The 144179-nt window shown below is 40.4% G+C and overlaps 1 protein-coding gene and 1 long non-coding RNA gene across 5 annotated transcripts; both read left to right on the plus strand.

Annotated features, from left to right (window-relative positions):
- Positions 1-11214: 11214 nt before the first annotated feature.
- On the plus strand, positions 11215-87202 carry engase (endo-beta-N-acetylglucosaminidase). Of its 4 annotated transcripts, XM_052032905.1 has the most exons (15): positions 11215-11346; positions 12956-13032; positions 15493-15697; positions 17709-17857; positions 18678-18832; positions 25509-25657; positions 27819-27984; positions 33291-33394; positions 33909-34017; positions 38487-38674; positions 42795-42943; positions 48598-48691; positions 53132-53246; positions 77706-77740; positions 86666-87202. In XM_052032905.1, exons 1-15 carry the CDS (start codon positions 11243-11245, stop codon positions 86676-86678), a joined length of 1812 nt encoding a protein of 603 aa, XP_051888865.1. In that variant the 5' UTR covers positions 11215-11242; the 3' UTR covers positions 86679-87202. The 4 variants fall into 4 exon arrangements, with proteins under 4 accessions (XP_051888865.1, XP_051888867.1, XP_051888864.1 ...); XM_052032907.1 differs by lacking the exons at positions 77706-77740; positions 86666-87202 and adding an exon at positions 73231-73281; XM_052032904.1 differs by lacking the exons at positions 77706-77740; positions 86666-87202 and adding an exon at positions 58227-58906.
- A 2179-nt stretch (positions 87203-89381) lies between these two features.
- Positions 89382-117231, plus strand: LOC127579878 (uncharacterized). Its single transcript, XR_007957739.1, has 3 exons — positions 89382-89424; positions 113307-113435; positions 117097-117231. It is a non-coding gene; the product is annotated as an uncharacterized LOC127579878 (long non-coding RNA).
- The last annotated feature ends 26948 nt before the right edge of the window (positions 117232-144179 follow it).

Consider the following 144179-nt stretch of genomic DNA (forward strand, 5'->3'; position numbering starts at 1 on the left):
GCTGCTTATTACTGGCTGGCTACATTTTGTGGTATGGTGTGATCAAGTAAAAATATTTGTGGTGCTATGATCAGCACAACTGGAAACCAAAGGCTTCCAAATTCAAGACTGAAATCAATCAAAAGTTGGCTTGCTTTTCTACATATTTCAATGTAGAAGTATGCAGAAACAATCTGTGTTAAAACAACAGGGTGTTGGTGAAGATATTTTTATTTGAATTTCAATATTCCTTGGCAGTCAGAATGCTTAAGGGAGTTTTGTTGGGTGACAGGAAATAGGAGAACAAGTCAAGAGTCTCCACTTGTTTTGATCTACAATACTTACTCTAAAAACCATTCTGGGTAAGGCACCCTGTTTGATTGGTACCACATGCACCACGCACAACGTTCACTCCTTTTTTCCCCCAGTGTACTGTGGCTGCAATGTGTACCAGCTACAAAATGCACTGCAGCAACTTGCCAAGACTTCTTTGACTGCCTAGAAAGCAATTCTGTTCGGAAATTCATGCTTCAATAAAATCACTTCCGAATCTTCTAAACTCTAGGGCTGGTCTATTTAATCTCCCGTAGGGCAATCCCCTCACTCAGGAATCAATCTGGTGAACCATTGTCACATCCCTCTATATCCTTCCTGAGGTAAAGAGGCCAAAATTACACATATGGAGATAGATAATGAAGGACAGAATGGGATTAGTCACCCTACTAGAAATATATTAAGTTACACCAAAATAGAATGGAAGTGGAGTGAGAAATATAGAGAAAATTGTTATAAAATATAACAGTAATCATGGGGGGGGGGGTTTTAATTATCATTGATAATTGACTGACAAACTGACAAGACGAAGTGTGAAGAATGAGATGATTTTTTTACACCATATTCAGGACTCCTTTCCAACTCATTATGTAAGAAGACCAGGAAGGAAAGATGTTGGAATAATGAAAAAAATAACTACAGCAGATAAAATAATTAGAAGTGGGAGCACATGTAAGCAGCATTTATCACAATATAATTGGCTATATCTTGGGTCTGATCTCCCACTCCAGAATTGCTATGAACTGTCCATTCATGCCCTCACTCGCTCGATTGTGTAGGGGTTATTTCAGTGGGCCTCCATTTCCTATGGTCCGGTGGAGTGCTATGGCTAGCTGCAGGGATTCAGGCAGTGCACTGAGGATGCCCTGCTCCTGGAACATCCCTGACAACTGACAAGGCTGACCATCAGGATTTCCTGTCTATAACAATTGTAAATTACTTGTAATGGGCTTTGAATGTCTCTGGCATTCAGAGACAATTAAAATCTATTAAAATCAAAGTAAGTGATAAAAAATTGATATTAACTAAAATACCTAAAACCACTTATAAATCGCAACATTAGAGTGGAATAATTTACAAGAAGTAACACATGTCCTCATTGCCTTGTACATCTTTGGTCTGCTATCCTCATTGAAATCAATGGGGCGTCAAAATCTGGCACAAGTTTTGCACAGCCTTGAACGTGGCAGGTAAGAGTGGTGTGAAAGTGAGTTGTTGATTAAATTAGTGCAGAGAAAGCAATAGGTATTCAAATTCATGCCTGAATTAAGCGTCATATCCTTTGTAGGTTCTTTCTGACAAAGCTCCCATTTGTTGTTTAATCCTACAACCACTCCTATCCTCACCACTGACTGTCACCATCCTTTTGTCTTGCATCCTTTTACTCCATCTCCAAAAATTATCATTGTAACCTGATCCCTTACACTCAACCCCTCCCACCGCTCCCCTTATCTGGGTGCATCCCCACCAGTCAACTCATGCTCTGACTGCTCTTTATTTTGCTGTTGTTGTTGTCCCGCCTCCACTGGCAATCCTTCCCCAGACAACTCTCCTTCTTATCTCACTCCCCTGATCACACTACTCAATCAGCCTTCCTAACACATTTCTGCACTCTTCCACCCTGAAAACTAGCACCCTCCCCCACTCCATTTCCTTCTTGTCACCACCCAATCACCCTCCTTTTCCTGGTCTGCTTTCCAACCGCCCACTCAACCTAATTATCATTCCTTTCCCACACAGTCCCTTCCAAGCACCATATTTTGATGCCTCCCTCTTGTGCTCATTTTCCATGGCACCCTTCTGGTTGACCTGCCACTTGGTATTGGTATTGGTTTATTATTGTCACTTGTACTGAGGTACAGTGAAAAACTTGTCTTGCATACTGTTCGTACAGATCTATTCATTACACAGTGCAGATACATTGAATTAGTACAGAGTGCATTGAGGTCGTCCCGGGTAAAGACAATAACAGAGTACAGAGTAAAGTGTTACAGCTACAGGGAAGTGCATTGTGCAAGGTCAAACAAGGTAGATTGTGAGGTCAAGAGTCCATCTCATCGATTAAGGGAAACTTCATGGAACATTTCATATTCTCCTCACAAGAGCCAAAACAATGGTTTGGAATTTGAACTTCTTATCTGATGATAATGAATTCTCATTGAAGAAGCAAGGGGAAGAAATGAACAATGAAATTAAAGTCAAAGAATTGATGTAACTGTCTGAAAGTCTCATTAATTCAACTGATTTCTTTTGATTGTGATGAAGACAGCTGCAAAACAGCCCAGCCTATGAAGGAAGCTGAGAACATTGTCTGCATCTTTGGGATTTGCACATTAACTTATGCATGTTGCTGTAATCTTCTTCAATATAACACTGATGGACGTCAATGGTTTTGCTATCATTACAACTACGAAGTCTGGGCAAAGGTACAACTTATGGAACTGCCTATTCATATAAAAAAGCTACTAACTTGTAATTTAAGTTTGATTCATGCAAAAGAAACCTAGCTCATCAAAAGTTTGTGAAAATGCTCATAAAAGAAAGACAACAATAAACTGACAACTCAAAATTCATTTTGCCAGACACAGTAACGGACGATCAAGGATCAATACTTATCTTCAATTAATAGAACTGCAAACAGAACAGTACTAAGTTTGAAGCCACACCTTATGAAACTCATGTAGCAGTAATTTCAGCTGAAGAAGTTACACACTGAGTGCATTGTACAAGTTTGCTGCTGATTTAAAGCTCTATGGTAAAAGAGTCTGCAATGGGTCACAGACATGTTAACTTGGTACGTCACCAAAGACTCTTGCAAATTTCTACAGATTTACGGTGGAGAGCATTCATTCTGACTGGTTGCATCACAGCTCAGTATGGAGGCTCCAATGTGCAGGATCGAAAGAGACTGCAGAGGGTTGTAGACTCAGCCACCTCCATCACGGGCACAACCCTCCCTGCCATCAAGGACATTTTCAAGAGGTGGTGCCTCAAGAAGGCAGCATCCATCATTAAGGACCGTCACCACCCGGGACATGCCCTTTTCACATTACTACCATCGGGGAGGAGGTACAGGAGCCTGACGACCCACACTCAATGTTTCAGGAATAGCTTCTTCCCCTCTGCCATCAGGTTTCTGAACAGTCCATGAACCCATGAACACTACCCCGTTATTCCTCTTTTGCACTATTTATTTATTTTTGTAACATAGTAATTTTTATGCCTTTATGTCTTGCACTGTACTGCTGCCACAAAACAACAAATTTCTTGACATATGTCAGTGATAATAAACCTGATTCTGATTCTAAGAGAGGAAGATGGTGGCAAATAAATGAACATTTATCACAATTGCACAGTAGGGGAATTAAGGGTTATGGGGAAAAGGCAGGTAGGTGGATCTGAGCCCATTGCTAGATCAGCCATGATCTTATTGAATGGTGGAGCAGGCTCGATGGGCCAGATGGCGTACTTCTGCTCCTTTGTCTTGTGATCTTGTGATCTACTCCTGCTCCTATTTCTTATGTTCTTAGTGATGGGAGATAAATGACTTTCTTGGAAAGAATAGAAAACAGAATATTCTCAAAACACAGAAGGAGGGCATTTGGCCCATTAAGTCTATGCTGACTCTGAGCAATATCATTAATCCCCATCAAATCCCCATTCCCTCCCACATGCCCATCAACTCCACTCTTATTCTCTTACTTCTCAATACACCAGGAGTTATGTACAGAAACGTAACAACCACCGCATCTTCAGGATATAGGAGGAAAACCAGAGCACCCAGAGGAAACACACACGGTTACAGGGAGAATGTGTAAATTCCACATAGAGAATTCAGGAGATTTGGATTGAACCTGAGTCATTGGAGCTGTGAAGCACCGAACTACCTGCTGTGTCACTGTGCCACCATTAAATATGCCTTAGGACCAAAGAAATTTAAAGCACGAGGCCATTGAGCTCTTCATGAACATACCTGCCAAAAATGGAATTATTTAGGCAATTTATAATGCCTGGCACTTGGTTGGTAACCTTGAAGGTTATGAATCTTCAAGTGCTCATCCAAACACCCTTCAAATATCTCTACCATCCTTTGTGGGACCAGGACTGGGTGGGATCCCAAGGAATAGGTGCAGTAGTGGGTAAGTTGTTAACTGAAAAGGCACCCTGCTGCAGCCATTTCACTGTGTTGGTCAGGAAGTAAGTCTTAAATTCGTAGTGAACCCTAGGAGTTGCATTCAGATGTGCATCTCCTTGGAAACAGTCCCTTGAACACCACTTTAGCAATTTGAATTTAGCTCAGAATGATATCAATATTTCCAAAGAAAGGACTTAATCTGTCCTCTTCATAATAGGAGTAGATTATCATATCTTGAAACAAATCTTCTACATTATAAAATGATCCAAAGGTCAGATTGATAAAGTTACTTGTCAATTTGCAACAAAATCAATTAATCATCATTACAAGGTACATGGACGTGTTCAAATGAATTGGGTTTCTACACTGAACAGCTGACAAAGATATATTGTTTCAGGATAGTGCATAGAATTTTACTGTTAAACTGTGAAAGGACTTAAATCCACCATTTTGACCAAATTGAATACAGTGTGACAAATCCTCACTTGGAATAAGACTTGGCTTCTCTACAGATGTTGACTGCTGTTTGTTTCCAGCAATTGCTGTTCCACATTTCCAATAGGATAGAACAAGTACAATTCACTGTATGTGCATAATAGAAGTATATTTTATAAATGTCATAAGTTGTTTGTCCTGTTAGCACTTTTTTTCTTACGAGCAATTTCAGAGATGTGACTTATTGAAGATCAGTACCTTCCTGGGTACAGCAAGCATGATTTGCCTAGTGTAAAAGAATGCAGCAAATGGAAATAAAAAGGTAGAATCGGTTTGATTACAATGACTTCAGCAATTGTGGAAGTGAATCAATTTTCTCGTATGTAAAGAAGGAATTAATTTATTCAGGTGCAAATTAATTTTTCACAACAAAGCTTTATATTCAGATGCATAAAACTGAGTCATAAATATTTTGCTTTCAGTGTGCCATTCTGGTAAATGAAAATAGAAGTTTCCAGTGTTATGCTGTTGGATAGATTTATGGTTTTACTCATCGGTTGTGAGTTTGTGATTTGTAAGGGCCAGGAGGCTGCTATCTTTAACAATTATCTGCTTCAGATGATGTGACTGCACTACAATTGACGTAACTTTCCCTAGCCAATGGAGAGGAAAAAAAATATAAGTCTGATACTATCCATTAAATCCATTTGGGAGTATGCAGGTAGAGATGTTGGGTGAGGTTCAGATCAAGCTCAGTTTTGATGTCACCTGATTTCTTAAAACAGCACTCACAATTAGACCCACTCCTGACAATAATCACTTCAAGAACCCATGGAAACACATTTCATGCAAGAGGGTGTTTTAGAGAGAATGAATGTTTAAAGATTATTAAAAAAAGGAAGGTTTCTGGCCTTAATGCAGCTTGCTGCATGCTCTATGGACTTTGAATGGTGCTACATGTCTGGACCTCTGTTTTTTTCTGCTCTCCAGCAAGAGAAAGACAAATGCTTTGAATAGAAATGAAGGAAACAAGACAAGAGAGGAAGGACATATTCACTGGACTGTGTTGAAACAGATCCACTGCTTGCAGTCATCATGCCCCTGCACCTGCACAGTCTGGATGTGGAGCGCAGATCTCACTGGCTCTCTGCTCCATGTCTGGGCAGTGACTGGGCTGGGGCTGGTGCAGTGTAAAGATTTTTCATGAAATGCCCCAGACAGGCTTTGACAAAGGGTAAGGCAGAGCACTGAATCCTCTCAATGTTATTTTAATGGTTTTAAAATATCTCTGATATTCAGAGACATTTTAAAAACAATTAAAATGCATGTAGTTCTTTAGAAAATACTGAAGTTCAAAATACATGAAAAAAATCAGTTAGAAAGATTGGCACAGATGTTCAACTGACCCTGAGATCACTGGCCACTTGGCCATGGACTATGCTCGATATTCCATCATGTTCAGGAGCACAGCCTTCCACTGGATGGCCAGTTGCCAGTGCATTGGCATGGCCCAGTGCAGCGTACAGTTGACCAGTGCCTCTGCCAGGGCAAACGACCACTTCCCTGCCCAGAAAGACCTTGACAGGTGGTGAAGTTCTGCCCTACCCTCCGGTTCACAGGCTGACACTGCGATTGAATGTTTGAAGTATATTGTTTTGGATACTATTGGGGGTGATGACCATTCAGGAGAAAGCAGAAGCAGCAGCCAGGTCTGTGGCACCAGGACTGGCTTGGAGGCTCAGGGGGGGAAAGGTGAAGGCAGACAGGACTTTAGTGATAGGAGACTCGATAGGGGGGCAGACAAAAGATTCTGTGGCCGCAAAAGGGACTCCGGGATGATGTGTTGCCTTCCTGGTGCCAGGACTGAGGATGTCTCTGGGCAGTTGCAGAACATGCTCAAGGGGGAGGGTGAGCAGCCGAAGTCTGGGAACTACAGATCAGTAAGTCTGACATCTGTGGTAGGTAAGTGACTAGAGGGGATTCTGAGGGATAAGATATACAAGCATTATACAAGTTTGGAAAGACAAGGGTTGATTAGGGATAGTCAGCATGGCTTTGTGTGTGGGAGATCATGTCTCATGAATTTGACGAGTTTTTTGAAGAAGTAACCAAGAAGGTCGATGAGAGCAGGCGGCGGACTTGGTTATGGACTTTAGTAAGGCTTTTGATAAGGTTCCGTATGGTAGGCTGCTATGGAATGTTAGATTGTGTGGGATCCAGGAAGAGCTGGCTAATTGGATACACAATTGGCGATGGTAGGAAGCAGAGGGTGACAGTGGAAGGTTGTCTTTCGGACTGGAGGCCCGTGGCTAGTGTTGTCCCCAGGGCTTGGTGTTAGGACAATTGCTATTTGTCATCTATATCAATGATTTGAATGAGAATGTACAAGGCATGGTTAGAAAGTTTGTAGATGACACTAAAATAGGTGGTGGTGTAGGCAGTGAAGATGGTTATCAGGAATTACAGAGGGATCTTGATCAGCTGTGTAAGTGGTCCGAGGAATAGAGTTTAATTTGGATAAATTCGAGGTGTTGCATTTTGGGAAGACAAATCAGGGTAGGACTTTCACAGTAAATGGTAGGGCCCTGGGGAATGTAGTAGAACAGATGGACTGAGGAGTACAAGTACACGATTCCCTGAAAGTGTATTGCAGGTAGACAGGGTGATGAAGAAGGCTTTTGGCTAGCTGGCCTTCCTCAGTCAGGACTCTTGAGTATAGAAGTTGGAATGTCATGTTGCAGTTGTACATAAGAAATAGGAGCAGGAGTAGGCTATCTGGCTTGTTGAGCCTGCTCCGCCATTCAATAAGATCGCGGCTGATCTGGCTGTGGACTCAGATCCACCTACCTGCCTTTTCCCCATAACCCTTAATTCCCCTACTATGCAAAAAACTATCTAACTGCATCTTAAATATATTTAATGAGGTAGCCTCTCCTTCTTGCCAGGCCAGGGAATTCCACAGATTCACTACTCTCTGGGAAAAACAGTTTCTCCTCATTTCCATCCTAAATCTATTCCCCTGAACCTTGAGGCTATGTCCCCTAGTTGTAGTCTCACCCACCAGTGGAAACAACCTTCCTGCCTCTATCTTATCTCTCCCTTTCATAAGTTTATATGTTTCTATAAGATCCCCTCTCGTTCTTCTGAATTCCTGCGAGTATAGTCCCAGCCGACTCAATCTCTCCTCATAGGCTAACCCCCTCATCACCGTAATCAACCTGGTGAACCTCCTCTGCACCAAAGCCAGTACATCTTTCCTCAAGTAAAGAGGTGAGAACTGCACGCAGTACTCCAGGTGTAGCCTCGCCGGTACCCTGTGCAGTTGCAGCAGAACCTCCCTGCTCCTCAATTCAATACCTCTAGCAATGAAGGCCAGCATTCCATTTGCTTCCTTGATAAGCTGTTGCACCTGCAAACCAACCTTTTGCGATTCATACACAAGCCCTCCCAAGTTCTTCTGCACAACAGAATGCTGTAATCTTTCACCATTTAAATAATAATCTAATCTTTGATTTTTCCTTCCAAAGTAGATGACCTCGCATTTACCAACATTGTACTTCATCTACCAGACCCTTGCCCACGCACTTAACCTATCTATATCTCTCTGCAGACTCTCCACATCCTCTGCGCAATTTGCTTTTCCATGCAATTTCCATTCCATTCTTACATGCATCAGATATACATACAAGACTTTGGTGAGGCTGCATTTGGAATATTGTTTTCAGTTTTGGTCACTCCGTTGGAGCAAAGTTGCCATTAAGCTGGAAAGAGTGCAGAGGAGTTTACGAACATTTTGCCAAGACTCAAGGGACTGAGTATGGAGAGAGGCTGAGTGGGTTGGAACGTTATTCATTGGAGAATAGGAGAATGAGGGGCAATACTATAGAGGTGTATAAAATCATGAGGGGCATAGATATGGTGAATGCGCACAGTCTTTTTCCCAGGGTTGGGGAACCAAGAACTAGAGGGCATAGGTTTAGGGTGAGAGGGGAGAGATTTAATAGAAACCTGAAGGGCAACTTCTTCAACCAGAGGATGGTCAGTATATGTCAGAGGAAGAGGTTGAGGCAGGTACATTAACAATATTTAAAAGGCACTTGGACAGGTAGATAGATAGATATTTGTTAGTCACATGTACATCGAAACACACAGTGAAATGAGTCTTTTTGCATTACTGGGAATGTGCTGGGGGCAGCCCGCAAGTGTCGCCACACTTCCGGCGCCAAAAAAGCATGCCCACAGCTCCTAACCTGTACGTCTTTGGAATGTGAGAGGAAACTGGAGCACCCGGAGGAAACCCACACAGACACGGGGAGAACGTACAAACTCCTTACAGACAGCAGTGGAACTGAACCCGGGTCGCTGGCGCTGTTATAGCATTATGCTAACCGCTATGCTACCATGCCACCACATGGATAGGAAAGGTTTAGAGGGATGTGGGCAAACAGGACTAGCTTAGATGGGAATCTTGGTCGGCATGGACCAGTTAGGCCAAAGGGCCTGTTTCCATGCTGTATGACTCTGTGACTCTAACTGTGATGCTATGTGGTTGCTGGCTTCAGTCTGTGCCAGTGCTGGACTTGGGGACTTCTGTGAAAAAAATGGGCTATGACTGATAAAGCGCTGGCACCTGGATGGAAGATCTGGCCCCGTAAAGTAATCAAAGATAATAACTTACATTGCCTTTTACATTATAATCTGTGTGACATCCAGAGACAGATCACAGATTTGGCTTTCCAATTTTACAATACATTGTGTGACCATAAGACAAAGGAACAGGGCGGCACGATAGCGTAGCGGTTAGCGCAACGCTATTACAGCGCCAGCGATTGGGGTTCGATTCCCGTCGCTGTCTGTAAGGAGGTTGTGCGTTCTCCCGTGTCTGCGTGGGTTTCCTCCGGGTGCTCTGGTTTCCTCCCACATTCTAAAGATGTATGGGTAGGTTAATTTGGGGGCTTAAAATGGGCGGTGCAGACTTGTTGGGCTGGAAGGGCCTGTTACCACACTGTAAATAAAATTTAAAATTTAATTAGGCCATTTGGCCCATTGAGTCTGCTCCACCATTTGATCATGGCTGATTTAATTTTCCCCTCAACCCCATTCTCCTGCCTTCTCCCCATAACCTTTGACACCCTTAGTAATCAAAAGCCTATCAAGCTCCGCTTTAAATATACCCAATGACTTGGCCTCCACAGCCGTCAGTGGCAATGAATTCCACAGATTCACCACCCTCCGGCTAAAGAAATTCCTCCTCATCTCTGTTCTAAAGGGACATCCTTCTATTCTAAGGCTGTGCCCTCTGGTCCAAGACTCTCTCACTGCTGGAAACATCCTCTCCACATCCACTCTATCCAGGCCTTTCAATGCCTGTGGAAGAGGTTATGAGGGAGAAATTGTTGCCCTGGTTATTTGCATTAAACGGGTGTGAGGGTATAAGCTGCTGGTTGTATTCACCTCACACATTCACCTCCACTGACTTCAATAGAACCAAATGTGTGAGGTAAATGCAACTGATGGGGCTACATGGACAAATACTGGTGACCAGAGATAAGTTTCCCCTGTTACATTTTTACTTATGGGGTGTTTAGAACAAGAGGCCATAGTCAAAAATACATCCAGGAAATATCTCTACACAGAATGGTTTAACTGTAGAAGTTAGAACCAAAGGAAATAGTTGTGGTAAATAACACTGATTCATTTCAAGGGAAGCATTACATGTCCGGCTGGTAAGAAAAACTGAAATTAAGGACAGATAGGCCTGGATGGATTATAGTAAGAGGAGACTTAAATGCAACATAAAAGTATAGATAAAAGCAGTTAGGGTGAACGGTGTGGTACTTTTATTAATGGAAATAGAAGGAGGAGACATATTTTCATGAAATGTTAACTCTGTTTCTCTCTCCACATGTGCTGCCTGACCTGCTGAGAATTTCCGTAATGTTCTGTTTTTATTTCATTTTCATTAGCAATTTACATTGCTGAGAATTTGGGCAAATCTGTGTACTTTGTATTAAAGCATGGTTTCCTACAACTGTCAGCAACACTTGTAATTTAGTTCTTGAACCATTTTTATTCATTCCCCCATGAGACTGCCCAGTGCAGTATTAAAGTTTCAAGGGCTTATATGTCTAAGCTTCAAATTCCCAGTGTGTGCTGAACTATTTTATCTCATACTTGGCTGTTCATGGGATCGTTCTCTCAGCACCAGAGTCTGGAAATGAACTAGAAGTAAATTCTCATTCCTCCAGCAGTTTATACTTGGCTATCGTTAACAATTTCTGAGCAACGCGTTTCGAGGTGGTTTGGTGCAGGTTGTCCCCGACGAGCTGCGGTGAAGTATCCGGAAGAGCTGCCGAGAAGATGGAGAGCAATGGGAGAAGGGTCACAGCTTGGGCCGAGGGAGCAGCCGACTCGGGGGTGGTCACTGGCGCTGTGAGCGGGGCTGGCGGCAGGAACAGCAGCGAGTGAGTAACGGGAGTGAGGAACTGCCGAAGCTGCGGGCACTGACCATAGGGTTGAGCATCGCCGGCAGGGAATTCAGTGCTGGTGCCTGAAGATCAGCGTCGGGTCTGGGGGGTGGCACAGGATGGGGAGTGGGTGCTACGGGGTGTTGAGGGGGGAAGGGTGGTCCTCGAGGGGGTGAGATGGTCCTGGAGGGGGTGAGGGGGGTGGAGATGGTCCGGGAGGGGGTGGGGGTGGTCCGGGAGTGGGGGTGAGGGGGTGGGTTGGTTCTGGGAGGGTTGGGGGAGGTCTGGGACAGGGTGAGGGGTGGGGGTGGTCCTGGAGAGGACGGGGTTGGTCCAGGAGGGGGTGGGAGTGGTGGGGGTCATCTGGGACGGGGTGAGGGGGTGGGGGTGGTCTGGGAGGAGGTGAGAGGGGTGGGGGTGATCTGGGACGGGGTGAGAGGGGACAGAGGTGAAGAGAATGTGTACCCTTCCTACCTGGTTAAAGTGTAGATCTCCATGCCTCTTGTACACTTCCCTGGTAGTCAAACTTGTAGATATGTTGATGCAAAAATTACAATGCTGACAGAAGCACGTGATCAAAGTTTGTGATTACTGGAAGTACATATCCTTCTCGAAGCTTTTGAAAATAATTCCTAATGGTGATGATATTTTTTGTGTTATGAACTTCCGTTATTCAGCAGCTCACCAGGTGCCAAATAAGAACATAGAGAGCATTTTAAGTAGCTGAAGTGCTCACTTTACATCATTGAAAAGTTGAGTTGCCACCTGCTTTGCCTGTAGTTGAATTAAGGCAGATGGTTTCTTTTGAAACCACACATGATGACTTCCACTATTTAAATCAACTTAAGAGTGTTTTAATATAATATAAAGCCTGTAAAAGTAGCAATTAATTGTACCATATGTCTAAATATTAGCTCCCAGTATGTTACACCAACCATGAGACCCTTTGTAACTAGGCTGAATCCTGTTTTTGCTTGACATTGATGTGTGTGAACTTTTCAGTAGGTGTCCATGATATTCATTTCCTGTCCTATCAGCTGCACTATCCTTGAAGCTAGTCTAATTAAAATCAGCTAATGCAGTAGAGAATTGAAATTGAATTTGAATTTGAAACCTTGTCACCTTGATTTAATAAATCACTTAAGTTTTAATTTAGTGTGCATTTTATTGCAGCCCTGATGTTGTCATATAACAAATGACTGTTTTGTACCTCAACATGTCACTGGAGATTAAATTTTGAATATGCAAGAATGATAAAGTTTATTTGATTTCACACCATTGATACACTTAAAAAGGGCTGGCCATTGAGGAAAATATCTGGTGTTGTAATTAAAATATTTTGTTCAAATTCACTTTTTTTTAAAAGAAGGTTATAACGTCTGAGTCCTCTCAGTGATTTTGTGTTTCTCTCATTACTCTCCTCCACACTTATACATCTAGCAGTATAAGATATAGTTAATTACTGTATTTTCATTGTATACTCATACAGCATATCAATAAATAATTTTTGTTTATTGACATACCATATGTAATTATCAACAGCTTTTGGTATATTGTGGAAGATTATAGACTTGCAATTTGTCATGCTTGGATATCTTTGTTGCAGGGTTGCTCATAGTCAATGCTGTCCAGTGGAGCATCAAGTTGATCACATGATTCAGAATGAAGCACCTCAGCTCCCCAGTGAGTATCTGTAATAGGCTGAGTAGTATGCCTAATGAGACTTTGGGGGGAAAACACAGTAATTTTGCATGAACCAAATAATCATGCTGAAACATTTTCAGGAGTTTTGTATTTATTACCTCTTTTGATCATTAAAAAAACCACATGGGAAACCGTGCTTATTTTGAGTATTGCCTGGAGTGAAGAAACCTTCATTCCTTTCCAGATTATTACATTAATTCTTTTACACTGCAACCAATAAATATATTGCCTGATGTACTGTCAATGTTCAAAGTGTACTGAATATACTGTTCGAATTGAAATGCTGCAACAGCCATATGCTTCAGGGAAACAAAGGACTGCAGATGCTAGAATCTTGATGAAAAACACGATGATGCTGGAAGAACTCAGCAGGACCCGAAATGTTGACTGCCTGCTTTTCTCCACGGATGCTGCCTGGCCTGCTGAGTTCCTCCAGCGTCATCGTATTTTCCATATCCTTCAGTTATATCTGTATTAGCAAGTACCTTGCAAGAATTTGAATCTTTCATGTCAACATATCTGATCTGTTAAATGTTTCTGTATATCTTCTTTGGCGGTGTGCCTGGAATGGGAGGTCTTAAAATGTAAGATCTGTAGCTGGAATGATTTATTTCTGTCTCTCTGTATCTGTGCCTCTGCCTCAAAGTCACATACAAATTGTGAACAACAGCTGGAAATTTGACTCCAGCCTCAGGCTCCAAACAGGAGTTATTTGTAAGGAAGAAATAACTTGCTAGCTATTCTAACATTAAATGAGTGATCTTACAGTGAGGTTTAGTGATTTTGGTTTTGAATAATAGAGATGCTGGGCATCAGAACCAATGATTTCGAATGGATGGCTCTATTGGATGGTATCTTAATATTACACATATGTAAGTACAGTAGTATTGTGCTATTGTAGTGTAACAGCGTAATGCTATCACAGCTATTCCAGTTTCCTCCCACATTCCAAAGACGTACGAGTTAGGAAGTGGTGGGAATGCTATTTTGATGCCAGAAGCATGGCGACACTTGCGGGCTGTCCCCAGAACACTCCACGTAAAAGATGCATTTCACTGTGTGTTTCCATGTACATGTGACTAATAAAGATTTCTTAATTTCCCATTGTATCCACTACCTGAGTGAAGAACCAGATGGAAATAGTGTGAAGAACTTAGTTGAAGAATTTGATTTAATGATTGATGTGTAATGGATGGTACTTCAAAGTTCTTTTTCTGATTATTAGATAATTCACATTTTGTCCCTTCAGTGTTCTAAAGGGAACTTGGTCCATTCTTCCATCACCCCCAAAGTAAGGCATCTTGTCACCCTTTCATCGTCTTCATCGGGAAGTTTGTGAAGAGGTACATCTGGCTGTTATCAGCATTCACATGGAAGTGAACTCAATCAATGAATGGCGGTGCCAGTGAGCTGCATGTGGTTGAGGAAGAGGCAGGACCCAAAGAAAGACCCTTGGGGTGCCCTGGAGTTATTTGAACAGGGAAGAGAAGTCATTATTGGAGATGACTTGGCTGCAAATGGATAGATCTGAGGTGGACTAGGCCAGGGTAGTTCTTCTAAATTGGCCAGCAAATGAGAGACATAGGGGAAGGCACTGTTGTTGATAATGATCATAAAGTCGTAGAGAGATGCAGCATGGAAGCGGGGCCTTCGGCCTAGCAAGTCCAAGCAGACCCTCGAGCACCCAGTTACACTACTTTTTATTCTTCCCACATTCTCAGCAAGCTCCCTCCCCACCCCTCCAGATTCTACCACTGACTCACCTACCCGCTACTAACTTGCATGCCTTTGGGATGTGGGAGCAAACTGGAGGATCCAGATTAAACCCACATGATCACAGGAAGAATATGCAAACTCCACAGTGCTGAAGGTTGGGATTGAACCTGGGTCCCCTGTGCAGTGAGGCACCAGTTCTACTAGCTGTGCCACTGTCCCGCCCCTACTGTGCTGCAAGTGTTATTTGCTTATAAACCTTGGCTGAATATAAGCCTTGTACCAGCTGCTGTGGCCTGGGGGCAATTGGGGGTGGGATTCTCTGATCAGAGGAGCAGAAACTGGAATATTTAGCAGGAATCTAACCTGTGATGGAAATCCAGTTATTGTGGATTGCTGAGCTACTTGCATTTGAATTATTGGAGTACTTGGAATTTGTTTAACTTTAGGTGCTGGGAGGTTGAGAAAGTGCATGTTTTTCTAGGCTGAATCTATTTAGCTCTCTTCATGAAGTAAGACTGCATCCAATAGAGAAAAGAAACTTTAATGTTGTATGGGCAATACCTAAACCCTGGTTCAAGGACATTGTGCTTGCAGGTTACTGCATCCTGGTCTTGATGTATTGCTGTGAATTTTATAAATCATTGCAGTGTTTGCTAAGGTGTTGTGCCATGTGTAAATGAGAGATAAGACTCTTAATTGTTTTGAATTCTTTCTTAAATGTAGGCTTTTGCTATGACCCTGACACCACTGCGCCAGTCAGCTTTTACATTTCATCACTTGAGGAACTGAAATTGTGGCAGCCCTCTATTCAAGACAATCAATTCAACAGAGCTGTTATCCCTTTAGCTCTGCGACAGCCTCCTCTGCAGTGTAATCGGCCAAGGACGCTGGTCTGTCATGATATGGCTGGCGGATACTTGAATGACAGGTTCGTCTTTAAACATACCATGTCGGATTGATGTCCTGAGAGTGAGGCAGGTCTCAGTGAAAATAAAACACCGTGCGTGATTCACCTTGCAGTGTTTTATACTGAAACCATGTAACCTGTCCCTTCACATAATTCACTTAACTTAGGAATGGATTGTTATGGTGGTGTTGATAACACCATCAATGATTTAATAATATTAATGTCTATATGGCTAGTTATATCATGTGCAAAGTTTTTTCTTCTACGTAATTACATAACAAATGTTTGTGCGTAAATATTTTTGATATGTTCCCCTTGGTAACTTATCCCTTTGGTACCATTGGCAAGGCTAGCAGTTATTGCTCATTCTTAATTTCCCTTGCACTGAATGGCTTTCTGGACCACTTCTGAAGGCAGTAGGAATCATATATAGCCAGGCTGAGTACGGGTGGTATAGTTCCAATCCTAAAGGACATTGGTAAACCTGATGGATGTATATGACAATTTGGTGAGTTCCTAGTCCTGATTACTAATACAAGCTCTCTTTACTTTTAAATTGACTTAATTAAATTTTAATTTCCTTCCTGTGGTGGTAGGATTTGAACTGATGTCTTGTTGGTCCAGGCCTTGGGATTTCTAGTCCAATTATATGCACATTGTGCCACAAATTGAAATGAAACGAGTTTAACCCTTCCTGGGAATGATTGAATAATCTCAATGAGACTTAGTTGCTCTACAAGAAAAGCCAGAAAGATCATGTGTCCTGCAGGCTTTCCTGTCTAATGGTGTAAAATATGCTAAAGACTAAGGCAAAACTGAGTCGATGTTCACAGTTTTGCCATTTAATTGGGGAAAAACATGGCCTATGACAGATTAGAAATTTCAGGTTTCAATTTTCTGCTTGGTTTGGATATTTCTGAGATGCTACAGGTCTGACAGCAGAAATTGATGAAGTATCCCTGGCTTATAGGTTCTGAATTAGATGACTTTAGATTACTTAGGTTATTTGATATTGTCATTTATATTCATGGAATAATGTTGGTGGGTAATACAGAAGTTTTATTGACCTACTGCTCAACAGCTGAGAGGAGAATTAAAAGCTCACCCAAGTGATATTAGTAATGAACATTGTTTCAGGCAGGGGTGCTTGGGCATTGGTAAAGGGTGAAGGTGATTTCCATCAGGGCAGCAGTTCTTAAAGGGCTGGAGCAAGTGGAAATAGTTCATCTGTCTTTTTCCTTTTGAAGAGAAGTGTTGGATCTGTCACTTGTAGGCCTTTCAACATAGTGATAAAGACAAAAGCAGCTGCTTTGGATTTTCCATTTCATCTGAAGAATGTAAATTTTCCTCAATACTTTTGAGGACTGAGTTCAATAATCTTTTACAGAAGGTTCAGACTTGCATTTGCTGATTTACCCATGGATAGACCAAGGGAACTTGTTAAGATAGTTGCCCTTTGCTGCATACACAGCATCTCTTTGACCTACTTTCTTGCCTTGATTTGCAGCACACTGTGACCTCAGCAAAACGTCTTCATTCATAATTGAAATCCTTGCCATTTCTGGGCTTCACTCACCAAACATTTTTGTGAATCCAGACAGTGTTTTGCCCAACAGTCCAGATTTCCAAAGATGCATTTCATCTAGAGCAAACTTCATTTTTGCAAATACTTTTAAGAGGTCTCCATTCAGATTCTTTGGGAAAGAAATAGTAGTAAATTATTATTAGAATTTTCCTTGATAAACCATAACTGCACCAACTGACTACATCTTTAGTATCCAGTGTTGTTAATGGATGGAGAGGAGAAAAGTCTTGAAATGTGCCCTTGCATTTGTACTTCTGCCACTTACTTTGAAAAGAAAGCTGACTCTGGTTCCATTTTAATCCATTGTAGCCATAATGTTATTTGGGATATACTGTAGCCCCTTGTTATCAAACAATGCAATTATATGATGTATGAGTAGATGAAGCATCATATCCAGCTTGTATTTTCTGTGACAGATTTGGTGCTAACATATTGCTTTGTTTTCAGGTATATACAGGGCGCATGTGATGAGAATCCTTTCGTCTTTTACCATTGGTTGTATATAGACATCTTTGTATACTTCAGTCACCAAATGGTGACCATCCCACCAGTCTGTTGGACCAATGCTGCACATAAACACGGTGTTGCTATTCTAGGTAAATATGACCCATTTTACAACAAAAATGCAGCCATGCGTCACTTAGCGAAAAATGATCATAGTTTCTCGATATGCAGCTGTGTGGAAGGAGAAAGACTTGCATTTATATGACATCTTATTGAACTGTATTTAGTACAAGTATCATCCATTTGAAATGCAAAGTTGAGAACAACATGCTCCCATAGAAAGCCATTTGATAATGACATGATTTTCTACTTAAGTATTGTTGATTGGGAGATAAATATTGACCACAGGAGAACTCCCTGATTCTTCAAAATATTGTCATGGAATGTCCAGGGGAGAGCAATAAGCTGATGCTCCTAAATAAGGGAAGCCGTCCCGAGTGCTGTAGGGTAGCATTAGCTTAGATTTTTGAGCTTAACCTCTGAAGCTTGAGTGCTACTGGTTAATCTAAAGCTGGTGCAGCTACCAATGAGTTCTGGCTGGAGTGGTTCAGAAGAACTGTTTTTCTCCTTTTACTTTTAACTTATTTTAATTGCTGTCTCCATGGAGTGGAATGCAATCTCTGAACCATTTTCAATGCTAACATTGGGTTGGAAATTTTCATTTCTTTCCAGCTTACTGCAAATATTGCTGAATGGTTCCATTTATCTTACTTAGATTTCTTTTGTGTGGTATTCAGTTTTATTTTTAATTTTAGAAGAAAGCATTCTTTTACTATTGCGGAAATAATAGTGCGTCTCCATTTTAGCTTGGTGTTCAGATTAATACAACTTTAAATGTCCTCATCATTTCAGTAAAATAGGGAAAATTATTTCAAAAGGCAAAAGATTTTGATTCTTGTGTTTTGGTTGCAGGAACTTTCATCACAGAGTGGAAAGGTGGGGCTGCAATCTGTGAGACATTCTTGGAAAATGAGGAGTCATTCCATGAGTTGGCAGAGAAGCTCGTTATGATTGCACAGTGCTTTCAGTTTGATGGATGGTTGGTTAACATTGAAAATGAGTTGAGTGTGAGTAAAGTGATCTATCATGCACCAAGGTTGCAAACAGAGTGGTTCTCTTTCAGCTAGGTACCAAGGAGAGGGATGCAGTCAGTCGCGATTGACCAAAGACAAAGGCTTTGCTCTTGCTAAAACTTGATTGAAGGAAATTTCTGTTCACTTAGTGTCAGGCATCAGATAAACAATGTGGAAGGTTCGTGCAGTCCCATCCAGTTGAATAGCAGAGAACAGTTGGTGCAGGGTCATGTGGTCATCCATGTCAAAAAATGTGGGTGGAGGGAGGCAATAATGGGTACACGTTTTAACATTGTGCGCTTATGGTAGCTACCATTGTAAGACCATAGGAGCAGAATTAGGACATTCGGCCCTTTGAGTCTGCTCTGCCATTTGATCATGACTGATTTATTTTTCCCTCTCAACCCCATTCTCCTGCCTTCTCCCTGTAACCTTTGATGCCCTTACTAATCAAGAACATACCAACCTCCACTTTAAATATACCCAATGACTTGGCCTCCACAGCCATTGGTGGCAATGAATTCCACAGATTCACCACCCTCTGGCTAAAGGAATTCCTCCTCATCTCTGTTCTAAAGGGATGGCCTTCTATTCTAAGGCTGTGCCCTCTGGTCCTAGACTCTCCCACTACTGGAAACATCCTCTCCATGTCCACTCTATCCAGGCCTTTCAATATATTGATACCCACATGGACCATGACAACTGGATCTTTCCCCTCCCATCTTCTGCAGGTCAGATGAGATGTTCTGAACCCGGGCACCAGGCAGGCAACACAGCCTTCAGGTTCCTCGATCCTTGCAACAGAGAACTGTGTCTATTCCCCTGACTATACTATCCCCAATCACAACTACATTTTCTCTTCTCTTCCCCCCTCCCCCCCCCCAACACTGAATGGCTCCCTGAACCATGGTTTGATTGCTCATCCTCCCTACAGCCCCCACTATCAACCCTCATCTGCACAGGGAGCAAGAATCTCAGCCCTGCTGGACAAGCTCGGGCACCCTCTTCACACCCTCTTCTCCCTGACCACAGACTGAATTTGAAGTAGTTAATCTAATGGGTGTGATCGCCTCCAGAAACTCAGCAGCCTGGTAACTCTTCCCCCTCCCTGATGTGTTGCAGTGTTTGAAGCTCAGATTCCAGGTCATTAACTTTGAGCCTGAGTTCCTCGAGCAACCGGCACTTGCTGCAGATGTGGTCACCAGGAACCACGGTGGGGTCCACCAGCTCCCACATCATGCAGCTATAACACATCACCTGATCCTGCATCCCTACTTTATTTAATTAGTTATAATTTAATGTCTTTTTATTTAACTACTGTAAAAGAACCTTACCTGCTACTCACCTGTGCCTCCTCGCCAAAGCCTTGGATGCCCACTCACGCAATGGCTGCTCTATTTTACCCTAGTTTCCTTTTATTGGCTGAGTTGATGCACACTTAGCCAATCACACAACTTAAAAAAAAACTGCTAGCTCCTCCCTCTGCTACTCTGGCTGCTGCAACTGGAGAAAAACATATGTAATATGTATCTGTGTTGACTATCGAAAGTAGAACTCACTCCCAAGATAATACCTTGAAATACAAGAAGACAAAAATGAATTGCTAGGCAAGGGTTAATTTTTAGGAAGCTTGGTCAGTGACGGCATATTTAAGGAAGTTCCAAAAGAAGAAAAAAAATAGAGATTAATGGAGGGAATTTCGGATTGTGAAATCAAGACGGCTGAAGGCTTGGAGCAATGGGAAGAAGTTTATATACGAGGCCAGGATTGGAGGCTCAAGCTTGAAGGGAATTACAAGAAGTTAGGTAGTAAGGGACCAAACAATGGAAGGTAAATAGCGAAGTTCTAATGAACAGCATCGAGATCTTAATAAGATAGTGACAGTCAGGTTTGTGAGGAGTTGAAGCTTAGCAAATTGGCCCCTGAAGCAGAGTAAAGCATTCCTGCAGTGAGGGAGATGGAGCTCGTTATTGGCTGCTATGCTGCACCTTCCGGTGATAGTACAGATTTGCAGGCAGATTGAGAGCAAGCTGCCTGCGAAGCTTTACAGCCAAGGAATTATGTGCAGAAGCCAAATGGTGGGGTTTAAAGAAGAATGACACATAAATATTCTAGTTAACAATTTAACTATAAATGTCGAATTATTGTCAACAAATAGGATGTTTGTATTTCAATTCGAGCTGCTGTTCACTTGGAGTCTGTTATGTACAGAAGGTGATGATGCTTTGTTGAGGTGTTAATTTGGTTCTTGTCTTGTTCCTGCCTGTAGTACTCTAGTTGAATTTCTTCCAGGATATTTTCAGTCGCTCTCTTGATTTTTAGTATAACTATTGCTCTTGGTTGTCAATTGAAAGCTTTCCACCGTAGAGCAGATTTTTAAGAGGCAGTCAGTTTTATTGAAGGGATGTTTATGATGCCATTAGTTCAGGGGGAATTGGTACTTTCATTTATAGCAAGTAGTTTAATTCTCAAAATACTGTGTACTTTGGGAAACTGACGGGAGGTTTATTTTAACAGAAATCTAACTGCTGGTTGAATTACTAGTCCCGACTGTTGTTGCAGCTGCTGAATTCTGTTGTTTGCCTTGTGCTTCTCAGTTTCAGCATTGTGCTTTATTGTTCAAGTAGTGGGCTGGATGGAGAGATGTCATGGAAGCATAGAAGATGTGTGACACAGAAGGCCATATGGCCCATTGTGTCTGTGCCAGATGAAAGAGAGCTACCCACCCTAATCCTACTTTTCAGCACCAGATCCAAAGCCCTGCAGGAAGTAGCTCTTCAAATGCACATACTCGTTTAGTATGGTGAGGGTTTTTGGCTCTACCACTCAATCAGATACTACCACAACCCTCTGGGTGGAAAAAAAATCTAATCTCTCCTCTCATCCTTATAATAATTATTCTAGGTCTTTGCATCCTGGTTTGTGACCATCAGCTAAGGGAAATGGGTCCTTTCTATTTTCTCTGGACCCTGAATCATTTTATAGACCAATGAAGTCTCCCTTTGGCTTCCTCTCTTCCTTAATACAATTCCATTTTATCTAGTCTGTCCTTGAAGTCTGACTTTGTCAAATGCCTTACTAAAATTCCTATGGACTATAGCACCCATACTGCTGTCATTGGTCCTCCTTGAACATTCATTCAAATTAGTCAGACAAGTCCACCCCTTGATAAATTCAGGATGACTGCCTATGATTAATCTGTGCTTTTCTAACTGAAAGTTGCTTCTTCCAATAATTTGCATTTAAAAAGCAAACAACTGTAGATGCTTATTACCTGAGACTTAAAAACTGGAAATACTCAGTAGGACAGACAGCATCAGTGGAGAGTGCCCTTGTCCTTATCAAACTCTTGGTCCTCTCGTCCCACACAGTTTTTAAATCTCCCATACTATAGATTATAGTATAATCTATAGTATGATTACTCCTTTTTGTTTTGTTCTTCAGTACAAACCAAATAACCTCAATTGATAATCCTTCCAGCATATCCATTTCTTTTTACAGCTGTTTTTTAAAAACTGGTTTTGCCAGTACCCTCTGTGATCTCATCTGAAAACCAAGAACATAACCAGGAATGTCCTGCCCTTTAAGCTAATTGTAATCCTGTGTGATAGGATCAGTGAAGTTAGAATGTTAATTGTGGTGGCTACAGTTCTGGAATTGGCGAAGAAGGCATGAGAGAAAAGAATGAAAATTATTTTCACCTTTATTTTGGTAAAGCAGCATTGGCATGCCATGCTTATTGTACATGTCAGCCTTGGCTCAGTGGTAGAACTTGTGCTTTGAGTTAGCAGGTTATTTGTTGAAGTTCCATTCCAGAGACCCGAGCTTAAAAATCCAGGCTGTTGCTCCAGTGGAGCTCTGAACAAATGCAGCACTCTCAGATGTGTTGTCTTTCGACTAAGATGTTAAATCTTTTCTCGCAGTTGGATGTAAACCGTGATCTAGCACTAGTTGAAAGAAGAATAGCACAGTGTGCCCCACGCCCTGGTGAGTGTTTATCCCTCACTCAGCATTACTGACTACATTGTCACTACACATAGAAGGTTGTTTTGTGCAAATTACCGTGTTTGTGATAGACAATATTGACTGCACTTCAAAAACACATCATTGGTTGTATATCATTTTGGAACACTCTGAAAAGGACATGAAAGGTACTACATGAGTGCATTACTTTGTTTCTACTTAGCACAGTGCCTTGATATAAGCTCTGGCTCAGTGGTTTTCACTGTTGCTTCTGAGCCAGAAAGTTACGAATTCAATTTCGACTTGAACACATGATCCATGTTGACGTCCAGTGCTGAGCTATTGATAGGCTGACCTTTTAGCTGAGGCATGGAACTAAAATCCTGTTCAACTCCTTGAGTGGCACAGTTTTGAAGAAAAGATTATTTTCCCAGTGGCTGCTATAATTCATCTCTCCAATCAGTGAGATACATGATATAATATGTAAAATAGATTACTTGGTCATGTATCTCACTGCTGGTCGTGTGCGCTAGGCATGTGAGAGCTGGCTGCTGTGCTTCTTGCATTTTATTAGTTAATGCACTCCAGAAGAATAAAACTATGATAATGAAAGAAGATGCAAATTAAACACAGTGAAGAACTTGTGTTTATATAGAGGTGAAGCAATAGTTGGGTGATTAATTGATACATCTATTGAGTTGTGCCCAAGTTTGCCATTAAGATGTGTAAAATCTTGAACTTGAATTTACTGTAAAATTTTCATGGACGCTCCATTTAACAAAACCCTTAGTGAATAAGAATTTGAATTTCTAGGAAAGAGATTGAAAGCACTGAACCTGAATATAGCAGGAAAATGGATTTAGTTCATCCATGATCTTATGAATGATGGAGTGGCCTTGTGATCTATTCATAGAACATTCCTTCTGTTTCTTGTGCTGTTTCCAATGCTGGCATTTTGGGATTGGATTCTTTAGTGGTACTGCATATCTGTTTGCTTGTCAATAGATATTTTTTACTTGCGTATTGAAAACTTTTTGTTTTCAATTGACTGTTGCTTCCTTGTGTGTGGCAATAACACAGAAGAATAACTAGTTGCTTCTTAATTGACCTGCTGAGTTCCTCCAGCAGATTGTTTGTTGCTCCAGATTCCAGCATTTGCCGTCTATTGAGTCTCTCTATTGCTTATTTGTTTGGAGCCTTTACATCTCAAAGTTTGATTGGCTGCCGACTATTAATTTGGGGAAATCATGACTTGAATTGAGTTTTACAGCATTAGCAATTTCTGTTAGAATGAATTGTATGTCCCAGAGTTCACGATTGCCATTCTTTCCCTTACTGAGCAGTGACTGGTATTATCATAATGTAATCCAATAAAATAAAAATACAGATTAAATGGATATCAAGTGGAGTCTCCAATCACACTGACAGTCATAACAGCTTTGAGTAGAAGTTTTACACATAGGGATACAGTAGACCCAATTACATTTTAATAACTAGAGTTCTGTATTAATAACCATGCCACTGTCAGCTCAGCATTTATTATTTACTAGAGACGTCATTTATTTTAAAAGTCTCAGTGTTCTTGTTTAATAGGAGTCCCATTTGAATGGCTAGGAGTCTTTGAATGGACTATATGTGTACAAAGAAATATTCACCTGGAGGACAAAAAGCCTTGCAGAGGGTGGGCATTGTAAAAACAACAGGCTCCTGGGGCAACATGATTCCAGGAAATAACTTGATTTCTTACACCTGCTGGATACTCGGTACTGTGCCTGCATGTTCTTGAGTTTCCTGGCTCCAGGTTAAATTGCCGGTTTGTTTAAAGTTATGGCCCTATTAAAGTGATTGAAAACGTTTCCACAACTCTGTGGAGAGAACATCATGTGTGCAGTTAACTTGATCTTCAGTGCAATGGGTCATATGTAATTTTATAACTCTTTCGACTAAAGTTTGGGGAATTATTTTGAAGGGATAATGCTCCCCTGTCTTTCCCTTTTAATGCATTGGAATTATTACAACAAACACTCAGTGGGTTTTGTATCTGCATACAGAGCAGCAGTAAGGTTGGGAGATCGCTGTGGATAGAGCAGCACCATGCTTGCATAATGGAAACCCTTAGCAAGCCTGCCACTAATGGTGGGATAATGAGCTCACTGATCATAGGACATCTATCAGTATTTTTTTTAAAAAAGCAAGCTAGCTGGTCATTTGGTCTACAGAATCCAAAGGGATGATTTTAAAGTAATCTTGGGTTGCGCTATGTGATATAGCAGCCAACGTTCTACGTGAAAGCAGTTAATGGAAAAGCAATGTTCCATGCTGAGAGCTCCCCTCACTTATCTCCTTGCTTATTTGGAATGAGACAGGTTTGCTATACAATAGGTGGATAAGCTTCTTGAATGTCAGTTTTAAAATGATGACCCTTGTTGATGCATCAATTCATGTCCTTTTCCCTTTTCATCATCTTAAAGCCTTCATACTTTAAAATATCCAGAAATATATTTGTGGTTCAAAAAATTAATAGGAGGTCTCGAAAATCCATTCTTGGTTCGGGCAAATGTAATCCTGCAACAAGGGAGGTGGTGGGTCCTGCAAAGTTTACAGTGCGAACTCACACAATTTCAAATCCAAAAAATGTAATATCCTTTAGAAGCCAATAACAGATTACCTTGCATATCTAATATGATTCTTTTAATATATATTTCAGCTCACTGCAGTTAAAAACATGCCCAAGTTTCTCAGTCATTTACGCAGCAGGATGCAGCAAGCTGTTCCTCAGAGCCTGGTTATCTGGTATGATAGTGTCTTGGAGACTGGTGATCTGCAGTGGCAGAATGAGCTGAATAAGCATAACAAGTAAGTGACTATTATGGGTATCATCTGTACAATAGTTGCCTGCTGCTGGAATAGCATTTGTGCATCATCATTGTACCAGTGTCCCAATGGCTCTAAATTCCATCTGTGACAATCGCCTCTTACAAAGATCAACTTTGATTCTGCCCATTTATTTAAGTGCTGATTGGATTATAATCTGGATAGGGCATTGGCACAGTACAAAATATAGTGAGTTAGGAGTTGATTGAATAAAATTTGGGTTGTGTGGAGCCAAGTTTTTGTACGCTGTGATGCCGTTTCTGTGGGATAAATAAAATGTGAATTAAAATTGAGGCCTTTGCAAAGTCTGAGCCGTACATTCTGGATATTCTCCCTTTATCTAAAGCATAAATCATGGAAGACCTCGCCATGGCGTTCATTGATATGCAGCATATGTCTAGATGCACTTCCTGGGATTTTCACTTGTGAATTATTGTCCAGTGAATTTCGCAGGCTACTTGCACAGAAATAAACTTTGAAAATGTCTATGGAGCCTAATTCTGTATGACTTGAAGGTAGGTCCTCTTTAAATATATGATTCATCTGGCTATCCCATCCCAACAATTCAACAATAACAACTCTTCTTGTGCCCAGTCTCCATCTAGCAGGTCACCCTCATGGGGAACTATCCTTCCACCATGCACTGATTATAACTTCCCTGTGCACACGACCTAACAGCCATGCAGACCAACAATCAGTTACCCCTCACACCCTTGGTCTTTCCACTGCAGACCCTGGGCATGGCTCCAGACCTCTTTGATTTCCTTTGTGTACCCTGCATTGTCCTATGCAGTGCATTTAACTCGTACAACAAAGGGCTGTTTTCTGTTCTGAGCTTTTTAACAAAATTAACCTTGTGAGAACATGGTTTAAGAGCAATATTTTGTTCAGCTTCTTAACCTTTTGTAAGAGGTGATTTTTTTGTGGAAATAATTTACAGCAGCTGGGACACAGTGCAGTGATTGAGGCAGAGGGGTCTGTCACAACAGCCTTCTGTTGCTAGCTGTGATCTTCAGAATCTCTAAGAGATTAAGCAGAATTACATAGTCACTGCTATGAAATCTCCACATTCTTTAACCTGCCTGTAAGAAACAAACAATCCATAGGAGTATTAATAATTTAGAAAGATGAGGCTCAGGTCATAATGGCAAATACCAGATTATTGTTAAACTTGAGCAGAATGTTTAAAATGGACAAGAAGAATGATTTACCATAGGACGTAACAAGAATGGTCTTATCACAATGATTGGTATTGGCTTATTATTGTCACTTGTACTGAGGTACAGTGAAAAACTTGTCTTGCATACAGATCGTACAGGTCAGTTCATTACACAGTGCAGTTACATTGAGTTAGTACAGGGTGCATTGAGGTAGTACAGGTAAAAACAATAAAAGTAAAGTGTCACAGCTACAGAGAAAGTGCAGTGCAGGTAGACAATAAGGTGCAAGGTCACAAGGTAGATCGTGAGGTCAGAGTCCAACTCATCGTATAAGGGAACTGTTCAATAGTCTTATCACTGTGGGATAGAGCCTGTCCTCGAGCCTGGTGGTACGTGCCCTCAGGCCTGATGGGAGAGGAGAGAAGAGAGAATGACCTGGGTGGGTGGGGTTACGCTGGCTGCTTCGCCAAGGCAGCAAGAGGTAAAGACAGAGCCCATGGAGGGGAGGCTTGTTTCCGTGATGTGCTGGGCTGTGTCCACAACTCTGCAGTTTCTTGCGGTCCTGGGCAGAGCAGTTGCCGTACCAAGCCATGATACATCCAGATAGGATGCTTCCTATGCTGCATCGATAAAAGTCAGTGTCAAAGGGGACGTACGGAATTTCTTTAGCCTCCTGAGGAAGTAGAGGTGCTGGTGAGCTTTCATGGCTGTGGTATCTAGGTGATTTGACCAGGACAGGCTATTAGTGATATTCACTCCCAACAATTTGAAGCTCTTGGAACTTGAATTTTGTAGATTGAGACTGAGTGGGTTGTTTCAAAGGGGAATGTATTTCAATAAATGACTGGAATTTATGCAATTCAGTGACAAATACAAGGTAATGACCTTAAGTAGTTGATCTGGCATGGAATCTTATTTTAAACCAGTGATTTTTTTTTACCTTGAGTATTTTTGGTGTTCCAGTCATTTTATTTCTTCTTTAGAGTTTTCTTTGATTCCTGTGATGGTATTTTCCTGAACTATAATTGGAAGGAACAGCATCTCAAGCAAATGATGACACTGGTGGAGGAACGTCATGCTGATGTCTATGTTGGAGTTGATGTGTTTGGCCGAGGAGATGTTGTAGGAGGAAAGTTTGAAACCAATCAGGTAATGCTTACTTTAGAGTTATTTTCCAATATATTAGTTAATTTTCACTCATTTATGTCCCTACTTTTGACTGTTTTTGCAAAGGATTTGCCATACAAATCAGAAAAATATTATGCCAGTGGTCCTGTTTTCTTTTACATTCTATGGTGTTTATTTCAACTGGGCATTCTGCATGTGTCAGAGATGTGAACATTTGTCTCCTTTTTGTGGTTATCTGTTTAGCAGCCTAGTAACGTAATTTTATTGTAGGTAAATTCTTCGCAATTTTATTGCACAAGTCTTAGCCTTAATCTTTGGACTATCTTTTATTGCAGGTATTTTGTTAGACTATCTAATGGGGACTTTAATCAAGAGGGTTTCCAATGAATTGGTGGTGGTGTGTCCTCTAATTTTAATATTTGCGTGGAAAATATAAATTTAATTAGATTCATCATGGAATTGATAGTATTCCTGTTGTGGTTTCTTATAGTTGTTAGTTGTGCCCAAATGAATAAAATGCTGGAGGTCACTTTTGTTTTGAGAAGATTCATGTTAGTTCTTTTGCTGCCCTCTGCTGTTGTGCCACTGTATTCAGGCTGACCGAAATCCCTGCCTTTTCGATCCAAAATTCACAGCAGGATCCTTTGCAGCTGCCTTTAATGAATGTAAAAGCTATTGCTGAACATTGATTAGATTTTTCATGTTTGGAGGCAAAAGTTTGGAAAGTACAAATTTGTCTTTGCAGCTATTTTGTAGTTAAAATGTGTAAAATTTCGTGTTCTGTGATGCGAAGGTATAAATGACATCAACCGGACATTTGTGGGACTGAATTCTAGGTGAGATATTCTGGAATAACTTACTTTGGTAAATGTGGTTGCATTTCCTAAGCTACATTGACAAAGAATTAATTGGAAGCAGATTGTGTGCACAGCCAATGCAGTCAGCTATAAATAGTAGAAATCAAAAGTATCGCAGATGCTGGAAATCTGAAATATAAGCAGAAAATGCTGGAAACACTTGGGTCAGGCGGCATCTGTGGCAAGAGAATCCGAATTAACATTTCAGGCCGGAGATCCTTGATCGGAACCTGAAGCATTAACTCTGCTTCTCTTTCTGCTGCCTGACCTGTTGACTGTTACTATCATTTTCTGTAAATATTGTATGATGAAAAGTTTTAAAGGTTTTAATTATTTGCTGCATCGACTATAACTTTTTTTAATGTCTTCTTTGCATGAAGCATGCTGATTGTAAAGATCAGGTTTGGAGAGCAAGATGGTTAAGAGGAGAAAATATGTTGTCACTCATTCCCATGTCTAATGACAACCAAAACATCCCAAGATGCATCAGAATCAGGTTTATTATCACTGACATTATGTAGTGAAATTTGGTACTACAGGAAGTCCCCGGATTACAAACGAGTTCTGTTTTTGAGTCTGTTTGTAAATCGAATTTGTATGTAAGTCAGAACAGTTACATACAGTTCACATCTGTACATAATAATAAATGTAACTACTGCATTGACTGCCTTGCTATTTTGTAAAATTTATAGGTAGAAAATGTAAAACAGACCATTACATTAACCCCCTGGATTGCAATTGGAGGGAAATGCTTCATCGTGAGCCACAGCGAGAGTAACGCTTTAGATCAAAATTCACCAAATCTGTCGCGCTGAAAGTTGGAATCGCCTACTTATAAACCTCCCCCAGAAGAGCCATCCAAATACCTTTGTACGTCAGCATCTGGCAGTTGATTAATGGAATATATTCAAATTAACTGAATACCCAGCATTCTCTCGAGTTGCTAATCTCATGAAACCAGAACAAAACTGTACCTCAACCATGGAGTTTGAAAAAGACTGTTTCTCCTGCAGGCAGTTTGATAAACAGGCAGTAAGCTGATAACTTGTCGGCAGAGCCTGTGCAGTGTTACACAATGAGAGAGGCACATTTTATCACGGCAATCCACAGCCCCGGAGAATGTCAACAGTTTGGATCACAAAAGTAACATAATCTGTCTCCTGGAGGTGTACTGAAATTCTTCACGTCCACCACATTGCAGCAGCCAGAAGCCAGCCGCGCACCCTGCTGGTGAAATAGCTCCATGGTGCCTGAAAATAGTCAAGGAAGTCCCTGGGTTATGAACACCTGACCATTGTGTGTAACTCGATTTTTTAAAAAATAATAGGCTTTACGGAGGTCGGTTCCTAAGTACGGGCATTCGTAACCTGGGAACTTCCTGTACTTGAAAATGACTATAAGTTACAAAAATAAATAAGTAGTGCAAAAGAGGAATAATAAGGTAGTGTTCATGGGTTCATGGACCGTTCAGAAATCTGATGGCGGGGGGGAAGAAGCTGTTCCTGAATCATTGAGTGCGGGTCTTCGGGCTCCTGTACCACCTCCCCGATGATAGTAATGTGAAAAGGGCATGTACTGGGTGGCGAGGGTCCTTAATGATGGATGCTGCCTTCTTGAGGCACTGCCTCTTGAAGCAGGTGGTGATGCAACCGGTCAGAATGCTCTCCACCATACATCTGTAGAAATTTGCATGAGCCTTTGGTGACATACCAAGTCTTCTCAAATTCCTAATGAAATAGAGCTGCTTGTGTGCTGCCTTCGTGATTGCATTAATATGTTGGGCACAGGACAGATCCTCCTGAGATGTTGACGCTCAGGAACTTGAAGCTGCTCACCCTTGCCACCACTGACCCCTCAATGAGGACTGGTGTGTGTTCTCCTGACTTCCCCTTCCTGAAGTCCACAATCAGTTCCTTTGTCTTGCTGATGTTGAGTGTGAGGTTGTGGTTGCAACATCACTCAACTAGCTGATCTATCTCACTCCTGTACACCACCTCATCGCCATCTGAGATTCTGCCAACAACAGTGGTGCCATCAGTGAATATATAGATGGTGTTTGAGTTGTGCCTAGCCACACAGTCATGAGTGTAGAGAGAGTAGAGCAGTTGGCTAACCATGCATCCTTGAGGTGTGCCTATGTTGATTGTCAGTGAGGAGGAGATCTTTCTACTGATCTGCACTGACTGTGGTGTCCTGATAAGAAAGTTGAGAATCCAGTTGCAGAGGGAGGTACAGAGGCCCAGGTTTTGAAGCTTGTTGATTAGTACTGAGGGGATGATGGTGTTGAACCGCGAGCTATAATCGATAAACAGCAGCCTGACATATGTTTTGCTGTTGTCTAGGTGCTTCAGAGCTGAGTGGAGAGCCAATGAGATTGCATCCGCTGTAGACCTGTTGTGGTGATAGGCAAATTGCAGTGGGTCCTTGCTCAGGCAGGAGTTAATTCTAGCCACGACGAACCTCTCAAAGCACTTCATCGCAGTAGATGTGAGTGCTACTGGGCGATAGTCACTGAGGGAGCTCACCCTGCTCTTCTTGGGCAATGGTATGATTGATGCCCTTTTGAAGCAGGTGGGAACCTCTTACTGCAGCAGTGAGAGGTTGAAAATGTCCTAGAACACTCCGGCCAGTTGGTTGGCACAGATTTTCAGTACCCTGCCAGGTGCACCGTCGGGGCCTGACGCCTTGCGAGCATTCACCCTCTTGAAGGATTTTCTGACGTCGGCCTCCGAGATGGCATCCTCAAACAACAATTTGAGCTACGAGGAGAAAATGGGATAGATAATCAAAAGCTTGTCGAAAGAAGACCTTTAATGTCTTAAATGAGGAAAAGGTAGGAGTTTATGGTGGGAATTGCAGACTTTAGAGCTCTGAACACATGGCCATCAATGAGGGAGCAATTTAAGATTGAGGGCCCCAGAATTGGTGGGTACAGATGTCCAGGATGAAGATAGATATTTGGAGAGTTACAGGATTGATGTCATTGTAGAGATGGTTAGGGCTAGATGTACACTGGTTATAACTGAGCAAAGTATCAAATCAGGAGACAATAAAACATTTTCAGTATAAATGTGAGAAGCTGCAATTAACTACTGTGCTTGATAAATGTTTTTTTGATAATGTCTTGTTGAAGCAAATTAGTAATTGAGGTGATTTGTGTGGACTTTAAAAGTTGCATAAATATTCAGCTGTTGTCAAAATGCAACAATGAATGGAGGTTCTGCCTTCCTCTTCATGTACTTCGGGCCGTGTGGAAATGAATGCCAAAGCAGAGAATCATCCTTTCAGCCTCCTTTTATCTACTAGTTTTAAACAAAGATAAAACAGATTAACATCCTGTGTGTGATGGTGGCTGTGTAATCATTTGCATTTTCAAAGTATCTCCTTGCATATCATACACTTATTAATGTCCAGCGAGATAAGTACCATTACCTCAGAGTTACCAATTGGGTAAAGCTTATTTTAGAGTATACAATAATTAATATTAACTTAATTTTGGGTAGACATTTGTGATGGATGTGCAAAGGTGGCCTGCTTGCATCAAATGCCAGCTGTGACAGGAACTAAAGCTTCCATCACACTGGGTATTGTACATTTTTACAGGGGAATGTGTGCCATCTGGTCCTGCTCTCTCGGTTGCCCTTGGGGAGCTGGACATATGCCCACTTGGGGCAGGTGTGGGGATTGGTGTGATTTGGCTCGGAGCCTCATTTGATGGTGGTGTTGCGAGGTACAGCCAGGAGGGAGACTGGCCTTTGGTCTATGTAGATTGGAGAGAGAAATTGGAGGATGGGAGGGGGTGGAGCATTGGAGGCTGGGAGATTTGGGGGGGGGGGGTGGAATAGCTGGGTTGCAGGAATTGCAGATCAATGTGATGCAGGGGAAGAATGGTGCACAGCTTTGAGATTAGTAGATGCTTGGAAGGGGCAGTAGATGTTTGGGCGAGGGACCTCTAGGCCTCCCAGATCAGTGCTGTGGGAGTAAGGCCATGTTGTCCTGGAAGTGACCAATGAAGAGTGCCACCAAGATGGTGTGGCCCAAGTTCCTTTAAAGAGCATCAAAAGGGAGTGTTACGTGGTGAATAATGCACTCAGGTGTGACTCTGACACAGATGTCATGTGGGCATCACAAGGTTAACTTGTGACAGCAAGCGCCTGGTCAAATTTTCAGACTGACATGACATGACCTGACCTAGATATAGTTGAAAATGGAACTTTTCCTGAGTGAAACATGATGATGACTATGTAACACTGGAAAAAGACATGGTTATGCAATTTTTTTCAACTTGTGGAAACTCTAGCTTAATTTTGGTTTTGTTTTGAGGATATCCAGTGCCAAGGATAATTTGTTTGTGACTTTGCAAAGGTATTTATCAGAATGTCCATTGAGAGCTTTTAATCTCTCAGCTTTACTTATTTGTAAAATTTTCAACTTCAAAATATTTTTAAGATAATTTTTATTGTATTCCAGTCCTTTGAGCTGATCCGGAAGTACAATTTCTCAGGGGCTATATTTGCTCCTGGCTGGGTTTATGAGACTTTGGATAAGGAGAGCTTCCATCAAAACCAGCTGAAGTAAGTTGCAAAACATTTTTTTTAAACTACAGAATCTGTGACAATATCCTATATTTGTAGGTGATAAGTTCTATTAACATCTGCACTAATAGTATTTGCTTCTAGCTATCCATGTGCTTCTTCAGGATAATATAAATATAGCTGGGATATTCCAAATTCTGTAGCTGAGAGACTTGGGTAAGAGACACAAGTAAGACAATGATTGTAGCTTTGTTGGTATCTGAAGCAGACCATGCAATTTGTCCTATTAAAAGAGCAGACATCATGGAAGCAAGCCACTTATTGGGGTTAGGAGGAAGGAGAAATCAAAAGGATTGGCAGTCTTCCTTCTATAATCCACTCAGCTTCTCCCTCCTTTACGAAGCATTTTAAAACTTAGTTGATTAGTGTTGGGATTTTATGGTCTGGGAAGTGCCTTGGGCAGTTTATTATATTATAAATGCAAGTTGTCAAGGATCAACTGAAATTATCATCTTTTTAATATTATGCATTGGAACCCATTGCCTCTCTCTAGGTTCTGGAGTTTTTTGGTTGAGAATTTGCCCATTCACAGCATCTGCACACTACCCCTCGTCACATCCTTTTGTCAAGGCTTTGGGAAGAATTTTTACAGGAATGGAAAGGTAGGATTTGAATGAACTACTTAATGATGTAGACTTAACTCCGTTCTCTCACATCCTGAATCCATAAGTGGGGAGGCCATGAGAGGGAATCTGTTTTATCACTTGATGTACTGCGTGGAATATTTTTAGTGTTGTAAGATTGCGGCAGTGGTAATATTGATCCCAGTTCCAATTCACCTACTCCCACTGTTTTTCCTTCACGTGTTCATCCAAGTCACGATGGTAAAGGCACTCGCTCTTCTGCTTTTTGACTTCTGCCATCTATGAAGTGCTACTGATGTATTGTGAATTGCTTGCCACACCCGATGGACGAAGTGGATAATGAGTGCAGAGGCTGTTAAGTAGATTGTTCTTGGTGACAATCTTTAGTGTTGTTGTATTTCACTCATCCAGATGAATCAAGAGTAGACTGTATATTCCTGGCTTGAGTCTTGTAAATGGAGAGGCTTTGAGGTGGTTAGGGAGGATGAGACTTTTAAGAGTTTACAGTCCGTGTTCTTGTGTTCATTTGGCTGGTCCTATTAATCTCCCGCTGAAAGCACCAACTCTGTCCAATGTGTCGATGGTGGGAGATGTTGTTATTACTGTTATTTTGAGATGGAGAGGCAGAGAAGATCATTACTTGATTTTCATGCAGCATGTTACCAGCAACTTGTCTGTCCAGGCATAATTTTGTCCCAAGCCTGCTGCAAGCTGTTGCAAGTTGTTTAATTTTTAAAGGAATTGTGAATGGAGCTAAACATGGTAGAATCATTAGTGGTGTGAGGTGTGAGGGATCTGGTGTCCTCGTGCATGATTCACAAAAGGCCAGTGTGCAGGTACTGCAAATATTTATTAAAGCTAACAACATTACCATTTATTGCGCGGAGAAATAAATTCAAAAATAGGGAGATGCTGGAATCTGGAGCAACAAACAGTCTGCTGGAGGAACTCAGCAGGTCGAGCAGCATCTGTTGGGGAGGGGGGGTTGGGAGGGGAGGTAGTAATTGTCACATTTTGAGTTGAAACCCTGCATCAGTCCTGAAAATCTAGTTGAAGAGGCATCCTATTCTATGGTGAAAGATTGAATAGGCTTGGCTTGTATGCACTGGAGTTTAGAACAGTGATAAGGGACCTGATTGAAACACATTAGATCCTGCAGGGCCTTGACAGGGTGAATGCTTCCTCTTGAGTAGAACCTAGCACTTGGGATCACCCTTTCTAAAATAGAAAGGTTCACCCAATTAAGGCAGATGATTTTCTTTCCCCTGAGGATCCCGAGTGTTTGAAAGTTTCTCAAAGTTTGGTTGAAGTCTTTGAATATTTTTGGCATGGATAGATATTTACTAAGCAAGGGGTGAAAGGGTGCTGGGGTAGACAAGAATACAGAGATGTGCTTGCAATTGGAGGAATCAACTATGTTTTTACTAAATGACAGAACAGGCTTGAGGGGCCAAGTGGCCTATTGCTTCTAATTTGATTGTTCATGTGTAATCTTTAGTGACCAGCTTTGCTCATGACTGCATAGTAGTGGAAGGTCATTTATAAAATTTCCAGAGATGACTGATTCTGAACAGTTCCCAGAGGGCCTCCACAGCAGTGTCCTAAGGACTTGATGATTGGTCTCTGACAATCATGGCTTGTTAAACTCCGATATGGCTCCAGTCACTCAAAGATATTTTTCTCAACCCTTGCTGACCTATCTTGACCGAGTGCTATCTTGATGTTAAGGACAGTTTTTCTCATTAGTCCTTTGTTCTACAATTTTTGATGCCACAGAGATACTTGTTCTGTTTGGGGACAGATGCTGCGTTTCTGCACCAAACTAAAATATATTAGTTTTATCTGTGTAAGGCATAGATTTAATGTTCTAAGGCTGCATGTAACATACACCGTAGGTATTAGATGTCTCTTTTATTTATGAATATTTTTTCTTAAGATTATTTTCAAATTGACATTAAAGGCAATCTGCAAACACGATTTAACCTAATGGGGATCTCACACATTAGGTATCCAAAGATACTCGATTGTAAATACTCCTCAAGTATAAATATCTGTTTGGTGATCAGGAATAAAGCCTTGTTCTATTTATGACTATTTGGGGCATTGAATTTATCGTTCTACTTGCCTGAATATTTAATTGCCTCATATGAAAATAATTCTTCCCATTATCATTATTTTCTCCTCCCATCATTACTCTGATTAGAACTGCTTAGAAATGATTATTGTGAAATGAATATCCAATAATGAGTACAAATGAGCATCATTCTTTTCAGTTTTCATGTAATGGATCTCATCCTGGAAGGTCTTTACTATGTTAAAGGCATTATATAAATTTCAATTGTTGCTGTTAAATGTTTTAGTGGAAACTCTGCTGTCTGGGTTCAGTTTGAATATTGACGAAAAGAAGAAAACTTTTGGCTCTGTGACTCAGAATGAGCAAAGAGTACCCGTGTAGCAAGTCACAGAAGTTATAGCATTTGTTAAATATTTCAGTTAAAAATATTGAGTTTAATATTTCTTCCTTAGGGGATGTTGCTAAATTTTAAAAAAGAGTTTCGTTGAATGTGCAAAATACCAAATTTCAGAGCAAGCTATAAACTCCACAACCTGCAGACTAAGCCATAAATAAGAACATTAAGACCCGTCTTTGTAATCATTCAAAATTCCCATATTGTATTTGCTGCGGATAATATGAAGTGACTTCAAAGACATTATCTAATCTTTGAACTCAGTTGACTTAACAAGGGATCAATCTAAAACACCTGAACCTTTGATGTGCTAAGGAAGACAGCGAATGTCATGCCACTGTTTAAAAAAAAAGGATGTAGGCAAAAGGTAGGTAACTATAGGCCAGTTAGCTTAACGTCTGTAGTTGGGAAAATGCTTAAAGCTATCATTAAGGAAGAAATAGTGAGACATCTGGATAGAATTGGTTCCATCAGGCAGACGCAGCAAGGATTTAGGAAGGGCAGGTCCTGTTTGACAAACTTACTGGAGTTCTTTGAGGATATAATGAGCGCAGTGGATAGAGGGAAACAGGTATACTTGGATTTCCAGAAGGCATTCGATAAGGTGCTGCATAAAAGACATCCATAAGGATGCATGGAGTTGGGAGTAAGGTATTAGCATGGATACAGGATTGGTTAATCAATAGAAGGCAGGGAATTGGGATAAATGGGTGTTTCTCTGGTTAGCAATTAGTGGTGAGCGGGGTGCCGCAGGGGTCTGTGCTGGGGTCCACAACTGTTCACGATGTACATTAACGATTTGGAAGAGGAGACTGAGTGTAGCTGTGCAAGTTTGCTGAAGACACTAAATTGAATGGAAAAGCAAATTGTGCAGAGGATGCGGAGAATTTGCAGAGAGATGTAGATAGGTTAAGTTAGTGGGCAAGGGTCTGGCAGATGGAGTACAATGTTGGTAAATGCGAGGTCATCCACTTTGGAAGGAAAAAATAGAAGATCTGATTATTATTTAAATGGTGAAAGATTGCAGCGTGTTGTTGTGCAGAGGGACTTGGGAGTGCTTGTGCATGAATCGCAAAAGGTTGGTTTGCAGGTGCAACAGGTTAGCAAGAAGGCAAATGGAATGCTGGCCATTGCTAGAGGGATTGAGAGCAGGGAGGTGCTGCTGCAACTGCACAGGGTACCAGTGAGGCCACACCTGGAGTACTGCATGCAGTTCTCATCTCCTTACTTGAGGAAAGATATACTGGCTTTGGAGGCGGTGCAGAGGAGGTTCACCAGGTTGATTACGGAGATGAGAGGGTTAGACTATGAGGAGAGATTGAGTCACCTGGGACTATACTTTCTGGAATTCAGAAGAGTGAAAGGATCTTATAGAAACACACAAAATTATGAAAGGGATGGATAAGATAGAGGCAGGAAGGTTGTTTCCACTGGTAGGTGAAACTAGAACTAGGGGATATAGCCTCAAGATTCGGAGGAATAGATTTAGGACAGAGATGAGGAGAAACTGCTTTTCCCAGAGAATTCTGTGGAAATCTCTTCCCATGGAAGCAGTGGAGGCTACCTAATTAATGTGGGTTTTCCCAGTGTCATTTCAGTACTTTAAGGTCTTTTTATACCGGAAAATTATTCAGTCATAGTTGGAATGGTACTTGACTCATTCAGTAATGCCTCAACTTCTCAGAACTTGACAATTTTTTTCCAAGGCTAGTGCTTTTTTGCATTACAACAGTGTTTATACTTTCTAAACTTAACTGGCCATAAAGCACTTGAGCAGTGGCTCGAGGGTCTGAAAGGCTCCATATAAATGTTGGTTTGTTCTCTTTTGTAAAGAACGTATTTCTTATGCTCAGCTGTGGGTATAATTGATCATTTGGAAAATGAACATATTGGGTGAGATTACAACAAAATAACTTAATAGTTTAACACATTTGTCGATATAAATTGGAGTTAAATTCTTGTATTGTTTAACAATTCCTGTCAACAATCTGTAATACTTATCACCATTGCTTCCTGCAGGTGGAGACTACCGGAAATTGGCTGAATCTAAGTGCACAGGAAATTCAGCCTTTATTTGTAGATCAGCAGCCAGATTTAGCTGATAGTTTTGTGAAGACATATGGGTGTTCAGAAGATGCCTGGAATGGAGGATGCAGTTTGGTAATTGAGGGGCTAATCCCTGGTACCAGACCAGAAATATCTGTGAGGTTAGTCCATCTACAAATATTTATAGATTTATTGGCTTCTTAACATCTCTCTTCTCTATCCAAGGTCAGGTTTGTGTCTGATAAATACCCAAGGTGACGTGTATTATCATGGTGCCATTTTAGCACTTTGTGCTTTTTTTTATATTTACTGGAAAATGAATCAGTCAACAGCTGGAATGGCACTTGACTCTTTCAGTAATGCCTCAGCATCTCAGAATCTGGCCATTTTTCCAAATCCAGGTAGTGATGTAATTTTCTTTCAGTTCCATTTGTTAACCTGGGGTCCTTTACTATTTCTTGATAGCTAGAAGCAAATAATTGAATTTACAGCTTTTTTATCAATAATTTCAACAGATTGGAGCCCTTTATTTAATATTAAGTTCTTCCAGTGTATTTTCTTTGGTAGAGGGAAATAATTTGTAGTTTGGTCAACATTATGGTCCTCTTAAAGTGGTCACTGCTTATAACTATTTACCTAGACCAAGTCTCCTTTAAATACAGCTAGGTAAATTGTGTGTCTTCAAGTCAAGTTAAGTTGATCGCCAAGTTGGCTTTGAGTTCCTGCTCTTTGTTGCTGAATACGTTAAAGGTTTATGGTGGAAGAAGAACATTGATTTACTCCATTGTCCAACAAGTCAGAGGAAGTTTTCAGTCTAATCTTGATTAGAAAGTGAGTATGGGAGACTTGCCTAATGTCTTCCAGTATTTATAATCTACTTCATTTTCTCTTTTACGCCTTCGGAAGAGGCTGAAGCTGTATTATTGGTCTCATTATAGAATGACGTTTACTGTGGTCACATCTCTGCTTCTGAGTAGTAAAGAAATGGTTGGAGTTGGTCTTTTGAAAGAGAAATGGCCACCTAGACTTTGGTCTTTATTCTGATTTGAGAATTTCATAAACAGCAGATTCTTAAAACTTAGTTTTAGCCTGACAAGCTTTTGCTCACTTCCCTGGCCACTTCTCAGGGTCTCGGAGGATACATGATTTACTAAGTGTTCCCTCTCAAATAAAGTTTCATCTTGCACATGTCTGGTTCATAGTAATTTGGTTATTAAAATCTGGAATAGTTATTATTTTATTGCTAAGTTTACTTTTCTGGTCTTTCCCTTGATATTGCTAATCCTACTATTTTTTAGTGATCTTAATTTGTAAATTGTGATCTTCTACCACTCCTTGTGCATGGGGTAATATTTGGTTTATAAGGGAAGAGCTGTTAGCAGTAGAAGATACCATTTTGTCAGGTATGTGCAAGATTAAATTGTAGCAAGAAGTTGCTCTGAACAATTTCTGATTTGGTAACCACTTATCATATAGCAGTTGTTTGATTAGTTACATACCATGAAATTCTATGATTTTTAAGGGCTCAGTGAATGAAACTGAGGCTAGTCTCTTGATCCCCTGACTACTCAGTGACCAATTCTGTGTTTGTGTTACATGTTTTTAGTTTTGGATGTGCATCCAGTGTTGTGAAATTCTGATACTAACTGCTGTCCTGTGATTTGCTACCACAGGACCTTGATGACAATAGATCAGTGTCACATTAAATTGGCTAAATTACCACAATCTTATTTGTTGGCAAGCTGATTTCACTCGTCTACAATATTTCTCTAAGTATTGTTTTGCATTTTTATCCAAATTCATTGTATAATCGTGCCTCTTCAGACTCCAAGGTCCTTTTTAGTAAATCTGTTTTTATGATTTTATGTGCAGAAGCAAATAAATTGATAACATATCTTGGAATTTTTCATTATCAAGTTTAAATGTAGGGAAGAAAGGCAACTGTGTTTATCCTGAATTAGTTAGTCCAATCTGTCACAAATGAGTTTGGAAAGTCTGGTGTGTGATTAAAATTGAATTTATTAAATACTCCCCAGCATCCATTTTATTAAATACAGAACACCTTTTATTGAAATATTTCAAACTGACTTGTCAAAGCAAAAAAAAAATTCCAGTCATGTGTTTTGGTCTCTCTAGTGCTATTTGGAAGCATGCCAGCTCATTGGAAATTTTGTTACTTAATCCTGTTCATTGATCTGGAGAAGATGGTTATATATCTTCCGAAGTTAAGACATTGAAGTTATAGCATCTTGAAGAAAGTGTTATCCCATTGCAGTGGGATTGGGAGTCCTGCTATATCCTCCAGTGAAAAATCTGTTTGAACTATCAATAAATGAACCTATTTTGAAGGTTCAGTTGTAGCTAAGGATGTGTTTCTCCCCTCAGTTATGTGTGTCAGGAGGATCTTTATCCTTTTCCGATAATGCTCAAATTGTGAATATCTGTTTCTGGATTGAAATTTAAAATCCATAATCGATTACAAAGCATAACTTAAAGTGGTAATTTTTAAGCAGCTAAACCTGCATGTAAATCCATCTTGCTCTTCCAAAGGTACTGTTTGGAAGCCCAGGAAAATACCCATCATCTGTGGGGAGCAGGTTGTATGCAGACCTGATTTTTTTTTGGTGGAGGGGGAAGAGTGAGAGCAAGTTGGCAATGGAGCTTATGAAAATTTTGCACCTGTTTTTAGAATGGCCTTTGGATTTGCTTTGAGCACCAACATTGACCAGTCAGTCATTAAATAGGATTGAGTTTAGCATGTTCTTTGCATGTTCTGTCCAGTTCATCATAAAATAGCATCTAAATAGTCTCTTCATCAGCTTTGGTTAGAAATTTTAATGAGATTGAGTCGGTTCTTAATGTCTGCACAAGATTAGTCTTGTGTTGAGCATTGCCTTTCTCTCCTGGAAAGGGATAGCAAATTTTTTCAGTAAATATTTTCCAATAAAGCTTTACGGAGTGTATTTATAAACCTGTAGGCTAAATCCTTATAAATAATCTGAATGAGCAGAGTAACATACAACTTCCCATCATTATTTGTCGCAGGTATAACTAAGCATGTCATATGGTCTCTCTTAGCAGGATATCTACACTTCTTGACCACTGATTTTTCTGGGGTGTCCACATTGTCTGTTTGATTTTCTTCTGCCTTTTTTTAAGACAGGAAATTAGTAAGCAGGATTTGAAACAGAGAGCTAATTTTTGGTTTAACATCATTGTGATAAAATCAGACTCTGTATTGTAAGAATTAATTTACAAAGGTCAAGAAGTGTTGATACATTCTACAAGTGACAGTTTAAAACAACAGGGAATTTGTTGATGAATTCTAAGTCCCTGAGACATTAAAGAGAGAGATCACATTGGTTCATCTATTTGACACAGAAGGGGCTTGTTTCAATTGAATAAACCTCCCAAGAAGTGGGTGGCCAGTTTCTATGACATATTAACTGATCAATCCCTGGGCAGTAAGCAAGTTAGAACATACAAGCAGGATTAGGCCACAATGCCCCTCAAGCCTGCTTTGCTATTTGACATGATTCAGATTAGTTTTTGTCATGTACGCCTGGGTGCAATAACATTCCTTGCTTGCGTGAAGCTTGTAAACAGTGTACACGGTGATAATGAATACAACAATAAGTACAGCAAGCACAAAACAACAGAATGGTGGAAAGATAGTAGTGCAATCTGAAGCAGTGCAAAAAGAAATGCTGAAGTGACAATAACGGAATAACAGAGAGGTAGAACTAAGAGTCTGAGAACATGGCAGCACCACCAGGAAGGGGATGTGAAAGAGGTGATTTAGTTCAGATGTCTGATAGTAGTGGGGAAGAAGCTGTTCTTGAGTCTGGTCATCCAGGCTTTCAAGCTCCTGTGTCTTCTCCCAGAAGGTAGAAGAGAGAAAAGGGAATGGGTAGGGTGGCAGGCATCCTTGACACTGCTAGTTCCCCATAACCCTCAATTCCTGGATCTTTCAAATGTCTATCTGTCTTTACTTTAAATAGATCTGATGATCTGGCCTCTACCACCCTCCGAGGCAGAGAATTCCAGAGATTCACTACCCACCTCGAGGATTCAGAGTCAGGTCTTTAGATCAGAAGCTCAGTCCTTCATCTACTAGTCTGGTAACCAACCACTATGCCGCTGTGGCATTCTATGAAACAGTAAGACTAATGTTAGGCTGAAGATTTCGGTTTCGAGGTTTTATCTTTATGAAATCGCTTCATGTTATGTAAGTATCCTTAATTATCTGGTGATAAATTCAACCAACTTAAATTCCCACAGGTTATTTGGCTTGCAGGTCCAGAGTCCTCCCAAAGTTTTTGTTGCCTTTATTTACAAGCTGGAAAATGGCAGTGGAGTCGATGTACGTCCACAGCTAACGACTTGCCCGTTGTCACAGTGCAGTTCTGACAAGGTTTCCTCAGTTAATGGTATGTGACGTGGTAATGAATACGCATGTGTAGCACTGTTGGTGGTAACAGTAGATTTGTTTCACAAAGAAACCGTAGCCTTTACGTGTGTATAGTTTGAGTCATGCAGCACTGAGATGGGTCCTTCAACCCACTGTCTCCATGCCGACCCTCAAGTACTTATCTGTACTTAATCCCCTTTACCAGCACTTGGTCCGTAGCCTACCATCCCTTGGCAAGTTTGTTACAAGGGAATTCAGGACTATGTTGAACAGAGAACAGCACAGCATAGGAACAGGCCCTTCGGCCCACAATGTGCCGAACTAATTAGTAAATGCCCATTTAAACTAGTTCCTTCTGCCTACACAATGTCCATATCCCTCCATTTCCTGCACATTCAAGTGCCTATCTAAGAGCCTCTTGAACACCTCTATCATATTTGCCTCCACCACCAAAGATATCAGCTGTCTACTCTATCTATGCCTCTTGTAATCTTATAAACCTCTATCAGAAACAGTTGTTCCCAATTAACTCTCCCTACTTCCTGCCTAATGCTCTCATAATGCCCTGCTCCAATTTAATTCTCTCCTGTAAGGTCCATACTTATCCTTATCCATCACTATATTAAAATTTAAGGAGTTATGGTTACTGTTCCCTAACTGTTCTCCCACTGAAAGGTCGGTCACCTGGCCAGGCTCATTACCCAACACCAGGTTCACTGCAGCACCTCCTCTTGTTGGACTATCTATATATTGATTTAAGAAACCCTCCTGGATGCACCTAATAAATTCTGCCCATCTAAACCTCTTGCAGTAAGGAGGTCCCAGTCTATCCCAGGAACTTGAAGTCACCCACTACAACAACCCTATTGTTTTTATAACTTTCCCTGATCTGCCTTTATATCTGTTCCACAATGTTCTGGTGCCTTTTGGGGGGGTCTGTATTATAATCCCTTCAGAGTAATTGCACCTTTCTTATTTTTGAGTTCTACCCATCTGGAGTTAGTGGATGAGCCCTCTGTTATGTCCCCTCTGAGAGCAGCTGTGATATTGTCCCTGATTAATAGTACAACTTCTTTCCCACCCCCCCCCCCCACCCCCCAACCTTTTACCTTCTCTATCTTTTCTAAAACATCAAAACCCTGGAACATTAAGCATCCATTCCTGTCCCCCTCTCATGCAGTGAGTGTGTTTCTGCCTCTTGACCTCTTCACTAAATGAAGGATCATGGAATAATGGCTGCTCTCATAAATGTTTGAAAGACGACCATAATGTAATTCCAAGGAGCCTTCCTATCATAGAGTCATAGAGCAATACAGCACAGATACAGGCCCTTTGGTCCATGTTCATGCTGACCATGTTGTCCACCCAGTTAGTCCCAATTTGCTGCATTCGGCCCACATCCCTCCATGCACCTATCCAAGTGCTTCTTAAATGATACTATTATACCTGCCTCAACCACTCTCCCTGGCAGCTTGTTTCATATACTCACCACCTTCTGTGTGGGAAAAGTAGCCCCTCAGGTCTCTTTTAAAATCTTTGCCCCCTCACCCTAAACCTATGCTGCCTAGTTTTGGACTCCCCTACCCTGGGGAAAAAACTGTTGCCGTCCACCTTGTCTTTGCATCTCATAATTTTAAATACTTCTACAAGGTCGCCCTTCATTCTCCTATGTTCCAAGGAATAAAGACCCAGCCTGGCCAACCTATTCCTATAACTTAGGCCCTCTGGTCCTGGCAACATCCTCATAAATATTTTCTGCACTCTTTCCAGCTTAACCACATCCTTCCTATAACAGGGTGACCAAAACTGCACACAGTACTCCAAATGTGGCCTCACCAATGACTTGTACTACTGCAACATAATGTCCCAACTCCTATACTCAATGTCCTGACTGATGAAGACCAGTGTGGTAAATGCCTTTTTCATCACCCTACCTGTGACGCTGCTTTCAACGAACTATGCAGTTGTACTCCTAGGTCTCTCTGTTCCCAGCATCTGAATTTTCCTTCCCACTGAAGAAAGAACAGATGTTAGCCAAATATGTTTGTTACTGTATAACCACAATATTATTTCTTAGTTCATCACCGGTTAACATCTGTTGTGCTTGAGCCATAATTTGGCAATGACAATATCAGACTGAGCTTGCATTAGAATACGGTGGGAATAATGAGATAATATGCTATCTGGTGAGCTGCTGTGTTTACTCTGCAGAATTGTTTCCAATACAAACTGCTTTGCCTGTTTTTTTTGCTCCCACACATTTGGCAGTTCTGACTTCTAATTTAAGTGTGCAGTGGTCTGGGCAAGTGTACTTTTGATCCAAGTATAAAGATTTTGTTTAATGATTCTGTTCATTCCGTGTGCAGAAGTCTTGATCCAAGCACACAGTTTCTTGGCAATTCTGATTCCACTTCATCTTTTTCCTATTAGCTTCAAGAGAAGTAGTCCAATCTCAATAAATGCCTGTCTGATTGACTACTAAGTGCAAATTATTTTTAACTGAAAAGGAATTGTGGTGTATGATCAGACTGTGTATTGGATGCCAGGAAGGGGATTAGTTATGAATTTGGACACAATGGTGAATGAATGTCGAATGCTGTTTATTACATTTGCATTTGTTAGCAAACTTTGTGTTGCTTCACCATGAGTTTAAAGAGCCAAGGCAGTGTGATGTGCTCTTCAGGGCAAGCAACTTAACCAGTTAGATGGAAGAATCCTCACTGGAATACATAATTAAACCAGGAAGTATGATAGAATACTTAATTCAATGGATAATTATGTGTAGAAAGGAAAATAAAGAAAAATGGAATTGAGAGTGGATAAGCAAACTATTTTATATCTTGTTGACATGAGACAGTATTGACACTGTGAAAGAATTTACTCTTGTAAATTTTCAGTACCAGAGAGGTGGTTTAGCTTCAGACAAATCACACTTGTACTTGAGCAGACGTGCCTTTACAGGTGACTCCCGCAATATGGCTGTTTGGGTAATGGAAGGATGCCCTTGCATAATTCACAAATCACTACCCAAAAGTTTGAGATACAGAATAAAATTTGTTCTCATGGAATTTATGTGGGAAAAGAGTAAATAAATTCAAAATATATTTTTTTTCAACTCTCATTGTTTGACTCATGCAAAGATGATGCTGTTTCTTGTTACAGAAAATCATGATATGGAGCATTTTCTATTCAGGAATTGCCTGTTGTTTTGCTGGTATGTTTAATGAGTCTTTGGAGAATAAGTATTGTCACAGTTTTTTTCCTTGCTTGTGAATACTTTGCGATACTTTTAAAGTGGATGGATTCTGAGAGATGGGATCTATCTGCATTTGGACAGTCGATGACTAATTAGGAATAGTTAGCATACTTTGTGCGTGGGGGAAATTGTGTCTCAGAACTTAATTGACTCTTGAAGTGCTAACGAAGAACATTGACAAGGGCAGGGTGGTAGATATTGTCTACATGGACTTTAGCAAGGCTTTTGACAGTGTCCTGTACGGTAGGCTAGTCCAGATGTTTGGATCACATGGTATCCAGGGTGCGCTAGCCAATTGGATGCAAAATTGGATCAGTGGAAGGAGTCGGGAGTGGTAGTGGAGGGCTGTTTTTCAGGTTGGAGACCTGTGACCAGTGGTGTGCCATGGGGATTGATGCTGGGTCCCTTGTTTGTCGTATATATTAACGATTTGGATGAGATTGTAAGTGGCATGATAGTATGTTTGTAGAAGACACCAAAATTGGTGGTGTGGTGGACAGATCAACTGGGAAAGTGGACAAATGAATGGCAGATGGAATTTAATTAGACAACTGTGAAGTGGTGCATTTTGGGAAGTTAACCCAGGGCAGAATATACACAGTGAATGGCAGAGCCCTGATGAGTGTTGTTGGGTGAATGTTGTTGAACATAGAGACCTTAGGGTAAGAGTAGATAGCTCCCTGAAAGTGGCAACACAAGTAGACAGAGTAGTGAAGAAGGCATAAGGTATACTTGAGTTTATTGGCTGAGACATTGATGTCATGTTAGAGTTGTACATGATGTTGGTGAGACCATACCTGGAAATATTGTGTGCAGTTCTGGTCGCCAGCTGGGATAGGATTAAATTCGAGAGGGTGCAGAAAAGATTCAAAAGGATTTTGCTGGGACTGGAGGGCTTGAGTTATAAGGAGAGTCTGGATAAGCTGGGACTGTTTTCCATGGAACGAAAGAGGCTGAGGGGTGATCTCGTAGGTTTATAACTAAGGTGGATGGTCACAGTCTTTTTCCCAGAGTAAGGGAGTCTAAAACCAGGAGGAATAGGTTTAGAGTGAGGGGAAAAGATTTAAGGGGGACCTGAGGGGCAAGTTTTTCACACAGAGGGCGGTGGGTGTATGGACTGAGCTGCCAGGGGAAGTGGTAGAGGCAGGTACAATTACAATGTTTAACAGACATTTTGACAGGTACATGGATAGGAAAGATTTCAAGGGATATTTGCCAAACATAGGCAAATGAGACTAGCTGAGGAAGGTATCTTGGTGGTCATGGTCGATTTGGGCTGAAGGACCCATTTCCAGGCTGTATAAATTTGACTCTATGAAGGTTCTGCAGGAGAAGGATACCCCAAGTGCTTGACTGCACGTTTTTGGGTTAATAGCTGATTTATTTCCTAATAAGTGAATACTGATACTCTCGTCATTCTTACCATGCAGAATCATATTAATCTTGTTGGCTTCTTTCTGCCACTTTTATAGTATTGAGTGGATTTTAAATGAGCTGAGAATTAATAGCCATGACTGAGTTCTCTGCAGGTTAACCAGAATAATCATCTCCTCACCACCTCCCCACTGTATTACCAGTCAGACTTGATTGTTACAGCCCAGACCTGGCGCTTGAATGTCCATTTAGTGAACAGTTCTATCAGAGTTTCTGCTTGGAGAAGTTAAACTACATATGTGGACCACGTATTTTGGGCATTGGATGCAAGTTCACATGGAACCAGTGTGGAAGCAATGAGCAATGGGGACAGCAAAAATCTTCTCCTGATAGTGTTGAGGCTGGATACTGGATGTTTGACATTATTGCACTGTGAGTTTGAGATTAAATTACAGATGTTGTTGAAATACCCAATTACTGGTACTCAAGTACACCTGTATCTTCTACCTCCATTGCACAATAGCTGATGACTTGCAGCCCACTGTGCTGTTCCTGTTAAATGCATTCAATATTGTGGCATTAGATAATCAGTTCATCTATAGTCAAATTTGCTTCAGTATAATCAGTGTCATACAGCATGGATACAGGTCCTTTGACTGAGTCTGCCCTGACTATCAATTACCCACTTGTACTAATCCTACACCAATCCCATTTTATTCTCCCCACATTTCTATCAACTCCAGTCCCCCTTTTCCCCCAGATTCTACCACTCGCCTACGCACTGGGGGCAACTTGCAGTGGCCAGTTAACCTACCAACCCGTGATACCTTTGGGATATGGGAGGAAAGAGCAATAACAGGAGGAAACACACGCAATCACGGAGAAACTGTGCAAAGTCCACATGAACAGCACCTGATGTCAGGATTAATTCTGAGTTGCTGGGACCGTGAGGAAGCAACTCTAGTAACTGTGCCACTGTGCTCCCCAAACATATAACAAATTTATATAATATTTTCACAAACTGTTGTTTCTTGTGTTTGCAGTATTGAAACCATTGCCACTGCCAGGGGATAATGCCCTTGTTCAGAAATTTATTCAGAATTGTGCTCCTTGGAATCCTGAGGGATGGACGTGTTGGTGAGTATATGTGGCAGCTGTTTTTTTTTGTTGTGTGGTGAGGGTAAAATGTAAAGAGGGAAAAAGTAATACACAATGGTGATGACCATAATATGTGTCTTCTCCATTCACACATTAAGTATATTGTTTGTACACATTATCCTTGTCAAACATTAAAGCCACCTGACTGAAAAGTAGTGGTGTGCATTTAAAGAAATCTCCATGGCCATTATCCTGAGGAAAAAGTTGCCAAAACTTAAGAATTAAGTTGGAATTTTGGTCCAGGCAGTCTGGGGAAAAATGTGAATTTTTATGCAGTTGAATTTCTTTGTTTGAAGTCATGTAATCAAGGCTGCTGGTTTGCACGTTTTATAGCAAAATCAGTGGAATCTCAAACAATTGGTGCTGAAAGTACTAGCAAGAATCCTACTTGTTAAACAATGAATTTGATTTACTGGGGTCAGTGTTAGCATTAGTTCTACCCATAATGCTTAGAGGATGAGGGCCCTTGCGATGTGCCTGTTCATTTTGGGCAAAGTGTCAGAATGGGAAGTTAGATTTACTCTCTCAAAGTTTGTCCAAAAAATGTGTTGTTATGATCTGGAAAGAGCTGCCAGAAGAGGTGTTGGAGTCAGATACAATTACAATGTTTAAAACACGTTTGTATTGGCACTTGGATAGGAAGGGCGTGGAGCAATATGGGCCTAATGAGGGCAAATGGGATTTGTGTGGACAGGCATCATGGTCGGCACGGACAAGGTGGGCTGTAAGAACCTTATTCTGTGCCGTACTATTCTATGTTGTCCATTACTTTTGCAAGCTTCTAATTATTGGTCAATCTCTTAACTCCACTGAGTTATTCTATATAATTGTTGTTGGAAGCATCATCATCTATAATTAAAACAGTGTTTATAAAGTAACTTGAATAAACTTTTATGACAACCTTAATAAACTTTTATGACAATCTTGAATAAACTTTTATGCACACAATATTCCAAGTGTGGTTTCACAGCTGTAACATGACATCCCAACTCTTGTACTCAATGCCCTGTGTGATGAAGACGAGTGTGTTATACACTGCCTTTGCCACCTTGTCTACCATCTCACCACTTTCAGGGAACTATGTACTTGTACCCCTCAGTCTTCTGTTCACTCTGTACGTCATGCCCTGGTTTAACTTCACAAAATACATCACTTCACACTTGTCTGAGATAAATTCCATTTGCCATTCCTTTGCCCACTTCCCCAGTTGATCTAGATCCTGTTGTAAATTTAGACAACCACCTTCACTGAACCCTACACCACCAATTTTGGTGTCATCCGCAAACTTGCTAATCATACCACCTACATTCTCATCCAAATCAACAACAAACAAGACGAACAACAAGGGACCTGTCACCGATCTCTGTGGCACACCACTGGTCACAGGCCTCCTATCTGGAAAAAACAACCCTCTTTTTGTATCCAATTGACTAACTCACCCTGGATCCCACATGATCTCGTCTTCCAGACCAGACTCCAATGTGGGTCCTTGTCAAAAGCCTAGCTAAAGTCCATGTAGACAACATCTACCATCCTGCCATTGTCAATCCTTCCTCTCGGTCATTTCTGGGAGGGGGGGATGAAACTCCTCACTCTATCTGTTGTACCAGCCAGGATCTCCCAGTGGCCAGCCATTTTAATTCCACTTCCCGTTCCCACACCAACATGTCTGTCCACTGCCCCCTCTACTGCCAAGATTAGAGGAACAGCTCCTCATATTCGGCCTTGGTTGTCTCCAAACTGATGGCATGAACGTCGATTTCTCTAACTTCCAGTAACTGCTCCCCTCTGTCCTCCCCTTTCTTTTCCCCTTAACCCACTGGCCCCCATCACTCCCATCTCTTTCCCCTCCCCCCACCCTCTTGATCTGCCCATCACCCACACATTCCTCTCTCCGGTTCCCCTCCTCACATCCTTCCCGTTATTCCATGGTCCACTGTCCTGTCTTATCAGATTCCTCCATCTTCAGCCCTTTTGTCACTTCCACCTATCATCTCCCAGCTTCTTGCATCATTCCTACTCTTCCCCCTCTCCCTCATCTGCCTATCACACCCCTCACCTGGATCCAGCTGTCACTCGCCAGCTCTTGCTCCACCCCTTCTCCCCATCTTTTTACACCGGCTATCTGCCCTCTTTCTTTCCAGTCCTGATGAACGGTCACGACCGGAAACATTGACTGTCTTTCCCTCCATAGATGCTGCCTGACCCGCTGAGTTCTTCCAGCCTTTTGTGTGTTGTCTCAATTAATTGATCATCAATTTTTAAGGTGGAGGATTTTTTAAAAAAATGATTAAATTCTGCCATGGCATTTTAATTTTATAGAGCACTGACTCTGTGGAATGCTTGTAGAGTGGATTCTCCCTCTGAGTCAGAAGATTGTGGGTTCAAGCCCCACTGTAAGACTTGAAGAAGAGGTCTAAGATAACAGATCAAAAAATACTTGCCTCATGCTGAGAGTTGCTAGTGACATCCTCCTCCGAGATCAGCTCACTTCTGATTTCTGCGCCTGAAATGCAGAAATCTGAGCTGTAGGTTTGATGGCAGCATAGCTGATTTCCCGCTCCACTAACGAATCCAGTGGTGTTCACAAGTGTATTGAACTGAGGGCCCCTCAGCTTTATACAGGTCATGGTTGGCAAAAGTAGTGTGATCCCTCTCTTTGGATTTAAAAGAAGCAAGTGCAAATGATCAGTTTATTTATTTTCATTTATTTTACTTTGTTTATAATTCCTCGTAGTTCAAGAGATTTTTAATTAAATTTAGATATTTTTCAACTTTTATTTAAATCTCTTGACACCAACTGGCTTCACCTTGTTGTCAACTGTGATAATGAAATAACTCAAAGGCAGATACCCATTTACTGCTGAACTGACAAAAGTAATTGCAGCCACAAGGATTGTGTGCAGGCTTCAGGCTGGTTTGAACATAATCCAATACATCGCCAGGGCAGTGTGAAGGAATGCCACATTGACCAAGGTTCCTTCTGTCAGCTGAAATATTGATTGAAAGCCCCTTTTGGTGGATGATATGTACCTGGTGGCATTATTTAAACAAGATCATGGAAGTTCCCCTGGTGTCCTGACCAATATTTATTCCTTGGTTAACATAAAATGAACCCCTCCCCAGGTTAACTGAAAGTTTTAATGGGACCTTGTTTGCATTGGTTGGTATGCTTTACTCTAGCAGTAATATTTTAAAGTGATTCACTGGCAGAAAATTGTTTTGGGATGTGTTGAGGGTGTAAAAGATGAGTGTACTCATTATTATGTCAGGAAATAAATGTGCATCTGCTTTTGAGTTATTTCATTATTGCAACCATTAACCCTGTGTAGCCCTCGATATCACAAGATCATGACTTGTCCAAAAGACAATTTTACAAAGGTCATTTTTAATTAATAATCTAAATCTGGGTTATCCCACATGATATATTGAAATATTTTCCTAAGTTGCTTTTGGTCCTCCATCTGTGCACAGAACTGCATTATAATCTGATTCCCCAAGGCTGGGTTTGCCTGAAGGATTTTCATCAAAGGTCACGTTATGGAGCTGGTTAAACCTTCTAACTTTGTAGCTAATTAAAGGCTCCAGTTATTTAATACAAGGATTTGCATAATGCATTTTCTCTTAATGCTGGTGAAACCTCTGTACTTTGAAATAGAAAGTTGGAGCAATACAGTGTAAAATCACAATCGAAGTCAATGAAGGTTAATCATAGCTTATGGCATTGTTTCAGTAAGTGTTTGTATGAAATCCTGATTGGTACCATTTATCAAAGTCCAGCAGATGTCCTGGGTGTCCTTTACACTTTGATGGCCCATATTCACGTGTGACTTCAACGCACATCATTCTTGTCCTCAACAAATATTTAATAATTGCAATTTAAGTCAACTGGACTTTATTCCCACCTTGAGGATACTATTGATCCACACTACACATCACAAGTGACTATTTGGGCATCTTGTCTGTGCAGACCCTAAGAAAAAATTAACATGCCTCATAAATGATGAGTTGTACAAAAGCCAGAGTGCTTCAGCTCAGCTAGATCTGACACTTGCTGTGCAAATGAAAGTTCTTTTTTTATTTCTTTCTCTGCCATTGCCATTTTTCCCACCAATCTTTCTTTCTGCCCCTAATCTCTGGCCTGCCCTCGTGCCTCCTGTATGGCCATTAATTACTTAAAATTTATGGGCCATGGCAGTGTTCAGGCACAGCACCCCAGTGGTCATGCTTTATTTGTGAGCCCAAGCTGGAGTATGTTACAGACGCAGTTAATCCTCTTGTCTGTCAGTGTGCACACGCAAATTGAGAATGTTGCCTTGGCCATGACTGGTTAACAGCACTCTTAATCGTTGTGCTATATTATAACATTTAGAAACTATTCTTTGTTGTAATTAGTAACCAGTTTGTTCCATTATTCAGCTGCTTTCTCTTAGAACTGACAGACTGCAATCTTCAGGATTTGTCTGTCAGCATTGCCCGTGAGGTGAAAGATGACAAGGACGTGCACTTTAAATGCAGAATTGGAGAAATCAAGGTAACTTCAGGACTTTTTTTTGCCAGAGTGTAAAAGAAATAAAACAGTCGAAAGCTCACGAATGGGTGATGTAATTATCTGTTCCAATTGTAGAATATTAGTTGCTGTATGGTGGTGTTTTGTTTGCTAAGATACTTGTACTCGTGCCATTGACTTTACCGATCCTGTTTATGCAACAACTATGGGTATTTAATCTTTGTAGCAGTTGTCAATTAAAGAGCACTGTATAAATATGGGAGAAGAACAGTTCCAGCTACTCTTTTATTAAAGCATCTGCAAAATCAAAAGATTTTAAATTATGGCCGTGTCATTGGTCTGACTTAAATCCTCATTTGTTTCCCTTTGCACAATAAAATAAGGCATATGCATCAGGGTGTAATTTCATACTGTCTGACTTGTGTAGTGCTTGAGGGAAGGAAGGCATTTTGCAAATGCTGAGAAAAATTGAAAATGTTAAACATTCTATTGATCAGATGTGACACTTTGGGAAGGTATATGGAACGGATCATTTGATTACATCATCATATGACAACCAGGCAATTTAACTCCATTTAAAAGGTTGCTGTGGGAATCGGCTCCCAGCAAATCATTTATTTCCAACTTGTTCTGCACTGTCTGCACAACTACTGTATACAAAACAAGTTTACTGCACTGGTTTAGGATTGTTCTTCTGAAAGTAAAAAAAAAGAGGCTAAGTTGAGATGCAAACAGTTCATGCAACCAGTCTGACGTAGATGGAAAGCTGGCAATGCACAATAGGCAGATCCTTTCCAGAAACTCAAAGTTCAACTGAATATTGCTTTCTAAAGCTAAGTGGACTGCTATACATTTTCTATTATTTTTAATGGAAGGTGATTGACTCATTCCTTCACTAAAAGGTTCATTTTAACACTTGTGCAATTTTATAGAAAGAGTGAGAGAGGAGGGATTCAGTATAAGTGAGGGGAGCATAAAATTAACATTTAATAAGACCAGAGCTGCCTCAGAATTTTGAAAAAGATTATGAAGTAACAACTTAAGTTTTCTTAAAGCTTTTGAAACTGTATTTGTCCTCACAAATACAGATTATTGATGTTATTTTGATTCTTGGCACTGTTGGCGGGGTGTAGTGATGGGCACAAAAGAATCAGTCCCCCTGTTGACTGCAGATGCTGGATCTGCCTTTTTATACTAGCCATCTCCCCTCTATCTTTCAGTCCAGATGAAGGGTCTCGACCTGAAACATCGACTGTCCATTTCCTTCCAATAGATGCTGCCTGACTTGCTGACCAGCATCTTGTGTGATGCCCCTGTTGGTGCTGCTCATTTTAGAGAATGGATCCAGATTGCCTTGCATCACAGGATCCTTTATGGAGCTGAAAACAAAATGCTGGAAATACTCAGCAAGTTTCAGTATCTGTGGGAGGAGGAAAAGAGTTAGCAGTTGACGTTGTTGACCTTTCATCAGTTATAATTTTTCTCATTTACTCATTTCTGAAGAAAAGTCACGGGCTGAAACATTAACTGTTTCTCCCTCCACAAACGCTCCCCGATGTGCTGAAGGACTACTTCTAGCATTTTGTTTTTATTTCTGATTTCTGGCATCTGAAGTTTTTTTTTTGCTTCCTCTCCCTAAGATGAACCGTTTATGATGCTAGTACCTCCCCTTAGAGCCCTGCAGTTCCTCTCTTGGGTGTGGTTACCCTGCAAATAGTATGTAGTCCCAGTGCTCTTTGCTCCATAGTTATACAAGGTAACTAGTATAACTAAACAAGTCAATATTGGTTTATTACAAGGTGTACTCCATTTGAGGCAATGATTGCAAATAAATCAAAGCTTTCTACCAGTAGTACCACAAATACCCTTGTGTGTGAACTCTCTCCCTCTTCCCCCCCACCCCCACACAAGCTTTCTAAAATTGATTTTTATTACTCATCCCTGCTTGCTATGAAAAAGTCACACTGAGGTCTTTGCCACAAGGACTGCAGCAGTGGAAAAAAATAATCCCATCATGCCATTACAACCATCCAATGATAGTGAACTGAGCCCCGATAAACTGCTTCTTATCTGAAGGTCAGTGTCAGAAGATTGCCTATAGCATTAAGGTTTTTATTGCAGAAAAAATGGGGGAGTATAATCTGGAAGATAATACTTTGTTCCCATATTGGTTAGGGCTGCAGTACTCTTCCCCTTGGCCCTATAACGGAGTGGTTGAAGTTTTAACCAACTTGGCTGATAGGTCTTTTTAATGCGTACATCACAGTCGAATAATACACATTGGATTTCATTTGTCATTTTAGGACAATTAACAAAGTCTCAGGTCCCACCTAGGATCACCTTGTGGTCCAATTGAACAGAAGCCTAAAATTTTGCTGGGGTTTGAAGGAGCACAATGGAGCTAGCGTTTTCTGGCCTGGGAGCTAGCCTGATGCAACACACACCCAGAGCCAGCGAACTGTTCACTTATTATCCATAGCCTGATGACTGAATGCTAATGAAGTCCCACCTCAGGATGGATGGTCCACATGCTGATTGCTCACTATAAATCCCAACCAGGGGAACTGAATGGACAGTTGGTTCTTAGTACCAAAAATGCAATTTGGCCGTAACTAGCTCTACGCATGTGCTAAAGAACATGACTGCAGAACCCTGCTCCTCTGATTTGGGAGCAATGTGGTTTATAAGGTATGTAAATATGCAGGCCAAGGAATTTTGAGTATGGTGTTCAGATTGTATGTTATTGAACTGAATGGCTAAGATTAGTTGCCATAATGGCTTGTATACAAATGGTCCAAAAGATCACAGACATTAGAAATGAAAACAAACACGCTGGAAATATGAAGCAGAATGGGAACAGTCCTAAACTCTTCTTCTCTGTCCACAGATGCTGGTTGACCCACTGAGTATTTTCAGCAACTTGTTTTTATACAAATGTGGCATAAAAATCCTTCATTTGTTGGGATCAATATAATGGATTTGAAATATATATAGACCGACAGATGGCTAGAAATGTACAAAACTTTTGCGGTTGGAATTGTATACCGTAAAAGTAAAGCTCAATAAGTTGGCAATAGTCATTCAGATCTCCAAAGATATTGTAACACCTGCCTTTACCTCTTTGTAATGTTACCCCCTGCAGTCTTTCCTGTGAGTGAATTATATGGTGCAGCTTTTTGCTCCCAGTGGTGCAAAGTGTTCTGTTGTCTTAAAATGTAGATGGATGTCAGACTAGAGAACGTGTTATTTTTCTGATGGCTATAACAATCACCAGCGTATGGACCTGATGGAGGCCTGAATGAAAACTTGTTGGACCATCATCTTTTTCTAATGCTGGAGAAGTATGGAAAGGATATGGCTCCTTCCCCGTATTAGAAAAATCATCGTGCAGTCTGTCTGCCTTTTAGTCAAATCTGATGTGGCCTTTGACTGACTTGCTGACAATACTTGAAGAGCCTGGATTCTTATAACTTGAAGACCAATTGAATTATCTTTTCACCCAATGTTATCAACAATTAGTGAGTTTGGTGTGAGAGAGAGCATTATATAGAGAAATGCATTGATTAAGCAGGAGGTAGTGTTGGACAGAAACTCTGTTTTACAAGCAATGATGTAGGAGATCCTTTAATATTTGTACAAGATTAATATAGCACAGCATGGGTGATGCATGAAAATGTTATCACCTTTTGCAAAAGTACAAAAACTGGAGAAAGAATCCATAATTCCAATTTATAGAGAATATCCACTAGCATCAAACATAAAATTGTAATGGTTTTGCTGAGTTGCATATAACTGAACTTTATCTGCAGACCAATCTGTTTTACCTAGCGTGATACAGGCGACCCCTGCATTACAGCCATTCGGATAATGGAAGTTCGCCCCTGCAGAATTAACAAAAATTTGAGATACCGAATAAAATTCATTTGCATGGAATAAGTAATTAAATAGACACTTTCTTTCAACTCGCTTTTTTTGACGCACGCGTAGCTGACATGGCTTTGTTACAGAAAATCGTGATATGGACAGTTTTCTCGGAACATAACCTCCCTGTAATGCAGGGGTTGCCTGTATTGTTTCAGCAAATGGAGTACTCTTTGATTTGGCCTGATTGTAATACAAAAATTTGTGCATTTACAGAATGCAGCGCATTACTACAGAAAGTGCAGTCATTTTTTGTAATGTGTGGAAAAGCAGCATACTGTGTGCAAACTAAAAACTCCCAGATTATGTCCAGATAATCTGTTTTGGATATGTTGTTGTGACACAAGTATTGACCAGTGCACCAGGAAGAACTCTCAAAATGATCTTTGATGTAGTACTATGTGATTTTTGCATGTCTGCATAAGGGAACAGGCTGTGCCTTGGTTTAGGGCCTAATCTGTAAGGACGCACTCCCTCAATACCCTAATTGAGACTTCGGTACACAAAAAATATTATAAAATAACCAAATCTAACTCTATTGTGTCATAATTAAGCAACGTGTCCACTGCCTTGTAGCCAGCTCCAGACTTGCATATGTTATTAAAATAGATTCCACTATCCTTTGTGTGTTTTGAATCTTAATGAGCTTCTGCAGAAAGACAATTCTATTGCTCTACCTGCTGTTCCACAAGTGTATCCAGTAATCTCTTTTGGCAGAGGAAACTATTCGTCTCGATTTGTTCTGTCGAAGCCCCTCGAATTTGAACACCTGTTATCAGATCAACCTTCTGCCTTTTGTGAAGGTCACAAGTTCTTTAATCTCATCACATGGCTTTCCCATTCCTGGTGTCATCCTAGTAAACACAGTGCTCTCTCCAGGAGCACAGCAGCCTTCCCAAATTGTGGAACTCAGTAAGACACAGGACACCATATGAGGTCTTAACCAGTGATTTGCAAAGGTTTGGATTGTAAATGGAGAACAGAAGAAAGTAAAGAATTTGAGGCGATTCTTTCTGCACAGAAGGTGTGCAGAAAATATCCAGTAATTCAATGTATGTAAGTAAATTATGTGCTTTGTTTAAGATTCTGGATGCTGCCAAATTGACTGTGGAACAGATTCCAGTTAAGAAGCTCACGGTCTTCAATATTTTGTGGAGAAAGGTTCATGAAGCTGAAGACCAGCTGTCTCTGAGCGTCACACTACAGTGGGCCTATCCCCCAGACACAGCAAGTTACTTCGAGATATATTGTCAAGGAATAAGCCAACATAAAGACCAAAAGATTGCCAACTCTGAACTGACACGTGTTGGCCGGACAAGTGCAAACCTTTACCGTGTGGTGGGTCTGCAGATTCATAATGCTCCAGTGGGTAGGGCCTGTCAAGTGGAGTTTCTAATCCAGCCAGTGACTCAGGCAGGTTTTATGGTAGATCGATCGGCTTGGGGAAAGTTAACACTGAACTACAGCCACCCACACTGAAGCGGTGTGCGGCATCCATCTGTTACTGGTCGAAAGATAAGTTCAAACTTTATTTGCTTTGTATTTGCAGCTGGGGCATTTCAGCAGTCAGTCAGCCCTTTATGGGATGGCTGTGACTGGTGAAACACCTGCATTACTTTCCTGCATCTCCTACACAAGAACAGAAAAGGTTTGTTTTATCACTTGCATCGAGGTGGATATTTCCTGCTCCTATCTTTTCTTGTACTTATGAATAAATCTTTTTTTTTAATTTAAGAATTCTTTCCTGAGAAAATGGATCTTGAATAAAGTATCTTTGGAATGGATTTCCTTGTATGTTCCTGTTAACTTATTAAGCATGACAGAGTTTTAAAAGAAATAGTGGTTTTTCCATCACATCACTTGTGGACAACATTATCAAACATCAGTTCTTGAAACTGAGTGCACCTCAGTCAGTTGATTATAAACCCAGTGCTGCATTTCCTTGAGTCTTTCAAATAGCAATTATGTAGCTCCTTTCATTGTAGCAAAACATCTCAAGTCACATTTCCAGCAGTAATTTGAGATCACGAGTGAGAGGTTTGAGTCCATAAATCCTCCAAGTTTAAAACCCTCACTGCCTGAGATCTCCGAGCTGCTGGAATTGCGGATTCTTGCAGTAAAAGCAGCTCCATTAAATGGTGACTGAAAACATTTTCTTGGCAGCAGCTTCCTCTTTGTGGTAACTCCTATTTTATCCATTGCAAACAATCAATCAGCAAGGATTGATGCCATGGAAACACATAGAACATTTGTTTTAACACGCAGTAGCTTTTCCAAGAACAAAAATGTTAATGTTACTGAAATCCAGTTCCTCAATGGTAGGATTTTTTAAAAATGTGCAATTTGAAAAGCTGCACCTTAGCAGTCAGCGACTCCCATTTGAGAGTGTTTCTGAAATGTTAGACCCTTGGCTAAAATCTCTGCAACACGGAGCCTGGTCCACCCTCAGTCCTCCATCGTCTGTTGGGAGTGGAAAACAGCTTGTGGGTACATTCCTCTGCATTGCCAGCCTTCTCCTTGCCATTTCATAGGGCTTGTCCTGTAGGAACAGATGTTGGCTGACTACATCTGGCTCGTATTTCCAAAATCCTCAGTTTACTGGATGGATAAGTGACCAACGTCAGGGTTCTCTCCCAGGCAACACTAAGTCGCTAATTACACTCAATTGGCTCTGTTGGGTTGGGCATGCTTCATTATTCATGTGCTTGACACTGGATTCCTGATAAAGTCCATTGTGAGTTCCGTCATGAGAAAAGACTACCAGGTAGACAGAGGAAAAGATTTGTATGTTCAAAACCTTTTTAAGAGTCCACTGACTCAAAAAGAATGTTTAAAAAGGAGGTTTTGAATATATTTCCACTGCCTCTTGGAATCCCTGGTCCGTAACCACGCAAAGCAGAAGAGTATTTGGGACGGTACTGAGAACCGGGTCCATGCATCAGGAGCACACGGAAGCCCTGAGTAAGGGGTGCGCCACCTCACAAACTATCCATCCATCTGCCCTGTCAGGCACCTCCTGTCCCATCTGTGGTTCCCACATTGATCTCAGCTACCTCAGACCCTACAATACTGGAGTGGAAGTCATTCATTCTTGTTCCCAAGGGGTTGCATTAGGAAGGCTGTTTCCTGTTATTCGTGCAGATGGACACACAGATTACCTGCTGGTTCCCAGGGTAAAATGATGGAATGTAGATGCAAGGGAACACATGGTAAAAGTCCAAAGACAGTGCACCACAACTGACAAATTCATCTGAGGGGTGGGTGGCAGGAGAGGTCCATGCACAAAGTTTGTGCGGGAAGAAGTGTTAAACCTAAGTTGGTTCTTTTCTCAGTCCAGAGAAGAGTAGATCCCTGGAAGAAGTTAGCAGTCTGGAGTGAGGGCTGATTCATGTTGTCTTTTGACGGAGCTGCACTGCTTCCTGATCGAGGATTGCATTGTTCTGGAGGTAGGTATCAAACAATGTATGGTGATGATGATTTCCTGGATGAGATACATTTCCCAGAAGGGATCCACAGAAAACTTTGTAGATCATTTCCCAGTTGATTGGGGATTTTTTTTATCTTGTATTATTAAACTCCTCCTGTGGATGAAGCTATATAATCTAGTGGGTGAGGGGTCACAAGTATATGGGCAATAGAGTTAGACCAGCTACTCTTTTCCTTGTTAACATTTTGCACAGAGCACATGCTGATACATTTTGGCCATTTCTTTGGCTGTCTCGGCACTTCTCCAGCTCCAGGACGGAGTGGAACACAGCAGGACGTCTTCATGGGGTCAGAAGTAGAGTTGGGGGTCAGAGGTTGGACAGAAATCCCAGCCAGACTTAAATGGCATTCAGTCGAGGGATTAACTGAAGCCAATACCTTTCAGCACCTTACCAGGTGATGTACACTTAACCCTTTCTCACTGATGTCCACTTCAGTAAGTGCAGCTACTAATAGAATTCTCTGGGATGTTGCCTGGTTACTCCTTTCGCTGAGTAATTGTTCCATTGCTCTGTTCTCATTTTCCCTATTTTTCTCCTTTTCAGTTAAATCCACTGACTCTTTCCAGCTGAAGTTTCAAGAGCACCAGGTGTCTTCTTGTACACTTAGGTGTTCATTTTTGCTTCATTAGACTGAACATTGCAGACAGCAGTACATCAGGGTTGTATACTCATCCATCTTGCATACATGTGGAGCAGGAGGTCAAAACTTAGAAGAGAGCCCCAGCAGATTTGGTTTCTTCCTCTTTTCTCTCCTGTCCCTGGAACCAATCTCACTGTTGACTTAACACATTCCAAAGACCTGTGCTTCTGACCTCTGAGCTCTGCTCCAACTGAAGACTATGGCGATACGCATGTATTCATTCTGAAACTTTAAAGCTGTCAAATTGCGCTCTGCTAGGCTGGCAATGCTTCAGCCTGGTGCAAGCAGCCAGGAGGCCTGCCACATCTTGTTCACTTGGTCTGTGCATTTGATTATTTTTTTTGAGAGATTTAAAGGTTGAGGCATTTTAACATATCGAACTATGGCTAAGATGGTGGCAAGTTAAATTGAGGTTAAATGTCTTTAGACTGTGCGAACAGGAAGTCATGTACTCAGGAGGGGAAAGGGGAGGGGCAAAGCATGATTGTTAAATGGAAGAATTGTTCCTGCTACTTATAAACATCATATAACTATCTCCGAAGTCTAGAAAGAACACCACATGATTCACTAGGTACAATATGTTACCGCTTGCTTGCTTCTGACTTGACAAGAAAAACAAGGGACAGCTCCAGTGTTATAAGCCAATAGTCTCATACTGTGTTTGTATGATCTGATTAATAATGAGTGGAAATATTGAGCAACTAATTTTACCTCTGAGTTATGCAACAGTAACAGCTTTGACATTGTTGTGTATTTCTGTATCTTAAAGTAGTATTTATGTGATTTTGTGAAGGTAATTTTATTCTGTCCAAGGTCAATTAATTCTATAAAGCACGTGTAGCGATCTATTAAAACAATTACTTTTAAAATACAATTATTTATTGCTTTATATTTTCTTTTCCAATGCTGTTCTATCCCCTGAACATTAACCTCTGTGAAGTAGCTCCCTCTCCTGGATTGCTCTCTAATTGCAGCACTGATTTAATCCAGTTTGGCACAACTACTGTTGTGATGAGGTCAAGAAGGAAAGGGCAAACAATAGAGGAAAGTTATTTTAATTTTGGAGAGCTTTCGATTTCATTCTGTAACCAGTTTGAATTAACTACATTTTGACACATTCAGTTGCTTATTAGCAGTTTCCATACAAAGTTCAAATGTTCAGTAAAATGTTTTTCTTTTCTCTTCAAATACCAGCAGGTTTTTAACTGTATATTTCAGATTCCTGACAAATGATTAAACAATCAGATTACTCATGAAAAATCTGCACTGTACGTTCATTCTGCCCAGAGAATGCACAATTTGCTGAGTGAGATATGTCTTTTTTTAACAAATAAAAGATGACTGCTAATTGGATTAGATCCAGCATCTGAGCAGAAACCATAATGAAGGCATTCAACTGCTGATTGCATGAGAATTACAGCTACACATATATGAACTTGAAGTTATTTACTTGTATTCCAGAAATAATGTAGAATGATACAGAAGTAAAGCTGTGATTTTTTTTCCCACAGTGACTTCAAACAGAAACAGTGCTTTGCCAGATTTTGTGATGCTCACGTCTCCTCCTTCCTCTATTCACTTAACCAACATTTTCACCTAACTAGTAATATGCTTAACATTAGTCTTGGTATTTATAATAGAACATTACAGCACAGGACCAGGTCCTTCCTCTCACCGTGTCTCTCCCGACCATGATGCCACTCTGAGCTAATCCCGTCTGCCTGCACGTGGTCCGTATCCCTCAATTCCCTGCCTGTTCCTGTCTTTGTCCATATGCCTCTTAAACATTGTTATCATATCTGCTTCTACCACCTTCCCCGGCAGTGGGTACCAGGCACCTACCATCCAACAAATTCTGACCCAGCTAAGCCCCTGGTGCTAAGGAAGTCCCAGTCAATATTGGGGAAGTTAAAATCACCCTGTTATTTTTAACATCTTTCCATGATCTGCCTGCATATCTCTTCCTCTAGCTCCAGATGGCTGTTGGAAGGTCTGTAATCTAACTCCATCATAGTGTTGCATCTTTCCAGTTCCTGCGTTCTACCATCTGGCTTTGCTGGATGAGCCTTCCAAGATGTCCTGTCTTTGTGCAGCCGTAATGTTCTCCCCAATCAGTAATGCAACTCCCAGCCCTCCTTTACATCCTTCTCTTTCATGTTTGAAATATCTCTACCCTGGAACATTGAGCTGCGTTTCCCTCAACCAAATGTCCATAATGGCTATATTATTGTCGTTCCATGTACTAATCCAGCCTCTCAAACTCATCTGTTTTACCCGTTATTCTCCTTGCATTAAAATAAATACATTTCAGACCATCATTCCTGCAGCGTTCATTATCCTGGCCCTGCCTGTTTTTCTTGTTAGACTTGCTCGACTTAACCTCTGCCTTCTCCTCAATCACTTCACCTGCTGGCCTCCTGCTCCGATTCCCACCTCCCGCCATACTCCCGAGTAGCACTAGCAAACCTCTCCGCAAGGATATTGGTGTCCCTCCAGTTGTGGTGCAAACTGTCCTTTTGTATGCCCCACCTGCCGTGGGAAGAGGTCCCAATGATCCAGGTATAAGAAGCCCTCCCTCTTATACCATTAAACAGTGGCAAAAGAACACACTGCTGGAGGAACTCCAGATGAAGGATCTCGACCTGAAACATCGACAGTCCATTTTCCTCCACAGATGTTGCCTGTCCTGCTGAGTTCCTCCAGCAGTTTGTTTTTGCTCCAGATTTCAGTATCTGCAGACCCTTATGCCTCCACACATTCAGCTGCACCAGCTTCCTGTTTCTGGCTTCTCCAGCATGTGGTTCAGGGAGATTACAGCCCCAGAGGTCGTGCACTTCAACTTTTTACTTAAACTCCCTAAATCCTCTGTGCAGGACATTATCTTTCTTCCTGCCTATGTCATTAGTACCAGTATGGACCACGACCTTTGGCTGCTCACATTCTCCTTTCATAATGCCCTACTAGTTACAATTCTTGCACCCTTTTTCTATAAGTGGTGTTGGTATCAATAGTGCCTGATTTATAGAATGATATTTGGATTTTCTAATTCCTTATTTACTCACTCAGAAAATAGGAAAGAAATAAAACAATTCATTTTAAATTGCTTTGAAAATTATCTACTTCAGTCTACACAACATGCAAAGGGGAAGGATAAGTGATAAATGGCCTCTCATATACTGATGCCACCAGCATTTTCTCCAGGCTTTATGTTCTATGGTACCCAACTTTAAGCAGCCTTCTCTCTAGTCTGCAAGGACAGCTTTTTTTAAAAAAAATAGTTGTAAGAGATAACTTAAGAGTTAGTAGTTATTAAAGAAAGTCCCAACTATACTAGCATGTATTATATCATGAGCTCCAAGATGCTAGGCCAAGCATTTGAGTGAAAATCTTTTGAAGTGCCTCTTAAGATCTGAAGTATAAAGAGCAGTGTATCCTGACACTTGTGCAACATTATTCCAGGTGTAGTATAGAGCTATTGCAGACTCGTAGTATCACATATGTAGATGCTATAACTACACAACTGTAAAAATGTATATTATACTATACTTTTATGGATTGAGTATTGCTTGCACTATCCTCACTTTTTTTGAAAAAAGGTTACACATGTTATGTAGTTCTGATGAATTTTAAATTGGATTGAGGAAGAGATTTTGTTTTCAATTTCCTTTTCGGGCTCTTCCCAGTGCTGGACTTCTCATCCTTAGCGAATCTGCATTTGTCCTTGTGTCTGCTATTGGACTCATAATCTTGGGAAGATGCAGAAAGGCTTGAGCCCTCCACTCCTGCAGACCTACACCTACTTAGAGCCTGAGGTGTGCGACATCCAAGTTCCAAGGTATGCCTCCCCACAACACCAGCACTTCCTCCCTCACAATTAGCCAAGTGGCAGTGCTCATTCCCCATCAGATTTTACTGGAGACGCCACTCATTCTTCACCTGGGGAAGAAGTGGATCGAGGCACAATCAAGAGGTGCTGGAGGTAGGGAAGGCCATATTGGAATACACTTTGACAGGATGAGCTGTCACTTCACCTTTTACCCAGCCTCCAGGGACAGGGTTATGAGATGACTCAAGCCACCTACACAATGTGCGGCTGCGATAAATGGCGACAAGTGGGAGTTTGAACTGAAAGAATAAAGTGTAAACCTTGAGCAGGGTGGCATCCGGTCACAGTACTTTGGGAAAGTTATTCATGCATGGGAGATTGCACGGAGAAACTGATTTTGAGCTCAGGTACCAACAAACAGCTATGAGGAGAAGCTGCGATTGTTAACATGGCTGAAGGCATGTTTTAGGGATAATATTATTGAAGAGTTCAAAATCATAAATTGTTTATAGAGAAGGAAAGGTAATTGTTGCATTCTACAAAAGGACTGTTTTCCAACTTGGAGTATGAAAACTCAATTTAGCTACATCACCTAACACATGGGCACAGTCCAGGGTGACAAGAGAGGACGGTTGTATTAGTAAATTCAAGAAAGTGCTGGATAGTGAAGGATCCAAGAGAATAAGAGGAACAATATGGGATACAAACACTGCAGTGGCTAGATGCATTGCTTTTTTTCCGATTTACTAAGTTTGTACATTTCTATAATGAATTGCTTGTGATGCTGGATCAAGAATTCACTCACATGCTTATTTAAAAAAAAATTGTGCTTAGTTGTATCCAGTGCAGAGGATGGAAAAATCTGCATGCCTTGCTCAATCCTTCAGATCTGGTTTGCAAATTACAGCTGCTATTAAACTCATTGCAGCATGTTCCGTAAATAAACATCTGCACCATCTTCACAAGAGTTTCACATCCCACCCCACCAAAAATTTCAGGGGATATTAAAACTGACAACGAGAATAATTAATATGCAGCAGAAAATGATTTTACAGTCATTTGATCATGGGTCTCACACTCAGATTAATTTGTACATCTTAATGTCTGGAGCTGTTTTGCAGCTGTGACAGGCTGTTGCAGAAACACCAAATAGGAGCAGCTCTGGTTAATGACTGCTGTAAGTGAAGAAACCATGACAGAAATTGATGAAATCACTTGGCAAAGGAATTGGAAAGTGAAGAAGCATTCTTCTTCACTAAGAAACAGAAATTGTCCTTACAAGTGCAATGGCTGTTGAGCTGAAAGAGAGTCATGAATCTATTACTGATGTTTCCATATAGCAGCATTGCACTGGCCAGCCAGAGTGGAGCTCATTAGTTAATTCTCCTATCAATCAAGTTTGATATCCACACTGGTAACAGTAAATGAGATAATTTATGTATGACTATCCTCCACTCATTGCTTTTCCCAGAGAAATTATCCTTGCTTTTCTTGGGAAAGTTGCTGTTGTTAATCCACCATCCGTGCTTTAAATTCTCTCCATTGTCGGAGTAAATTTGCTTGGCATTCAACCTGTTTGCTGGGTTTTATCGCCTGCCCCATGTACACCCTGAGTGGCCAATAATCACATTATTGATGCCACCTGAAAGTAAAAGAACACAAACAACAACAACTTGCTTTCATGTGGTGTCTCCACCGTAAAACATTTCTGTTGGGGGTGAGCAGATTACACAGCCAAAGTTTTACGGAAACAAAGTCAGAGGGTTATGGCTTCCTACCTTTCTGACCTTCTGACTCCCACGTGGTTTTTCAAAATTTAAGGATTTCTGGAGATGCCATCAAAAATTAAGTAAGTTCATTGCCAAAAACGATAGAAAATTGGTTATTAAGCTCAAATGGCTCTCAGTCAGAATGTTGGATTGGAAGTTATAGGAGATGCTTGGGTCCTTCAGGAAGGATGAGCACATGACCAGATAACTCCATTGCGTGTCTTTTAAATGTACTACTTGAGTCAAAACAGCCGAGTCAATGGAGATGGTGAAGGGGCACCCAATAAAATGATGGATAGAAGAAGCCAGCTTCTGACAACAGACCCCACCAGAGGGAAAGCCACAAGTGAGGAGGCTGGAGAGGCTGAGTTTGTTTTCTTTGGCATGGACGAGACTGATGGGGACCTGAATGAGCTATGCAAAATTATGAGGGACATTAACAGGGTAGATGGCAGGAAAACTTTTCCCCATAATAGAGATGTCAAAAACTTGGGGACATATGTTAATGGTAAAAGGGAAGAGGCTTAGAGGGGATCTGAGGAAAAATCTTTTCACTTAGCTCTTATGTGTAATTGATGGTTGGCATAGACATGAAGTCAGAGTCATCGAGTCATACAGCACAGAAACAGGCCCTTTGGTCCACCATGTCCATGATGACATCAAGTGGCCCAACCAATGTTTTATAAAGTTATACCAAGATCTACTTTCTCTTATACTTGGTGCCCCAGCTAATGAAGATAAGCATCCCATATGCCTTCTTCACCACCCTATCTCTCTGTGCTGCCACCTCCAAGGATCTTAGGACTTGTTACCAAGGTCTCTTTATTCTTTAATACTCCCTAGTGTCCTACTATTCATTGCGTATATCCTAGTCCTCCCAAATTGCATCACCTTGCACTTATCAGGGTTAAATCCCATTTGCCATTGTTGTGCCCATATATCAACTGATCAATATCGTCCTGTAGCGTTAAACTGCACTTCTCTCTATCAATGGCAGCATTGATTTTCTTGTCATCATCAATCTAACCAATTGTACCTCCTACTTTCATATCTATGTCATTAATGTATATAACAAACAATAATGGTTCCAGCACTGATCCCTGTGATACACCGTTCATCACAGACTTCCAATCATAAAAACAGTCCTCCATCATCACCTTGTGTGTCCTGTTACGAAGCCAATTTTGGATCCAATTGGCCAACTTGCTCTGGATCACAATTGGATCTAACCTTTTGGACTAGTCTGCCATGTGGGATCCTGTCAAAGGACTTACTGAAATCTATGTAAACCACATCAATCGCACTAGCCTCACCAACATGTATGGTCACCTCTTCAAAAAAATGCAATTAAATTAGTCAGATGGGATCTGCCACCAACAAATCCATGCTTTTCCAAGTGTAAAGAAATCCTGTGTTTCAGAACTTTTTTTCAGTAATTTTTTCAGAGTAACTGGCTGACAATTGTCTGGTTTGACCCTGTTGCCCTTCTTGAATAAAGATAGCGCATTTGCTATCTTCCAGTCACCTGTGGCCAGTGTAGATTTAGATAACTTTGTAAGGGTCCCAGCAATCTCCTCCTTTCCCTACCATTGCAGCCTGGGATACATCTGGGATACATCTCATCTGTCCCTGAGAAATTATCCACCTTTACTCCCACCAAAGTATCCAGTATCTCCTCAATTTTAATGGTGGGCCAAATCCTTATATCTATGTTGTTCAACTCATAAATCTATAATGTCATCACTGCATGGAACTCCCAGTCACGTAACAACAGCTGAAACCATCAATTAAATGGTTGCATTAGGGGAGGAATCCGTAACATATAAGAACAAAGCTAAATACAAACTAAACAGGAAAGGACACCGCAGACCAAATAACATAACAAAGGACATGAAAATGCTCAGCAGGTCAGGCTGCATCTGTCAAGAGAGAACAAAGTCAATGCACGAGGCCAATGACTTTTCATCAGGACATAAAAGAGAAAGGAATAAAGCAAGTTACAGAAAAGCAGAGCAACAGGATGTTGAGAGATAAAATGGGAGAATTTGTTGTTAAAAATGAGTTAAACTCTACAGCAAAGCAGTGTGTGCATAATAATTCAGCAGAAATGGAAGGAATAATTCAAGACAAGAAACCAAATATAGTAGGGATTACTGAGACATGACCAGAGAAAAATCTTAAAACTCTTTGCAGGATATAACCTATTTATAAAAGATGGAGAAGGGAATAAGGGAAAGTGGAATAGTTATACTTATATAATGTAAGGGCAGTGGAAGGAAAAGGATGATTCTGCTAGTGAGACAGAAGTAGAATACCTGCATGTGGAGATGAAAGATAATGGCCTACATCTTCTGATTAAAAGGCAGCAATCCCACTTGGAGTTGCATAGCACTGCTCAGGTTTGGGATTTCCCAGCAAAGACTTGAGAGCTGAATGTCTCCACCACTGATCACCACTGATGTTCTCCCATTGAACTCTTCCTGGAGTCCAGCAGAGAGTGCAAATCCTGTGTGGACACCTGCCCAGTGATCATCTGGTACCTTCAGCAAACCCATTCATTTTAATGGAGAAAAGGGAGAAGGGCAAGGAAAGCTAAATCTCTTTTTTCCCATTTAAATATAGTTAACAGTGTTTTAATGATTTGCTGGTGTTTTGAGTATTTTTATTTCAATTTTTGAAATGGGATTTTTTATACTATTTTAAATGTTTATTGTTTTTGACCCTTTGCTTGTCAGAGACATTCCCAAACATTTCATCTTTCTGACAAGCTGGTAAGCTTGAGGATGGGGCATAACTGGCTCTCAAAGCAATTCTGGGAATGGTGCCTGTCAGCTTTGACAAGTGTGGTGCTACATTGCAGCTCACTCTTCATCTGGGAGCAGGTTTACTACTGGAGAATTGTGCCCGGGGAAACGGTCCAGGTAGGAGCAGGCTTCAAGGAGACAGGTAAATTTAAGTGACCCACAGAAGATCTGGGCCAACAAAGCTTCAATTTCACAATAGGTGGTAGCTACAGATCAATTAATAACTGAAAGTTCAGGGAAATATATGGAAACAAGCTAGGAAAGTGAAAAATCATCATGGGGAATGTCAGCTATCTTGAAATTAGTTGTGCAGCAGAGGTAGGCAAAGTGAACTTGGAATAGAGTTCTCACTGTGTAGCCCAGTATGCAAGAAGCCTAATGAGGCAGGTTTCACTGCTGGATTCAGTATAAACCTGAGCGAGTCAGAGAAGTGGAAGCTGGAGAATGTGTAGGCATTAGTAACTATAATATAATACACTTCAAGATAAAACTGAGATGGCAAGAAACTTGGCAACAGATCAGAGGAAAGCCAGTTTGAGGGGCTGAGGTTAGAACTTGGGAAAAATTAAATGCATAAAATTACTGGCAGATAGAGATGTAGAGCAGCAATGGGAAACATTTAAAACAGTATTCAGCATCTAAGAAAAAAATATTCTGCTAAAAGACAAAAATAAGATAAACATTTATGAGAATCCATTGATTAGCAAAGTCATAAGGGAAAAATTGAGGGTGCGGTAGGAGGATTGGCCAAGTTCATTGACAGCAGGCTTGATAAAGGAGAGGATGGAGAGATTAGAAGAGTACAACAAAAATAGGAAGGCAACAGTAATTGTGAAACTAAATTATCAAGAAGGCAAAACAGTAAAATATTCTACAGGCACATCAAGATAAGGGCCATTAAGAGGCTGTGAACAATAAGCAATGGTAACAAAATTAAATCATTGCTTGGCTCTTAGAGTTACCGGGGATTCAGATCAAATTGACCTGACATCAGATGAAAGTGCAGATGAAATAATCGTGTTTATTAACTAGTGCTCATCCTTTTATTTTAATCTAGTCAAACTCAAAGAGGATAAATCTAAATGGATTGTATCTATACATTTAAAGAAATAGCAGAAGCCCCAGAAGACGAATTTAACATTTCATTAGTGAAAAGTTGTAATGGCAGGGAATTGTTGGTTAGCTAATGCTATAAATATATTTAAGAAGGGAGATAATATGTATAAAGTGACAGCTACTTCAAGAGAAAATTTTTAAAAAACAAAAATAGGACAATCCATAGCCAATATGGGTTTCAAAGGAATAAAGTGTTGCTTGACCAATCCCATTGCGTTCTTTGAAGAGGTAATAGAAAATAGACAGGGTTCATGTAGTAGATATAGTTTATTTAGATTTCCAACTTGTTTTTTGGAGACAGAAAACACAGAGCTAGGGTAAAGGATAGCTATTCAGAATGGCAGAAGTTGGAAAGTGGATTCCCACAGGAATCAGTGCCGGAACCCATGTTGTTCACAACTTATATCAATGATCGAGGCCTAGAAAACAAAAATACAGTTTCTAAAATTGCAGATGACAGAGAATTATTGGGGAGCTCAAGTAGTAAACTTACAAGAAGACAAAATCTGCAGGATGATTTTCAATACCAATAAGTGTGAGGTATTACATTTTTGTTAAGAATCAGAGGCCACTGGAAAGAAAGAATCTGAAGTGGGTGCAGAAACAAAGAGATCTTGAAATATACAGGTTAGTAAAAGCAAGTCAAGCATTTTGTTTTATTTCTTGAGCCACAGCAACAAAACGTAGAGAAGTTATGCTAAATTTGTATCGAATCTTGCTGCATTCTGAGTACTATGAACAATTTTGGTTAATGAGGGGGATAGGGAGGTGCCGGAAGTAATGCACAACAGATGTTCAAGAATTAGCATCAGAAGTACAGGTTGTATCCATCAGTAAAGAGTGAATATGTTGTATGGCTTTTCTCATGAAGAGTGAAGAGTGATGGTTGACGAGAGAGACTGTTAAAGTTTCAAAGTGTTTTGCTAGACTGAGGAAACGAGAGGACTTCCAGTGGCAAGCAGCATTAAACCAAACATCATCAACATCAGATTATCACCAAGGAATCAATGGGAAATATAGGAGAAACTTATTTATCTGGAGGGTGGTGAAAATGTGGAACTATGTGAATGATAGAAATTCAATAAAGATGGCCTAATAATCATAGTTGTGAAAAGGGAATAGAGGGATGTTCTGATAAGGGTTAGATGATAAAAGATGGGAAGGGTCTTCAGTGGAGCATAAACTTTGCCATTGAGTGATTGGATGAAAGCTATTTCTATGCTATATATTCTCTGTAATTCTGATTTGGAAAACTTGATGTTTCTGTAATGATAAATAAATCCAATACAATATCATAAATATTCAAGAAAGGGTATGTACTTATTAGTCTTTAATGATAACAAAGCCAAAGGACATATAACTTTTGTGAAAGGGGTCAAATTGATTAATTTTGACTGCAGACTGCAGAAGGCATTGAAAAGGCAATAGCAAATAATTTAGGAATTCTTGTGGTTATTGAGATTCATTTTTCCCTCAATATTTGTAGTTACAGAGGATAGTGCACATTGTATCTTACAGTACAGGCTGGTAGCCTATTGCAGTGCTGTTACAGTTTGCAGAGCAAAAGATTGATATTGAGTAAATATTCATTTGTGACCTGAAAAGAAATTACTATTTTGCTTCCTAATGTTCTCCTTGAGCAGTAGGTGGGGTAACCTGACTATAAATATTTTCCAAGTGGCAATTTAGCTTGAAAGTGTTAATGTTCCACAAGTGAAAAATGTTATTGGGCTAACAAGTGGATTCCACCATCCAGCTGACATGTGGAACAGCTGTGGATTCCAGAATAGCACCTACATGGTCCAAAAGTTTTTACGCCAAAAGGGCTTTCATGTTGTTGCTATCTGTGAAGTGAATGGACCTCTGATCCCCTCATAGAATCATAGTCATAGAATTAAACCACACAGAAACAGGCCCTTCAACCCACCATATCCATGCTGACCATCGTAACCATCAATATTAATCCCATTTATCGGTATTGCCCCATAATCTTCTACACCTCAGCACTCATTTTTTTTGTATGTTCAAAATACTTTTTAAACATTGTCAGAGTAGCTGCCTCTACCACCTCCTCAGACAATGCATTCCAGATAGGAAGTTTAAAGGGGATGTGGGGTGAGAAAGTTTCTCCTCACATCCCCTTTAAACCTCCTATCTCTTACCTTAAATCTATGCCCTCTAGTTTTAGAGATCGTTGCTCTGGGGAGAAATTTCCTATTACAGGGGACCCCTGTATTGGGGGGGGGGGGGGAGGAGGGGAGATTGTGTTCCTAGTAAATGGTTTGTATCACGATTTTACATCATGCCGTCTACCTCCTATTACCAAACCAACTTTGGATCCAATTTGCCATCTTGGATCAGTGGGCTTTAACCCTTTGCACCAGTTTCTCCATGTGAGTTATTGTCACTGTCAATGTAAAAATTTTCTTTCTCTTCTGCTCCAGATTTTGGAACACACAATAAACATGGGAATGTGAATCAAACAGATATGCAGCGAGGGTGAAAAGAGATTTGCTCCTCCATTCATTAGCAGTTAGGAATGTTAAAGTGTCTGGACAGGAGCAGGTTCATCCTCACATCTGCAGTGGATACTGGCTCAATGACTGCAAAGGTTAGTTGCCCATCAGTGTCTCCAATGCTGGCTCCTGGGAATCAGTCAGCTCCCTTGTTTCAGTGCCACTCCCCATTACATGGTCCAAGTGACTTCTTTTGGTGCCCTTTTACCTCAGCAATTCCAGCTTTGACAAATCCTATGCTAGGGGAACTTTGGGGGCTGAAAGATTTACTGTTACAGGGGTAATGCATGCTGACTGATAGCCACACTTGATCTTATTCTTCACCTTTTCTTGGTGAACAATTGTCAACCTCTATCATGTTTCCTTTTTGAAAGATGTTTTATTCCATTGACTAATGGGATAATCTAAGGACTTTATATATTCTGAATGCTGGTGGAAGCACATAATGGAAATTTGGTGTTTGTAGATAACCTACAACACACAGGAGGGCATTCTGGCCAGTGATGAGCTACCCAATCAAATCCTACCTTCCAGGACTAGGTACACTGTTCTCCAGGTCATAGCTCTTCAAGCACATACTTAAATGTGATACGAGTTTTAGCCTCTACCACCCTCTCAGCTAATGAATTCCAGACCGCTAGCTAAACTTACGCCCTTGGTTTTGGACCCTATACTCCATCTAGGATTTTCATAATTTTATACATCTCAATTAAGTCTTCCCTCAGCTTTTTGAAGAGGACAATTCCAGTTTTACAATTTTTGTTCTAACCACAATTTTCGTCCTAACTACAATTTTCCAGTCTTGGCAACATTCTTGTAAATCTCCTGCACTCCCTGTCCAGTGTCATCTGAAATATGGTGACCAGAAATGTATTCTAGTTTGTGTAGATCATAGTACAACCATAAACTAACACAATAGTATGTTGTATTCCTTTCTAACCACCAGATTGACCTGTGCCATTACCTTTAATGATTTGCATACTATCCTCCACCACAGCATGACTACACCACAAATTACTGTTTATTCTCTTGCCTTGTTGCACCTCCTCACACGTGTCCGGGTTAAGTTTTGTTTGCCACTTATCTGCCGGGCAGACCAGACCAGCAACATCTTTCTGCAGTCTAAAAACTTCCCTTCTCACTTTCAACCACACAGCCAATTTTTGTATCATTTGCAAGTTTGTTTACTGCACTTAAGTCTGATTCATAATATATATTACAAAAGACGAAGGGACAGGGTAAAATTGTGCAGATCATGTGGTTGACTCCCCAGTTCCAGCAGGCTGGGTCACCTGCTTGGGAACACGGAATTGGATAGGTGCCGATTACACTTCAGCTCTAGAAATATTGAAGTAACCACTGCTACCAGGTTTCACTTTATGCTATTGATTTACCCCAACTGGTGTACAGTGCTAAGCATTTCAAAAAGATGATTTGTAAATAAAATTAGTAATTACAAAAAGCATAAATTCAAAAATTATAAGCTGGGAATGATATATTGGAAAGCTCGTGTCTTCATGTTCTTAGAAGTGATTGAAGCATGTATTTCAGAAGGTGCTGATTAGAATAGAAAGGGATTTCTAATCTGTCATTTCATATTATTGCATGATGACTTTATTTATTAGAGTGGTAGATCGACATTGAAATATTATAATAAACTATGCCTGGAAAACTCAATGCAACTTTCCTTTAAAACAGAAATATAACAAAAGCTTAAATGTTTCCAATATATCATTTTTCCGACACTTCAAACTGAAACTACGGTAGTCTCTCTAACTGCACTAGACACAGAACTGACCTGCAGAACACTCAGTAGTGCTGAGCCTTCTTTCCTATTTGTGAAATATTCCTCTACTGACAGATCCCTCAGAATATACGAAGCATTTTTGTGTATGATATCCAGTTCTAATAGTTGAAGCAATTTTCTCAACTATCTCGTAAAATGAAACCCCGAAGCATGGGATAACCAAACAGTTTTCTTCTCAGAACAGGAGAGGAGAAATAGGAGCAGGAGTAGGCCATCTGTCCCTTCTAGACTGCTCTTCAATTCATCAATATAATGGCAGATCTTCTACCTCAGCTCCACTATTCCTGTTTTATTTCTATATCCCTCAATACCCTTACTATCTCGAAATCTATCAATATTTACTTCAAACATACTCAGTGACTGAGCCTCCAGAGTCCTGTCAGGTGGAGAATTCCACAGGTTCACCATTCTCAGAGAACAAATTTCTCCTCATCTCAATTCCAAATGGCTTATCCCTGGTTCAGAAACTGTGACCCCTAGTTCTGGATGACTCAGCCAGGGGAAGCATTCTCTCTGCATCCATCCTGTCAAGTCCTGTAAGAATTTTGTAAGTTTTGATGAGATCTCCCCTTATTCTTTTCAACCTAGAGAATATGGCATAGCCTACACAATCTCTCCTTACTTGGTAAATCTACCAGCTCAGTAACCAGTCTTGTGAATCTTTGTTGCACTCCCTCAATGGCAGGTATATCCTGATTTTAGATGAGGAGATCACAATGCCGCATGTGCAGAACCACCAAGACCAATATAATTGCAAGAAGACTTCTTTATTCTTGTACTCTAAACCTCTTGTAATGAAAGCCAATATGCAATTTGCTCTCTTAATGGCTTGCTGCACCTACCTGTTAGCTTATAGTGTCTTGTATACAAGGACACCCAAGTCCTTTTGAACATCAGCATTTCCCAATTTGTCAGCATCTTAAATATACTCTGTTTTGTGCCCCAAAGTGGAGGCCTTTGCATTTTTCCATATTATATTTCATTGGCCACATCTCACCTACTTTTGTATGACAAGCAAACCTGAAAATATGTCATTTGGTCTTTTCAGCCAAATGGTTGATACAGAATGTGAATGGCTGGGGTCCAAGCATCGATCCTGTGATACCCAGCCAATCACAGCCTGCCTATCTGAGAAAGGCCCGTTTATTCCCACTCTTGGCTTTCTGTCTGTTAACCCACTCTCAATCCACCCCAGTACATTACACCACTTTTATGTACTCTAACCTTACTGACCAACTTCCTGTGAGATGGTTTTTGCCTTGCTTTCTGCAGTTATTTGTCCCTTCTATCAGTAAACTCCAAGTCACAAGCTGCAGCACTTACACAGTTAGCTACATTTCCTGATTGCATCTAGAACAGGGTAAAATTTTTTCCATGAAGAATAATATTATTCTGCACAGCATACCTGGAAGACTGTATTGAGTTTGTCATGACTGAAGTTTTGAAGCCAGAATCTGGATTGAATTTTGCCCATTGGACAGAGACACTTTCCACAAACTAAAAACTTTTCACCAGCTATGTATGCATCTATATAACTATCTTTACATATGCTTAACACCTTAGTAATGTGAACAAATGTAGTGTATTAGTTAATGCACTAAACCTGGTGCTACCTCATTTCATCCACCATTGTATTAATAACTATTAGTTCTCATTACTTTCCCAATTCTTTATTAAAACAGTTGAGTCTGATGTTGATTGAGCTATTAAAATTAGATTAAGGTAACTCTGGAATCATATGGGGTGGAAGTTAAACTGCTACAGAAGGGCTGTTTATATTTGTTTGTATTTATAGGTAGCCATAGTAACTGTATGTATCATTAATCTCCCTCTCGCACTGAAATGTCATTTGAATTTCAATCTTTACATTTACCTCCCTCCAGGGAAATGTAAATTGGAGAGGCTCTTTTTGTCCTTAAGTGGGTAGAAACAATTCATTACTGCCTTTAAGTGCCTTGGAGCATGTTTGAGGAAATGCTAATTTTATATATTTTATATCTTGTGTTCCTCCTCACTGCAAATCTTATCCAAAGGCAGTTAAAATTTGTACAGCAAAAAAAATTCATACATTTTCTGAGAAGGTATCCTTTATTGTTGGTTCAGCAGAAAAAGAGGATACTAAAGTTAAGCAGTAATTTCAAATTCAGGAAGACATTTAACGATAATAAGGAACTATTTCTCTCCTATCAATTTTGAATGGGTGCAAGGTGTGGTGGGTTGGGAGGAATTAGTTTTATTTCTTTCAGTGACCTAATATAAAGTCAATGAACATTTGAAGTAAGTGCTTTAGTGTTTTTGGTTGGGCTGGTTATGCAGACCTTTATTGTTCAACTGTTTGAGCACTCCAGAGAGAAAATACAAGCTTAACATTTTATATATTAATCTGCTGGCTGGTCTGTTAACAGAGACATAATGAGGTTTTATTTCCCCTGTGTTTTTTGCTTATTTGTAGTCCTGTTTTTAACTGAAGGTCTTAGAAAAAGAAATTGGACTTGTTGGTTTGCAATGGACCATAGTGAGGAATACTGAGAACTCTCGATGTCACCATACACTACTGGTAAGCTAACATAATTGTTTTTCTGTTTTCCGTTTCAAGGGTGATGGATCAGAAGATAAACCCATGAGGAAAAGGTAACACATTTTCTCTGGAACAATAAAACACATTTCCCTTTTTCAATTAATGGTGGAAAATTTCTGGGAGCTAAGCCAAAAGGAGATATTATATCTCCCACTCACTGGAAGTTTGTGAATTGTTCATTTTTAAGTAAATTCAAGCTGATAATTTAAAATGTATGAAGCAATTACCCTTTCAGACTTGTGGTTTTATGTTCAGTACATGGATCAGTTGATGATTTGTAGTACCCACAGCTTACTCTCCAAAACCAACCCATTGACTTTCTAACTTTTATTTCCTTCAGATTTTGGTTTCCTTTACTTGTGGAACATCTATTTTAGGGTTCTAAAATCTGCAAAGCTTTCTCACTGATTTATAAATCCTTTTGCAAGGAACTTGCATTTCTAAATCAATTTTTACTAGATTTGCTTCACCTAACTCTTACTTATTTATAAAGGTCTATTTTAAAATCAGAAAGTATTTAAACTCTAAGTCCAACTGTAAATACTGTGAAATCCAGTAATACCTTTCCCCTAAGAACTGTGTCACTGTTTAAAAACTTAGTCCCGTTCAATCCTAATTATTGAAATCTCAATTGTTGGAGACATTTATAAATGCCTTTATAATTAAATCCTTGCTTTAAATCTTACAGGAAAGTAAAGATTTATATTAAATTAGTGAATGCTGACTCCAAAGGTTTAGCGAGATTTAGTAAATCACATTTAGTAAATTGCACTAAATTCCAAATGTAATATTTAGATAAACCAAATCTGAATTTTAATGGTCATATTTTGAAAGTAAAACATGAATAAATCTGGAAATCATAAATAATGTAACAAATGGAAATGTGAATGTGTACATGAAAACCTCGTACCTTATCTCAATGAGTGCTTGAATCTTACAGTATGCAGTAAATACCATTGGATTGTATCAGAGACTGTACTATCCCAGACAATTAATTAATTTAAAGTAACAGAAGTGCCAATATTTTGGGAAGTTTGAAGAAATCTGGTAAATTCAGTTACCTCCATTAGAAAACTTACACCTTATAGATTACATTATAATGGAATTATTTGATTGGACCACATGCAAACGGAAATAAATGGCAGTCCCTGGGACAAAGTGTTAGCAAAAAGAAAGCATCAATATGATTCTGTAGTTATGGAAAGTGCACAATTATTTCATTGCACCCCTATCTTATGGCCACTGGCAAAGTTAATTAAATGAAAAATATTATATTTTATAAAAACAAAATCAATTTGGGCTTTGGAAATGAAGATCGACAAGGTAAAGTTGCCCAATCAGCAAAGTTGCCCTTCTGCTCTTAATCAATATCTGAAATATTCAGCCTTTGCAATGCCGACGCTTTGGCAGTGTTCAAAAAGCAATGCTAGTTTAAAGGTGAAAAACAATCATTTTCAGCTTTTATTCTGATGAATTGGCAAGCCTGAGACACCAGCCAATTATGCTATTTGATTCCAATGAAGTCATTAAAGTGAGCAGTTGATTAAAATTTAGCATGACAAAATGAAACTATTCAGCACAGCCAGGAACGGACCTCTCTGTCAGTGCCAACTTTCCCATTTACTGAACTAGAATCTATCACTTGGGGACAAAAGAAGGATCTGAGCTAATTCAGTGGCATAAAATATTCAGCATTCTGGCACACTCAGAATTACAGCCATTTGTTCCCTTCACGCTGCTGCCCTCTCTCTCTTTTTAAGGCAAGTATAAAAATAAGCTTAAAAAAATGAAAAGGGAGTTTTATTCAATTGCAGGGCTATCAAATCACTTTCTTCTCCTGATGGGAGAGGCAATGAGTAGTTTTCATGCTGGGACAGTATGAACTTTGGTAGTCTACAGATCAACACTGGGACCTTAAGGTCATGTTGGTCTGGAGAGGTAGAAGCAAAATGTGGTTTCCCTAATGAGTTAGTCTGAGAATTTAAAGCCTAGTATTAAGTGTGGGTGGCTGTATTCATTGGCGCTGAGTAAGCTTGCATTTCCACTTTGATTGTAAGCGGGGATAAGAAATAAGTTCATAACAATTCTTGACTATACATCAAATAATAGTTATCAGTATATCTCCCAAGATAACATGCAACTCATAAAACATATTCTCCATGCTGTATCTTCTAAAAATTTGCATTGCAGCACTTCCAACACAAAGTTTTAAGGGTGAAGATAGCTAACCAAATATCAGATCTCCATGGGAATGTCTCTTTAAGAATATTTATTCTTTATTAGAGTGTACATTATTCAATGTTTTCAGACAGACCTTCATGGATTTTCTGTGTTACAAACAAATAGAAGCACAGAGTATAAGATGGCTTGGAGATTTTCTTTCACTGAAGATTTTAAAGTAGTTGCGGGGAAAAGCATTCCAAAATTCAGTAGAAGTGTATGTCCAACAAAGTGAGTTCATCCTCTTTGGATTCAGGAAACCTAGACCAGACATGAGGATGAGCAGGGAGACCTAGGGGTCCAGGCACAGGTAGAACATGACATTGGAAAGGCTAACCAATGTTTATGTTAAGGAGCCCAAAATACCAAGGTCTAGAAATTGTGCTGCAGTTGTACAAACCTCTTGTTAAACTGCATCAGGAATACAGTATTCAAACCTTGGGAAGAATATATCAGCTTTAGACTGCAGATTCTCTGAATGATACCTGGGCTGAAAGGGCTTAATTATGAGGAAGATTTACTTAGTATTCTGCTTGCATATTAAGGGGTGATCTAACAGAGGTGCTTAAGATGATTTAAAGTACTTTACAGGGTAGGTGGACAGATACCACTTCCTCTCAAAATTAAAGCTAGACCATTTGGGGATAATGCCACAAAGTATTTCTTCATTCAAAAAGATGGAAGAAATTTGGAATTCACTCTCTAAAAGCTGTCAATCCTGGGTCAGTGGAAAATGTCAAAACTGAAGTTGAGAAATTTTTGTATGTGTGCAAAGGGATATGAATCCAAGACAATTATGTAGAGTTGTGATACAGATCCACCATGATTAAATGGTGGAACAGACTGAGAGACTGTATGGTCTTCTCCTGGTCCAAAGTCTCAGGATTTAGAGATATTGCACTGCTGTATTCATCAATCTGACATATACTCTTTTAAATAATAAGCAACTCTGGCTCCTACTCTCCTTGGCTAGAATTCATAGCTGCTTCAGGTGGTAAATTCTCTTTGCCTTTACCTTGCCCCTTCATTCGTAGTCTCCTTTAAACCCATCTCTGTGACCAGGCTTTAATGTCAACAACCCATTACCTTCTTTGCTTCAGCATCAATTTTCACCCTATTACACTCCTGTGTGATACTTTGAAATGCCTTCCTAGCTCAGACACTTTTAAATTCAAGTTATTGTCTTTAGTTCTTGTGAGCAAGATCACAGGAACTAAAATCTTAATTAGCAGTCCTGGAATTGTTTCTGCAAATGTCTCCTCATCACCTCCATTCTATACACCTTTAATTTTGCCTCCTATTTCTTAGGCCAACCTATTCTAATATCTCACTGTGCATCTTGGTGGCAAATTGTTATCTGAGGAGCAAGAACAGGTCATACAGCCTCTATAAAATCAGTTCAATAAAATCATGACTGAACTGACCTTTGGCCTTCAAGCCATTTTCCTGATGGATCCACAGAACCCTTAATTCCATTATATTCAAAAATATATTCAATGACTCAGCACATTAGAGTCGGAATTCCAAAGATTCATAAACAGAGGAAAAGAAACCCTCATCTCCATCTAAAATGGGCAACCCATTATCCTGGGACTATGTTCCCTTATGCTAGGTTTCCTCACCAGAGTTAACAGCCTCTTGTTATCAATCCTGTCAAGCTTTCCTATATTTCAACAGGATCATCTAATTTCTTCTAAACTTTTCTCATGCTTTTCATTTTTCAAAATACCAGAGAGTATAGATCCTATCATCCAAAGCTGTTAATCAGCCTACTATTAAGTTTTGGGAACATTTTACCATTAAAGGCTCTATATATAAAAGCACATTGTTGTTAAATCACCTTAGTTCCAATGAAGTTGATGGACCTGATGCTGTCTTTGCTTTGTTGCCCTCACGTGGACAATAGTGTGTTTATAGTCTTCAATTTAAATCTTGGTTTTGAATTACAAATTAAAAAAAAGCTTTGATACAGCTTGCTATCTTGAATGCATAAGCAACCAAGAAGACAAGATAACACAGTGAGATGCAGAATGTGCATCATATGTGTTTTCAATGAACAGAAAATTAGTAGAATTCTTTGAAGATTTTCAAGTGGCAGTATGTTAATGATACTCAGCAAGGCCAATCATTAATCAGTGAATACAGATTAATTAGCTATCTGTTCTACAGGTAAAGGGTAATTATCACTTTTTATTCAACACTGAGTAGTGCAATCAGTATTCAAAAGAACATTCAACTGTTAAGCAACAGCATATGTCTCTTCACAAATGTGTATGCTCAAAATATTGTTACCTATGACTAATCATCTTGTGAAGGAATATAAATTAATTAATTAGTGTAAGCGGCTGTAAATTGAGTAGGAATGTTTTCTTCCACTTCCCACACAGAAGCCATTTTTATCTCGTATTGAGTCAGGATGTCTTAAATGCAGCCTATCAGCAAGAAATCTTTACAACCGCGTTATGGCATGAAGACGATTCCTATCACATCCCATTTTTCAGGTTGAACGTGAATATATAGGAGATTTTGCATTAAGTATTAACTTCAAAGGGATATTTGATTTTTTTTGCTCTTGCCTAATTTACATGGATTTTGACTTTGGCAGCGCTGCTTGTAGTTTTTGTAGGTAAATAGCACTAGAATGAATCTAATTAGGGAACACACCTCCTCAGCAATTCTGTATCATTGTTTTTCATTGTTTTATTGTTTAACCTCTTACACCATAGTTATTTCCTCTTGCTTTTTATGCACTTCTCAAATAAAACTGAAAATGCTGGAAATATTCAGAAGGTCAGGCAGCATCTGTGGGGAGGATCATTAAGCAGTGAATACAGATTAATTAACAATCTGTTATCTAAAGCATAGTTATCACATTTTGTTCAATACAAGTAATTCAATCAGTATTCAAAAGAATATTCAATAATTCTGATGAAGAGCTATTGATCTGAAACATTAACTATTTCTTTCTTCACAGATGCTGCCTGATTTGCTGAGTATTTTCTGCATGTTGTTTAATTTAGAATAGATTATAACTTTGGTCACCCAGTGTAAACAAGGCAAATTCAGAAATGGCTCATATGCCTGGTAATACTGACTTCATGACTGCTGCTGCCTTCAGAGAGCTCATTAACTGGTTAATAGGACGGCTTCCCATTTCAGGCCAGAGATTCCATGCATATTGGTGCTGGCAGGGTCTTATGACTTGTATGAGACTCAATTTGCTGTTTAAGAGCAAAAGATAGCAGAAGATCAAAATTTGAAACTTTGCAATGTTGAAGCTTTGGCAAGGTATTAAAATGATTATCCTTAAAAATAGTTATGAATGGCCGTGAGACGGAATGTGGAAGTTGCTCCTCTGGGTTGCACAGTGCGGAGCTGCTGCTGTCTTGAGCGTCTTCCCATCGGTGTTTACTTGTCCTTCCTTTCCCCATCATCCTAGCTCTGCCACCTGGGTCAACCAATATTGGACCTGCCTGGAATCGGTGGAATGGATTGGGAAATGTGGTTGGCATAAGGGGATCGTTCAGAATACACAGAATAGTTACATTCCAACAAGAAAGAAAAATACCAGGGAGAGGACCCACCATTTGCAATAGAAAAAAAGACATAGGTGGCAGGTGAGAAGATTGGACAGAATATAAAAAAAAGGAGAGTGACTATAAAATGAGGGAAAAAGTGGCGTACAGAATAAAGGTAGCCATAAGTAAATAGAATTATAAAATAATACAGCACAGAAACAGGCCCTTTGGCCCAACTGGTCCATGCCGACCAAGATTCCCACCTAAGCTAGTCCCAGTTGCCTGCGCTTGGGCCATATCCCTCTAAACCTTTCCTATCCATGTACTTGTCCAAGTACCTTTTAAATGATATTAATGTGCCTGCCTTAACCACTTCCTCTGGCAGCTCATTCCATATACTGACCACTCTCTGGGTGAAAAAGTTACCCCTCATATTCCTATTAAATCTTTCCCCTCTCATCTTAAACCTATGCCCTCTAGTTCTTCATTCCCCCACCCTGGGAAAAAGACTGTGCGCTTTCACCCTATCTATGCTATATCCTATTTATGATATATCCATATCATAATTTTATACACCTCTATAAAATCACCCCTTATTCTCCTATGCTCTAGTGAAAAAAGACCCAACCTGCTCAATCTCTCTCCATAACTGAGTCCCTCGAGTACCAGCAACATCCTTGTAAATATCCTCTGCACTTGGTGCTATAGGAAGCGAGTCTAGGAAATTAATAATGAAAAACGGGGAGATGGTAGATGAATTAAACAGGTATCTTGCTTCAGTCTTCAGTGTAGACGACACAAGAAACAGCCCATAAGTATCTGTAAATCAAGAATTGGATGGGAGGGAGGAACTCAGAAATTGCAATCAGCAGGGAAGTGGTACTGACCAAATTGTTAGAGTTACATCTAACATATCTACAGGTCCCAATAGACTTCACCCCAGGGTTTTAAGAGAATTGGCTATTGAGATAATTGATGCATTATTTTTAAGTTTCAAAGATTCCCTATATTTGAGAAAGATTCACAAAAAAAACAGACTTTGTAATTGGAGAACTCAGTGAAGGGGTAAGTGAAAGTCCAATGTATGTCTCCATAAATAAAGAGGAGGTACTTGATGCTCTGGCAGGCTTAAAGGTGGATATATTTTTCAGGACCAGATGGGATTTATCCCAGGCTGATACAGGAGACAAGATTGCTGATGCTCTGGCCAAGATTTCTAAATCTTTGCTGGACACAAGTGAGGTGCCAGATAGGTCAAAGATAAGCAGCAGGGAAAATCCTGGCAACTATAGACCAGTGAGCCTATCATCAGTAGTAAGGAAGATTCTGGAAGCAATTCTGAGGGAAAGATTGTCTGGCTAACAGGAAACCGAGAAAGGCATAAATTAGTTGGGAAGATACATCGTGCCACGGGTATCAGTGCTGGGCCCTCCACTTTTCATGATTTATTTAAATGACATGGATGAAGGCACCAAAAGGTATAGTTGCTAAATTTGTTGATGACACAAAGGAAGTTGGGACAATAACTTCTGAAGAGGAAATAAGGAAGTTATGAAGGGATATAGAAAAGTTAAGTGTGGGCAAGATCTGACAAATGGGGTATAATGAGGGAATATGTGAAATTGAGACACAAGAGATTCTGCAGATGCTGGAATCTGGAGCAACACACAAAATGCTGGAGGAACTCAGCAGATCAGGCAGCATTTATGAAGGGAAATAAATTGTCCACTTTAGCAGGAAAATAATGAAGCAAAAGCACCTCAGCCTCACCCTATAAGATATTCCTTTTATCTTGTCCACTTCTCCCAAACCTTTTCTGAAAGTTAAAATTACTTCTACCACCCTGCCCCACCCCCTCCCCCCAATTTCTCAATTCTGGCAAAGGGTCTTTGACCTGAAATGTAATCACTGCTTGACCTAGAGTGTTTCCAGCATTTTTTTGCTTTTATTTCAGATTTCCAGCATCTGCAGTTTTTTGATTTCATTTAAAATGAAGCACGTTATCTAAATGGTCTCGGATTGAAAAGCTCTGAATATGTAAATATTCTTTTCAAATTCCTCTGACCCAAACCATGTTATTTTTGGTAAACTGCTGCCAGGAATTGATATTTCCTTCAAAAGCCAAACTTGGATCAAGCAAAGGGTTGTTGCCCTAATCATAGTATCATCTTTTCTCTTTCAGAAACTGATTTAAACAAAAGTGATGGAGAAATCAAGCTGACCCAACATTAACTCATTTAGTTTCATTAATGTTATGCTAGAAACCTCCATGTCTGGGACTGCACTCCCGCACCTGAACTGTGGTGCATAGTGTGTTTCAGATTTCTAGCAGTTGCATGTTTTCATTTGTGTTTGCCCCGTTTTCAAGTAAATATTTATCTCTTTAAGACGCTGCTTGTAGTTGTTGTAGTAAAATAATAGTTCCTGATATTACTTCATTACGCATCAGATTCATTCAATCTGGTTTGTTGGTGCAGTCTTACCACAGCAGTAAAACTGTGCCTGAGCAGGATACTGATTGCTGTCATACTGAAAACAATCTCTGGGTTTAAACGTGTTACAAGTATGGGGCATGGTCTTGCCGTTTAGATGATGTCATAAATCAAAATAATACAGCACAAGTGGATTATAAAGTCATTTGAACTCAAGGTTGTGTTATACAACCTTGTAACATAGCACGAGCTAGCTTCAATTTAAATGCTCAGATCAGAAGTAAATTGTACATATTATAAATCTTACTTTGACTCCCTGGGGTTGGTGACAGTTACAGTGACATTGTGCGGCAGAAATGACAATATTGATGTAACTCCTTGTGATGTAAGCACTTATGTGGTAGGACAAGAGCATTTTATAGCAATTATGATGCTTGACCTGCCTTGTTTCAACAGTGTGTTACCCCAGGACATGGCTCGACTGAAAAATAATATTTATATTGTGTCATAAACCACCAAAACATTACTGTGTTATATTGTTGGTTCTGTGATGCGTGTACCCCGGCAACTGAGGTGGGATCATAAGGAAGAAAAGCAGTATTTTTTTTGAAATATGGTGCTTGTAAAGTATGCATGCTAAAACTTTGCTGGTAATGTAGGTGACGTATCACTGAAGAAAAGGTAAAATTACATTCCATTAATTTTTTTTAAAAGATGTGATCCAGCAGTGCATTCAAAGCCTGGATGTCTGTTGCTGTTCAGTATTACAGGAGTTGACATCTTTTTACAATATTGTGCTGCATCACAGGAGGCCCCGTTAATGAGATGGGATTCCGTCGCTGGAGAGACCATTTGGAGAAGGAAGGCACTTTCACCACAGATATAAATTTGGGTACAACCTCATGAGTCCTGGAATGGGAGGCTGTTTTGTAGCTATGTTGCATAATAATGAGAAAATGTTACCTGTTCTGAAAAAAAGTGCTGCATCTGTGATCACACACTAAAGATGAAGTCTTGATTCAAACACTAAAGTTGAACTCTTGATCTCCAGTCTACTGCGTTATGGCCCATGCACTTCATTTGATTACCTGCACTTTCTCTGTAGCTACAACACTATATTCTGCATTCTGTTTTTTTTCTTTTTACTACCTTGATGTACTTATGTATGGCATGATTTGACTGGATGGCATGCAAACAAAAGCTTTTCACTGTAAGCTTGGTACATGTGACAATAAAACCAATACAAGATATCTGATAACTGGGAATCAAAGAGATGTTTACACCTGAAAAAGGTCAGTTGAACAGCTGTGTACCACTTTCTGGTGGATAAATTGATGGCAAACACAAGGAAATCTTGACACTTATGATGTTTGACGTGAATTGTACCATTGCATCTCAGCATTGGCAAGCAAGCAAAACTACTTTACCTACTGGAGCAACAAACAATCTACTGGAGGAACCCAGCAGGTCGAGCAGCATCTGCGGGAGGAAAGGAATTGTCCACCTTTTGGGTCAAAACTCTGCATCAGAACTACTGTCTCTTTTGTCTCTACCTACTGTCTCTCTCTCTCTCTCTCTCTCCAAATATTGATTAAATTTTGGTATTTCCAAACTATTTTTGTTGGTTGTGCTATGTAAGCATCTCAGTTGTTTGTGTTGTAAGCTCACTGGTGAATATTAATTAGTTTATCTGTAATTATTATGCATATTCATACAAATTGAGGCTGAAATGTATCTCTATTACTGCAGGTTTTGTCACATGATACTGGTTAACTCTCGGGGCTGACTGACTAACATCAATAGTGCCCTATACGTCCTTAATAAAATGGCATTACTCTTTCTGACTCCTAAAGTGGGAAAATTTCTGCATCAAGGAGCAATGTGTTGCTGCTATACTTCAAAAAAGGCATCAGAGAATCTCTAATTTACTGCAAACAGACAACGCAGGCAAAAAAAAACAATAAGCAGAGACAGCCTGAAGTTGGCTAGCCATTCATTTTCATCTATGCATTGTAAAACTCCAGAAGCCCACATAGTAAATCATAATACACAAGTAAAAAGATTTGAAAGCCATAATCTTGGGAGGCATATGAAGTGCTTGAACCGATTGAGCCAGATGGTTTATGTTGTGATCAGAGGATCTTTGATTGGATTATTACCTCTTCATTACTTTCCATGTATCGATTTATCCCTGCGCATTGCAGATTATGGTGCACCTTCATTTGGAATTGTATAGTACAATTCTTGAGCTCTCAGAATTTTACTTTCAATGTGCAACATGAATTAGCAAACTCGATCAACTTGCAGCTATCCTGCAGAGATTAAAACTGTGAAACTTCACAGCTCCCTGCTGTGGCATGGAATGTTACTTGTTACTTTGTAGATCCTCACTTAATCTCTGGGGCAATGGCCTGTTGTGCCTTTTTTTTGGAAGCATGGAATTGGTAACATTTCAAATCCCTCCTCCTGATTTGGGATTGAGTGTAGTTAGAAAGAAAAAGAAATACATTTTAATTATCACTCATTCACCTTTGCCCTGCAACATCGGAGGCTGAAGCTCAACTCTTTAACCCACCATTACCGTGTTCAATATTTAGCATCCAGGAGGAGCATCTCTGAACTTCATCTGATGAAGCAAACTCAGATACAATCACATGTACTGTGGAATCCAATCCTGACAAGGCAGTTGGAAAGCTGCACTGATTGTTGCATCTCTTAAATAGGTTCTAAGGTATCGATTGCTCTCATTGTTTTTAAGGGATACAAAAATAAACAAGTATTTATTTTTAAAGTGAATGCATCTATCCAAAAATCTCTTGTGAACTTGTTCATACTCGCCCTTACTGTAAGTGACCTAACCTGAGCTCCATACTGCTGCAGTAGCACAAGTTTCATGGACTCAGAAGGTTGTGGGGTCAAGAAATAAATGAAAATAAAGAGGAATTAAACTATTTTAAAGGAAAACTGATATTTGCACAATGTATCTGATCTGAGTATCTGAATTTTCCCTTTGGTTTGAAAAACAGATGACAGACTGGCAGTCAAGAGTACATCCTGAACGGTCTGTGCACATTGGATTCCAAGGAATTTGTTACTATTGCTAGTGCACAGCTCACAAATATATGTATTTCTACAGCCAATTTTTTAATGCAGATCATTTTCGTCTCAAAGGCAACTCTATATGGAGTGACTAACATGGGCAATGTTGTACTAATAACTCAAGACCATTCGGAAAGGGATGAGAGGACAACAGTCATCTAATCCAGGGTTACTGCTCTGACATTTTAACCTGATATGGACACATGGTTTGGCAGATTCCCCTAGATAATATAGTTCTGGCGAGCTCGTTATTTTGGAGTATTTAGTCATTAGATGGTTAATAAATAAATACTTTCGTCAATCAATAATTTACAATAAACCCAATTCATTTGGAAAGAATTCTGAATACCTCATCCAGGCTAATGCCCTTGTGGTGAGCTGAGAGTCTGCTGTGCTCTCTGAAGTCCTGGTTTTCAGACAAATAAGGAGGATGTAAAAGATCCAGCAAAACTTTTCAAAGAGCAGCAGGTAAGCTTGCACATTATTCTGGCTAATATTTACCCTCGACCAACAACTAACTGAAGCAGATGATCTGGTCCTTTATTTCACTGCACATTATGTACTAATTGGATGCTGCAATCCCCACATCACAATAGTGAGCATGCTCTTAAAGGAGTAAAGGCAACATTGTTTTCTAAGCTTGACATCCATACCCATCAGATTCAAGTCTCCCACTGGATGTCCCAGAAGTCACTGCTGGAACCTAGGTCTTTGTTCATCTGAGGACTGTGAAATGACCCATCCACCTTCTGATCAGAGGTAAGAATACCAACACCAAGCCAAAAGCTTCAATTACAACTAGAGAAAAAGAGAAATCAGGCTGTCTTTGCTGTTAACCCTCCAAAGCCAATTCACTTTCACAATATGATAAAACTGAAATGTTAATTTCTTTGTATAGAGAACTGTCAAATTGTGCTTTGAAAATGATTTACTAAATTTTCAAAATAGATCCACTCATGGAAATCTTACACTGCAGAATTGTTTTTTTCCCAGGTTTAGAATACCAGAGAAATGCAGGTTAACAGTTTTCCTCCCCCATTTTCACATGCTCTTGAAGCAGATACCAGCAGCATTACTAGACTCAGAATAGTACAGCATAGAAACAGACCCTTCAGCCCATCCTGTCTATACTGACCATCGTGCTTATTTGTACCAATCCCACTTGCCTGCTTTAATTCCATATTCCTCTATGCCTTGCTCATTCAAGTACCTGTTCAGATGCCTCAGATGTTGTTACTGTTCCTGCCCCCATCACCTCCTCTGGCAGCTCATTCCAGATACCAGCTACACTGTGCGAAAAATGTACCCCTCAGATCCCCTTTAAACCTCCTCCCTCGCAACTTAAATATACGTCCTCTAGTTTTAGACACCCCTACTATGGGAAACAGATTCTGGCCATCTACCTGATGCCTTTCATAACTTTATATGCTATCATGTCACCTCTCAGCCTCCTTTAAACAGACCCAGCCTATCTAATCTCTCCTGACAACTCAATTCCTCCAATCCAGGCAACACCCTTGTGAATCTTTCCTGCATCCTCTCTAGCTTAATCATATCCTTCCTGCAGTGTAGCGATCAGAAATGCACACAATACTCCAAGTATGGTCTAACCAACATTTAGTACAACCATAGCTTGATGTCCGAACTCTTGTACTCAGTGCCTTGGCCGATGAAGGCAAGCACGCCATACACCTTCTTCACCACCCTGCCTACCTGTGTTACTACTTTCAGGGAACTATGTACTTGTACTCCTAAGTCTCTCTGTTGAGTAACACTCGCCAGAACCCCACCATTCACTGTGTACATTCTGTCCTAGTTTAATTTCCCAAAATGCATCATTTCACACTTGTCCAGATTAAATTCCAACTGCCATTCCTTTGCCCATATCCCCAGTTGATTGAGATCCCATTGTAACCTTAGACAACCTTCTTCACTATTCACTATACCGCCAATTTTGGTGTCATCTGTAAACTTACTAATCATTAATATATATGACAAACAGAGAATCCAGCACCAATCCCCGATATCTGCACACCATTGGCACCCTCTGCCGCCAACCATCAAGTCAATTTTGTATCCATTTGGTTAGCTCACCCTGGGTTCCATGTGTTCTAACCATCTGGACCAGCCGACCATGCAAGACCTTGTCAGAGACCCTGTTAAAATCCATGTAGACAATGTCTAACGTCCTGCCCTCATCAATCCTCTTGGTCACTGCTTCAAAAAACTTCATATAAATTTGAGAGACATGATTTCCCAAGCACAAAACCATACTGACCATCCTTAATCAGTCCTTTCCTTTCCAATGGCATACAAATCCTGTCTCTCAGAATCCTTTCAATAACTTTCCCACCACTGATATAAAGCTCACTGGCTTATCCCTGCTGCCCTTCTTAAATAAAGACATTAGTTATCCTCCAATCTTTTGGTACTCACCCATGGTTAATGAATTTAGACAAGAAGTATTCATTTAAGACCTCACCCATTTCCCATGGCTCCACACACAGATTATCATTTTGATTCTTAATGGGACCTACTCTCTCCCTAGCTATCTTTTTACTCTTGGTATACTTATAGAATCTTTTAGTCTTCTCCTTTATCTTTCCTACTAAGGATATCTCATGTCCCCTTTGTGCCTTCATAATTTCTTTCTTAAGTGTACTCCTACATTTCCTGTACTCTTCAAGGGACTTGCTTGATCTCAGCTGCCTATACCCAACATGTGCCTCCTTTTTCCTGACCAGACCCTCAATATCCCTCGAAAACAAAATTCCATATTCATGCTAGTCTTGCCCTTCATTCTAAAAGGAACATGCTAGCTCCAAACTCTTCTTCCCTTAATTTTAAAAGCCATTTGCCAGACGTTCCTTTACCTGCAAACAGCCTCTCCCAATCAACTTGAGAGTTCCTGTCTGATGCCATCAAAATTAGCCTTTCCCCAATTTAGGATTTCAACTTGAGGACTAATATCCTTTTCCATGACTATCTTGACTCTAATATAATTATGGTCAACAGTCCCAAAGTGCTCCCCTTCTGACATGTCAACCAGTTGCCCAGCCTCATTTCCAAGAGGAGGTTGAATGTTACAACTTCTCCTGTAGGGCCATCCACATATTGCGGCAGCTCTAGTCAATATTAGAGAAGCTAAAATCACCTACTATTACTACCACCTCATGCAAAGGAAAATACAATATAAGATGTTTACAAAAACACGAAATTGTGACGAAAATGCATATTCAAAAGATGAGCAAAATCATTTAGCATTCCCTAGCTCTCAAAATAAGGCTTTCAAAGAGAAATTTTAGTATCAGGACTTCCAAGTAATTTTGCATTGTGTTATGCAATGAGTTTTCAATAAATCATCAACCAGAAGAAGTCTTGGATGACTGCATTGTATGTTGCTGCAGATTCAATACATCGCAAAATGTAACTTGTTGGAGGCTTAATTCTGTGTGATAGAGCAGAGAGGGATAGAATGTACCTATTGTCAAGAAATAGTTGAGAGTAATGGTTCCTTTCATTTTCCAAAGTGTTGCAGTTTTCCAAATTTAGATAAATTGTTGAGGCTTTGATGAAAAGTGAGGACTGGACATTATATTCCTAGTTATTTTTTAATACCTCTCCATGACTTTGCAAAGGTGAACTGTTCCACTGTGGGATAGTAAATGTACTAAAAATAGAGAGTGATCTGATGGGAAATATTCTTGAAACATGAATCTTACAAGCTCCTCTAGGCCTTCATTGAGGATTTATAGTTTACATTCATTGGCAGGAGGGAATTTTGATTGATAATGAGTGAAAAAAGATGCTTTTTTTATGTTTTGATTTTCTGGAATTGAATAGATGCTCTCTAGATGCACTCTCAAAAAAAAAGATCTAGAAGGCCTAAGTAAAAGCTAATTTTTAAATATCACAAAAACACATCTGTAATACCATCATTTTTATTATTTGAAGTTCTTTTTCGGTCTTGTAAGAAAAAGACAAATAATACTTTCACTTATGGTCAGTTTTGGGATAAATTAAATTTTAAATTTACCAGAACAAATTGACGATTGAAAAATTGTTCTTCACTTAATTTCAACTTGTGCTCAGGGTCAAAGTATAGTTCTAAAGTTGGAGGACCCAAAACATGCGAATCACGTTGGTTCTGGTAAACTGCACCAATTGCTGTAGGTGGTGACCATAGACTGTTTGACACTCATCCTCACTGCTCATCCTTGTATCTTGACCTAATTACATTCAACCAACACCAGTGCCCATTCAACTTTAAAAAAATTACACTGATCTTAAATCTGATTTAAAACACCAACCTCTCCCAGGTTCATGCAATTATTTCTTATTAATTTAACTTTAAAAGTTACTTGCTTTATAGATTGTAGTAATTTTATACATGATATTGGCTTGGAAGTAATGCTATTTCTTCTTGAGGGCTAGTCTAAGCTCCTTGAAATTCCTATATAGCAGTTTTGGACTTTCAGAATACTCCCTGCAGTGGTTAACAAAGGATGCCTGCCATCATCTTCTGAACTGTAGTTAGGGCTGGGTAGTAAATGCATTGCCTGTAAAACATTGTACATTCAGCTAATGTACAGAAGCATTTTAAATCCTCTGAGTAAACATAATCACTTTTTCCTTCATTTGTGGTTTGTTACTTAAGTACATATTCCAATAATGGCAACTATGTAGAACCATTGGAATACTGTTTATTTACAAATACAATACTTTGGATGAGATGAGATAAACTCTACTCATTGAAATTCGTAGCCCAGGAGGAAATCATTTCCACAATTATGTCTACACTGTCCAAAAAATCTTCAACCTATTTCCCATTGTCCTGGAGCTTTATAGTGCATCAACACCCGTCTAGGTCCCTCATAAATTTATACACCCGAATTAAATCTCCTCTTACCCTCATCTGTAAACAATTTCAGCCCAGCCAATCTCTTTTCATACTTAATATTTTCCATTATCCTCCACAAAGTTTTGTAAATCTCTTCTGTATATTCCCTGTCCTTTCACATCCTTTCTGTAAAGTAGTGAACAGAACTATACACTTTATTGTAGCTGTGGCCTAACTTTCTTAATAAGCAATGGTAGCAGAGCTTTGCTGCTCTGACGCGCTATGTTTGAACAATGAAGGCAAGCATCCTTTGTGCCTTTTTAAACCATCTTATTTACCTGTGCTGTCATCTTCAGGGGTCTGTGGATGTAAACTCCATGATCCATTGGTTTCTCTGCACTTCTTGGTATTGTATCAATTATTGTTTATCCTGTTACCTTCTTTCCCAAATGCATTTTTACACTTCTCCAGATCGATTTCTGTTTGCAATTTTTCCACTTATCTGGGCAGTTTATTGACATCATCTTGCAGTTCAAAGGTTTGTTTTTCACTAGCAACTACTCTGAAGTTCAGTGTAGTTGCTACAGTCTTCTTAATCTTAGCTCTCACATTCATTCAGGTTAATGATACATGCCACACAAAGCAAGATCTCCAAGTTCACAGCATATAACTTCACAATCAGTAAAAATCTTGCTGACTTTTTGATTTTCAATAGGCTCCATGGGCTTTTACTTTCCTAATCAGTTTGGTACATGCTAAAGTTCTTTGTTAATGTTCAAAGAATGACCGGGAGTTGTCTTGTTTCTTGGCCAACACTCTCCCCATAAAGGCATTAATCATTGCCTTTTTTAAAAAAGAGAACCTTGTTGACTGTAAAATGACTATTGGGTTTGCCTACATATTGACATTTTATGTTGGGACATTTCTGAAAGTCATCATTGTTGCGCTTTACAGATGCAAACCCCTTTACTTTTCATTAACCTCTTGGACAATTGGGGTGATAAAGATGTTATTATATCCATGGGGTCCTTGGTTAACAACCTTGCCCTCAATTTAAACAAAACTAAAGAGCTGGTCATTGACTTCAGGAAAGGGGGCGGTGTACTTGCACCTGTCTACATCAATGGTGCTGAGGTCGAGACGGTTGACAGCTTCAAGTTCCTGGGAGTGAACATCACCAACAGCCTGTCCTGGTCAAATCACGTAGATGCCACAGCCAAGAAAGCTCACCAGTGCCTCTACTTCCTCAGGAGGCTAAAGAAATTTGGTTTGTCCCCGTTGACTCTCACCAACTTTTACAGATGCACCATAGGAAGCATCCTATCTGGATGTATCACGGCTTGGTACGGCAACTGCTCTGCTCAGGACCGCAAGAAACTGCAGAGAGTTGTGGATACAGCCCAGCGCATCACGGACTCCAGCCTCCCCTCCTTGGACTCTGTCTTTACCTCTCGTTGTCTTAGTGTAGCAGCCAGCTTAATCAAAGACCCCACCCACCTGGGACATTCTTCTCTCCTCTTCCATCGGGTAGAAGATACAGGAGCCTGAGGGCATGTACCACCAGACATGACAGCTTCTACCCCACTGTGATAAGACTATTGAACGGTTCCCTTATACAATGTGATGGACTATGACCTCACGATCTATCTTGTTGTGACCTTGCACCTTATTGCACTGCACTTTCTCTGTAGTTGTGACACTTTACTCTGTACTGTTATTGTTTTTACCTGTACTACATCAATGCACTCTGTACTAACCCAATGTAACTGCACTGTGTAATGAATTGACCTGTACGATCGGTTTGTAAGACAAGTTTTTCACTGTACCTCGGTACAAGTGACAAAAATAAACCAATACCGATACCAATGAACCCATTGTAAAAACATTGGGATTTTAAATGAACAATTTTTTCCACGATGTTCTGTATTAATCAACTAATTATTGTAGTTTTAGAAAACAATGTAGTTCTTTCTTAAAAAGAATCCCAGGTATCAAAAGGTTAAACAATTCCAGTTTGGTCAATTAGGATACCTTGAATAGAATTTGTACTTCTATTCTCTCAGACTTTGTGATTGAGCTTAAATTTCCTGAATAATTAATACCATTTGTTCTGTACTTCAAAGTATTAATTAAAGTTACTTATCTCTTTGATAATGTGAGGTTAGAATTGAATAATATTGTTCCGGTACTCTAAAGGCATTAACTTTTGTAATGAACCTTACCAGTAGAACTGAAGGCTTATGCCTTAAGTTACCCATAGCAGTCCATGCGGGGAATTACCAAAGGATTTGAATCACTTCTCTTATGGGCTATAGCCAGCGGTGTTCCTTCAGAAAGATTGGTGGTATGGGACTGAACTACATTTGGAGTTCAGGCTGAGTATAACAATTTCAGAGTCATTTGAAATAAAAGATTAATGTAGATGTAAAAACATTGCATTAAACCATACAATTATGAACTACTTTTGAAACATTTATTTGATGACCATTTGATATATGGTTGGATCTTAACGTCTAAATTTAGGTCACCTCGTAGAGCAGAAGCCACAATTGCCACGTAACAAGTGACTGCCAGAGGGCTGTGATCCAAGCATAACTTTGTCAATAGTAATAGATTTATGAAGTTAAGATTGCAGACTTCAATGGAACAGTCCTCTTTGAAGATTATACTATAAAATTCTTCAAAACAATTTCGTGTATTTGCATGGGAACACAAGAACAGTTTTCCCTCAAGATTGGCGTTCCATGCAATGAAATCATGGCTGATCAGTGACCTAACTCCACCTCCCTGCTTTTGTGCCATCTCCCTTAGCATCTTCAGTTAACAAAAATCCTATTAATCTCGGATTTAAAATTCATAACTAAGCTGCCTTGCTAATGATTGCGCAAGGGATTTCCAAATTTCTAACATCCTTTGAGTGGAGAAGTATTTCTTAACTTTACCTCAAAAAGTCCAGTTCTAATTTTTGATATGCTTGCCTAGTCTTAGATTAGCCAACCAATAGAAATTGTTTTCTCACATTCGCCCTATCATTTCTCCCTTATCATTCTAGGACTATCATTCTCCCTATCATTCTAGGACTACAATCCTGGTTTGTGCACTCTCCTTTCTGAACTCTTTCGGACTCTGGATACGTTTCTAGTAAATTTATATTATACTCCCCCCAAAGCTGATGTGTCCTTCCTTAGCTATGGTGCCCAGAACTGATTGTACTCCTCTGACCTAACCAAGTCCTACTGTTGCTGCAGCATGGCTTCTAACCACTTGCATCCTAGGCCTCCTTATGTAAAAGCCAGCATTCCTTTGTTTTTTTAATTATATTTTGTACCTGTCTACAACGTTTTAATGATTTATGAATATGAACCACCACTGCCACCCCAGAGTCTTTTTAGAAGTCCACTGTTTCTGTTCTTTCAACTTTTAGGTAGCACTCTATTCTTTTAGATGCAAAGTGGATGATCCTATACATATACTGAAAGCTACTCATCACATTCAATTCAATTATTAATACCTATTTGTAGCGACTCACCGTCCGGGCAAGTGAACCAGCTCGGCAGTCGGGTCGCAAGTCGTCAGAGCGGCGAGGCCCAAGATGGCGGCAGGCCTTTGTCTTCCCCGAGCGATGGGGAGAACCCGCGTGCGGGAAAGACTTGATGACGTAGCATATACGTCATTGCTGTTTGGATTGGGCAGGAACAGTCTCTCTTAAAAGGCCCACACAAGGCGGGAAAATAAACCAGTTCTTGTTTGGAAACCCTTCAACTAGCATCTTGTTTTTACATCGCAGTAGCTACCGCTACATTGGTGACCCCGACGGTCCAAACGGATTTTGGACCCACACAATGGACGACAACGCAGCAGCCAACGCAGTGGCACTCAAGCTGCCCACCTTTTGGACACTTCGTCCCAGCGTCTGGTTTGACCAGGCCGAAGCGCAATTCCACCTTCGGCAGATCACCTCCAACTCCACAAAGTACTACCATGTGGTCAGCTCTCCGGACCAGGAGACAGCCACCCAGGTCGGAGACTTCATCCAGTCTCCTCCGGAGGAAGATAAGTACCCGGCTTTCAAAGACCTTCTGATTCGGACCTTTGGCCTCTCCAGTCGTGAGCGCGCTGCCCGCCTGCTTCATCTAGACGGCCTGGGGGACAGATCCCCATCTGCCCTAATGAATGAGATGCTGGCATTGGCCGAGGGACACAAGCCATGCCTGATGTTCGAACAGGCCTTCCCCGAACAGCTACCCGATGACATCCACCTGCTGTTAGCCGAAGCCGACTTCAGCAACCCCCGTGAGGTAGCCGCCTGGGCAGATGTCCTGTGGAAGGCCAAATGCGAGAGCGGTTCCTCTGTCGGCCAAATCACCAGGCCGCGAGCCCAATGCCCGCCTCAACCAGTCCCAGCAAACAAGTGACAACACCCCAGAAACACAGAGATGACACTGGTGACCAGCTGTGTTTCTACCATCAGAGGTGGGGCATGGAGGCCCGCCGATGCTGCCCACCCTGCAAGTTTCAGGGAAACGCCAGGGCCAGCTGCCGCTGACGGCTACGGCGGCTGGCCGCCGACAAAGCCTCCTATTCGTTCAGGACAAGCAATCTGGGCGGCGTTTCCTCGTCGATACGGGAGCAGAGGTCATTATTTTGCCCCCGACTGGCCGCGACACTCGTAACAGGCAACCAGGTCCTGTACTCAATGCAGCCAACGGCACAACGATACGGTCTTTCGGTACCTGTACACTTCAATTACAATTCGGTGGCAGCCGTTTCACCTGGACCTTTACCCTTGCCACCGTCGCCCGACCACTCCTAGGAGCCGATTTCCTTCAGGCCCACAACCTGTTAGTTGACCTGCGAGGGAAGTGGTTAGTCCACTCTAGAACTTTCCAGACCTATTCCCTGGGGGAAACCAGTCTACCAGCCCCACGCCTGGCAACGAGTTCACCAAGCTCCTAGCCGAATTCCCATCAGTTTTGGCACCTCAGTTTACAAATTCTAGGCCCAAACACGGGGTGCGACACCACATCATTACTACAGGGCCACCCCTTCATGCCCGAGCACGACGACTACCTCCAGACAAGCTCCGCCTGGCAAAGGAAGAGTTCCGTCACATGGAGGAGCTGGGGATTGTTCGCAGGTCAGACAGCCCCTGGGCCTCCCCCCTGCACATGGTCCCCAAAGCCACCGGCGGGTGGAGGCCCTGCGGTGACTACCGCAGGCTGAATGACGCCACCACCCTGGACCACTATCCCATCCCTCACATCCAGGACTTCGCAGCGAACCTACATGGGGCCCGCATCTTTTCCAAAGTGGACCTCGTTCGGGGATACCACCAAATCCCGGTCCATCCGGATGACGTCCCCAAAACTGCGATTATCACCCCATTCGGCCTTTTCGAATTCCTTCGAATGCCATTCGGCCTTAAGAACACCGTGCAGACCTTCCAGCGGCTGATGGACACGGTAGGCCGAGACCTGGACTTCATGTTCATTTACTTAGACAACATACTAATCGCCAGCTGTGACCGCCAAGAACACCTTTCCCACCTCCTCCAGCTGTATTCCTGTCTCCGTGATTTCGGCCTCACGATCAACCCGTCCAAGTGCCAATTTGGACTTGACTCTATCGATTTCCTCGGCCAGAAAATCACCTGCGACGGGGCAACACCCCTACCCGCCAAGGTAGACGCTATCCGCCATTTTCCCCTCCCCAACACGGTCAAAGGCCTACAGGAATTCCTTGGGATGGTCAACTTTTACTGTCGGTTCATCCCTGCGGCAGCCCGTATCATGCACCCTTTGTTCTCACTGATGGCTGGTAAGGGCAAGGACATCACCTGGACTGACGAGGCTGCGGCTGCCTTCGTTAAGGCCAAGGACACCCTGGCAGATGCCAAGATGCTTGTACACCCTAGGACAGACGTCCCAACCGCCCTCACGGTGGACGTATCCAACACCGCGGTGGTTGGGGTACTGGAACAACTAATCGAAGGCCGTTGGCAACCCTTGGCATTTTTCAGCAAGCACCTCAGACCACCCGAACTGAAATACAGCGCTTTTGATCGGGAACTTCTAGCGCTGTATCTGGCGGTCCGGCATTTCTGGTACTTTCTAGAAGGCAGGCCTTTCACCACTTTCACTGATCATAAGCCTTTGTCCTTTGCCTTCTCCAAAGTCTCCGATCCCTGGTCAGCTTGTCAACAGTGACATTTGTCCTACTTTTCCGAATTCACAACGGATATCCAACATGTCTTCGGAAAGGACAATGTCATTGCTGATGCACTTTCCAGACCGACCATCCACAACCTGTCCTTGGGTGTCGACTACGCGGCCCTAGCTGACGCACAGCAAGCCGACGATGAGCTGCCCAGCTACAGAACCGCAGTCTCGGGCCTGCAGCTCCAAGATTTCTTGGTTGGTCCAGGTCGGCAGACCCTACTTTGCGACATCGCAACAGGTCAGCCCTGCCCTATAGTCCCTGCAGCCTGGTGGAGACGTGTTTTTGACTCGGTACATGGGTTGGCGCACCCGTCCATCAGATCTACTGTCCGACTGGTCACCAGCAAGTTTGTCTGGCATGGCCTGCGCAAACAGGTCAGTGAGTGGGCCAGGATTTGTCTGCACTGCCAGACATCCAAAATCCAACGACACACCAAAGACCCGCCACAGCAGTTCGTGCCTACCCGTAGAAGGTTCGACCACATCCACGTTGACCTCGTGGGCCCTCTGCCGGTTTCAAGAGGAGCCTGGTACCTCCTTACCATCATGGACCGGTTCACGAGGTGGCCAGAGGCAACCCCCCTATCTGACATCACGACTGATTCCTGCGCCCGGGCGCTGCTCACAACTTGGGTCTCACGTTTTGGTGTTCCAGCCCACATCACTTCAGACAGAGGCACCCAATTCACCTCCAGCCTCTGGTCTGCATTGGCGAACATGCTGGGGACACAGCTGCACACCACCACGGCCTACCATCCTCAATCAAACGGGTTAGTGGAACGTTTTCACTGCCATCTGAAATCAGCCTCGATGGCCCGCCTGAAGGGTCCTAACTGGGTCGACAAATTACCTTGGGTCCTGCTCGGCATACGCACTGCCCCCAAGGAAGACCTCCGCGCTTCATCAGCTGAACTTATGTACGGGGTGCCCCTAGTTGTCCCAGGGGATTTCATACCTGCCCTTCGGGACCAAGGGGAACAACCCCCAGCAGCCCTGCAAAGGGAACAACCCCCAGCAGCCCTGCAAAGACTGCGCAAGAAGCTCGGCAACTTGGCCCCGATTCCCACCTCGTGACATGGTCAAGCCCCATCCTGTCAGCCCAAAGAACTACGAGACTGTAAGTTTGTTTTCGTTCGCAGGGGCACACCTCGGGCACCGTTGCAATGACCATATGAGGGACCGTTCAGGGTCATCAGGAATAATGGATCTACCTTTATTTTAGACATTGGGGGCAGGGAACAGGTTTTCACGATGGACCGCCTCAAACCGGCCCATCTAGATCTGCAACAACCGGTCGAGGTTTCAACATCGCGACGCAGAGGCTGACCTCCTAAGCGGCGGCTGACACAGCCCGCGGACCTTGGGGACTGTATCGTCGGTTCTGGGGGGGGGGGGTTGTGTAGGCAAGCTGTCCAGGCAAGCGAACCGGCTCGGCAGTCGGGTCGCACGTCGTCGGAGCAGCGAGGCCCAAGATGGCGGCGGGCCTTCGTCTTCCCCGAGCGACGGGGAGAACCCGCGCGCGGGAAAGACTTGATGACGTAGCATATACGTCATTGCCGTTTGGATTGGGCGGGAACAGTCTCTCTTAAAAGGCCCGCACAAGGCGGGAAAATAAACCAGTTCTTGTTTGGAAACCCTTCGACTAGTGTCTTGTTTTTACATCGCAGTAGCTACCGCTACATATTTATAATTTCATGCATTGACTGCTACATTTACATTGCCACCTAACTTGCCAAACTGGGTTATGTGGCCTTGTGCACCATTATTTCTGTTAAAAAATACAGTGAATTGTTGAGGCTACAGCAAAGACCCCTGTGGGCTGTAGTCATATCCTTCCAAGGCTCACCCCTACCATCCCCACTCTGCCTCCTGTCATGAATTTGATTTCTTAAATAGATTAACAAATTGCCTTTAATTCTGGATGTTTAAATAAATCTTTAGACATTACCCCAGAATACTACTTAATCATCTCTTCATAAATTTCAATCATGTTCCTCAGACATAATCTGACTTAGACGCTAGCTAATCAACCTGAACCCAACGATATGTTTGGGTAAGGTCAGCTCTATATCCTGATAGAACATTTGGATCAGGTCGGGACATGTCAGCATGACCTTGCAATGTATTCAGGCCCGCGTGATTTGCTTAGCATTACTGCATGTGTCCTTTTTTCTTGGTCAATTGATATACGTGCAGCAGTAGGAAGTCTGTTTTGATGCTTTTCATCAAAACATGTTGGACTGGATATGGAAATAAAATTAAGTATTCAGCCTTGGGTTGGGTTTGGATTGGCCATGGTTGGCACGAGTTTAAATAGGGTTTTTATTTATATTTAAGCAGAGCTCTACTCTGCATCTCTTTCTGAAAGGCTGAACATTTTCAAGAAGTTCAGTCACTCTATCCTTAATTATGGACTCTATTAATTTCTTGACAACAGATGTTAGGCTAACTGGTTTAATTCCCTGGTTTCCTTTATCAACTTTCTTAAATAGTAGAATTACATGTGCAAGCCTTCAGTCTAAAGCATTGATTTTTGAATTGGGATAATTTTGATCACCATATGGGCATCTCCAATCTTTTCACGTCCTTTATTTAAATCTTGATTTAGTTTGGTGCTGGAGATCTGTTTCCCTTTCATGTCTGGTATATTTAAGTACCTAATGTACACAGACCTACTATGTACACATCCCACCATGTGAGGTACATTAGGAAAAAGATAATGGCAGTCCAGTGATGTTATTGATTAGAAAGAGGACAATATTGAAACATTCATTTTGAGAATGGGCTATAACTCATTCTCCATGTACTAACGTTCATTACCATCTCTCCAGCAGGCTTTACATAGGAGATTATATATTGTATTTAATTTTTTGTAATTTTGTGCTTTCATCTGCACTGCAAATCATGCCATCCTTCAACAGTGTGATACGCTGTGCTGTTCATTACATCCTCTGATGGTATAGTTCCCTTTACCAGTGAAGGCTATAGGGGTTTAACAAGGTTATTTGTAACCATTCTATAAATATTTTTCTTTCTGCTCACAAAAAGGTAAAGAACCTGACGGCCATTAATGAATATTGAGCACAATGAGGTGGTTTTATATCCTATTTAAGGTGATATTATATTTTGTGCATTTGCAAAATCTCTTGCCTGTGTCTTCACCCTAAAATAAAATCGCACTTTTACCCTTTTACACAAGTCTAGCTTCCATCTCTGTTAATATTCAACTGAATTTTGACAGCTCCTTTAATGCTTTCATTCTGTTTCCAAGTTGATCGACTTTTCTGACTTCAATCTGCTTATGGACTGCCTGAGTGCTGAGCTGTCATGGCATAAATCAGGGATATGGCCTTGTGCCTGACGCAGACATTCATTAGCATTGTTGGTAAATTCAGTTCTATCAGTATTCATTGATTTTACTGCTGTCACAATTCAGATGCAGTGTTAGGAAACTCCTACACTGGAGTTATTCCCCAAGGAGTAATCTGTCTGGCTAACAAACATTTGAAACTGCACATTTTCTTTCTGCTGGTGTATACAGACTAGATTTCAGAATAATCAGTCAATCGTCAGCCAGATTTGCTGCTACCTATAGCAAATTTGCAATAACAACTTGCAAACTATATTTTTTCGAGTCAAGGCATCTTCATTCATGATATCAAATAGTGAATAAAGAGCAAAAGCACATAGGAGGTGATGAAAAGTTAATGGAGTGACAGGGAAGGCTAAGTCAATCAAGCTGGTTTTCAGATTTTGCCAAGGCTGTGATTTATTCATTCCGTTAACACTACAGCCTATATTCTGGGAGTGACTGGTGTGGATCCATTCAATACAAACTCCCAATGTAAATGTCACTGATGTTAGTATAGTACAAGTGACTGTGCAAGGCTTTTAGCTTTTTCCTTTGGTCCCAAGCAGCGTGAAATGTCATACCATATTATGCTCTGGACAACCAATAGGAAAGGTTTTAAGTCTCTAAGAGAGTCTTGCCCATATCCAGAGTGAATCAAATCAGGGGACACCCTAACCTATGCCAAAATGTAACTAAATGAATGGTTCAGGATAGAACTCATGGGGATTACTATTCCCATTGGAAAGAAAAATGGAAGTTATTGGCAGCTGTCCGTCTCCCAGCCTTCTTGTAACATTGGGATCCAATTTCCCATTCACACATTCCAGGCTTTACATTCCCTTCAAACTGGGAATCGTAGTGCTTTGAAATTACGATTTGGTGGGATTCTGACTAAGAGGCATTCAGTCATAATCCTGCGGATGGCAGCTTTGCATCATTGGCTCCAAGTATATACACCAGATGTCGGAACCTGCATCAGGTGGAGCCTGAAGGAAAGAGCACATCTATTTTATTTAGCAATATCAGAGTCACCACTTTGAAGGATAAGAAGTTTATCTTCCATTCTCAAACAAATGGCCTAATGCTGTACTATTCCCGATATTTATTTAAACTTTCTTTTGCTGAAGAATTCTTTGTGTTCATTGCAGGAAAGAATGCAATGTGGGAAATGCAGGAACATTTATATTTTTGATTTTTGGTTTGAGTAGGCTGCTGCTCAGCCTCAGAACATTGCCCTCTACAGGACCGACGTTAATTTTCACTTCCACACAAGTCATCTTTATGGTTGATCCGAGTGAAATTGCTGATTGGTGTTAAATTATGAACTGGGTTGAAACTGCTTAAACTCATCTTTATAGAATTCTTACTCTTCAAAAAAAAGGGAACTTAGCAGAAGCTTTTAATGTGCTGGCCCACTATATCACCCAATTATCTCGGCAACTGACATCTGGTGTGTGCTGCTTTCATCTCGGACGACATAGGGCTTAACATAAAGCTATTAAACTTGTGGATTTTTGTAAGTATAAAAATATTCCCATAACTCTTCAAGAATATATTTAATTCTTTACAGTTTGCACCTTGTCACCCCGCTGGTCCTATTGCCTTGTTTTGGGTAACTTATAGTGTAGTTCCAAATAGGACATTAAAATCCAATTCAGTACAATTTGTTTATCTAATACAATCAATCTGTATTGGCCTAATGTAATGCTTTATGTAAAATGCATGGTGGCAAAACTATGAATGCTTTCAAGGCACTGTGCATGAGAAAGCCAGGAAGACAGCAGACAAAGTATGGAGGGTGAAAGTTCAAGGGTGCTGCATTGCTCTGCTGTTTTGACTGTGATTGCTTCCTTTTATGGAGACCTTTAGGTTGTCCCTGAAAGAATCATGTAAATTAGACTTTCACTATCTGGTATTTCCAGTTCTATTTTCAGATTATATATAACCTTTCTGGCCAGATATTCACTTGGGCTTTACTCATGTGTTTGTTCAGAGAACAGATAAGTTTTTCTACAATGTGGAGGTGCAGCTTCTTTCTGTGAATAGTGGGAGCTGAGCAATTGAAAAGGCTGTGGGTGTCAGGCAACTGGTGTTGTTTAGGGCCAAAAATCAAGGACCTCCACAGATGCTGCCTGACCTGCTGAGTTCCTCCAGCATTTTTTGTGTGTTGCTCCATAACCTTTCTACCTTCCTGTATTGGGACCCAAAGTAATTGATAGTTGGATGGCCCATATTCCCAACAATGCATTTCCACTTTTGACTGTGGAATTTTTACTTTGTCAAATCATGACATTTAGCTATACAAATGGATAGTGAGTTTGCCTCTATTTTGCACCCAGCATTATTTGTCTAAATTTTGTACATAGAACTTTTTAAAGCTTTCCAGCAATAGCACTGTACATAAATATAACATGAAATATTGAGTGCATAAACTATTGTGCATTTATTGGAGTAACAAAGGTAAATTTAAGATAAACATATATGGTTATTAATCGTAGAAAACATGAGAAACAAATGAGAATCAAAGCTTGAAACTAGTGGGTTTCCTGAGGTTTACATAATTTAGTGGAGATGTTTGTGCAAAGCAGTATGTCAATAGTATCTGATTCCTGGTTAATAAACTGGCAGACATAAGTTATTTAAATAGTTATTAGTGAAAGATAGCAACATGGTATAATCAGTCAATTTACAGCAAGTCCTGTTGCTACATGAAATATGGGCCTCCTCAACAGCTTCGACAGACATTTTTTGTAAATGTAAATTAAGTAACAGCAGCTACAAGGAGAATAACATCACCTATAGCTGCAACAGAAAACCCATCAACCATCCACAGTCTCATTTAAATCAATCACACCGTTCATTTCTGTTAAAGTCCAAAGCAAGTCATAATGTATTTCACTTCATGCTGAATTCAAATGAGTCTTAAAAAAAACACAGCAAGAATTATTGAAAGGAGGGTTGTGTGCAAGTTGCAGACATCTCCTGTAGCCCTGAGCTGCATCCCTGTGCAGATCAAACCCATGTTATTCCTTCCTGTTCTTCTGATGTTCCTGGTGCTGAATATATTAAAAGATAATGGAAACAACTCAGCTTGAATAAATCCATACATTCTAACTTTTTACCTACTAGATTCCAATTGGCTTCAGCTGGTAACTTGATGACAGGACAATTAACACCAACCTTTCTCCACATGGGAAATCACTGGTGTAGAACAGTCCATTATGAGGAGTACACTGGGCACTTGCTGGAGGGGAAATTACTCTAGGCTAGTCTCCCACCTTCTAATAGCTGGCTTAAGATTGGCACTGCAGAGATATGGAAGCAAGTGTCTTGCCATCCTCTCGGCTACTGATAATTTACTGTCTGGGGAGATGTAATGAGAGATATATAAATAGCAGCAAAAGCATTTGTTAATACACCAATAAATAGGTGTCAAAAATCCTTTTTTTTGGTCATTTGTAATACATCAAATATTTAACTGGGGCCCTTAATCTCTTATTTATTATTATTAACCACTTTGAGCTTCCTATTCATTTAAATTGGCCTTTTGGAAGGTTTCTTTACTGAAGAGGATTTTCGCATTCTTCACAATTGCTATTAGTAGAAGACTGAAAATTCAAAAACTTGTTTTGTTCTATATGTTGGATAGAGCCATAATCTAGGTCACGTGAATAAAATATTCCATTGTATTTTTCCAAACAGCAGATGGTCCTCCCAGGTTCTTGGCCAGCACTCACCCCTCAAATAAACACCACTGGAATGCATCGATTATCCCACCGTTGTTTGTGGAATAATGCTTATTAGACCACTACACCTGCTTATAAAACAAACGTGGCTGAACTTTGACTGTCTTTGAAGGTACCTTGAAAAATTGGAAAGCTCAATCCCAATGCAATTTTCCAAATTGAAACAAAAGAAAAACAGGCAAATTTCCACTTCCATCTCAAGAAAAAGACCATAGGGGCAAACTTCCCTGGATTTTGCAGAGCATTGTGCTGGGGAAGTGACTGTATGTTGAAATTACTCACCATCCTTCATCAGTGTAATGACAGTAATGTTGAGATTATGCACGAGTTTCATACTTAATGAAAAACAGAAAATTGGAGGTATTTTGTACTTAGAATCCTGAGAGTGGATAAAGAATGCGGAGATGTTTAGGCAAGTTGGACCCTACAAAGGAACTGGAAAAGCCATTCAAACTCAAGTTTGTTTGGCTTTTCAATATATTTGTTTTTGGTCCTTTTCCCTATTAACTTTGGTTGCCAAAAATCTATCAAAGTCACAGTTGACCCAACACCAATACTGGTTTGCTGAAGAGATTTCAAAACTCCTCCAACCATGGATGTATAGAGCTGTTTGCCAACTTCATTTCTGAAAGGCCTATATCTAACTTTAGACAATGGCTCTCTGGGCCTAGACTTCTGAAACAGTTAAAACACCTTGGATCTATCTTGGTGATTAACCACCACATCCTATTTGATGAGCAGCCAGCACCAAGATGAATGCACCAATAATGAAGCCAACCTGAACCTCCTAATTAAAGCTTCCTTGTAGCTGCAGCTGGTGGTGATGGAAGGCATTAGGAGGGGCGCTTGCTGGAATGCAAGGGCAAGAGTGGCCAGTCAGATTATCTGACACACCACTGGATAAAGTGGCAAGGTGGAGAGGACGACAGAAGCCCTGCATTCATAGAGAGTCAGGAAAAGCACACGATTCTAGTCAATCAACCATGGCAGGAATGATACTTAATCACTGTGAGCAGAGCGCACTCGTATACTAACTTCTCCCTTGCAGGCCAAGATGGCACACAATTAGTGCAAGCACATCAAGTGCAGATCACCCCATTCCCACCTGGAGTACTGCTACTGTGGGATTGCCCAGAGAATTGTCCGTATCCAGAGGCAATGCAAAGGTTATTGAAGATGATGTTGTGTTCCTACATTATTCCCTTTTTCACATACGATTAACCAGCAGGGTATGGTGTAATCATACACCTCTTAATTGCCCCTTCATTTCCTCTTCTTACCCTGTCTCCTTTCAGGCAAGGATTCTCACTTGACCAGGCAGCAGTGACTGAGCACCATGAAAGCTATGAAGAAGGCAGCCTACAATTAATCTGACCTTTGCTACCATGAGCAATGAGACTGTTCATTCATTTGTGTGGAATTTAGATCAGAGGCAGGGCCTATACACAAGGAATCATTGGGTGTGTGGCCCGCAGCTTTGCCAGGGATAAGATTAGTTCTAATACCAGAGGGTGAGGTTGCACACGAGTTCTTCTGATGAGTTACTACTAGGCGAGAACTGTGCAGCAGAGCTAGACATTGGTAATTGGCTTATTATTGTTACATGTATCAAGATACAATGAAAGGCTTTTGTTTGCCAATGTTTGCCACCCTTTCATTCCATACACAAGTATTTCAAGGTAGTACAAAAGGAAAAAAAAAAGCAGAATGCAGAATATAGGGTTACAGTTACAGAGGAAGTGCAGTGCAGGTCAACAAATAAAGTGCAAGGGCCATGATGAGGTAGACTGAGAGATCAAGAGTTCATATTTATCATACAAGATGTATATTCAAGAGTCTTATAACAGTGGGATAAAAGCTGTCCTTGGGCCTGGTGGTATGTGTTCTCAAGCTTTTGTACCTTCTGCCTGATTGGCCTGGGGGCAGGGGAGTTGGAGACAGAATGACCGGGGTGGGAGAAATCGTTGATCAATGGAGGGAGGCTGGTTTTTGTGATGGACTGAACAGCAAAATGGCAAAGGCACACAGGAAAATCACAAATGTGAATAGTTGCCTGTATGGTTTTTGACATGGTTGGATATACACACAAGTCTGGTTTGGAATGCTGATATGGTTTGGTATTGGAATAAAGAGGGAGCTGAGATGATTAGTGTCCACATTATTGCAATGACAGAGTACGGGACCAAACCATGGAGAGAAGGCAACATGGGAACTGTGCAGGAAATGGGATCCTGTTTATTGAAAAGTACAGCCTGATAAATTGGTCGGTGAATGCCAGACCAGCAATTAGCTTGCCACATTCCTCCTTCCACTCATCCCACTCCATAGATGCCGGCGAGGTCTGATTCCACATTATTGCCAGGTTGTGGAGGATGCAACAGACGAGCAAAAATTTGGTGACCAACTGTGTAGTGTACTGCAAGGTGCTTCAAGTGCAGTCTACGCACAATGCAGTCCATTCATTTTACCGAGTTCTCATCCCTTAGTAGTTTTCTTGGGATGGCCGGCATGCTAACTACTCCCCTACTGTAAATACTGATGCAAAGTAACTATTCAAATTGTCTATCATTTGCTTTCTCTCATACATAATATTGTTGCCATCAGTTTTCATTTTTCTGATGGGTCTCTTTTCCCTAATGTGATTGTATCAATATTCATAGAATCATCAAATGGTTACAGCACAGAAAGAGGCCATTGTGTCTGTGCTGGTCCTCTATCAGAGCAACCCACTAGTTCTGTCCCCCAGTTCTATCTCTGTAGTCCCACAAATTTTTCTTCATCAAATATATACCCAATTCCAATTGGAGGTCATTTTGATGTCCCTTAATTTAAAAAAAATCATATTCTCCTTTTGTCTCAATTATGACCTATTTTGTCATCTTTTGCTCTTCATTGCTTTGACCTGTTAGTTCTCCACCTTTATGCTTTCTTTTAGTTGCCCATTGCCACTTACCTCTATAGTCATTTCTGGCTGAATTCGTTTTGAAAGTGATCCATCTGCTTAGTATAAATGGTTATATTAAATTATATGTTTTATATTTCTAACTATTCCACCGATTTTCAGTTGTTTTACCCATTAACAGATTTCTCATTTTTCTGGGACAGTCTCTACCTCACCACATTGAAGTCATCCTTCCTTAAATCTGGAACCTTAGTCACAAATGTGAAAGTGCTTCAGTCAAACACTATTATAATTGAATTATACAATGATGGTTATTTAATAAATATTCATGCATCATTAGACTAAATCTAAACCTAACATGGCTGTAGCTTGTTGATTCCAGTGCATACAAGTGCAGTAACATACCTTGAAAACATTGAAGGAATTCACCTTTCTCACATGAACTAGTCTGCGTATTCCAGTCTAGATGAATGTTAAAAACCCCATTCAATCCTCTTGGTGTTTCTGGAAGACTGCAAATGAGTTTCGGCTGCTCTTACCACTTTTAAACTGTTCAAAATTAAATCATCCTGAAAATTTTGAAGCAAACTTTTGAAAATATTCTTAGCCCAAGTTTTCCCTGGAATATAAATGGTCTCTGCTGATTTTAAAATTCTTCTTTTGATCATGTTTTTCTGTTTCTCTGGCAGGAGATGATAGCAACAAAAAGACAAAGGCACAAGACTCGGCATTTTAATGATCCGAGTGCGGGCAGTGTATCTCAATAGGCTGTGGAGAGGCGGAGGACAGTGCTGTGCCCTATATTAGCTTAAGAAATCTCATAAACAACCAAATGCACATCACAGGATCAGATAGCAGAATTTAACTTTAACTGCACTGCCCAACAAACATGGATGCAGTGCTGGAAGAAACTCAGTGATCTTGTCATAAGGGGCAAGCTAAGATATCGACTGACTTTGATTTTCACCAAGCCAAATGTGATTCCTGAATGCAATCAGCCTTTCTCCCCCATGATTTCTTTAGCAGATTCCTTCTGCTGACAATCTTCTAACCTTTAAATTCTATTTATTCTCAAAGACTGAGCATATACAATGTTGCACACTCCCTTGCTATTTTGGCTCCTGAATCTTAGGAAGTCCTTTAATGTTTTATCAGGGTCCCTACCTGACTTGAGTTTCTTTATTATTACTGTGCACAATGACACAGCATTTAGCACCACAGTCTCAAAGTTCCAGTGACCTCGATTTGATCCTGACACTCAGTGCTGTCTGTGTGGAGGTGGAGTGTGCATTTTCTTCCTATAACTGTGTGGGTTCCCCCCCAGCCCTCCCCCAGGTACTCTGGTTTCCTCCCACATCCCAAAGGCTCGCTGGTTGGTAGATTAACTAGCTGCTGTAAATGACTCCAGATGTACGTGGGTGCCAGGGGAATTGGGTATGTGACTATAGTGGGAGAGTGCAGCACCAGCAACCCGGGTTCAGTTCCGCCGCTGTCTGTAAGGAGTTTGTACTTTCTCCCCGTGCCTGCGTGGGTTTCCTCCGGGTGCTCTGGTTTCCTCCCACATTCCAAAGATGTACAGGTTAGGAGCTGTGGCCATGCTATGTTGGCGCCGGAAGTGTGGCAACACTTGTGGGCTGCCCCCAGCACATTCTCAGTAACGCAAAAAGATGCATTTCACTGTGTGTTTCGATGTACATGTGACTAATAAATAAAATATATTATCTTATTGCTCTGATAGCTGGCTTAGAGTCAATGGGCAGAATGGCCTCCTTTGTAGTAAAAAAATGAAAACAAAATATGGAAAATTATAGCTCTGAATTTATGACCTCTATCCCCATTTCATTTTGTACCATAGAAAACAGCCTGCAGCATAAAGTCATGCTTGACAATGAGGAGAGAAGCCCCCATATAATGTACCCCACCCTTTATGAAGATCAGCCATCCCTACCTATAAGAAACAAGGTTATCTCACTGTGGAACACTTCAGCAACATGGTTTAAATGCTATAGTGCGTTGTTACAAAGTAGAATTGAATTAGGAAATTTAAATAAAAGTTTGGATTTTAACATTTCAAAAGGAAACTCATGGCAAGGTTAAAACAATGGATTAATTTGCAGTCGAAACTCTTGATGTTATCTGGCAACTTTCCTTGCTCTCAACCAAAGAAGTCAATATTTATCAAGGGGTTATAAATGCCATTACTCCTGGGAAGCTTGGAGATGAAAACAAAGTTTCAATAGAGCCTGCATCTTTGTGAAACTTGAGAACAATTAGTTTTATTAAAAGTTACCATGTGACACCTAAAAGGGCAATGTATACATTGAGGAAAAATTCATCATTCTAAAGTATTGAGTGAAGAAATGGGATAGCTTGAGAATGCACTATTAACTTAATAATGGAAAACAAGACCACTGAGTGTTTCCCAGCACTGTATCCCTGCTTTCTGAGCAGCACAACTAAAGTTTAGTTCCTCTTATATCTGCTTCCACACGTAATAGATAGGAATTAAATAGTGAGACGGTGATGAGGAAATGAATCTCAAAATATATCTGAATTTGAAAATGCCGTCAATGATCCAACAGTTGTGAGATCATTTAGTAATTTGACCTGGATCAGCACATATTTAGAGTCTTCATACTTAAGTGTTCCAAACCACAGCATTTCTCCTCTGTGAGGAAGATTCTCTGTGCAGCCTTCATATTAACATCACAATGTTTACACTTATAGATTTTACTGCATATAATTCATTTTATTTGAGCACTTTTAATCTATTCATCTTAACAGCTGTTAATTTGCAAACAAAAATTAAAACAGAGTGGTAGAGGTGGAAGAGCTGCTGCCGCACAATACCAGAGACCTGTGTTCAATTCTTTGTGGGGTTTGCACATCCTCCCTATGGCTGCATTTGTTTCTCAGGGTGTAGGTTGGTGAGGTATTTGGCCCCAGTGTGTAGGTGAGTAGTAGAATCTGGGAGGAATTGATAAGAATGTGGGAGACTAAACTTGGATTAATGTAGGATTAGTGTAACTGGGTGGTTAATGGTCAGTGCAGACTTTGTGGCTTGTTTCTGCACTGTATCTCTCTATGACTCACTCTATGAGAATATGCTGACCAAGGAAACCCTTACTCATTTAAATGCCTACTGAAGTAACTGTTAATCAAACTTTGTTAAAAGAACTAAGCTTCGCCAGAATGATTCAGGTCCACAACTATATTTTATACAACTATGCAAATGGTGGAACAATCTGGAGATGCATTGGAAAGAACAATAGTTCATTTCTTTGGCACGCAGGTTTAAGGTCTGTGCCCTATTTACACAATGGGTAATATTCCAGAAGGCTTCAAGAGGAAAGGCTTTGTGACTACTACAGCATGCCCCAGAGCTTCAGCTTTGACTTCAACATATGCCAGGGGTGGAGAGGTGAGTGGAAAAAAAAATGTGACTAATCAAAAATCCTCCCAGAGGTATACGTTTCTCTATAACAGGGCAGAAGATTGTTGGCAAAATAACTTCTGAGCAGAATATATTTTCCTTACAGCCAGCTTTACTTTTTAGCACATTGGGCATTTGTGAATTACTTTACTGATATTTCACTCTTTGCTGACTTGTACTATTTGGCTCTGAAAATCTGTACTGGACAAAAGAAAAATCATGGATTAATCTAAATTTAAAACTCAAAAGATATTACTCCCTGGTGATTTGCTGCTAAATGATCTCACACGAAACATAGCAGTTCAAATTTATACTTGTTAATGATATATTTTAGTGCTGAGAGTCCTACCAATAACACCAACACTGCATCCCTTGATCTAATTTGTAATAATATACTGAGCACACTAATTTTGTCTGATTCAATGGGTTATGGAACAAATGACAAAACAAATGACAATAACCTTATTTTTGTCCTGGGAAGAAAACAGTGATCAAATGTTCTTTACTAGGCTTGATAATTAGGTAATGTACCAGATTTTCAGAAGTAAGTTTAAGCCTCGATTGGAACCAAAATGTTCCTAGTATTGATGTTACATAACACATTTAACTGAGCTTGTAGCTGCCATGAAGCAGAATTGTGACAAGTAGATTTGTCTCATATTTTATACTGAGAATCTAAAAATATCCTGACTGATAAAATTTGAAGAACGGGTAACACAAAGTGAGATAACAAGTTAGCAGAGTTTTGGTGAATATGTGTGCAAGTAATCTGAAACTTAGAGCAAGTGCTCCAGAAAAGCAGCAATTATAGTTATAGTGATCAATCCAGTTGTTGCTTATCTGTTATCATTCCCAACAATTAATATAATAACAGGTGATATATTGGATGTACTTATTGGATAAAGGACAGTAACTTTAATAGCCTCAGCATAGTCTAAATGTTGAATAGTTCATTCTCTGCACAGACAGTCTGATCTGTTGAGTCTTTTCAGCACCTACAGTTCTTCATTCAGACTTCCAGTGCCTGCAGCACTTTCCTTATTGTTATGGAATATTTTGGTCTTCTGACTTCAAAAAGAACATAAAAAGAGCTCAGAACAGTGTGACCAGGATGACTTCTGGCTTTACTTTAAGAACTTGAAGGCTTTCTTTTATTTTCAGGGATCAGTTTAGTTCTCCTTCCCACTCCCATTCTGAATTCCTTGCCTTTGGTTCTTTCACTGTTCCAATAAAGCTGAACACAAGTTTGAGGAACACAACTCATCTTCCAACTTGGTACATTATTGCCCTCAGGATACAACACTGAATTCAGCAATTTCAGATAACCAGCCTTTTTCAGTTCACATCACGAATAGCCTGTAATAGCAACCTTTGTTTAGACTCCACAAATGCTGTCCAGTATTTTTTTTAACTTCAGATTTCCAACATCTGCAGTGTTTTTGTTGCACCATTTCAACATTTTATTTCCTCTTGCTTTCTCAATGTTAATTCATATTTCCATTTATATCTCCAGACAAATCAGCTGTGATTAATAAAGCTTCACCAACATCTCTCAGCCAGCACCACCATCGTTTACGTCATTAGGTTTCACCCGATTACAGATGCTCCCCTCCCCCTTCTCTGCAATTTAAAACACATTTGATTTGCAACCTTTGTTTTTTCTCAGTTCTGAATGAAAGATCATCAACCTGAAGTGCCAATTCTATTTCCCTCTGCCTGGCCTGCTGAATATTTCCAGGAATATCTGCTTTTAATCCAACAAAGCCTGAAATTAAAATTAAATTATAGAGATTGGCTCAAATGCTTAATGTTTATTCTAAAAATAGAAGATTAGGGCTGTGATTTTATAGTCCTATTCTTTAATATTACCTAAACTAAAACTGAAGTATGAACTGTACATACCTTCACTAAAGTTAGAGATTAGAAAAAAAACTTATTCCCAGAGGTGAATAGATATTTAGAAGAGATTTATTATTAAATGATATTTTTAAAGGGAGTTGGATTATAATTTGACGATAAGTGGTATTAAATATCACAGTGAGGGTAATGAAAGTAGAAGAAACATTGGGAAATATTTTCAATGTATACAAGACCACGGGGCCTGTATATGCTACTGGAAAACCCAGTCCAGTTTTCACAAATTGCAATCCAATGGCTCACTAAAAATGCTTTAAATTCAATGGAACAATAATGAATCACTTATAATTCTCAGACAAGGTCAGACATATGGTAGCTTCCACTAAAGGGAACAATTGCATTTTTCACTATTATATTATCAAATGCATCCTCTAACTTTGGACATTTAAGTGCTAAGTTAGTGATTCATTTTTAATTTTTTTCTCGTGGGCTTCAATTGTCTTTGGGGATCTTAAACATAGCAAATGCATTGATTACTACAAAAATAACTATTATTGGATATTATACTTCTTTTTGTTGGAGAGAGCGGAGAGGAATGGAGGCACATATACCTGGGAAAGTGTAGAGAAGTCTGTCTTCAGAGGCTTCATTTTACAGGATAAAACAGGGATATCATCTGTTGGTATTCTTTACCTCAGGAACTATGACAGCATGTTGGGTCTCCATATTCAAATTTGAAGTATTTGAAGTGATAAAACATTTTTTCCTGTTCTAGGATTCCTCTTTGTCTGTCCTGTTTAAGCCTCTTGTATCAGAACTGAATGAATATAAATTTCCTTTCTCAGCATCTGTTATTAACATTATTTGATTCTTAGACATTCAGTAGTCACACTATTTTCCAAATTCACTTCCCTTTGCTGTGTATAATCCTTCTTCTATGTATATGTTGTCCTGTGCTAAGGTAATGCAAAGTTGCCTAAGAAGACTTCCAACTTTAAAAAAACCAGCCATCATTTGATAGAATTCTTTTCCCAAGTTATAGGTATATTTTTCCAGTAGCTACACTTTTAGCTTAAGTAGAAGAATCAGTATTACCAAGTAATTCAGTCCTGGTCATTGTACGAAATGTGCTATACAGTAGCACCATCAGGTTGTATTGACTGAAAAATATATTCCAATGACTTCACTACACAACCATCATTGCACAGCATATTAGTGTGACTTCTGGCCATATATTCCTTTAGGAATACTGTCCAGGAAAAGCTTTTGTGAGAATCTATTTCTCAATTATTTATAAAGACAATGTAAATAACCAGAAAAAGCATGGTCACATGATACATCACGTTGTCAAAAGAAGTGAACTTCTGATTCTTGTCACCTCATTCCTTCCATAAACAATTTAAACATTATTTTGCACATTAAAAAAAATCTTATTTGCTTAATATATAGTCTGAGAGATTGTTCTGGACTGGACAATGTTTACAGTTCAAATGATTGTTTATTGATGGCATTGAACCTATATCATGTTTTCAGTAAGGCCCATGGTTTGATGAGGAGGTCGGAGGTAAGATTATCAAGGTCCCTGTTGCAGGAGGCATGAAATGTGTTAGAAATGTAAAAATCCACTGTAATGAATAAAACTGAAATTGTATGGATGAGTTATGAGATTATAATACCCTGTGTCAGGATGCTAGACCTAAAAAGCAATAACAACTTCTATTTAAATATCTTCTTTATTGTAGCAAAATGTTGTCATCCCTAATTTCCACTCTGCATTGCCACTTACATTCAGGTTTCCCCAGAGGATGTGTGCCAATTTGAGAAAGAACTGTCTTCTCACATCCAGGTGGGCCAAATGAAGAGTAGCTTTGATGCAATCAATGAAGATCTGGGTTAGAAGAATTATCATGATTCAGAACTGATGTGGTTGTGTCACCTGGGACAGAAAGTGTATGTGGGGGGGGGGGGGGGGGTGGGCACGGAGGAAGAGGACACCAATTTATATTTTATTTTTTCAAAATACTTCTACAAATATCTATTTCTAACAAAGAATCCATCCTTTGATTGGTATTCTTTGGAGTACTACAAGGTTTTATCTTTGGGCCTTTCCTCTTTAAAAAATATGTATATTAATAAGCTGTTTGTACCTACAGACATGCAGGAATATCAGCATATGCAGATGTTGCCATTTTTAATATATAAATCATCTTTTGTTAAGGAGGTATCAGCTGCATTTTCCAAAATGTGGCCTGGAGTAGTTAAAGGACATACTGATCTGCTGTTAGTGCAAAATACTGATTTAAAAAAAATCCTTGCAAACTGTTGACAACATAGAATTATATTGTCTTATATTAATATTGTAGCAACATAACTGGCAGAATTTTTCCTCTATGAACCTTGTATAATGAAATTGTAAAACTGCTTGTAAAGGATATGTTCACAATTTTACTGCATGCCAAGTAAATCTTGCCCTATTCTTTTATATTTGTTTTCAATTTACTAACAGAGCCTAGTGATAGAGTGAAATTGAATATAAATTGCCCACCCTGGATAAAAATGCCACATTAATAAAGTAAAATTGAGTTATCATTTTCTAGTTTCTGTTTTACTATCGTACGAACAGAAATGATTGAACAGCTTTATTCTTATCATTGAATATCATCAAGACCACTTGTACCTTGCCTCTATGAGTTGTTACATTGCTGTCCCTAAGGAAAAGAGAATGTTCCTCAGGAAACTGAATTACCAAATGGTAATGAAGTTTGTAACCCACAAGTTTCCAATTTCCTTCAAAACGGATTTTTTGTTTGTACTTGATTTGGGAGTAAGGGGTAGTTTTGCTCACATTTTTCAATCCCTCTAATCTGCTTATCACAGTGCCTTTGAGAAGGGGTTTAATCAGGTAATGCTCTCACAATCATTAGCAAATTTTCCTGCCATTATTTGTGCTTTCTGGTAGTTTATCAATTTGGTTGACAATCTTGGTAAATATTAGATGTAGATAGTACAATAGTGCTCAAAAGATCACTGAACGCTTCTTAGCAACAGTGACTCTTTTGTCTTGAAAGGTTTCAGGACAGGTATTTAAATTGTGGAAATAAGATACACATAATATACAGCAATCAAAGGATAATTTAGGTTACTTTTTTCCCCAAATGTATCAAACACATTTTATTGAAATCTAATACAATAGCAATCACTTCTATTCCAACTGTCCTCAGCAATAACTGTTCTCGTAGTTTAATTAAATGCCTTGGCCTATGCCCACAGCATTTAAATCAGCATTGAAGCCATTTACTGCCTTTTACATTCCAGAAAAAAATGTAAGTTATTGCTTAATTGTTTATGGCTTCCTCATAAATAGAAAAGGTACGAATGGAACACCCTGTCTTTGCCTTACCCCTGGCTTTAGCATGCTTTTGATGTGACTCTTCAAAATGGCAATGTAGACAGACTGTAATGCATGGCGGTTTGACATTCATGAGGGCTTGACCTTTTAACCACACCCAGTCTAGCGTGAATATTGTACTGCTTCTGACAGTCATGCTTTTCTGAATAAAATCAATGAATCTTATTTTAATATTTGCATTTAGCCCCTCTCTTTTCCTGTAAATGGCTCTGCTGAATTTTTATGCAGAGAAGCGCAGAAAATTTATGGCCACAATTAGACCATTGCAGTCTGGTGAGCAAGCAATTACGAGCCTGCTGTTCAGCAATCCATAGAGTCTGACCAAGTCTCAACTCCCAGGCGCCACTCAGCTCAGTCCCCTAGCACACAACACTAAACTCTCATTTTCAGCAAAATTAATATTTTCCCATTTATTTTCTCTGTATTCACAATTGCACAGTTATTAATTATGAGGAAAGGGAATGTCATAAATATCATGGGTTGAAGTATGTACAATAATGCCTGTGTAATTTCTGTTAATTGCCTAGAAGCAATTCTTTAAGATAAAAATCTCTTCAATATAAAGGGAATGTTTATTTCCAAGTTTTATGCTATAATATACAAGTTAATATCACTGGGTTATTCCAATTGAATAAACAGTTCTAAGTCAACGGAAATTACCACACACTGTTAATCATTCTGACATTCTAATAGAAAGCTTTTAGGTGAACGTACAATAGAAGTAATAGTGGAATTTTTAATGAAGTACAGAATTTCTGTCACATAGTCTTCCAAATAAGAATCCTTTCATTATTTCACAGGCACAGAAATAATATTCTGTGCATTATTAAACAGCAGTTTAAGAAAACCCATAGATACTCTTTGTTAGCCTGATTTTTCTTCTGAGAAAATTCAAAGTGGAGACATTTTTTGCACAAAATGCGACTTCAAGCAAAACTGCATTCCAAGTAGAGCAGCTTTTAAGACAACATTACTGGTTTTCTGTAATACGAAATTGTGTTCAATTAATATTTGCAATAGATTGTAAGACAACAATTTCAGTATTAAATTTTGATAAATGTTATATTATATCATCTACTTAATTCATCCCTTCCTCTGCCAGCCTGGTTAATCAGTTATTTACTGTCTGAAGGTACACTTAATAAGATTAACTTATTATTACTGAAAATTCATAAAAAGCACAATTGCAGCATAAGGTTAACTGACTTACAGGGGCTTGGATATCTTATTGTCCATTAGTTGCCAGCCATTTCTTGATTGGTAGTGCTCCTTCCTATGAGCCAGAAAATTGTGGGTTTCCATCACACTTCAGAGACTTGACCATGTTATCCAGGCGGACACTGAGGAAGTGTTGCATTGATGAAGTGGATGAGATGCAGAGCTAAATGTCCCCCTCTCAAGAGGATTAAAAAGATTAAGTAGAAGCTCAACAATGCTTCAACAGTATCACAGCATAGTTAATGGAAGAAGTCCATTTGGCCTGTCGAATCTGTACTGGCTTTATGCAAGAGCAATCCAGTTCATCCCTTTTGCCATTGCCCTGCAAATTCTTTCCTTTCCTTATCCAGCTGCAAATGAACCTTCACTATTACCCTGGCAGTGAAATCCAGTCATAAACCTACAGTTGCATAAAATAATCTCTTTCTTCATGTCACTCCTTGCCAATCAGCTTCATTTTGTCTCCACATTTTGACCCTTCTGCCAACCGGAACATTTCTTTCTATATATTCAGTCTACATCCTTCATAGTTTTAAATGCCTTAATCACATCCCCTAACAAGCCTCTGTTTCACTGAGAACAATCCTGGCTTCTTCAGTCAATCCACAAAACCAAAGCCTTCCTCCCAGAACTCACTTTAGTCAAGCCCCCTGGACTCTCCTCAAAGCCGTTACATCTGTCCTAAAGAATGGTACCCTGAACTTGACACAATTCTCCAGTTAGGGTTGACAAAGGCTCATTGTCACTGCCTACTCTGAAGCTCCCTGCCTTTATTAAAAAAATAACGTAGAACCATAGAACAATACAGCACAATACAGGCCCTTCGGCCCACCATGTTGTGCCGCCCTTCAAACCACACCTAAGACTATCTAACCCCTTCCTCTCACATATCCCTCTATCTTAAATTCCTCCATATGCTTATCTAACAATCTCTTGAACTTGACCAACATATCAGCCTCCACCACCACCCCAGGCAGCGCATTCCATGCACCAACCACTCTCTGGGTGAAAAACCTCCCTCTGACATATCCCTTGAACTTCCCACCCATTACCTTAAAGCCATGTCCTCTTGTTTTGAGCATTGGTGCCCTGGAAAAGAGGCGCTGGCTGTCCACTCTATCTACTCCTCTTAATAGCATGTATACCTCTATCATGTCTCCCCTCATCCTCCTTCTCTCCAATGAGTAAAGCCCTAGCTCCTTTAGTCTCTCCTCATAATCCATACTCCCTAATCCAGGCAGCATCCTAGTAAATCTCCTCTGCACCCTTTCCAATGCCTCCACATCCTTCCTATAATGAGGCGACCAGAACTGGACACAGTACTCTAAATGTGGCCTAACCAGAGTTTTGTAAAGCTGCGTCATTACTTCATGGCTCTTAAACTCGATCCCACGACTTATGAAAGCTAACATCCCATAAGCTTTCTTAACCACCTTATCTACCTGTGAGGCAACTTTCAGTGATCTGTGGCTATGAACCCCCAGGTCCCTCTGCTCCTCTACACTGCCCAGAATCCTGCCACTTACCTTGTACTCCGCCTTGGAGTTTGTCCTTCCAAAGTGTACTACGTCACACTTCTCTGAATTGAACTCCAACTGCCACTTGTCAGCCCAGCTCTGCATCCTATCAATAACCCTCTGTAAGCTTCGACAGCCCTCCACACTATCCACAACACCACCGATCTTTGTGTCATCTGCAAACTTGCTAACCCAGCCTTCCACCCCCTCATCTAAGTCGTTAATAAATATCACAAAAAGTAGAGGTCCCAGAACCGATCCCTGCAGGACACCACTAGTCACAGCCCTCCAATCCGAATGCACTCCCTCCACCACAACCCTCTGCCTTCTACAGGCAAGCCAATTCTGAATCCACACTGCCAAGCTTCCCTGGATCCCTTGGCCTCTGACCTTCTGAAGAAGCCTACCATGCGGAACCTTATCAAATGGTTTACTAAAATCCATGTAGACCACATCCACTGCACTACCCTCATCAATCTTCCTGGTCACCTCCTCCAAGAACCCTATCAGGCTTGTGAGGCAAGATCTTCCCTTCACAAAGCCATGCTGGCTGTCCCTAGTCAGTCCATGATTCTCTAAATTCTCATAGATCCTATCTCTTAGAATCCTTTCTAACAGCTTACCCACCACAGATGTAAGGCCCACTGGTCTGTAATTCCCTGGACTATCCCTACTACCTTTTTTGAATAAGGGGACAACATTCGCCACCCTCCAATCCTCTGGTATCATCCCTGTGGACAACAAGGACTCAAAGATCCTAACCAATGGTTCAGCAATCTCCTCCCTCACCTCACGAAGCAGCCTGGGGAATATTCCGTCGGGCCCCGGGGACTTATCTGTCCTAATATTTTCTAACAACTCCAACACATCCTCTCTCTTGATATCTACATACTCTAGAACATTACCCTTATCAACACTGTCCTCAGCGTCATCAAGACCCCTCTCCTTTGTGAATACTGAAGAGAAGTATTCATTGAGAACCTCACCCACTTCCACAGCTTCCAGGCACATCCTCCCACCTTTGTCTTTAATCGGACCTACCTTTACTCTAGCCATCCTTCTGCTCTTCATGTACGAGAAAAAAGCCTTGGGATTCTCCTTAACCCTACTCGCCAAAGCCTTTTCATGTCCCCTTCTCGCTCTCCTCAGCCCTTTCTTAAGCTCCTTCCTTGCTACTCTATATTCCTCACGAGCCCTGTCTGATCCTTGCTGCTTACACCTTATGTATGCTGCCCTCTTCTTCCTAACTAGTTGTTTCACCTCTCTCGTCACCCACGGTTCCTTCACCCTGCCATTCCTTCTCTGCCTCACCGGGACAAATTTATCCCTAATATCCTGCAAAAGATCCCTGAACATCGACCACATCTCCATAGTACATTTCCCTTCAAAATGTCATCCCAATTTACACTCCCAAGTTCTCGCCTTATAGCCTCATAATTTGCCTTTCCCCAATTAAATACCTTCCCGTCCTCTTTGCTCCTATCCCTGTCCATGACAATTCTAAAGGTTATGGAGCAATGGTCACTGTCCCCCAAATGCTCACCCACCAATAGATCTGTCACCTGACCCGGTTCATTACCTAAAACTAGATCTAATATGGCATTCCCTCTAGTTGGCCTGTCAATATACTGTGTCAGGAATCCGTCCTGGACACACTTAATAAACTGCGCCCCATCTAAACCTTTGGCACTAAGTAGGTACCAATCAATATTTGGAAGGTTGAAGTCTCCCATCATACTAACCCTGTTATTTTTGCATCTTTCCAAAAACTGCTTCCCAATCTGCTCCTCAGTATCCCTACTGCTACCGGGGGGCCTATAGAATACTCCCAGGAGGGTAACTGCTCCTTTCTTGTTCCTAACTTCCACCCATATTGACTCTAGAGAGGATCCTTCTATATTATCTACCCTTTCTGCAGCTGTAACAGTGTCCCTGACCAGTATCGCCACCCCTCCTCCTCTTCTCCCCCCCCATCCCTTTTAAAACACTGAAAACCAGGAATATTCAATATCCATTCCTGCCCTGATGCCAGCCATGTCTCTGTAATAGCCACAGTATCGTAGTCCCAAGTACTTATCCAAGCTCTCAGTTCATCTCCCTTATTCCTGATGCTTCTTGCATTTAAGTAAATGCACTTTAGCCCATCCACCTTACTACTTTTATAGCCTGTACTCTGCTTCTCCTTCCTCAAAGCCTCTCTACCTGTCAGATCTGACTTTTCTCCATCCCCTTCTTCCTCTGACCTACTTCTCCGGTTCCCTTCCCCCTCGCATGCTTTTATACCCCGTATGCTTTTATAATCACTTTTTCAACCTGCCCTTTCACTCTCAGACTGCCTGGAAAGACAAAGCAGCCAGTGCAAACCTCTTGTCTAAGTCACAGCAATTTCTGAAATGAAATATCATAGTTTTGTTTCCCCCCCCACCCCCCAAATCGCTGTTTGATCAAAATCATGAAAATTAGTACATTACAGAACTGTTAGTGTACCTTCCTTTCTAAGGATTGCAGTTGTTAAGGAAGACAGCCCACCAATATCTTTTCAAGGGTGCTGGGTAGAAAAAAAAACATCCTTACCTGTGATTCCCAGTCCCAAGCATGAAAAAATCTGTGGGTGCCACATATAACAAACTGCAGCAGGAATAGGTTAATTGGTCCCTTGAGCCTGCTTTGCAATGAAATAAGTTCGTGCCTGATCCAATCTTGGCCACAACAGTACTTTACTACTCTCCCAATATCCCTTGACAGCCTTGAGGTTCAAATTTCTGTCAATCCCTGCCTTGAATATATTCCACAGCTCTCTTGGGTAGAGAATTGCAAAGAGTCACAATCCAATGAGAGAAGAGATTCTTCATAATAGGATAGTATAATAATAGGATTCTTCCGATAGTCCATCGTAAACAAGCAATCCTTTATTTTAAAATCATGCCTCCAATAAGAGAAACATCTTCTGAGCATCTACTGTTTCAATCACCCTCAGAGTATTATAAATTTCAATAAGATTGTCTGTCATTCTAAACTTTAATGAATATAAGCCCAATTTGTTTAATTTCTCTTCATACATCAAATTCCATCATTCCAGGAATTGATCCAGTGAATCACCTCTGCACTGCCTCTCATACAAGTATATCCTACCTGAAAGATGAAGACCAATATTGTACACAGCACTCCAGGTACAGTTTCACTTATAAAGCTGAATCAAAGATTGCCTAATTTTATATTCCACATGTCTTGCAATAAAGGCCTACACTCCATTAGCCTTCCTAATTATTTGCTGTACCATTGTGTTTCATTCAATAGGAGCCCAGTTCCCATTGCACCACAACATTTTATAGACTCACTCCATTTAAATAATAATTTGCTTTTCCATTCTTCCTTTCAAAGTGCATAGCCTCTCATTTTTCAACATTATATTCCTATGGCCAGATTCTTTTGCAGGCTCTTCGTGTCATCCTCACAACTTGTTAACTTTGTATTGTCAGAAAAGTTGGCTCCAGTACATTTCATCCCCTCACTGGAATCGTTAGTATGTATTTTAAATAGCTCAGGCCCCAGCATTGATGCTCGTGGCAGCCAGTACCTACTGATTGTCATCCTGAAAGTGACCAACTCCATGCTTTCTGTTAGTTGGTCAAAATATTATTTCCAGCCCTGTGCACTCTTATCTTGTGTAGTAACCTTCTACGTGGCATCTTACTGAACGCCTTTGGGAAAACCAAATATACTACACTACTGGTTTCCATACAGTTTGTGACATCCTCAGAGAACACTAGCAAATTTGTGAAACACTATTTCCATTTCATAAAGTTACATTGACTCTGCTGTAGATGTATTTGATGGAGGTTGTACAAGGGTAAAATGGTAAAGGGAGTAGATAGTTCTGTTACTGGAGTTAGTTGGGGAGGCTTGATTTGAACATAAACAGTGGCACAAACTGATCTGCTGTTGCACTGTATGTAATTTATGTAAATACAATAGCTAACATCCAATGATGAAAACCTTTGATGAAGGTTGCATATAAACTTTAAGTCAGGATAATCGGTGGTCGTGAGTAAACGTTCCATCCCAAGTTGGCTAATATACTTATTAAGGACTAGACCATACACTAATCATTAAATTTTCTTTTAGAATTTTAGCTCTGGTGTATTATGAACATCAGTATATTCAATTGCTGAAGCTGGGAAAAGTCTTGACTTTCAATGTTTTATGTTGAATGAGGCACATTCCTCTTGCAATCACATTTGAAATTAATCAATCTGAAATCACTGCTCTCTTTTAAAAAAAACAGGTTTCTTTGCAAGTAGGTTGCTATTGTAGTAGGTTATCAGGGAAAAAAAAACTGGGTAATATGTAAATACAAGAATTCATTCATTGCCTTTGAAACTCGCTATACTATTTCACTCTGGGTCCAACTTCGCTGTAAGAACTACAGTGATTCAACATTACTTTCTCAAGGGCAATTAGGAATGAACAATAAATGCTGGATTTTCCAGCAACATCCACATCCCATCAATGAAATAAAGAAAATCCTGGTCCCTCAGAACATATTGTCACATCAACACCACTTGAGAATTCTTCTGCTAAAAGCAGAACAAGTAACAATTAAATGATTTGCAGAGAAAATAGTTAATAATATGATCAATTCAAAAACACTTAATTCAGTGTCCAAATGCAGGCTGCTCATAATGGAAGCACATACCTCAGTTATTCATTGGATAAGTAATTAGGTTTAAGAAAATCATAACCTGATCTCCCAGCAGTTCAGTAAGTAGAGCTCAATCTATATTGGGAACATCCAGATCTGTGTTGAATTAACCCATCTCAGTCAGCATGCAATATGAGCACTAAAAGCAGAAAATGAAAAAAAAATCACAAATAATGTATTCTATATCTGGTTACAAGTTAGCAATGTTTAACAAGTGTACATAGATAATTAGCAAGAGAGTATTGGGATTGGCTGAGATGACACTTGTGACATATCAATACAGGGGCTAGGAATTCAGCTCAATCACTGGCAGAAAATGGACAGTATTGGATCAGCCAACTGTTATATATTTCTTTTATGTTCTCACACTTAAGGAGGATTTCACTACCAATGCCAGCATCTATTGTCCACTAAGTCAATTAGTTAAGAGTGACAGAGGTCAGACAGGGCAAGGATGGCAGATTTCCTTCCCAGAAAGACATTAGTGAACCACCTGGGTTTTAACGATAAACCAGCTTACATTTTAGGTACTTGAGTTACTAGCCAGCTATTAATGGTAGTATTTGAACTGACATCAAAGGTCCTGGATGCTACAATCCAGCAAGTTTACTATCATGCTCCAGCAAAGAATCTGTGGCTTGAACAAATAGATGCAAAAACAAGATATTTTTTGACAATACAACACCAACTGTTATATCTTAACACATACAAAAAAGGTTGAGACTGCATCCTTGAAGTAGTTCATTTACTTTCTTCGAGACTGCTGGTGTACATGTCTGCAAACACACTGGTTCCAGAGATCAACCATTGACTCAAGATAACCCTCAAGAGCACCATGACCCCTGCTGGCTTGGAGTAGAACAGATTTACTTATGTGTATATTATGACAATGAATTATATATATTGCTAATGTTCCCCCCCCTCCCTCAAATTCAACATATTTAACTTTTTTTTCAAATATGCTGGAGATTTATTTTCTCTGGTAGAATGTCCGACCTCCACTTGAGGCAGTACAGGCTTATTTTGCTGTTGTCAGTTTGATTTACACTGTACTCACAGGTAAAGTGTCCAGGTGATCCATTATCAGCACACCCTGAATCCATTATCAGCAGTTGTCTCTGGCACTGGAAAATGACTGAGAGCAACTGCATTTCCATGGTTCTTCCTAGTACATTCATATGTTATCAATGTCAAAGCCCATCTTTGAACTCATGGAGAAACCATTTGAGGCTGTGGGTTTCATGGATCACGGAAATCAGATATTTTGACATGTGTAAACAGTGAAGTGACATCCATAGACATACGTATAGAACTACTGCACTCCAAACATGACAGTAATGTCTCCTTAACCTGTCAAGTGTACATTTTCCCTGCTGCATTCAGTATTCTGGAAGTAAACCTTATTGGCTTTTTAGAACCAAATTCATTGGTTGAATTCATCCTTGAGGAAGTTTATTTTCTTCAAGCCTGCTGAGTGCACATGTCTGCAGACACAGCCCTTGTAGAAATCAAGCAAAATGGCATCTGCCAAAGATCAAAACAGTGGCACAAGACAAACCCTGAAAAGCACCATGATCCCTGCTGGTTTGGAGGTAAACAACCATAACCTATACATATTTTATGATATATTTCTTACTACAAAATAAATATATTACTGCACAAGTAAGATGGTGGGGCAGAGTGCATGAGAACAATCAGACAACTGTAAGCCAATACATATCAATATAGTCAGAAAACAGATATTTTTAAAGTGCACAGGAAACAGAAACCATAGCAACATCTCCCAATAAACGCAGGGTAATTTCTATAGAAATGTGCAGTGAACAGAGGATAATACATAGAAAATAATTCTCAGTCATTTACAGCAGTAAGCCAAGCTTGGCGGACAGGGAATTATCCGATCATTTCCACTCTGGCTGGCTTTGTTTCTCAGAAATTTTTCATGCTTCACTGGATATTTGTCTCAGTTTTCAATATTTTGTGGGAAAGAATATCCACTCTATGACCTTTTCTTTCCACTTTATTTTAGATTCCTTCCTTTTATAGAATGCACAAAAAGAACAACAATATGCTGTACTACCTCAAAAAGTGAGATTACACAAGCTCATGAATTATTGATAATGTTCAATAAAGCCAATGTAGGCACCCAGTCAGTGAGGTAACCATGAATACTGATACTAATACTGATTCCTAATACTGGTGTATTACCTGAGCCAACAAAATCTCTGAAAGATGAGCACAATTCATGGATTTTTAAAAAATATATTCTATCGTACATATAAAACTAGAATTATTTTACACAGACATATGTATTCTTAAAATACATTACTTTTGTTCTTTTTGATAGAGATACACTTTCTTTCCTTCTGCATGATTTCAGAATTTATGGTTTCATTAATATCATCAGAAATCTCCCAATTGGGTATTCATTTGGTTTGGAGCTGTTCTTTTCACTGGGTAGAACTAGAAAGTCAAACAGCTTTGGACCCACGCTTGCAATCTGGCTTCTGCTATCCTCAATGCCCCTGAGGTTAGTTACAAATTGTTTCAGTTCCATTTTAATGGAACGAACATTCTGAGAATATCAAATTCCAAGTCATTTTATCTATTCGGTAAAGAGTACTGCTTTAGTTCAAAAACAGCCTCAGCAGAGATGCAGCCAACTTTGCCATAAGAATATTTTAACATTCTATTTTTCAAGAGGCAAAGCCTTACATTTTGATAACTTTTTTCATGTCCATTTCAGGACATCCCAAAGTGTTTTACAACCGATGAAATATCATTGATATATCTTAGTATGGTAGCCCATTTGTGCACAACAAGCTCCTGCAAATAACAGTTTGTTAATGAGCAGATAATCTGTTTCTACGTACGTTAATTTTGTACTGGGCAGGACACTGAAGTAACTCACCTGCTCTTCTCCGAAATAGTACTATTTTCCATCTTCCTGGGAGAGCAGAAGGGATCTATTTCGTCCAAAAGACAATAAATCCATCACCAGAGTCTGACTTGGGATATTACTGGAAGTAGAGTGTTTCCATTCATATGTGCACTATCCCATAGAATTGGCAAGAATTTCATATGAAGGAATTCTACATTAACTTTCAAAGGCATAGACCAGCCTTTCCTTTCAGTTTGTGCAGTTAGTTTTATAATGTGCTGAGACCCATTTCCTCCCAAGGTATAGAGTTAATGTACTAAAACCATCTTATTCATTATATATTTAATATTATAATATCAAATCCCAATCACATCTATAGTATTAAATTAAAGGTTATGGTTCCTAATAACTCTCATTTAAACAGAATTTGAATGTACCAAGTCAAATTTGCTTCCATTGTGCATAATTCCAGTGTTATTAAATTCCATTTAGTCCCATAGCATAGAATTCAAATGTACAAATTGTATTATACAGAATTCTAATGTGTCAAATCCCAAGTTTGCTGAATATAACTCGTTATTACTAAATCCTATTCAATATTATTCCAGGATATCAAGTTGCTCCTTATTCATTCCCATTATGTAAATTCTAATTCACCAAATCACTTCCAGCTGACGAACTGAATGAATGTTTTATTGGTGCTCTATTAATAAAGCTATAAACAGAGTATGTTGACAGTTTGAGCGCGTCACAGAATGCAGAAGAGAGGGCTACGTCTATCTGATATTAATGTTGTTTTGTTTGAAACTGACATCTTTGCCATTATTTTTAACATCAAAACCTTTTTGAAGGCCACATCCTACTCCTAATACGGATGTTTATGGCTGCAAAACTTGCACCTGCAGATGCTATTTTTTTAGGACTATGGGTTCCTCATTGATTTCAAGTTGGTGACAACTGCTCAATGCAAGTGTATTGTGCTGCCATATTGGTGAGGGTGTTGTATGTGATTGCATCGGGCATATCAAGTGAACAAAGTGGGCAGTTCATGATACAAGTTGGCTTGCAATAATCCCAGCACTGCCAAACTGGTCCCCAATGACTTAAATTAATTCCATCCCATAACTCAATACTATTGAATATCTATTCAGCCACAGGAAAGTTCCCTATCACTGCTTAATTATTTACAGGTTACTTGTTGATTGATTTCCACTGGCTGTTGCAAAGGCTCTGTAGAGGTTTGGTGCTTTCTAAATTGACTATAGTCTGCAGGAAATGTGCTGAAAGACTTTGCCTTGACATCAAGCTTCTCTACAAGTTAATGACTTCTTGACAATGGAGTGTGGCAAGACCAGGCAAACAGGAGAACCTTTTACATGAAGGATAGGTGGGTGAGGAGAATTCAAAAGATTCACTGTCCTCTGGGTGAAGAAATTTCTTCTCATCTCTGTCCTGAATGACTGACCCTAATTTTGAGACTGAGATCCCCTGAATTCAAACAACCCAGTTGGGAAGTATCAACCCCTGGACAAGACGAACATCATCAACCCTGTGAAGCCCCTTAAAACAGAGAGGTTGTAGATATGTACTCTTCCAAGAGAACTGGATACTTTTCATTCTTTTGTGTGAAAGAGCAGCAGGCAGAGTGCACATGTGGCTTGGTGTGGACTGTAGTTTCCATAATGCAGAATTCCATCCACTGTATGCACTTTGCTTTGTCAGTAACTACATGTCAATTTGGGGTTGGACCAACTAGGAAGGATTCTACTCCCTCAATACCCAGTTGGCACATGACCAGATTGGTCAATACACAGTTATTGCCAATAATCACTATGCCTTCCATTTTTTAGTAGTTTGCTTCCAGTTACCATTTGAGCCACCACAACAAGCCAAAGCATGACTCTTGTCTCTGATGTGCAAATGCAAATCACACCCATATACATAAAATGTATTTAACAAAAGCCATGCTGCCATGCACAGAATGGTTGAAGAAACCGTTACCATGCTCAGCTGTGACTGCTGTGCTTGGATGTTGAAGAGGTGTCCTGCAGAACTTGGTAGAATGGGACAAGATTCGTGATAGTCTCCTCTAAGCTGCCAACTGAGAGACTGCATACCCTCAAACCCAAAACCTCCTCTCGGACGTTTGGGCCAAGAAGAGAGCCATAGATTGAATAGACATGTTCCCTTATTATTCTTTCATGGAAGCTGTGGGCCCTTGCAACAGTCCATTAACTCTACCGTCACTCCGGTCACCTATGAAGATTGGAAGCAGCATTGTTCTTTTTTTGCACATATTTTGTTTGATAAACGCAGTAAAATGGTGTCACATTGTTGATATACTCCAATAGTTCGGAGCACGAAGCTCAGAGAGTTCATCTGGGAAAGAATTGCACCTGGAAAACCTGTATGTGTCTGGTGGGAGTAGCTGGGTCGGTGATGTCAGTGATAAGAACACTTAAGGTATGGTTGTCTACCCTGTCACTTTTTAACATTTTCACATGCATCGTCCTCTAAACTGGCTGAGACTGCCCACAGGCATTGAGAATTAACCAAAACTAGATGTTGGTCAGAATAGTGAAACAAATGAGATATATGGAATGGTTTCTGGGGATTTGAATCTGTCAATGGAATGATATGGCTTTGGAGCAGAAGTGCAGCAATCCAGCAACTTTCTTCATTTGCCTATGTTACTGCACATTGCAGAAGCCAATTTAAAACGTTGGCAGAAGGCCTTGCATTTGCTAATCTATAAATGATGTTCCAAAGTCCTACAATATTAACATCCTTGAAAGCAAATACCTGCCATGTCACGTTGTAAGATATTGTTAAAAAAAATGAAAGTGCTGGATGCACTGGAAGGTTAGGCAGGAATAGAGCTGATGGCTGAATCTTCCTGACCTGGGCTTACCACTTGGAATTGTGGCCTGCAGTTGCTGGCCTGAAGTGTCCTGGACTCCACTGGCGCAACCTGAACAGCTGCAAGTGCCCCCCGTTGAGCACCGTAGAAGATCCTTACATGAAGTGTCCAGAAAGTTTCAAAAACTGGCTAAGGCCTGATTCTAGCTTTGCTGACAATATAAATTATCAGGGATTTTTAATAATTTTTAAATGTCTCTGAATGCTGGTGATATTTAAAAACCAAAGGCCTGATTTTGTTAAACTTTATTATAATGTTGATTGGAATTCTGAGGTAACCATTAAGGTAAACTTGGGTTTACTTTATCATTCTATGAATTCATTGGGAAATAGTTTATTGCAGATATTTTAAAAAATAAAGAAAAAGTAACGTTATGTGAAAACATCCGAAATACATAAATAATTAAAAACATTAACAGATAAAATTAAAAAAGTGAACAAAGCTTCCCCTTTACTTGAAATTAGCTGGTCTCAGTCCTGCGGCAGGTCTAACCTAGTGCAAGATCTGAAAGAAGATATCACTACATACTGTAACTACTGGGAATTTCAGCAGGGTGGGCCTCTACCAGTGGATTCCAGCAAGGAAGTGTTTTAAGAAATTTGGCACCATCAGTCACTTCTTAAGTTTGAAAATGTGAAAGTCTCAGACTTGCTGCTATTGGAACAACCATCATTTGCCAATGAGGCCCAGTCCAATATTTAAGATTGACAGCCTTCAATATATGGAAGGACAACTGTGTGACATATTTTTAACTTCTGACTTCCAGTATCTGAACTATTTTTCTTACATGTCGGTGTAGTAAAATTTAATCTCTTTTTTGATCATCAGATCCTTTTAAAGGTGTGGTCATTGGGTGTAGCAGCTTGGGGTCAAAGGTGTTAATATGTGTTTCATTTGGCAAGCTTGAAATGCCCATCGCAGCAGCAAGCAGCTTCAGTGAATAAGTCTGAGAGATGGGACCTGCCTGATGGGAGAATCAAAAATGAGAAGCAACAAATGGTCCTGGAAGGTGAGGATGCTCATCTGTAAGAACAACGAATGGTCATTTTGCTTGAACTGCCATCAGATCTAGGTTATTGCAGGTATTGCAGAGGCAGGGAGACATCATTAACCTCCTTTAATTCCACAATGAACAGCCTACAATGTGAAAATGGACAGCAAGTACACCTCTGTATTGTTATGGAGGGATGGGCAGGCATGGTAGTGCAGTGGTTAGCATAACGCTACTGCAGCACCAGCGACCCAGGTTCAATTCCGGCCGCCGTCTGTAAGGAGTTTGTACGTCCTCCCCGTGTCGGCATGGGTTTCCTCCGAGTGCTCCGGTTTCCTACCACATTCCGAAGATGTAAGGGTTAGGAAGTTGCGAGCACACTGTGTTGGCACCGGAAGCATGGCGACACTTGCGGGCTGCCCCCCAGAACACTCTGTGCAAAAAGATGCATTTCACTGTGTGTTTTGATGTACACATGACGAATAAAGATATCTTGTCTTATGTATTAACATGCAAAGGAGCATAGAACAAGTGGAATTTCTGCACTGATTTTAAGCACAGTTCTAAAGTAAGCAGGGAGTGTCACTGTTAAATTTTATGTTCTGGGGGATCATTTTGAAGAATCGCTGTGAGCTGGGCTAAGCCACAATGTGTCTTATAGGATGTTGTTCAACTGATAAGCCCAACAGTGGGGAATAAGCACAGGTTCACACTCCAGCTGTTGTGGAGTCATTGTATAACCCTGCATATAGAGACCATGACCACCCCAAGTGAAGTAAGCAGAATAATACTGATGCTTATGGCAAAATATGATCAACGTAATAACATTAAAATTTTCTTCATTTCCATTACAAAGCCAAACAGATAATTAACTGAGTTATTTATAAGCTTCTAATCAAAAGTTAAATTTTTATGTAGCTTAAGTGATATCAGGCTGAACTTTCTGGCAGTTAACCATCTGCACTGAATTAAATCTTGGGCTTACAAAAACCTGCTGGAACCCTGCATCAAATCGAGAAGTCTGCCTTTCAGATCTGACATCAGTCAGAACTGGTGTAGGATCAGAGATCCCATTCATTCAATGGGGATTCTGGCCCAGGGAATTGCAAACACATATGAAGTTTTGAAAATTATTTAAAAGTAGTTTTATTGATTTATTAGTGATCTGATGTAATTCTAATGAACTCTTTTCTTTTAATTCAATGCCTATGTTTAATTTTATTTAGATCAATATTAGTGTTTTTATAGGTCTTTGAATGTTAGACATTTAAGAATTGTGAAGTGTTTTGTTAGCTTTGTTAGAAGATCAAAGGTTCCTTTCCCGTCAAAGGCTGTCAGGACATTCCAGAGACAAGGCTCAAGACTATGTCGCTTGAAGTTTTATTATTATCTCCCAGGCTTCCACTGAGGTCAGGAGGCTCAGAGATTTCACCTGTCATCCATACTGGGTAAGTGCAGGTAAGTGGTGAAGAGAGTGGTGTGGGAGAGCACGGATCCAGTGCAATTTGGCCCGATTTTGTTCAACTTTATTCAAGCATCAACCAACATTCTCAGCTATTAAGATAAACTTGGATTTGTCTCATCATTCTATACATTTATCAGGAAATGCTTTGTTCCTGTTCCAGGAATCATTCTATTTGTTATTGGTAACCAATGAGCTCAAGGAAGAGCTGACGATGAATCTCCTGAGTTTAGGTGACATGCTGGTGTTTCTCTGCTCTCCAGCTAGAGATTCAATTGGTAAATTCATTCTGTCTGCAAGGGGCAAAATAGATGAAAAATAAATGAGGAAGGAGTGAAGTAATAAGATAATCAATCAACCAGCAGCCTTGAGCCACTTTGGAGAAAAGCATACACATCCTCCAGTTCTATCAGGTACAGACTAAAGATACTGCAGACAAAAATAGCACCACTGACTTCTAAATCATGTTTACACTGATTACCTCCAAAGAACAATGGCAATAACAGGCCCACTGGACTTCTCTTATATATATGTAAATAATTGTTGTAGGCTATTGATTAAATGCCATCATTGTTATTATTTACCCTTGTACGAGCTGTTGTAATCGACCTTCGACATTACTGCAGATATTTGGGTTTCAGTGCAGACCTTTCAAGATTCAAACCGACAATGTCAATCTCTCACTTAAATCAAGGGAAAAGTGCACAAGAAGGCTTGATAATTTAGGGACTTAATCAGTTGAGTGGAACCAATTATTTATGTTTTTTTTTATCTTGGGAATATAGGGATAATTTCTGGCACTTGGACTTCAGATGAAAAGTCAGGAGGGCATGTTGATCTGCTGTTCAGGACATATTGGGGGCAGTTTGTATCCAATTTAAGAACCAAGTCTCATTAACATCAGGGAGTCAAGGTGAGATGGCATTACATTCTGAAAAAATACCTGCCATGACCCACAGAGTCATAGAGTAATGCAGGGCTTTCAGCCCCACTTGTCCATGCTGACCAAGGTGCCCACCTAAGCCAGTCCCATTTGCCCACATTTGGCCCTCTAAGTCTTTCCTATCCATATACTTATCCAAATTTCTCTTAAATGTTTTTATTGTACTTGCTTCAACTACTTTCTCTGGCAGCTCATTCCGTATATGCACCACTCTCTGCGTGAGGAAGTTGCCCCTCAGGTCCCTTTTAAATCTTTCCCCTCTCATCTTCAGCTTATGCTCTCTAGTTTTTGGTTCCCTTTCCCTGAGGAAAAACCTTCTGCCCTACCACTTGCTGATATCCAGTTCAATCCTAAAATCTGTTTTTTTTAATTCATTTTTTTGAGATGCAGACATCACTGTCAAGGTTAGTGTTTTTTTGCTCATCCTCACTGCCCGGAGAAGATGCAAGTAATCGAACTTGTTGAATTGCTTCAGTCCTTTTGGTGAAGGTTCTCCCACAATGCTGTTGGGTTGGGAGTTCCAGGATTTAGATCCAGCCACAATGAAGGAGCAACAGATAATTCCAAGTCAGGATGGTGTATAGCTTGGAGGAGAACCTGTAGATGGTGGTATTCTTATATCCGTGATGACCAAGTACTTCTTGGTGGTAGAGTCAAGGGGTTGGGAAATGCTGTCAGAGTGGTTTAGCTCAGTAACAGCAAGGCGTTTTGTACCTGACATACACATCATCCATAGTGCGACAGCAGTGAGAGAATGGACACTTCAATGGTGAATGCATCGTCCTGGATGGTCTTGAGCTTCTTGATGGAGGTATCTCTTCACATTCCTGACTTGTTTTGTAGATGGTGAAAAGGTTTTGGGGTGTTAGGAGGTGAGTCATCCTTGAACTACTCTTGTAACAAATGTGTCTATATGGCTGGCCCAGCCAAGTCTTTGTTCAGTGGTGACACCGTCCCAGATGTTGATGGCAGGGAATTTGGTGATGGTAATGTCATTGAATGTCAAAGGCCGGTGGTTAAATTCTCTCTTCTTGGAGATGCTCAGTGCCTGGCGTTTGTGTGACGCAAATGTTACTTGTCACTTATCAGCCCATGCCTGAATGTTATCAAGGTCTTGTTGAGGAACATAAGATGAGTTCACTTGCTGAGAAGTGGTGAGTAGAACTGAACATTGTGCAATTATTAGAGATTAACCCCACTTCAGTTGTAATAGTGGAAGGAAAGTCACTGATGGAACAGCTGAAGATGGTTAGGCCAAGGACACGACCCCAAGGAGATCCTGCAGTGATGTTCTGGGGGGTGGGATGTTTGATTTCCAAAAACAATATCCATTTTCCTCCATGCAAGACATGACTCCTGCCTTTCAAGTGTTTCTCCCTTGATGCCCATCGACTTCATTTTTATCAGGGCGCTTTGATACCACAGTTGTCAAATGTTGCCTTGATATCAAGGACACCTCTGACATTTAGATCTTTGATGCATGTTTCAATAAAAGCTGGAATGAGGTCTGGAGCAAATTGGTCTTGGAAACCCAATCTGGGCATTGGTGAGAAGGATATTGATACTGTACTGTACAACAATTTCCATCCACTCTGTTGATGATTGAAAGTTATTAACGGGATTGGATTTGTCCTGGGCAATTCTCCATATTGTTGGGTAGATGCCAATATTGAAACTGTACTGGGACAGCTTGACCAGAGCAGTGACTCATTCTGGTTTACAAGTCTCCGGTACAGAGCCGGGTTGTTATCTCTTTCCATAGTTTCTGGATCTAGTTCTCTCAGCCTGTGACTCATTTTTGGACACTGGCCTCTTCAAAGAAGCTTGGCATAATGGCAATGGCCAGAGTGACAGTGGCAAGGGGCAGTAAATTTGTCCACACCATCTGCATTGTTTAATTGTCCTATTTCTGAGCACCACAACCTCAAATAATTCAGTAAGAACACTAACGAAGCAATCACTTAAGAGAGTAATTTTTTTGCACTATTTGGACTTGCACAATTTTTTTGTCTGCGTTTATTGTATGTCCTCTGTTCTATATATGTCCTCTGTTGTGTGAGTCTGGGGGAAAAGACATTTCATTCCTCCATGTGTTTTTATAGCATATGGGTGAATGACTTGAACTTGAACTTGAACTTGAGTAAGCCAATAAGTTCATTAATCTTTTGAGATGTTTGCATGCTATGTTTTCCTGAAGACCCTACATCTCAGGTGATATGAATATTAACATCAACACTTAATGTACATAGAATGAAATCATAGAACTGTTGTAGCACAGAAGGAGACTGCTGGGACCACTGGGTCCATGCCAGCTTCTAATAGAGTCCCTTTTCACCACTCTTTCCCCACAGTTCTGAAAATTACTCACTCTCCAGTGTCTATCCACTTCCCTTCTTCAAGCACTCATTGATTGCCTCCACAGCTCGCAAAGACTGTGAATTCTCTGTAAAAATGCCTTCCTTACATCTTTTGCCCAAAAATGTTAAATCTCTGTCCCCGGCTACTTGAATCATTTATGAATAGAATGAGCACCCCTCAACTTATTCTGTTCTAACCAGTCAGCTCTTAATAGTGTGGAGGCTTGGAAAGGGGCTGTTTCACTGCTGAATTTCAGTGAGCTATTGCTGAATAATTTCAACTGCAGGCAGATGTTTCAACATACCTGCTTCTTCACCATCCTCCATTTCCCTGGCGTCACCTGCCTTACCTTGCTGTAGGCCCTTGTCCTTGTCAACGATGAGGGTTTCATTTTAGAGCAAAGTCACACGGCAAAGCACAAATCACAATTATAAGACACCCTCTGGGCCACTTTGCAGAAAGTCACTAGACCTTTTCAGGGAGCAGAGTCATTGCTTAGGGACTTGGTTTCTCTGCTTCCTGAGCACTTTGGGTGACCCTGGATTTGATTTTAGGACACTTTGTGAAATACATTAGGATTTAGAAATGAATTAGGATCCAAGAGCAGCAAGAGTAGCTTCTGTTTAGAACAACCAGCCTCTTGTTTGCTGTGCAAGTACAAAATGTGGATGTGTTGGCAGGGGCAAGTGGGGGAGGGATGGTTGATGGAAGATTGATGCTGTATCAAAGTACCATGACAGCTGCTCGGATAATGGGCACAGCACAGTTCATCACACTCTAGTTTTACATTAATAGGATGGAAGCATTTGAGATTCATGAAAGAAATCTGGAAGTCAGAATATTCAAAGCATCTTGCTGGATGGTACTGAGGAGACTCCCAGTAACCTGAAGTTGCCTGAACTAGCATCTAATCCTGCTGCTTCCAGTTGTCAAGGGGAAAGTGATGGAAACATCTGTCAATGTGCTTACTGCAAACATGAACTGCAGAATCGTGGCCCTTTCTCACATTTCCTTTTACACCCTGGAGGGAAAGACTGCAATGCACTTGTCTGAAACAGACAATGCAATAGAAGTTCTGGGAGTAAACTTCAGGTCTCAGTCTCCAGTCCAGATGAAGGGTCTTGACCCAAAATGTCGACTGTCTAGTTCCTGCTACAGAGGCAGACTGACCCACTGAGTTACCCCAACAGCTCTCAGTCTCCCAGTTTGCTCAGTTGTCTCCATACGGGTCCTCTTGGTCTTTACTACATGTACATTTCAGTTATCAGCAGCAGACTTGGAGATTGCTTTATTGTCTCTTTCTTCAAGTCATTGTCATTCATTAATAACAACATTGTTCATACCGGTCCTTGTGGTTTCCCTCTCTGTGCCAGCCTCAGTGGGGAAGTGCAACCTCCTTAGGCACTGTTCCTCATATGAATACAGAAATGTTTTCCCAGACCGGGAACTCTGGTGGGACGTGAGATTTCCTGGAAGCTGATCCCATTCTACTTTATCTGCCTACAGTGAAAGCACTTCTGGCTCCTTCATTCTTTCACTGCTGCTCTTCCTTCTCCTTGTCCTCTAGCCAGAATGGAACTGGCGGAAAAGTCCCAATGCAGAATAAAGTGAGTTGCCTGAGGTCACTGTAGATTTCAGAAGGTAGAAGGAACAATGGAACCAACTAAAATGCCTGCAACCACATCAGGAAACAGGAACCAGCACAATGTTGCCCAAACCTTTTCAAATGAGAGCAGGTGACTACCTCTTAAACCAGCCTTGCAATGGCTATGTTTTACTGCCCCTGGCTTATTTGCATATTCATTACCATCTGTGTGAAAAGGTTTCTGTAAAGCCCTTAGTTTTTAACTGTGTTAAAAGATCTGTGTAATTACAAATTGTCACTGTATTTTAACCATGCATTCACCTTTGGAATCTAAACTTGAATCTATGGTCCTTGTTCAACACCCTGAAATGGTCTCTTGGTCCCACATATATTCTTCTGAAGATCTGAAAAACCTCTAGGCTTTTGGTTTCTTTCCCCTCAGTGTAAATTTCTCCAATTATTCTTCACGCTTAACCCCATTTATTATCTTCTTCATCCTTCATACTGACTTACAGGCCAGGATGCTTCACTGTACAACTGCAAAATCACACATGCCTCAAAATACAAGGGCTTTGCCTAAAATATTTATTATTCGTTGAGGTTTATTTCTCAAGCTTTATATCCAAAGATTTAATGAGCCTTTCTCCCCACTAAGCACACATATGGTTAATGGACTCAAAGCACTGGAGATATACCACCAACACTGGTGCCACAAGATCCTCCAAATCCACTAACAGGATAAGGGACCAACAATGACCAGCATCCCTGGAATTAAGGCTCTAATTACAATCAGCCAGTTGCAATGGAACAGTACTATTCTGTTGTGTTTAGTGATGGCGAGAGATTACCAGGTGGAGAGTAGAAAGATTCAAAGATGAAAAAGTATAACATCTTTTACAGCATAACAATTTTTGGTCATGACTGGTCAAAGAGGGGTAAAAACATTTACTAATCTCTTTCAATTTTAAGATGGCTATACGTGTATCATACTTGAAAATCTTCTTTTCCACTGTCTCTTTTCCTCTTGTAATTTCCTGTGGGCTACGTGCCAATGGTTCTGCTCAAGTCTATATGTATTAAGTTTACATAGTTCTCCTTGTCACTTAAGCTTATTTTACCATCAATTTCATCATTTCATTAGAAGGGTACGCCAGAAACATTTAAAGTAAAATTCAATTCTTTTTGTGAAGTGAACATTTTCATGTATTTATTACTGTTAACAATCAGATTTATTCTTTAATAGACTTTATCCTTTACAAAAAAAAGACTATTTATTACCTTTATCATGGATACTTATGTATTATGTAGGAAATCATAAAATATTTTATAACTTAACACAAATCTGTTAGCTTGTAAGATCTTTGTAATCAATGCTATAAAGTTCCATGCAAATTAGCTAAGATGCCTGAAAGACAATTTTATGTCCAAGTTTAACTTTGGATACAAATGATAGGAATTGACTTCCTAAATGTTAACATTTCAGCTTAATTGTGACTTGCTGTTGTGATACTTCTTTGCTCCAATATATCTCTTCAACACTATGCAATTCTTCTGTGACTATGCAGACAAACTAGTTTTACCACAAAAATAGTTCGGTAAAAGTTGGAAAAAAATTCTTTTTATTCCACTCACTGTGGAAGAGTGAGGTTTACATTTTCATCACAGTTCGATCATTTTTTCAAGAACTTTGGACACAGATCTCAAATGTGTTAATCAGCAGCGTCACAGAAAGGTTACAACATTGAAGGACACAATTTAGTCATTGGGTCCTTTTTGGCTCAATGCAAGAGCATTCCATTAAGTCCTATTTCTCTGACCTTTCCCCGGACATATGCTTTCTCTTTTATTGTTTGTTTCTTTATTTTTTTAAAATTTCAAACATCTATATTTTGCAATTATAATGATAGTATAACTATTAGTGTTTCACATTATTACCCACAAAACTGATAGCTTTTGTAATTTGTGCACATATTGTTTACACTAATATCCTAAATTTGTTGTGAGTGATTCTGCCTTTCTCTGAATCTATTTTGCTGCCTTCTCCACAGAAACCCAGGGAAATTGGTTGAATTGACAACAAACCCAGGTATTTATGAACTAATCTCACAGTAATATCTGTGAGATCCAAGTTTGTTTTGAGTGGCATTTTTAGCCATATTTACAGCTTTGTAAACTCTCTGTTCCAAAACAACTGATTTTAAGGATGTGGACTCTAATATTCTATAATATTTCTAAACAAAATAAATAGCTTTGTAAAAAAATGTTTTCAGCTGCCACCCTGATTATTTGTGTAAGTTGCAAACTTTATTTTGTCCTCAGTTAAGAATTAAATATATTTACTAAAAAATGTCTCCTCTTCTTGTTGTTTTGCTGTCTGTGAGAATCCTTTACTATGATTGGCTAGTCAGTCAGTTGAATGACATTATGGAGGCTGGGTGCAAAGACACTAATGAACTGATACCTAATAGCAACAGGCATTGGAAAAGAGAAAGTCCATACCAGCAGGATAGCTTGATATTTTTTGACAGATTTACATGAGACTAGCAGTGAGTAACATCATTCTGTACTAACTGCAAAATTCAGCCCATTGAGCTAAATTGGACTACATAAAATATTTATGAAGTTCAGATAGATCTGGGTGTTCTAGTGCATGAATCACAATAAGTTCGCAGCCAGGTGAAACAAGTAGATAAGAAGGCAATTAGCATATTGGCCTTTATTGCAAAAGGGTAGGAGTTTAATAGGGAGGTTTTGTTCTAGTTGTACAGGGTGTTGGTGAGACCACACCTGGAATACTGTGCACAGCTTTGATCCCTTCACCTAAAAAAGGAGATAGTAGCGCTGGAGGCAGTCCAGAGAAGATTCACCAGGCTAATTCCTTGGAAGAGAGGGTTGCCCTATCAAGAAAGGCAAAACAGCTTGGATCTGTATTCCTCGGAGTTTAGAAGAATGAGGGGTGATGTAATTCAAATGTATAAGATCCTAAGGGGGCTTGACATGGTAGCTGTTGAGATGTTCTCACTGGTGGGGGAATCATGAACAAGGGGCCATTGCTATAAAATAAGGCACCGGTCATTTAAAACTGAGGTACGTAGAAGTTTCTTCTCTCAGAGGGTAGTGAACTCAGCAATTCTCTGGCCGAGGGGGGTGGAGGCCAGATCAGTAGATATATTTATGGTGAAGATAGATGGATATTTAAAAGATCAAGGAATTGAGGGTGATGGGGAAATGCCACAGAAGAGGAACTGAAGCCAGTGCAGATCAGCCACGATCATATTGAATGGTAAGGCAGGCTTGAGGAACCTGATAGCCTACTCCTGCTTCTATTTTCTTCAGTTCCTGTATTTATTTTCAGATTCATGATGGTATCCACAGGAACTCACTGCCTGTAGGGATAATGGAAACAGAAGCAATCTGTGCCTTTGAAAGGGAATTGGGTAGGCACCTGAGGCAGAATAATTTGGCAAGACTATTGGGAAAGAGTGGGGGAATAGGACTGACAGACTTGGTTTATGAGGAGCCACCACAGATTCTGCTGTGTCTTGTTTGTCTGTTAATTAGATTTCCAGATTCTTATCTATTGCTCTCAATATATTTATTCAGCCAGACTTCATGCCATGCAGTGCTGAGTGATACAATATACACTCATAAGAACATAAGAAATAGGAGCAGGAGTAGGCCATCTGGCCCGTTGAGCCTGCTTTGCTATTCAATAAGATCATGGTTGATCTGCCTGTGGACTCAGCTCCTTTTCCCCATAACCTTTAATTCCCCTACTATGCAAAAATCTATCTAACTGTGTCCTAAATATATTCAATGAGGTAGCCTCTCCTGCTTACCTGGGCAGAGAATTCCACAGATTCATTACTCTCTGGGAAAAGCAGTTTCTCCTCATCCCTGTCCTAAATTTATTCCCCCGAACCTTGAGGCTATGTCCCCGATGCTAGTCTCACCTACCAGTGGAAACAACCTTCCTGCCTCTATCTTGTCTATCCCTTTCATAATTTTATATGTTTCTATAAGATCCCCTCTCATTCTTCTGAATTTCAGTGAGTATAGTCCCAGCCGACTCAATCTCTCCTCATAGGCTAACCCCCTCATCTCCGGAATCAACCTGGTGAACCTCCACTGCACTACCTCCAAAGCTAGTATATCTTTCCTCAAGTAAAACCAGAACTACATGCAGTACTCCAGGTATGGCCTCACCAGTACCCTGCAGCAGAACCTCCCTGCTCTTAAGTTCAGTCCCTCTCGCAATGAAGGCCACATTCCATTTGCCTTCTTGATAACTTGTTGCACCTGCAAACCAACCTTTTGCGATTTGTTGTCACCGATTAACTGGACTCTGACAACTTGCAGTCATTTCTCAATCACACTTTATTTACTTGGCAAAAGGAGAACAGTTCCACCCCTATCACCAAACTATTCCAACATTTCAAGAAAGAATTGTCTTTTTAAACAGATATTGACTAATTAAAATGCCTGAGAATCCCTCATTTGTATATATAAAATACCAATCATGTTCCATAGATATAGATGTTAATGACAAATAGAAACTACATGTTAATGGCCAATAATACCTTCCAGTTCATAAAGAAATTGTCCAATAGTTAGTGTGTGCCTTGCAGTCCTTTGTTTGCTTCCTTATCTTGTGCCTTGGTATGTCTGGTGACCTCGGCTCCCATGCTGTACAAGGAGGAGCTATGCCCTCAAGGACCTTGCTCAGTACAGGTGACTGCGCACTGTCCGCAAACCATCTCTGCCTGCACACTATCTTAACCCTTGCCTTGCCACAGCGTCCACAGATTCATGCACAAGCACTCCCAAGTCCCTCTGCACAACAGCATGCTGCAATCTTTCACCATTTAAATAATAATCTGATCTGCTAT

The sequence above is a fragment of the Pristis pectinata genome, chromosome 18 (assembly GCF_009764475.1).
Source record: "Pristis pectinata isolate sPriPec2 chromosome 18, sPriPec2.1.pri, whole genome shotgun sequence".
NCBI classification, from domain to species: domain Eukaryota; kingdom Metazoa; phylum Chordata; class Chondrichthyes; order Rhinopristiformes; family Pristidae; genus Pristis; species Pristis pectinata.

Excerpts from the sequence above, each read along its gene's own strand:
- engase (XM_052032904.1), top strand. The coding sequence starts at position 11,243 with ATGGAGAGCAATGGGAGAAGGGTCACAGCTTGGGCCGAGGGAGCAGCC. Across the intron at positions 27,985-33,290 it reads GAAAGTTTGAAACCAATCAG|TCCTTTGAGCTGATCCGGAA; the intron begins GTAATGCTTACT and ends ATTGTATTCCAG. Across the intron at positions 53,247-58,226 it reads GCAGAATTGGAGAAATCAAG|ATTCTGGATGCTGCCAAATT; the intron begins GTAACTTCAGGA and ends GCTTTGTTTAAG.